This window comes from Bubalus kerabau, chromosome X, assembly GCF_029407905.1.
Source record: "Bubalus kerabau isolate K-KA32 ecotype Philippines breed swamp buffalo chromosome X, PCC_UOA_SB_1v2, whole genome shotgun sequence".
Classification (NCBI taxonomy): domain Eukaryota; kingdom Metazoa; phylum Chordata; class Mammalia; order Artiodactyla; family Bovidae; genus Bubalus; species Bubalus kerabau.
In genome coordinates, this window is record NC_073647.1 from 111301532 (window position 1) to 111445710 (window position 144179).

A 144179-nucleotide genomic window follows, 5' to 3' on the forward strand; every position below is an offset into this window, starting at 1 on the left:
ATTAATAGTTGTGCTCTGCTCTTCCCCAGTAGCATACTGGACACATGGCAGTTCATCTTTCTGTGTCATATCCTTTTGTCTTTTTATACAGTTCCTGGGGTTCTCACAGCAAGTATAATAGAGTGGTTTGCCATTCCCTCCTCCAGTGGCTCATGCTTTGTCAGAACTCTCCACTATGACTTAGCCATCTTTGGTGGCCCTCCTTGGTATGGTTCATAGCTTCATTGACTTATGCAATCCCCTTCACCCAAACAAAGCTGTGATCCATGAAGGAGTGAGCTCGTTTAAACCCAAGCCAAACATTCAGGTCAATCTATGTAGGAAAAAAATATATGAATTAACATAATAATCTGAAAAGGAAGTGCAATTTCATCTCATCATTTTCTCTTCTTGGAGTTTAACCTAAGAAAACAACAATTAATGTGTGAAGGTGTATATACTTATGTAATCGAATATTCATTGAAATGCAAATTTTGATACCAACAATTTTGAAAAAAAAGTATAAATATACACCGGTGTGGAATTGGGTAAACATTATCCATAATGTTTATGGATATAAACATATCCACCATATCCATATAAGAATATAAAATGTTTATGGGATATCCATAAAATTAGTATTGCACAGCTATTATAAATATTGCAGTAGAGTTATATACACATGGAAAGATAACAAGACATGTTATTTAGATTAGAAAAAATACATGGCAAGTTGAAGAGGTTGATTTCTAGCATATTAATGTGAGGAGTTCCACCAATTTGCACCCAATTGTAACTGATAAAAATATGAGAAAGTAACATTTAAAATCTCTGTAAATAGCCTAAAGGCACATAGAAAACTTTTAAAAATTCATTTAAGAAAATCTATAAAAATTCTCTGTAAAAGACAAATCTATACTAGACAAATCTAAATTATACAACCAGTCTCTCCCTTCTCCCTTCTAACTCAACCAGGTGGAGACTACACTATACAACTGCAGCCACAAAAGCAGGGCTCCCTCTCTCCCCAGTTCCCAGTAAGAGGGCTGTCTTCCTGGGGGGAGCAGGATGTCAGTGTTTCTCATCCTGTCTCCAGCTACATGTTGCTGAGGCTAAGTACCAACTGAGTCAAGAAATGGGACTTCATTCATCTATCCATCTTTTTCTCATGGAACAAAGGCTATACTTTGAATGCAGCATGCTGAGAATGCTTGGGCCCTAGATCTGTGGCTGTAGATGTCCTTTATCCATTTCATGAGGTAGGGTTCTCATACCAAGCAGGACAACAATCTAAGAGGGTCATAGATGACTGCCATTCAACATCACAGGGAACTCAGCACCCACTCAGAAAAAAGCTTGCCATTGTCCCCAAGCTCTGTTCCAGAGCGCTAGACCAGAGTTTTGACAGAACAAACACCAAACGATGACCTTAGCCACCTCTCTTCAAAAGAGCCAGAATTTGACAGGACTAGTTCTCAGAAAAATGTATGTCCCAGAGACCTGTTGAAAACAATAGAGAAATCAATCTATAATTAGTAGAGTTTAATAGCTGAATATGGTAATGGATGGGCTTCCCTGGTGGCTCAGAGGTTAAAGCGTCTGCCTGCAATGCGGGAGACCTGGCTTTGATCCCTGGGTCGGGAAGATCTCCTGGAGAAGGAAATGGCAACCCACTCTAGTATTCTTGCCTGGAGAATCCCATGGGCGGAGGATCCTGGTGGGCTATGGTCCACGGGGTCACAAAGAGTCGGACACGACTGAGCAACTTCACTTTCACTTGCATGGTAATGGATAAAGGGGAGGAGGGGATAGAAAAAAGTATTCCATACAAAAGGAAATCAAGAGAAAGCTGGAGTAACAATCTTCATATCAGACAAAGTAGACTTTAAAATAAAGGCTGCTATAACAGAAAAATAAGGACACTGCATAATGATCAAGGGATCAATTCAAGAATCTACAGTAGTTATAAATATATATGCACACAACACAGGAGCAGCTCAATATATAAAACAAATACTAATAGCCATAAAGGAAGAGGTTGACAGTAACACAATATTCAGTCATGTCTGACTCTTTGTGACCCCCTGGACTGCAGCACATCAGGCCTCCCTGTCCATCGCCAACTCCCAGAGATTGCTCAAACTCATATCCATTGCGTCGACTCTGTGCGACCCCATAGACGGCAGCCCACCAGACTTCCCCGTCCCTGGGATTCTCCAGGCAAGAACACTGGAGTGGATTGCCATTTCCTTCTCCAATACATGAAAGTGAAGAGTGAAAGTGAAGTTGCTCAGTTGTGTCCGACTCTTAGTGACGACCCCATGGACTACAGCCTACCAGGCTCCTCCATCCATGGGATTTTCCAGGCAAGAGTACTGGAGTGGGGTGCCATTGCCTTCTCTGATCCATTGAGTAGGTGATGCCATCTAACCATCTCATCCTCTGTCGTCCCCTTCTCCTCTTGCCTTCAATCTTTCCCAACATCAGGGTCTTTCCTAACGAGTCAGTTCTTCACATCAGGTGGCCAAAGTATTGGAGCTTCAGTTTCAACATCAGTCCTTCCAATGAATATTCAGGACTGATTTCCTTTAGGATGGACTGGTTGGATCTCCTTACAGTTCAAGGAACTCTCAAGAGTCCTTTCCAACATCACAGTTGAAAACCATCAAATATTCTGTGGTCAGTTTTCTTTATAGTCCAACTCTCACATCCATACATGACTAACGGAAAAACATAGCCTTGACTAGATGGACCTTTGTTGGCAAAGTAATGTCTCTGCTTTTTAATACACGCTGTTTGCTGCTGCTGCTGCTAAGTCACTTCAGTCAGGTCCAACTCTGTGTGACCCTGTAGATGGCAGCCCACCAGGCTCCCCCGTCCCTGGGATTCTCCAGGCAAGAACACTGGAGTGGGTTGCCATTTCCTTCTTCAATGCATGAAAGTGAAAAGTGAAAGGGAAGTCACTCAGTTGTGTCTGACTCTTAGCAACCCCATGGACTGCAGCCCACCAGGCTCCTCTGTTCATGGGATTTTCCAGGCAAGAGTACTGGAGTGGGGTGCCATCGTCTTCTCTGAATATGCTGTCTAGGTTGGTCATAACTTTTCTTCCAAAGAGTAAGCGTCTTTTAATTTCATGGCTGCAGTCACCATCTGCAGTGATTTTGGAGCCCAAAAAAATAAAGTCTGACACTGTTTCCACTGTTCCCACATCTATTTGCCATGAAGTGATGGGACCAGATGCCATGATCTTAGTTTTCTGAATGTTGAGCTTTACGCCAAGATTTTCACTCTGCTCTTTCACTGTCATCAAGAGGCTCTTTAGTTCTTCTTCAATTTCTGCCATAAGAGTGGTGTTATCTGCATATCTGAGGTTATTGATATTTCTCCTGGCTATCTTGATTCCAGCTTGTGCTTCCTCCAGCCTAGCGTTTCTCATGATGTACTCTGCATATAAGTTCAATAAGCAGGGTGACAATGTACAGCCTTGACATACTCCTTTTCCTATTTGAAACCAGTCTATTGTTCCATGTCCAATTCTAACTGTTGTTTCCTGACCTGCATACAGGTTTCTAAAGAGGCATGTCAGGTGGTCTGCTATTCCTATCTCTTTCAGAATTTTCCAGTTTGTGGTGATCCACTCAAAGACTTTGGCATAGTCAATAAAACAGAATTAGATGTATTTCTGGAACTCTCTTGCTTTTTTGATAATCCAATGGATGTTGGAAATTTGATCTCTGATTCTTCTGCCTTTTCTAAAACCAGCTTGAATACCTGGAAGTTCGTGTTTCATGCATTGTTGAAGCCTGGCTTGGAGAATTTTGAGCTTTACTTTACTAGTGTGAGAGATGAGTGCAACTTTGTGGTAGTTTGAGCATTCTTTGGCATTGCTTTTCTTTGAGACTGGAATGAAAACTGACATTTTTCAGTACTGTGGCCACTGATGAGTTTTCCAAATTTGCTAGCATATTGAGTGCAACACTTTCACAGCATCATCTTTTAGGATTTGAAACAGCTCAACTGGAATTCCATCACCTCCACTAGCTTTGTTCATAGTGATACTTCCTACACACACAATATTAGTGGGGGACTTTAACAACCTACTTTAATCAATGGACAGATCATCCAGACAATCAATAAGGAAACACAGGCCTTAAATGACACATTGGACCAGAAAGACTTAATTAACATTTATAGAGCATTCCATTCAAAAGCAGCAAAATACATATTTTTTTTATAAAAGCACACATAAGATTCTCAAGAGTTTACCATATGCTTGACCACAAGGCAAATATCAGTAATTTAAGAAAATTGAAATCATATTATACATTTTTTTCTGATCACAGTGTTATGAGATTAAAAATAAAAGAAAAAGAGTATAACACACATGAATGTGTGGAGACTAAACACTATGCTGCTGAACAACCAATGGATCACCAAAGAAATCAAAGAGGAAATTAAAAAAAAATACCAAGATAAAAATGAAAATGAAATCACAGCAATCTGAAACCTATAGGATTCAACAAAAGCAGTTCTAAAAGGGAAGATTATAGCAATGCAATCTTAACTCAGGAAACAACCTGACCCTAAAAGAAACAACCTAACCCCTGTAGTTGTTCAGTCACTCAGTCGAGTCTGATCTTTGAAACCCCATGGACTGCAACACACCAGGCTTCCCTGTCCTTCACTATCTCCTGGAGCTTGTTCAAACTTGTGTCCATTGAGTCAGTGATTCCATCCAACTAACTCACCTTCAGTCATCCACTTCTCCTCCTGACTTCAGTCTTTCCCAGCTTTAGGGTCTTTTCTAATGAGTCGGCTCTTCACTTCACATGGCCAAAGTTTTGGATCTTCAGCTTTGGCATCAGTCCTTCCAAAGAATATTCAGGACTGATTTCATTTAGGATTGACTGGTTTGATATCCTGGCAAGTCAAGGAACTCTCAAGAGCCTTCTCTAAAACCACAGCTCAAAAGCATCAGTTCTTTGGGGTTCAGAACTCTTTGTGCTCGAACTCTCACATCTATACATGACTACTGGAAAAAACATAGCTTTGACTACACAGACCTTTGTTGGCAAATTTATGTCTCTGCTTTTTAATACATTGTCTAAGTTTGTCATAGCTTTTCTTCCAAAGAGCAAGCATGTTTTAATTTCATGGCTGCAGTCACCATCTACAGTGATTTTGGACCCCAAGAAAATCAAGTCTGTCACTGTTTCCATTGTCTCCCAATCTATTTGACATGAAATGATGGGATCAGATGCCATGATCTTCATTTTTTGAATGTTGAGTTTTAAGCCAGCTTTTTCACGCTCCTCTTTCACTTTCATCAAGAGGCTCTTTAGTTCTTCTTCACTTTCTGCCATAAGGGTAGTGTCATCTGCATACCTTATGTTATTAATATTTGCCCCAGCAATTTTGATCCCAGCTTCTGCTTCATCCAGGCAGGCATTTCGTATGATGTACTCTGCATTTAAGTTAAATACCAGGGTGACAATATATAGCCTTGTCATACTCCTTTCCCAATTTGGAACCAGTCTGCTGTTCCATGTTTTGTTCTAACTATTCCTTCTTGACCTGCACACAGGTTTCTCACAAGGCAGGTCAGGTGGTCTAGTATTCCCATTTCTTTAAGAATTTTCCACAGTTTGTTGTGATCCACATAGTCAAAGACTTTAGTATAGTCAATGAAGGAGAAGTAGATTTTTTTTTCTAGAACTCTCTTGCCTTTTCTATGATCCAACAGATGTTGGCAATTTGGTATCTGGTTCCTCTGCCTTTTCTAAATCCAGCTTGAACATCTAAAATATCTTGGTTCATGTACTATTGAAGCCTGGCTTGGGGAATTTTGAACAAGACTTTGCTAGCATGTGAAAAGAGTTCAATGTGCAGTACTTTGAACATTCTTTGGCATTGCCTTTCTTTGGGATTGGAATGAAAACTGACCTTTTCCCGTTCTGTTGCCAGTGCTGAGTTCTCCAAATTTGCTGGTATATTGAGTGCAGCACTTTAACAACATCTTCCTTTAGGATTTGAAAAAACTCAGCTGGAATTCCATCACCTCCACTAGCTTTGTTTGTAGTGAAGGCCCATTGACTCACATTCCAGGTGTCTGGCTCTAGGTGAGTGATCACACCATCCTGGTTATCCAGGTTATTAAGATCTCCTTTATAGAGTCCTTCCATGTATTCTTGCCACCTCTTCTTAAATTCTTCTGCTTCCATTAGGTTCATACCATTTCTGTCCTTTATTGTGCCCATCTTTGCCTGAAATGTTCCCTTGGTATCTCGAATTTTCTTGAAAAGGTCTCTAGTGTTTCACATTCTATTATTTTCCTCTATTTCTTTGCATTGTTCACTTAGGAAGACTTTCTTATTTCTCCTTGCTATTCTTTGGAACTCTGCATTTAAATTGGTATATCTTTGCTTATCTCCTTTGCCTTTAGCTTCTCTTCTTTTCTCAGCTCTTTGTAAGGCCTCCTCAGACAATCATTTTGCCTTTTTGCATTTCGTTTTTTGGGGGATGGTTCTGATCACCACTTCCTGTGGTTCTTCAGGCACTCTATCATATCTAATCCCTTGTATCTATTTGTCACTTCCACTGTATAATTGTAAAGGGTTTGATTTAGGTAATACTTGAATGGTCTAGTGGTTTCCCCTACTTTCTTCAATTTAAGTCTGAATTTGGCAATAAGGAGTTCATGATCTAAGCTACAGTCAGCTCCTGGTCTTGTTTTTGTTGACTGTATAGAGCTGCTCCATCTTCGACCACAAATAATATAATCAATCTGGCTTCAGTGTTCACCATCTGGTGATGTCCATGTGTAGAGTCTTCTTTTGTGTTGTTGGAAGAGAGTGTTTGCTATGCCTAGTGCATTCTCTTGGCAAAACTCTGATAATCTTTGCCCAGCTTTATTTTGTCCTCTAAGACCAAATTTGCTTGTTACTCCAGGTATCTCTTTACTTTCTACTTTTACATTCTAGTCCTCTATGATGAAAAGGACATTTTTTTTTTTTTTTTTACGTTAGTTCTAGAAGGTCATGTAGGTCTTCGTATAACCATTCACTCCATCTCTTTGGCATTAGGGGTTAGGGCATAGATTTTGATTACCTTGATATTGAATGGTTTGCATTGGAATTGAACAGAAATCATTCTGTCATTTTTGAAGTTGCACCCAGGTACTGCATTTTTTACTCTTGTTGACTATGAGTCTATTCCATTTCTTCTAAAGGATTCTTGCATACAATAGCAGATATAATAGTCACATGTATTCAATTCACCCATTCCAGATCACTGGTTCCTTAAATGTGGATGCTCACTCTTGCCATCTCTTGTTTTAACACTTCCAATTTACCTTGACTTCACATTCAAGTTTGTGCTTAGTCCTCAGTCCTGTCTGAATCTTGCAACCCCATAGACTGTAGCCTGCAAGGCTCCTTTGTTCACGGGATTTTCCATGCAAAAATACTGGAACGGGTTGCCATTTCCTTCTCCAGGGGATCTTCCTGGACTAGAAATTGAACCCAGGTCTCCTGCATTGCATTGCAGGCAGACTCTTTACCGACTGAGCTATGGGGGAAGCCCTACAAAAAATACTGAAGTGGTTTGCCATTCCCTTCTCCAGTGGACCATGTTCTATCAGACCTCTCCATCATGACCCGCCCGTCTTGAGTGGCACCACATGGCATGGCTTAGTTTCATTGAGCTAGATCAGACTGTGGTCCGTGTGATTAGATTGACTAGTTTTCTGTGATTATGGTTTCAGTGTGTCTGCCCTCTGATGCCCTCTCGCAACACTTACCATCTTACTTGGGTTTCTCTTACCTCGGATGTTGTGTATCTCTTCATGGCTGCTCCAGCAAAGCGCAGCCACTGCTGCTTACCTTGGACGAGGGTTATCTCCTCACTGCTTCCCCTCCTGACCTTGAACGTGGAGTGGCTCCTCTTGGCCCACCTGTGTCCGTGCAGCCACTGCTCCTTGGACGTGGCGTTGCTCCTCTGCGCCACCGCCACTGACCTCGGGCATTGGGTAGCTCCTCCTGGCCGCTGCCCCTGGCCTCGGGAGAGGGGTAGCTCCTCTCGGCTGCCGCCCCTGACCTCAGACGTGGGGTAGGTAGCTCCTCTCGGCCATGCTTCTGTGAGGTTCATCACAGCCGGCATTATTACACCCCCAAAAAATGGATTTCAGCTTTTTCTCAAGTGCACACAGAACATTCTTCAGGATAGATTACATCCTTAGCCACAAATCTAGTCCTGGTGAATTTTTAAAAATTGAAATCATTTCAGGCATCTTTTCTGATCACAATGTGGTAAGATTAGATGTCAACTAATTGACATTCAGGGAAAAAATTTTTTTTTAATACATGGAGGTTAAACAGCACACTTCTGAATAACCAATAGATCATGGAAGAAATCAAAAAGGAAATAAAAATATGCATAGAAACAAATGAAAATGAAAACACAATAACCCAAACCTATGATATCATTAAAAGGAGTTCTAAGAGGGAGGTTCATAGCAATTCAAGCCTACCTCAAGAAACAAGAGAAACATCAAACAAACAGCCTAACTTTACACCTAAAGCAACTAGATAAAGAAGAACAGAAGAACCCAATTATTAGTAGAAGGAAATAAATCATAAAAATTAGAGCCTAAATAAGCAAAAAAGAAATGAAGGAAACTATAGAAAGAATCATCAAAACTAAAAGCTGAATCTTTGAGAAGATAAATAAAGTAGACAAATCGGTAGCCAGCCTCAAGAAAAAAAATGGGAGAAGAAACAAATCAATAAAATTAGAAATGAAAATGGAGAAATAACAGCAGACAACACAGAAACACAGAAGATCATAAGAGACTACTATGAGCAATTATATGCCAATAAAATGAACAACATGGAAGAAATAGACAAATTCTTAGAAAAGTATAACCATCCAAAACTGAACCAAGAAGAAAAGGAAAATCTTAACAGATCCCTAAGAAGCATAGAAATCGAAGCTAATCAAAAATCTTCCAAAAAAAAAAACAAAAAGCCCAGAACCAGATGGCTTCACAGGTGAATTCATTCAAAAATTTAGAGAAGAGCTAACACCCAGCTGCTGCTTCTGCTGCTGCTAAGTCGTTTCAGTCATGTCCGACTCTGTGTGACCCCATAGATGGCAGCCCACCAGGCTCCCCTGTCCCTGGGATTCTCCAGGCAAGAACACTGGAGTGGGTTGCCATTTCCTTCTCCAATGCATAAAACTGAAAAGTGAAAGTGAAGTTGCTCAGTCATGTCCGACTCTTAGTGACCCCATGGACTGCAGCCCACCAGGCTCCTCCATCCATGGAACACCCAGCTAATCTACTCAAACTCTTCCAGAAAATTGCAGAGGAAGTTAAACCCTCAAACTCATTCTATGAGGCCAACATTACCCTCATTCTAAAACCAGACAAAGATGCCACAAAAAAAGAAAACAACAGGCCAATATCACTGTAGGACATAGATGCAAAAATCCTAGACAAAATTCTAGCAAACAGAATCCAACAACATATTAAAAAGGTCATACATCATGACCAAGTGGACTCAATCCCAGGGATGCAAGGATTATTCAATATTTGCAAATCAATTAATATTAACAAACTGAAAGATAAAAACCATATGATTATCTCAGTAGATGCAGAGAAAGCCTTTAGCAAAATTCAACATCCATTTATTATATAAACTCTACAGAAAGCAGGCATAGAAAGAACATACCTCAACATAATAAAAGCCATATATTACAAATCCACAGCAAACATTATCCTCAATGGTGAAAAATTGAAAGCATTTCCTCTAAAATCAGGAATAAGACAAGTGTGCCCACTCTCACCACTACTATTCAACATAGTTTTGGAAGTTTTAGCCACAGCAATCAGAGGAAAAAAAAGAAAGAAAGAAATGAAAGGAATCCAGATTGGAAAAGACAAAATAAAGCTCACACCATTTGCAGATGACATGATCCTCTACGTAGAATACCAGAAAGATACCAGTAAAAAATTTCTAGAGCTAATCAAGGAATATAGTAAACTTTCAGGATATAAAATTAACACACAGAAATCCCTTGCATTCCTATACATTAACAATGAAGAAACAAAAAGAGAAATTAAGGAAACAATGTTATTCACCATTGCAAGAAAAAGAATAAAATACTTAGGAATAAATTTGCCTAAATAAACAAAATACTTATTAAAGAAAACTATAAAACACTGATGAAAGAAATTAAAGATGACTCAAATAGATGGAGAAATATATTATGTTCATGGATCGGAAGAATCAATATAGTGAAAATGAGTATACTACACAAAGCAATCTAGATTAGATTCAGTGCAATCCCTATCAAGCTACCAATGGTATTTTTCACAGAGCTAGAACAAATAATTTCACAATTTGTAAGGAAATACAAAAAACCTCGAATAGCCAAAGCAATCTTGAGAAAGAAGAATGGAACTGGAGGAATCAACCTGCCTGACTTCAGGCTCTACTACAAAGCCACAGTCATCAAGACAGTATGGTACTGGCACAAAGACAGAAATATAGATCAATGGAAAAAAACAGAAAGCCCAGAGATAAATCCACGCACCTATGGACACCTTATCTTTGACAAAGGAGGCAAGAATATGCCATGGAGAAAAGACAATCTCTTTAACAAGTGGTGCTGGGGAAACTGGTCAACCACTTGCAAAAGAATGAAACTATAACACTTTCTAACACCATACACAAAAGTAAACTCAAAATAGATTAAATACCTAAATGTAAGACCAGAAACTATAAAACTCCTAGAGGAAAACATAGGCAGAACACTCTCTGACATAAATCACAGCAACATCCTCTATGACCCACTTCACAGAGTAATGGAAATAAAAGCAAAAATAAACAAATGGGACCTAATTAAATGTAAAAGCTTTTGCACAACAAAGAAACTATAAGCAAGGAGAAAAGGCAGACTTCAGAATGGGAGAAAATAATTGCAAATGAAACAACTGACAAAGAACTAATCTCCAAAAGAAACAAGCAGCACATTCAGCCCAATACCATAAAAATGGGGCAGAGAACTAAACAGACATTTCTCCAAAGACCTACAGATGGCTAACAAACACATGAAGTGATGCTCAACATCCTTCATTATCAGAGAAATGTAAATCAAAACCACAGTGAGGTATCATTTCATGCCAGTCAGAATTGCTGCTATCAAAAAGTCTACAAACAGTAAATGCTGGAGAGGGTGTGGAGAAAACATAACCCTCTTACACTGTTGGTGGGAATGCAAAGTAGTACAGCCATTATGGATAGCAGTGTGGAGATTACTTAAAAAACTGGAAATAGGACTGCCATATGACCCAGCAATCCCACTTCTGGACATACACACCAAGGAAACCAGAACTGAAAAAGACACATGTACCCCAATGTTCATTGCAACACTGTTTACAGTGCTAGGTCATGAAAGCAACATAGATGTCCATCAGCAGATAAATGGATAAGAAAGTTGTGGTATATATACATAGTACATAGTATATATACTCATCTATAAAAAAATAATGCATTGAATAAGTTCTAATGAGGTGGATGAAACTGGAACCTAATATACAGAGTGAAGTAACTCAGAAAGAGAAACATCAATACAGTATATTAACACATATATATGGAATTTAGAAAGATAGTAATGATGACCCTATATGCAAGGCAGCAAAAGAGACACAGATGTAATTAACAGACTTTTGGACTCTGTGGGAGAAGGCGAGGCTGGGACGATTTGAGAGAATAACATTAAAGCATGTGTATTACCATATGAAAAATAGCTGACCAGTGCAAAGTTTGATGCATGAAGCATGGCACTCAAAGCTAGTACTCTGGGACAACCCAGAGGGATGGAGTGGAAAGGGAGGTGGGAGGGTGTTTCAGGATTAGGGGACACATTTGCACCCATGTCTGATTCATGTCAATGTATAGCAAAAACCACAATGATATTGTAAAGTTATTAGCTTCCAGTTAAAATAAATAAATTAATTTTAACGGGAGAAAAGGAATTGAAAAACATATACACAGACTATCAGTTGGCTTTGAAAAAACTGTCAACACCTAACATATAAATAACTGAAATTATCAAAAAGTACGATAGGATAAATAGAAAATAGAAAGAGAATATAAAATACTATTTAAAGAAATAATGGCCACATTTTCCACAAATGTAGTAGTGTTAGATGCTCAGTTGTTTCTGACTCTTTGAAACCCCATGGACTGTGGCCCCCTAGCCACTTCAGTCCATGGAATTCTCCAGGCAAGGATACTAGAGTGGGTAACTGCTTCTTTCTCCACGGGATCTTCCCAACCCAGGGCATGAACCTGGGTTTCTCACATTGCAGGAAGATTCTTTGCATTTTATGTCACCAGGGAAGCCTCAAATTTAATAAGAACTACATAAATCCACAGATTCAAAAATCCAATAAATCTCAAACACAAAAATCATGGATAAAATAACAATTAAAAGCTACATTATGATTCGTTGGTCAAAAGCAGTGATAAAGAGAAAATATTAATAGCAAAGAGAAAAAAGAAATTGTTATGTACAGAGGACTAAAGGTAAACCTTACAGTGGATTTCTCGATAGAAACAATGTAAACCAGAAGACAGTGGAGCAACATCTTTAAAGGATTCAAAAAAAAAAAATTGTACACCTAGATTTCAATACTCCTCAAAAATATTTTTCAAATGAAATGTGAAGTAAAGACTTTCAGATATTCAAAAGTCAAAGAATCCCTCAACAATAGACTTCATTACAAGAAACATTAAGGAAGTTTTTCGGTCAGAAGATAAACAGTGCCAAAGGGAAATCCAGATTTCCTAAAAGGAATGAAGGGCCCAGAAATGGTCAATATATGTATGCATTGTGTTTGTGCAGATTCAATCATGTTTGACTCTTTGGGACCACATGAACTGTGGCCCAGCAGGCTCCTCTCTCCATGGAATTTTTCAGGAAACAATACTGGAATGAGTTGTCATTGCCCACTCCAGGGGTTCTTCCCAGCTCAGGGATTGAACCCACATCTCCTGCATTGTAGGCCAATTCTTTACCACTAGTGCCACCTGGGAAGCCCAATACATGTATATATACAAGTAATATGATTTCTATGTCAAAAAACAAACAACAAAGAGTCTTCTCCAACACTACAGTTCAAAAGCATCAATTCTTCAGTGCTCAGCTTTCTTTATGGGCCAACAATAAACCATAGTTTTGACTAGACAAACCTTTGTTGGTAAAGTAATGTCTCTGTTTTTTAATATACTGTCTAGGTTAGTCATAGGTTTTTTTCCAAGGAGCAAGTGTCTTTTAATTTCATGGCTGCAGTCACCATCTACAGTGATTTTGGAGCCCAAGAAAATAAAGTCCGTCACTGTTTCCCCATCTATTTGCCATGAAATGATGGAACGGGATGCCATGATCGTCACTTTCTGAATGTTGAGCTTTAAGCCAATGTTTTCACTCTCCTCTTTCACTTTCATCAAGAGGCTCTTTAGTTCCTCTTCGCTTTCTGCCATAAGGGTGGTGTCATCTGCATATCTGAGGTTATTGATATTTCTCCCGGCTATCTTGATTCCAGCTTGTGCTTCATCCATCCCAGCGTTTCTCTTGATGTACTCTGTATATAAGTTAAATAATCAAGCTGACAATATACAACCTTGGCATACTCCTTTCCTAATTTGGAACCAGCCCATTGTTCCATGTCTGGTTCTAACTGTTGCTTCTTGAACTGCATACAGATTTCATAGGAGGCAGGTAAGGTGGTCTGGTATTCCCATCTCTTGAAGAATTTTCCACAGTTTGTTGTGATCCACACAGTCAAATGCTTAAGCATAGTTGATTAAGCAAAAGTAGATGTTTTTCTGGAATTCTCTTGCTTTTTACTCCTACCATAGTATGGCCTCAGGCCAAACTACAGGGAGGAAACACAGCCCCACTCATCAGCAGAAAGTTGGATTAAAGATTTAACGAGCATGGCCACACCCATCAGAGCAAGACCCAGATTCCCCCACAGCAAGTTCCTCCCATCAGGAAGCTTCCACAGGCCTCTTATTCTTATCCATCAGAGGGAAAACAGAATGGAAACCATAATTATAGAAAACTAACCAAACTAACCACTTGAATCACAGCCTTGTCTAAGTCAGTGAAACTATGAGCCATGCCATGTAGGGCCACCCAAGACAGAGGGTCATGATGGAGAGTTTTGACAAAATGTGTCCACTGGAGAAAGGAATGGCAAACCACTGCAATATTTTTGCCTTGAGAACCCTATGAACACTATGCACAATATATAATTTGTTACATTTACCTCATTGTTTTTTAATATTATTTCCTTAAATTTTGCCATTTTAAAGACAATATGTCTTGGTGTTAATCCTGTTTGGGAGCCTTTGTGTTTCCTAGATGATCTGGGTGTCTGTTTCCTTTCCCAAGTTAAGAAAGTTTTCAACTATTATACCTTCAAATATGTTCTCTGTACATTTCTCTCACTTTTCTCCTTCTGAGACACTTTTGAGATGAATGTTAATATGCCTTATGTTTTCCCAGTGGTCTGTTGAACAGTTCTCATGTCTTTCTTTCTTTTTTTTTTTTTTTTTTTTCTATTCAGCTTCAGTGATTTCCACTACTTTGTCTTCCAGTTTGGTTATCTGTTCCTCTGTATCATCTAATCTACATAACTTTTATTTCAACTATTCAGTTATATACCTTCAACTCTGGTTATTTTCTGACTCTTTACTAAAAAGTTCAATTTCTCACTCTTTATTAAATCTTCTCCAAAGGTCTTTGAACATCTTTACAACCATTACTTTGAACTGTTTTTTGGCTAGATTGCTTATCTCTACTTAAATTAGTTCTCCTAGGGTTTTATCTTCTTCCTTCATTTTTAATATATTTCCCTATCACCTCATTTTTTCCCAATTTACTGGTTTTATTTTTATGTATTTTGTAGGTTGGTTATGTTTTCTCACCTTAGACAAGTTTTTTTTTTTAATATAAGCCCAAACTTTTTATTATTAGATTCAACAGACAAAATGACATTTCAGTAAACAATAACAAACATAGCATAGGAAAAAAAAAAAGAAAAAAATTACAAAAATTACAGGGCTAATGACATGTTACTCATAAGGCATAATGTCTACCTAAAGTGTTTTAGGTTTTGATTTGGTAAAACTCATAGTAGAGAAACCATTCTTGCAGAGGCTATGTCAATAGGAAAGGAAGATTAGCTTTTTAAAGCAGTTTTCACAAGCTCAGGATATTTATTTAAACCTTTTATCCAAAGTGAAGCAAGTCATCCTATTATTTTCAAACTACTCTTCCATCTTTTATCAGTCACTGATTTCAACAGTTCTCTAGTATATAATTTGCCTCTTGAAGAAAGAAATGATTTCTGAGTTTTATACACTGTTGGGTTATAGTTGATCACAAGCGTGAAAGTGTTAATATGTTGTGATGTAGACCTAGCATATATTCCTGGCATGCAGCTTGTGCCACACATGACCCTGTCCGTTAAGTTTGATGGTACCCTAACTAGTCTATGACTTGTCCAACGAGAAAAGTCCACTGACTACAAGCTTGGATGTCAGGGCAGTGTCAAGTTGCTAGAAAAGTTTCTAACTGCTTACTTCCATTTCTGTACATATCTCATAGGAAAGTAGCAAACCGCTGGCCAACAGTCTTCAAGTATTATTCTTGAATAATATACATTCTTCAAGTATTATTCTATCTCTCTGTTGTATGATTTATTTTTTCTCTTCTTCTGTGCCTATCCAAATCCTCCTTGGTAAACCAGTCTCTCAGAATCTCATTTTTGTGACTTCCTACTATGTTCATTTGTCCTATACATAGACAAGTGGTTTTTTGTAGGAGACTGCTTATGCATCCCAGCAGCATACCCCCCAGTCCCCTGCCCCAGTCACCAGAACTATGTTCTTTAGGAGTGTCCCCTATTTGGTCTTCATGAGTCCTTCTGTTGTAGTGAGTAGACTACTGTGAGTAGTCTGGTGGGCATGGCTGCTCTGGTTGGTTGCTAAGCCTCACCTTATATAAAGGCTGCTCATCACTTGTGTGTGGGGAAGGGTGTCACAAGGCCACTGGATGCAGAGCCCTAGAGGCTCTTGAAGCTAATGCTGGTCCACTGATGGTTGATCCAATTTCTGGACTGGGGCGTTTGTGGGGATAGGGGTCCATGATCTAGTGCCAGCCTGTCACAACTGGCTGCAGGATGTGGGGTGTCCCAAAGCTGGTGTAAGTTCCCTGGTGGGCTGGATCTCAGAGTGATTTGCTGAGGGCCCCATGGTATGCCAGAGTTTGTGTTGGCCTGCAATAAATAAGGACCAGGGCCCACGGATGGCTTGGGGATGGTGCCCACCTAATGGTGGGTGGGCTGTGTCCTGAGGCTACTGCTGGCTCTATGGTGAATGGAGCCAGGTCATGAGGTTTCTGGAGTCCAGGAGGGACTTTGCAGGGTCCAGGAGTCCCAGAATTGATGTAAATTCATTGATGGGTGGAGCTGAATCCCAGGGGATCTTGAAGCTGGTGCCCACCCAGTAGTGCATGAGGCCAGATCCTAGGACTAATGCTAGCTCCTTGGTAGGCAGAGCTGGGTCCAAGGATCTCCAACTCTTGTGGCCTGAGTGTCCCAGGGCTACTGCTGGTGCACTGGTATGCACAGCTTGGTTCTGACCCTTATGGTGGATAAGGCTGTGGCCCAGGGATGTTGTGAATACAGATAGTACAAAGGCATCAGGCCTCTTAGTGGGTAGAACTGCATCTCCACTCAGTGCTTGGTCTGAGGCATACCAATACTGGTGAGGAAAGGCTGATGGGTGAAGTCAGGCCCTGGCACTAAGATAAATGGAGGATTCTAAAATACTGCCTGCCAGCACAAGAATACACATGGTAGAACAAGCTCTCGAAAATTACTGCCAGCAGTGTCTATGTTCCCAGCATGAGTTCCAGTTATATCCTGTCCTCAGGAGGCTCTCCAAGATCACTAAGTGGGTCTGACTGAGGCTTCTTTCAAGTCACTGCTTCTTCTCTGAGTCCTGGAGTGTGTGACATTCTATATGCACTCTTTAAGAATGGAGTCTCTCTTTTCCACAGCCCTCTCACTATCCCCAAAGTAAGTTTCATTGACCTTCAAGTCAAAAAATATGAGAGATTCATCTTTTTGGTGCAAGACACCTGGACTAGAGAGCCCAATGAGGGACTCAGACCACTCGTTCCCTAGGGAGAAACTGAGATTGTAATTATCCTCTTAATTGTGAGTTGCCAACTCTGAGGTATGTGTCTTGACTTTGTCACATCTCAGTCCCTCTTACCCATCTTATTATTATTCCTTCTTTATATTTTTAGTTGTAAAAGACCTTTCCTGCTCATCTTTCTGTTTTTCTGGTCAATAGTTTCTCTGCAAACAGTTGTAGTTTGGGGATAACCATGTGAGGAGGTGAGTTCAGGGTTTCCCTACTCCACAATCTTGGCCACTCTCCCCCGATTCTTCTTTAAAAAGTCATTTATTGTGATAAATTATGTATAGTATAAAATATAATATAAATTTTACCATTGTGACCATTACTAAATATTCGAACCAAGTACATTCACAATGTATATAACAATCACTACTGTCCATTACCCCAAACTGAAACCCTATAATTAGGCAATAACTCTTCATTCTCACTTACCCTCAGCCTCTGGTAAACTCTATTCTACTTTTTTGTCTGTATTAATTTACCTGTTCTAAATATGTCATATAAGTGGAATCATATAATATGTTTCCTTTTCTGTTTGACATTTATCACCACAATATTTTCAAGGTTCATTCATATTGTAGCACATATCAGAACTTCATTTGTTTTTATGACTGAATAATATTCTATTCTATGTATACACCACATTTTGTTTATCCATTCATCTGTTGATAGATCCTTGGCCTGTTTTCACCTTTTAGCTATTGTAATCAATGTTGCTATGAACATTGGTGTACATGTCCTGTTCTTAAGCAAATCCCAGCCTGGACTGAAGGTGTTGGATCAATGACCTCAGATATTATTGGGACTGTTACTTAGCCTTAGCATGTTATTAAAGTGAATTATGAGCAAATTGGACATATCTGAATCACAGTTACCTTCCCCCTATTGGCCCACACTGGACTCCTGCCTCAATGTCCCTACTTGGAATGTCTTCAGATTTGGAGGATGGTTATTATATAATTAGAAATTGTAAAGGGCCAAGGCAGCAACCTATCAGAAAGCAAACTGATCATAGAACTGGAGCAAGGTTATGAAAACTCGCCTGTTAGTCCAGGTGTAAATCTTTTAGTTGCTGATTGTGGGAAAGTCTAGGAAGTCCTGAAAGAGAGACTAGAGTGGACAGGGAAATGTTAGGAAGAATAAAGACCATGACCATTTACTTACTGGCATCGAAGTGTTTCAATATTTAAATATTGAATATTTAAACGTTCAATATTTAAAAGTTAATGTGGATTTACTAGTAAATTGTGCCTGTCAGTCTTGTACATCCTGGAGTCCTAGATTCCTAAACCTGGTACCATTCACAAGCTCTTCCAAAAAACTAAGGAGGCCACAGTCCCCCAACTCATTCTATGAGGCCAGCCTTACAATGATAGCAAAATCAGGCAAAAAAAACATCACAAGGAAAGAAAGCTAGGGATAAATATCCTTTCGGATTATAGATAAAAAATTTCTCAACAAAATACTAGCAGACAGAATCATCAACATATAAAAAGAATTTACATATCACAAGTAAGTGAGATTTATCTCAGTAATACAAGGCAGACTCACCATATGAAAATCAATCAATGTAATGCACAGTATTAATAGAACAAAGAAACAAATCACATGATCCTCTTAATAGATTCAAATATAACATTTGTCAAAATTCCTTTCATTATAAATAAAAAACCATGCAACACACTAGGAATAGAAGTGGACTTCCTCAGGCATCTATAAAAAAACAACAATAACAGCTAATATCATACTTCATCATGAAACTGAAAGCATTCACACTAAAATTAGTAACAAGACAAGGAAGTCAGCTCTTGTCACTTCAGTTTAGCATTTTGCTGGAGGTTCTAGCCAGAGAAATTAGACAATTAAAATGAATAAAATTTATTCAGTTTAAATAGTAAGAAGTAAAACTATCTCTGCCTGCAAATGATTTGATCTCGCATATGGAAAATTCTGAGGAATTCTCCTCAAAATGTAAACATGCCATATGATCCAGAAATTCCACTCCAAGAGAAATAAAAATATATGTACATATAAAATTTTGTACATGAATAGTGATATTAGCATTATTTATAATATCAAAAAGTATTTAAAAAGTCAAATTTCTATTAATTAATCATTAGATAAATTTTAATATACCAATAAAATGGACTATTCATTCATCCAAAGAGTAAAATAGGGTTCATGTAAAAATTTGTATGAACCTTGAAAAGATTGTCCTAAATGAATGAAGCCAGATACAAAACATCATATATGATTTCATTTATGTAAACTATCTAGAATTGGCAAATCTATAAAGACAGAAAACAGGTTAGCAGTTTCAGGGATTTGTGGCAGCATAAGGAGAGAAGTGGAGAGAGACTGATAATAGGTCTGAGGTTTCCTTTGGGGATTATGAAAATGTTCCAGAATTAGATAGTGGTAATGTTTGCATTACCTTGTGAATATAATAAAATCCATTGAATTATGGATCTTAAAAGGATGACATTTCTGGTAAGTGAATTTTATTAGAGTATGAAAAATTACAATAAAAATGAAGTAAAAAAATAATGACAATGTCTCATGAAAATCAGAACATCAATAAAATGAAATGAAAAATGAAAATTCTAAGGTTAAAATAACAGTAACTTACAGGTTCTGTGAAAAACAATATAGTTATTCCTCAAAAAAGTAAACATACATTACCATACAATATATCAGATTCATCTCTCAGTATACAACCAAAATAATTGAAAGCAGAGATTGGAACAGATATTTATGTGCTCATCTTCACAACATTATTCAAAAAAGCCAAAAGGTGGAAACAATACAAATGTTATTCAATATATAAATGTTTTTAAAAAAATGTGGTATATGCATGCAATGAAATCTTATTTAGCCTTAAAAGAAATGAAATTCTGATACATGGTACAACATGGTTGAACCTTGAAGACATGATAAGAGAAATAAGCCAACACAAAAATACAAATATTGCATGATTCCACTCATATGAAGTACCTAGAAAAGTCAAACTCACAAAAATATAGGGTAGAACAGGGGTTACCAGGGTTAAGAGGAGAGGATATTGGGGAGCTATTGCTTAATGGTTATGGGGTTTCAGTTTGAGACAATGAAAATTTTCTAGAGATATATAGTGGTGATGGATTTACCACACTGTACATGTACTGGATACAACTGAACTGTGTGTTAAAAACTGTTATAATAGTTAAGTTTTATGTTATGTACATTTTCCCAAAATTAAATATAGATGCATATAATAGATATGAACTGGCAATGAAGAGTAAGTAAACTTGAAAATAAACTGATAGATGTTATGCAATCCAAAGAACAGAGAGAAATAAAGAATGAAAAAAAACAGTCTCAGAAAAATGTTGGACACCATTAAACCACCAAACTATAATAATGAAAGTACCAAATGAAAGGAGAGAAAAGAGAAAGAAAAATATTTGAAGAAATAATTATTGAAATTTGTCAAATTTTATAATAAAACATTAACCTATTCATCCAACAATTTCAATCAACTAGATCCACCCATGTTGCTGCAAATGGCATTATTTCATTCCTTTTACTGGTTGAGTAATATTCTATTGTATATATGTACCACACCTTCTTTATCCATTCCTCTGTTGATGGACATTTAGGTTGCTTCCATGTCCTGGCTATTGTAGTGCTGCAATGAACATTGGAGTGCATGTATCTTTTCAAATTATGGTTTTCTCCAGGAATATGTCCAGCAGTGATATTGCTGGATCATATGGTAACTCTATTTTTATTATTTAAGAAACCTCCATACTGTTGTCAATAATGGCTATACCAATTACATTCCCACCAACACTGTAAAAGGGTTCCCTTTTCCTCACACTCTGTTCAGCATGTGTTGTTTATAGATTTTTGATGATAGTTAGCCTGACCAGTGTGAGATGATACCTCATTGTAGTTTTGATTTGCATTTCTCTAATAATGCATGATGATCATCTTTTCACATGCTTATTGACCATCTGTATGTCATCTTTAGTGAAATGTCTATTTAGAACTTCTGTGCATTTTTTGATTGGGTTGTTTATTTTTTATATTGGGCTGCATAAGCTGTTTGTATATTTTGGAAATTAATCAATTGTCAGTTGCTTTCTTTCCAAACATTTTCTCCCATTCTGAAGCTTGTCTTTTCAATTTTTTTTTTATGATTTCCTTTGCTATGCAAAAGACTTTAATTTTAATTAAGTCCCATTTATTTATTTTATTACTCTATAGGGTGGATCAAAAACGATCTTGCTTCAATTTATGTCAGACAACATTCTCCCTATGTTTTCCTCCAAGAGTTTTATAGTATCCAGACTTATATTTAGTACTTCATCTTGAATTTATTTTTGTGCATGGTGTTAGAGTGTGTTCTAATTTCATTCTTTTACATGTAACTGTCCAGTTTTCCCAGCACCACTTATTGAAGAGACAGTCCACTGTTTATTCCTGCCTCCTTTGTCGTATATTAGGTGTGTGGGCCTGTCCCTGGACTTTCTATCCTGTTCCATTGATCTATATTTCTGTTTTTGTTCCAGTACCAAACTGTCTTGATGACTGCAGCTTTGTAGTATAGTCTGAAGTCAGGAAGCCTGATTTATTCAGCTCTACTTTTCTTTCTCAACCTTGCTCTATTTGTGGTCTTTTCTGTTTCCATACAAATTGTAAAATTTTTGAAGAGAAGGTTCAAAATGGCTAGGTAAAAGGACGTGGACTCATCTCCTGCAAGATCACAAAAATCACAACAAGCTGCTGAAAAACCATCAATAGAGGATGCTAGAACCCACCAAAAAAAAAAAAAAAAAAGACACACCATATACGAGGACAAAGGAGAAGGCACAATGAGATTGTAGGAGGGGAATAGTCATGATAAAATCAAATCCCATACCAACCGAGTGGGATACTCACAAACTGGAGAATAATGCCAAAGAAGTTCTTGCACTATTGTAAAGTTTCTAGGCCCCACATCAGGCTTCCTAGGCTGGGAATCTGAAAAAGGATTGGGAATCTCCAAGGAATCTGACTTTGAACGCCAGTGGGATTTGATTAGGACTTCCACAGGATTAGAGGAAAAAGAGACTTCACACTTGGAAGGCACAGACAAAACCTTGTGTACACCAGGACCCAAAAGAAAGGAGCAGCGACCCCACAGGATACAGAATCAGGCCTTCTTGTGAGTGTTTGAGGGTCTCCTGCAGAGGCGTGGGGTAGCAGAGGCCTGCCTCGGGGACAGGAGCCCTGGCAGCAGTAGTCCTGGGAAGCACATGTTGGCATAAGTCCTTTTGGAGGACATTAGCCCTACCTGGGTTTCCCTGGTGGCTCAGTTGGTAAAGAATCCTGCAATGCAAGAAACCTGGGTTCAACCCCTGGGTTGGGAAGATACCCTGGAAGGAGGGCATGGCAATCCACTCCAGTATTCTTGCCTGGAGAATCCCCATGGACAGAGGAGCCTGACAGGCTACAGTCCAGTCCGTCAGTCAGTTCAGTCGCTCAGTCGTGTCCGACTCTTTGTGACCCCATGAATTGCAGCATGCCAGGCCCTCTGTTCATCACCAACTCCCGGAGTTCACAGAAACTTATCTCCATCGAGTCGGTGATGCCATCCAGCCATCTTATCCTCTGTCGTCCCCTTCTCCTCCTGCCCCCAATCCCTCCCAGCATCAGAGTCTTTTCCAATGAGTCAACTCTTCGCATGAGGTGGCCAAAGTACTGGAGTTTCAGCTTTAGCATAACTCCTCCCAAAGAACACCCAGGACTGATCTCCTTTAGAATGGACTGGTTGGATCTCCTTGCAGTCCAAGGGACTCGCAAGAGTCTTCTCCAACACCACAGTTCAAAAGCATAAACTCTTTGGCGTTCAGCTTTCTTCACAATCCAACTCTCACATCCATACATGAACACTGGAAAAACCATAGCCTTGACTAGACGGACCTTTGTTGGCAAAGTAATGTCTCTGCTTTTGACTATGCTATCTAGGTTGGTCATAACTTTACTTCCAAGGAGTAAGCGTCTTTTAATTTCATGGCTGCAGTCACCATCTGCAGTGATTTTGGAGCCCAGAAAAATAAAGTCTGACACTGTTTCCACTGTTTCCCCATCTATTTCCCATGAAGTGATGGGACTGGATGCCATGATCTTCGTTTTCTGAAGGTTGAGCTTTAAGCCAACTTTTTCACTCTCCACTTTCACTTTCATCAAGAGGCTTTTTAGTTCCTCTTCACTTTCTGCCATAAGGGTGGTGTCATCTGCATATCTGAGGTTATTGATATTTCTCCCGGCAATCTTGATTCCAGCTTGTGCTTCTTCCAGCCCAGCGTTTCTCATGATGTACTCTGCATGTAAGTTAAATAAGCCGGGTGACAATGTACAGCCTTGACGTACTCCTTTTCCTATTTGGAACCAGTCTGTTGTTTCATGTCCACTTCTAACTGTTGCTTCCTGACCTGGATATAGGTTTCTCAAGAGGCAGGTCAGGTGGTCTGGTACTCCCATCTCTTTCAGAATTCTCCACAGGTTATTGTGATCCACGCAGTCAAAGGTTTTGGCATAGTCAATAAAGCAGACATAGATGTTTTTCTGGAACTCTCTTGCTTTTTCAGTGATCCATCATATGTTGGCAATTTGATCTCTGGTTCCTCTGACTTTCCTAAAACCAGCTTGAACTCTGGAAGTTCACAGATCACGTATTGCTGAAGCCTGGCTTGGGGAATTTTGAGCATTAATTTACTAGCGTGTGAGATGAATGCAATTGTGCGGTAGTTTGAGCATTCTTTCGCATTGCCTTTCTTTGGAATTGGAATGAAAACTGACGTTTTCCAGTCCTGTGGCCACTGCTGAGTTTTCCAAATTTGCTGGCATATTGAGTGCAGCACTTTCACAGCATCATCTTTCAGGATTTGAAATAGCTCAACTGGAATTCCATCACCTCCACTAGCTTTGTTCATAGTGATGCTTTCTAAGGCCCACTTGACTTCACATTCCAGGACGTCTGGCTCTAGGTCAGTGATCACACCATTGAAATTATCTTGGTCGTGAAGATCTTTTTTGTAGTTCTTCTGTGTATTCTTGCCATCTCTTCTTAATATATTCTGCTTCTGCTAGGTCCATACCATTTCTGTCCTTTATTGAGCCCATCTTTGCATGATATCTTCCCTTGGTATCTCTAATTTTCTTGAAGAGATCTTAGTCTTTCCCATTCTGTTGTTTTCCTCTATTGCTTTGCATTGATCACTGAAGAAGGCTTTCTTATCTCTTCTTGCTATTCTTTGGGACTCTGCATTCAGATGCTTATATCTTTCCTTTTCTCCTTTGCTTTTTGCTTCTCTTCTTTTCACAGGTATTTGTAAGGCCTCCTCAGACAGCCATTTTGCTTTTTTTCATTTCTTTTTCATGGGGATGGTCTTCATCCCTGTCTCCTGTACAATGTCACAAACCTCCACCCATAGTTCATCAGGCACTCTATCTATCAAATCTAGGCCCTTAAATCTATTTCTCACTTCCACTGTATAATCATAGGGGATTTGCTTTAGGTCATACCTGAATTGTCTAGTGGTTTTCCCTACTTTCTTCAATTTATGTCTGAGTTTGGCAATAAGGAGTTCATGATCTGAGCCACAGTCAGTTCCCGGTCTTGTTTTTGCTGACTGTATAGAGCTTCTCAATCTTTGGCTGCAAAGAATATAGTCAATCTGATTTTGGTGTTGAGCATCTGGTGATATCCATGTGTAGAGTCTTCTCTTGTGTTGTTGGAAGAGGGTGTTTGCTATGACCAGTGTGTTCTCTTGGAAAAACTCTATTAGCCTTTGCCCTGCTTCATTCTGTATTCCCAGGCCAAATTTGCCTGTTACCCCATGTCCAAGGAGCGGTGGCTGCACGGGCGCAGGATGGCCGAGAGGAGCTACTCCACGTTCAAGGTCAGGAGGGGTGGTGGTGAAGAGATACCCCTCATCCAAGGTAAGGAGCAGCGGCTGCGTTTTGCTGGAGCAGCTGTGCAGAGATACCCCACGTCCAAGGTAAGAGAAACCCAAGTAAGATGGTAGGTGTTGTGACAGGGCATCAGAGGGCAGACACACTGAAACCATACTCACAGAAAACTAGTCAATCTAATCACACAGACCACAGCTTTGTCTAACTCAGTGAAACAAAACCATGCCCTGTGGGGCCACTCAAGACAGGCGGGTCATGGTGGAGAGGTCTGACAGAATGTGGTCCATTGGAAAAGCGAATGGCAAAACACTTCAGTATTTTTGCCTTGAGAACCCCATGAATAGTATGAAAAGGCAAAATGATAGGATACTGAAAGAGGAACTCCCCAGGTTGGTAGGTGCCCAATATGCTACTGGAGATCAGTGGAGAAATAACTTCAGAAAGAATGAAGGGATGGAGCCAAAGCAAAAACAATACCCAGTTGTGGATGTGACTGATGAGAGAAGCAAGGTCCAATGCTGTAAAGATCAATATTGCATCAGTTCAGTTCAGTTCAGTCACTCAGTCGTGTCCGACTCTTTGCGTCCCCATGAATCACAGCACACCAGGCCTCCCTGTCCATCACCAACTCCCGGAGTTCACTCAGGCTCACGTCCATCGAGTCAGTGATGCCATCCAGCCATCTCATCCTCTGTCGTCCCTTCTCCTCCTGCCCCCAATCCCTCCCAGCATCAGAGTCTTTTCCAATGAGTCAACTTTTCGCATGAGGTGGCCACAATACTGGAGTTTCAGCTTTAGCATCATTCCTTCCAAAGAAATCCCAGGGCTGATCTCCTTCAGAATGGACTCATTGGATCTCCTTGCAGTCCAAGGGACTCTCAAGAGTCTTCTCCAACACCACAGTTCAAAAGCATCAACTCTTCAGTGCTCAGCTTTCTTCACAGTCCAACTCTGACATTCATACATGACCACTGGAAAAACCATAGCCTTGACTAGACGGACCTTTGTTGGCAAAGTAATGTCTCTGCTTTTCAATATACTATCTAGGTTGGTCATAATTTTCCTTCCAAGGAATAAGCATCTTTTAATTTCATGGCTGCAGTCACAATCTGCAGTGATTTTGTACCCCCCAAAATAAAGTCTGACACTGTTTCCACATCTGTTTCCCATGAAGTGATGGGACCAGATGTCATGATCTTCGTTTTCTGAATGTTGAGTTTTAAGCCAAGTTTTTCACTCTCCTCTTTCACCTTCATCAAGAGGCTTTTTAGTTCCTCTTCACGTTCTGCCCTAAATGTGGTGTCATCTGCATATCTGAGGTTATTGATATTTCTCCTGGCAATCTTGATTCCAGTTTGTGCTTCTTCTAGCCCAGCGTTTCTCATGATGTACTCTGCATATAAATTAAATAAGCAGGGTGACAATATACAGCCTTGATGTACTCCTTTTCCTATTTGGAACCAGTCTGTTGTTCCATGGCCAGTTCTAACTGTTGCTTCCTGACCTGCATACAAATTTCTCAAGAGGCAGGTCAGGAACTTGGAATGTTAGGTCCATGAATGAAGGCAAATTGAAGTGGTCAAACAGGAGATGGCAAGAGTGAACGTTGACATTCTAGGAATCAGTGAACTAAAATGGACTGGAATGGGTGAATTTAACTCAGATGACCATTATATCCACTACTGTGAGCAGGAATCCCTTAGAAGAAATGGAGTAGCCATCATGGTCAACAAAAGAGTCCAAAATGCAGTACTTGGATGCAATCTCAAAAACAACAGAATGATCTCTGTTCATTTCCAAGGCAAACCATTCAATATCACAGTAATCCAAGCCTATGCCCCAACCAGTAACGCTGAAGAAGCTGAATTTGAACGGTTCTATGAAGACCTACAAGACCTTTTAGAACTAATACCCAAAAAAGATGTCCTTTTCATTATTGGGGACTGGAATGCAAAAGTAGGAAGTCAAGAAACACCTGGAGTAACAGGCAAATTTGGCTACAGTCTATGAGGTTTCAAAGAGTGACTAAGAACATACATTATGCTCCAGGACTAGGTTCCCTCAGGTGAAACAACTAGCAGGGAGGGAGCACAGCCCCACCCATCAGCAGAAAATTGGATTAAAGATTTTCTGAGTATGGCTGAGAGTCCCTTGGACAGCAAGGAAATCAAACCAGTCACTGGTCAAGGAAACCATTCCTGAATATTCACTGAAGGACTGATGCTGAAGCTAAGCTCCCCTACTTTGGCCACCTGATGCAAATAACTGACTCATTGGAAAAGACCCTGATGCTGGGAAAGATTGAAGGCAAGAGGATAAGGGGGTGACAGGGTGAGATGGTTGGATGGCGTCTCTAACTTGATGGACATGAGTTTGAGCAAGCTCCAGGAGTTAGTGATGGACAGGGAAGCCTGGTGTGCCGCAGTCCATGGGGCCACAGAGAGTTGGACACAACTGAGCGACTGAACTGAACTGAACTGAGCATGGCCCTGCCCACCAGAGCAAGACTCAGTTTTCCCCACAGCCAATCCTCTCATCAGGAAGCTTACACAACCTTTTATCCTCATCCACCAGAGGGCAGACAAGCTGTAAACTTTTTCTTCTAATTCTGGGGGAAATGCCATTCTTAATTTGATAGGGATTGCATTTAATCTGTAGACTGCTTTGGATAGTATAATCATTTTGTTAATATTGATTCTTCCCATCAAAGAACATGTTATATCTCTCCATCTGTTTGTGTCATCTTTTATTTCTTTCATCAATATCTTATAGTTTTTGGGGTACAGGACTTTGATCTCCATAGGTAGGTTTATTCCTTGGTATTTTATTCTTTTTTGATGTGACGATAATAGGATTGTTTCCTTAACTTGTCTTTCTGATCTGTCATCGCTAGTGTATAGGAATGCAAGAAATTTCTGTCTTTTAATTTTGTGTGCTATTGCTTTACTAAGGTCATTAATGAGCTCTAGTAGTTTTCAGGTGGCATGTCTGGATTTTCTAAATATAGTACATGTCATCTGCAAACAGCAACAATTTTGCTTCTTTTTCAGTTTGGATTCCTTTTATTTCTTTTCTTCTCTGATTCCCATGGCTAGAACTTCAAAAACTATGTTGAACAAAAGTGGCAAGAGTGAAAAAAAAAGTGGTAAGAGTGGACATGCTTGTCTTATTCCTGATCTTACAGGAAATGCTTTTGGTTTTTTTATCATAGAGAATAATGTTACCTGTGGGTTTATCCTGTGTATGTATATCCTTACTTGAATCTAACTCTTTGCAACGCTATGAACTATAGCCTGCCAGGCTCCTCTGTCCATGGAATTTTCCAGGCAAGAATACTGGAGTGGGTCATTTCCTTCTCCAGTGGATCTTCCCAACCCAGGGATCAAACCCTAGTCTCTTGCATCTCCTGCATTGACAGGCAGATTCTTTACCACTGCACCACCTGGGAAGACCATAGATTTGTCATATATAGCCTTTATAATGTTGAGGTATATTCCTTCTATGTGCCTACTTTCTGCAGAGTTTTATCATAAATCGATGTTGAATTTTTCAAAAGTCTTTTTCTACACCTATTGAGAAAATCACATGGTTTTTAAATTTGATAAGGTAGTGCATCACATTGATTTGAGTATATTGAAGAATCCTTGCATCCCTGGGATGATTCTCACTTGATCATGGAGTGTGACCCTTTAATATCTTATTGGACTAGGATTACCAGTATTTTGCTGAGGATGGTTGCACCCATTCATCAGTGATACTAGCCTGTAATTTTTTTAATATCTGGGTCTGGTTTTCATATCCAGGTGAGGTAGCCTCATAGAATGAGCTTGGGGGGTGTTCCTTTTTCTGCAATTATTTGGAAGAGTTTCAGAAGGGTTGGAGTTAATCCTTCTCTAAATGATTGATAGAATTCACTTGTGAAGCCATCTGCTCCTGGACTTTTGCTGGTTGGAAGTTTTTTCTCACACTTTCAATTTCAGTGCTTGTGAATGGTCTGTTTTATATATTCAATTTTTTTCTGGTTCAGTCTTGGAAGTTTGTACCTAAGGATTTCTCCATTTCTTCTAGGTTGTTTGGCCTATAGTTGCTTGTAGTAGTCTCTTGTGATCCTTTGGTTTCTGTGGTGTCAGCTGTAACTTTTTCATTTTAATTTTACTCATTTGAGTTTTCTCCCTTTTTTTCTTGATGAGTCTGGCTAAAGGTTTATCAATTTTGTTTAACTTCTCAAAGAGTCAGCTTTTAGTTTCATGTATCTTAGCTTTTGTTTTCTTTGTCTCTGCTTTCTTTGTTTCTGCTCTGATATGTATGTTTTATTTTCTTCTAACTTTGGGTTTGTTTGTTTCTCTATATCCAGTTGCTTTAGGTATAAAGTTAGCTTTTTTTATTTGAGATTTTTATTTTTTCCTGAGGTAAGATTGTATTTCTATAAACTTCTTAGAATTGCTTTTGCTGTTTCCCTTATGTTTTGGATCATAATGTTTTGGTTGTCATATATCTCTAGGTGTTTTTAAATTTCCTCTTTGATTTCTTCAGTGATCCATTGGTTGTTCAATAACCTATTGTTTGGCGTCCTTGAACTTTTGTTTTTTACCTCTTTTTTTTTTTTTTTTTGCTGTAATTGATTACTAATCCCTGAGGACACTAGTCAGAAAAGATGCTTGATATGATTCCAATTTCCTTATATTTACCAGTGCTTCAACTTCCCTGTTGGTCCAGTGGTTAAGAACCCACCTGCCAATGCAGGGGATACAGGTTTGTTTCCTGGTCCATGAAGATCCCACATGCCATGGAGCAACTAAACCCATGCACCACCAAAACTACTAAGCCTGCTTGCCTAGAACTTGTGCTCTGAAACAAGAGAAGCCACTGCAACGAGAAGCCCACACACTGAAACTAGAGGACCTGCTGCTTGCCACAACTAGAGCAAACCCATGCACAGCAAAGAAGCCCTAGCACAGCCAAAAGTAAATTAATTAATTAATTAACTTACCAAGGCATGATATGTTACCCAAGATGAGACCTATCCTGGAGAATGTTCCACATGCACTTTCATGGAGAAGAAAGTGTATTCTGCTGCTTTCAGATGGAATGTCCTATAAATATCAATTGTCTCTCTAGTCTAATGTGTCATACAAGGCTGTCTTTTCTTATTAATTTTCTTTCTGGATGATCTGTTCATTGGTGTCAGTGGAGTGTTAAAATGTCCCATTATTGTTGTATTACTGCCAATTTCCCCTATTATGGCTGCTAGGATTTGCCTTATATATTGAGGTGCTCTTATGTTGGATACATATTTATTTATAATTCTTATGCCCTCTTCTTTCATTGATATCTTGATCACTACATACTTTCTTTCCTTGTCTCTTGTAACAACAGTCTTTATCTTAAAGTCTATTTTGTCTGATATGAATAGTGCTACTCCAGCTTTCTTTTGATTTCTATTTGCATGGGATATCTTTTTGCATTCTCTCACTTTCAGAGTGTATGTGTTCCTAGATCTGAAGTGGGTGTCTTATACAGGTCTTGTCTTTTATATATATTCTGTCAGTCTGAATCTTTTTTGAAGCATGAAATTCATTTAAATTTAGCATAAATATCAATATTTAAGTTCACTTCAAATCAACATCTATTTTCATTTCAGTAACTGTTTAGGGTTTGTTTTTGTAGGTCATTTTTTCTTCTCTTCCTGTTTTGTTCTCTTTTGGCTCATCTTTGGTGTTGTATTTGTGTTACTTTTTCTTTTATGTGTGTATATCTATTGTAGTCTTTGGGGGGGGTTTCCATTTCCTATGAAGTTTTGATATAGCAGATATATATATATATATATATATATATATATATATATATATACTGTCTTATCATATATATATATATATGGGAAGCTCATATATATATATATATGTGTGTGTGTGTGTGTGTGTGTGTGTGTGTGTGTGTGTGTATATATCGGCTTCCCTGGTGGCTCAGACGGTAAAGCGTCTGTCCACAATGTGAGAGACCTGGGTTCAATCCCTGGGTCGGGAAGATCCCCTGGAGAAGGAAATTGCAACCCACTCAAGTATTCTTGCCTGGAAAATCCCATGGACAGAGGAGCCTGGTTGGCTACTGTCCATGGGGTCGCAAAGAGCTGGACACGACTGAATGACTGCACTATCTATCTATCTATCTATATATATATATATATATAGATAGTTGCTTTAAATTGCTGGTCTCTTCATTTCAAATTCAGTTCCCATTTCCTGCGTTTGTACTCTCCTCCTCACATGGTTCCTGGTTTTGGTATCATATTCATGTATGGATGATTTCCATTTTTTACTGTTTGTTTTAATTGGGTTTCATTGAGCTTAATAGTTAGCAGGACTGAGTTCCTTCTGGAGGTTCTGGGGGAAGAATCTGCTTCCTTGTCTTGCCCAGTTTTTAGAGGCCACCTGTATTCCTTGGCTTGTGTCCTCTTCATCTGCAAAGCCATCAACATTGCATCTTCAATTGTTTCTCTGACCCTCTTTGATCTTTTAAAGACCCTTGTAATTACATTGGGCCCACCTGGATAATCTAGAATCATCTCCCAAACTTAAACTCCTTAACTTAATCACACCACCATCGCCAAGTCTCTTTTTGCCACATAAGGTAATATATTCATCTTTGCGGGGGGCCATTATCTTGCCTGCCACATGCATCTTCCTGGAAACGTAAGACCACTTGTCTCCCATATTTGCACATATATAGCCCAACATACACACAGAAACAGGCACCCTCTGGTTGAAGCTGGAGGGAACCTCAGTTCAATTCAGATCAGTCGTGTTTGACTCTCTGCAACCCCATGAATCGCAGCACACCAGGCCTCCTTGTCTATCACAAACTCCAGGAGTTTACCCAAACTCATGTCCATCAAGTCGGTGATGCCATCCAGCCATCTCATCCTCTGTTGTCTCCTCCTCCTGCCCCAAATCTCTCCCAGCATCAGGGTCTTTTTGAATGAGTCAACTCTTTGCATGAGGTGGCCAAAGTACTGGAGTTTCAGCTTCAGCATCAGTCCTTCCAATGAACACCAAGGACTGATCTCCTTTAGGATGGACTGGTTGGATCTCCTTGCAGTCCAAGGGACTCTCAAGAGTCTTCTCCAACACCACAGTTCAAAAGCATCAATTCTTTGGCACTCAGCTTTCTTCATAGTCCAACTCTCACATCCATACATGACCACTGGAAAAACCATAGCCTTGACTAGACGGACCTTTGTTGGCAAAGTAATGTCTCTGCTTTTGACTATGCTATCTAGGTTGGTCATAACTTTCCTTCCAAGGAGTAAGCATCTTTTAATTTCATGTCTGCAGTCACCATCTTCATTGATTTTGGAGCCCAAAAAAATAAAGTCTGACACTGTTTCCACTGTTTCCCCATCTATTTCCCATGAAGTGATGGGACCAGATGACATGATCTTAGTTTTCTGAATGTTGAGCTTTAAGCCAACTTTTTCACTCTCCTCTTTCACTTTCATCAAGAGGCTTTTTTGTTCCTCTTCACTTTCTGCCATAAGGGTGGTATCATCTGCATATCTGAGGTTATTGATATTTCTCCTGGCAATCTTGATTCCAGCTTGTGCTTCTTCCAGCCCAGCGTTTCTCATGATGTACTCTGCATAAAAGTTAAATAAGCAGGGTGACAATATACAGCCTTGACGTACTCCTTTTCCTATTTGGAACCAGTCTGTTGTTCGATGGCCAGTTCTAACTGTTGCTTCCTGACCTGCATATAGGTTTCTCAAGAGGCAGGTCAGGTAGTATGGTATTCCCATCTCTTTCAGAATTTTCCACAGTTTATTGTGATCCACACAGTGAAAGGCTTTGGCATAGTCAATAAAGCAGAAATAGATGTTTTTCTGGAACTCTTGCTTTTTCAATGATCCAGCGGATGTTGGCAATTTGATCTCTGGTTCCTCTGTCTTTTCTATTTGATGCCTTAAGTACAGTCATCCCTCAGTATCCATAGGGGATTGGTTACAGGTACCTTGCAGATATCAAAAGCAGTGCATGCTCAAGTCCCTTTTATAAAATGGTGCAGTATTTGCATATAATCTATGCACATCCTCCTGTATAGTTTAAATCATCTCTAGATTATTTATAATGCTTAAAACAATGTAAATGCTATGTAAATAGTTGCCAGGATGCAGCAAATTCAAGGTTAGCTTTTTGGAACTTTCCAGAATTGTTTCAAATATTTTCAATCCACAGTTGATTGAATCAGAGGATGTAGATTCCAAAGATACAAAGAATCAAATGTATTTCCTTTTTCCAGTACATGTCTGTCCTTCCTCAGGCCCTTGGTGGAAATAGCAGGGAAAAGATATAGTGTAGTGATTAAGAGCACAGGCTCATGAACTAGATTGCCTAATGAACAATTGCCTAGATTGTTCATATCCTGGCTCTATTACTTCTATCTGCAACCTTGGAGAAATTAACTCATCTTATTGGTCCTCCATTTCTTTATCTGTAAAATAGGATAAAACAGTATATTCTCAGAGCATTTCCCACTACTAGAGATTATAATTTGATCTGAGGAAGTGGTCTAGGCTTTTAAATCTTTAAGATTCTAATATGTAGACAAGTTTGAGAGACACTGCCTCAAAGGGTTGTTGTAAGGATTTAAAGCTCACAGAATACATAACTTGCTTTTCCTTGCACACGATGGCTCACCAAGAAGGGAGCTGATAAGTGAGAGTACGCCAGGTCCAAGACAACCTAGAAGGCTTATCTGAGTCTGTTTCCTCATCTGTAAAACTAGGACAACCATAACAAGGCTACAAAATTGACATGTTTTATAAACCATAAAGTACTGCCCAAAAGTTTTTGTACATACATATATTCTCCATTCTCACTTCATACTCCACTTCCCACTATCTTCTGCAATAGGGTTCAACTCAAGGTAATTTCTCTGACTTTCACTGACACTACAAGAAGTGAGGGTAGTAGGAGGTGGGCAAGCTTGGAGGCATTCCTGACAAGGAGGCAGGAAAGGGCCTGACCATCCCAGTAGGAGTCCAGAGATATAAACCACTCCTTACAAGCAGACCCAGAGCCAAACAAACCCAGGAGCATCACATGGTCAATGCAGGGCCCATCTACATCGGAAAAATTGGCCTAGGACTATGGAAAGGGCACAGGCTACTAATTCATACAGTCCTGTGTCCTTGGGCAGTTATTCTACTCTTCTATTTTTTCAAGTTCATTCCTTCCTCTATAAAACGAGGATGGATAGTCATATACACTCCCAATAGGACTGAAGTGAGAATGAAAAGAGACCAGGGATAGAAAAGTGGTTCACAGAGTGGAAATTACATTAAAGTATCTTACAGTCATCCACTGATGCCATAAAGAAAGATTAAGTCATAATGAAGTCTTCCTAAATTTTATTGGCACTGAAATAGAACATGGGTTAAGCATAAACCCCTCCAAAAACAAATTAAAAAAAAACAAAAAAAAACAAAAAAAAACAAAAGACGCACAAAAAAACCCTGAATATAAAATCTAATCTTTCTTCCCAGCTTCCCCTGGCGGGGAGGGGGGTGGTGGTGGGGTGGTATACTATCTTTAAGGCAACTGGATTGCCCCATAATTCCAGGTTTGAATTTAGCAAATATAGGGCACATCACCAAGAAAGTGTCAATATAATACACAGCGATGCACATAAGATTTCCCAAGGTCAAGCAGAAGACAAGGGGATAGAGGGATCAAAGCCATGGACTCTGGGCTAGGGACACTGCATAGAAGTACAGTAGGGCCCCTTTGGGGAATGAACCTTGAGAAGAAGGCAGGAAAAAAAGGGGAACAATAAAACCAAATACCAAGTACTTTAAAAAAGGATTGTATGACCTACAGTGACAGATGATATCACTAATACTGAAAGCTTCTTACATTAATTTTTCTGGCAAAATATGCTTCTTAGGTGTAGGGGTGGTAAAGGAATGAGGCCAAAATGATCCTGTCCCAAGACTAGTATCTTCTAAAGGTGCATTAGCAAGAAATGCAGAAATCAATGTTGAGTTAGATGCTGCTAAAATATATAACACTGGTAGAAAGAAAAAGAGCACACGTGAGACAGAGAGGAAGAGGATGCTGCTCCAGGGTTGAGAGAAAGAGGTGGCGGCGTGAAAGGGACCAGACCAGAACCCCTAACAGCTCTCTGATTTATAGCTCCAAGGGATAGCACAGCTGGTGGGAAGATCTGGGTTAAAGGTTTATTAAACAGAGGCAGGACCCAACCATCACCTCAGAGAGGGGTGATAGGAAGGGGCTGTTAGGCACTTGGTAGGGCTCAAGTAACCTGTAGGATCTGGGTCACGAGCTTCTCACACCACACTTGGCTTCTTCCACACATTCACCAATTGAGCCAACTGACATCAAGATCCAGGACTCACGAAACCAAGGCCTTAATGACCCTGAAGCAGAAGTTGTGGCCCAACTAGCCCTGAAGGGAGAAGTGGTTTGGGATCCCCTGGAGGTGAAAATACTGAAGCCACATGTGAATATTTCGTCCCCTTGGCAAGAGTTCTAGGTGTGGCTGGCTGGGTTGAGAGTAATCATCCCTATTGTTCTACCTGAGGGGATTTGTGGATTTAGAGTGGGGAAGGGCAGGTCCCAAGAAGGGAAGAGGAACACAGAATAATAAGTAAGGGATATCTCTGCCCATAGAGCTCACCTGAAATAAGCCTAGGCTCCCATAAAGCATAGAGGCATATTCTCTACCCAATCATGTCTGAACAGAAGGGCTAACAGCCTTCCAGGATGTCGGGGAAGCCTCTTGAAGGCATATTCTCCCCCATATCACCCTGAAGAGAAAAATGAGTGTCTGAACTCAGGCACAAGGCTTATTGGGACTGAATTTGTAACAGGCCCAATCTGGGAGGTAGAGAGAAGAATGACTGAACATCTTTTTGCCTCCAATCATTACAAAGCATAAGTAACTCTAGAAGGAATGGACATTGAGAGGCCTAATCCTAGGGCAGTTGACATTCTAGAGCATGTAGCCAGGGCCCTGCCTTCATTTCTAAACCTGTGATGCTTCAATTCTGCAAATCACAAGACCATGAAGATGAAGGCTGTGGTAGGGCAGGGGTGAGGGCCAGTTTTCAACCTACTCCACACTTGACTCCTGCAGAGCAGCATTAAATATGAGGGTATTTCCCAAACCAAGTTGGGAAGTGCCTCTGAGCTGAGAAAGTGTTCTCTTCTAGCAAGCCAGATCACCCAGGACAGAGGAAAAAGAGGATCTCATTGGCACCATAGTGGCCATCTCTCTGCCTAGGGAAGTGAATAAGGATTGAGGGGCTAGGTTTGGTCCCATGGCTGCACTGAATGCTTGGCGTGACTCCAGGACTGCTCTAGTTAATGGCTCCAGCACAGTGTGAGTTAGGCAAGAGTATAAGAGTGTGAGAGCAAGGAAGAAGGGAGGAGGGGTCCCTAGGGGCTAGGTGCCCTTTACATAGACTCAAACTCATCAATGCGCTGCTTAGTATTGCCCTGCCGGATCTGGCGCAGGGTTTTGTATTTGTCTCGACCCAGTCGCATGTTCTCAGCATGAATCATGTCATTAGCAGTCTTCTTGGACTCATCACGGGCATTGGCCAGCTCTGAAGTGAGGGCCTGTGAAGGTGCAAGGGGATAAAGGGTTAATGGCTTCCTCTAATTTTACCTCCCCTTATTAACCAAATGTATTTCCTGATTTATCCTGTCCCACCTTCTCCCTCACCTTTCCCTCTCCCCTCCCACTCCACTCCCACTGCCCCCACCCTTTATACACACACACACACACACACACATTTTTTGAGAGCCATTTCCAGCCCTGTTAGAATTTCAGGGGGGCAAGAATAAAACAAAAGACACCAACTGAGTGGATCAATTGATGACAGGTATTCTCTGCGAGTGGAGCAATACATCAAAGATTCAGGTAGGAATTGTGTCAACTAAATATTTTCTGAATATAAGAGGTAAATGGAATATGGATGGAGGACAGAGTGAAAAAAAAAGGAGGGGGAACAGGTAGTTCAGAGTCTGATTTATAAGTGAGAGATCCCTCCATTAAAGCCCTCATTGAGAAATGCTCAAGCTCCCACACAGCACTGAGACAGGTTCTTCTTCTCCCCTACCCCAATGATCTAGGGAAGGCCATAGCTACTAAGTCAATACACATGGTCTCCATGACCCTTTGGGTCTGCCTGGATACCTTCAGGTGCTTCTGCACACGCTCATTCTTTTCTGCCTCAGTGGTACGTTCCTCCTCACTGCGATCCTTGGCCATGGCATCAGCTCGCAGTTCAGCGCTGGCCTCTGCCCCGTTCTCATCCTGCTCATCCTGCTCATTTTCAGCAGGCTCTGCCACATGAGGCGTGCTCATGGCAGTCTTCAGCTCTGCACGGGTCTTCTCCAAGTCTTCTTGTACCATCTGAGCCTGTTCAGTAACAGAGGAAGAGAAGGGCTGGCAGCCAAACCAGGTTAACTTGTAGCATCCCTACATGTGCCTAGAATGGCCCAGAAGAAAGCAGGCACCAGGTAGTTCAAGCCACTTTGCCTGACTGATCCTGAGTTTCTTCAGCTGTATAACAGGAGAATTCTGGGAAATGTCTGAGAGAGCCTTGAGCTCCTCCCATGATACACACTGTCAAGGAAGGATGGAAAAGTGATGAAACCCAAACCTGAGGAATCCAAGAACTTATGCATGATATCCCATCCCACACTGCTTAGTCCTGGGCACTATGTCTTACCTTCTGCTGCCATTCCACAGCCTCACTCTCCTTCTTTTGTCGGGCCATCTCCAGCTGGGAGATCCGAGCTGTCAGCTCTGCCATTTCCAAGGCCTATGGATCAGTTGGAAGCTTATGAGAAGTGGGCCTTCTGGTCCCTAGGGCTTAAGTTTCTTCAACCCCAGATCCTCTGAGAACTAACAGGGAACTTTCTGTTTCACTTGCATGCTTCTCTGGAGACTCTTTTTACCGCACCTCCTCCAGGAAACCCAGAGGGAACACTCTCATTCTCAGATCTACTACAGCACCCTATTAACTCCCTGTCTAGACTAGACTAGACCTGAAAGCAAACAACGTGTCACCTCTGGTTCTTTATGTCACTCTCTCCCCTCTCTTCTCTCTCTCACTGCAGAGTTAGGGCCTCAGTAAAGCTTTGGAGATCACTGTGTCACTGCCTGAAGTGGCAGACCCTTTCCTGTTATCCTACAATGCTCAGGCCTCCACTAAGATCTTCTCAGGACAAGTACAGGAATGACACTCAAGTGTCACAGAGTGATATGGCCAAGGAAATAAAGCTTATGCATACCCTCACATCTTGGACAAATCTCCCAGAGGACATTTTCCCCTGAAAATTAGGTTTTAGTTTCCTGTACTCCCACTCTAAACAGTACAGGGTAAAAGCATATGTTAAGGAATTTAGGCCACAGGTCCTTAAATTCTGAGTTACAGAACCCTTGGAAATTGTGATGAAAGTACAGATGCTCACCCTCCTCCCCTATAAATAATGTATAGACATACAACTTTACACATGATTTTAGGGAGTAAACCCTTACAAGAGAAGCAGAAATGACTTCTCATTCTTAGTCACAATTGTGTGACCTATGCAAGTCTCTTCAACCACTCTAAGCCCTAATTTCATTACCTGGGCATATTATCCCACATGGGTTAATCCCATAGGATTATTAGGAAGAGGAAATAAGAAAGTAAGGAAAAGTGAAAAATTGATTGTATAGTTTGTAACACACATAGCTAGTCAATCAGGTATGAATCCCTTCTTTCCTTCCTCTCTTTGTCAGGTCATCAGCTCAAGTCCCCACTTGCTAAGAAAAAGAATAAAAGTAAGGGTTAGGGAAGTAACTTCTCAGCTTGCTTCTGAAGAATCTATCTGCTGGAAGCCTGCAGAGAGGTACTCTGCTAAAAAGAACCAGATGTGCAAACAGTAGCTGTGAATAGGTAGATAGACAGAAGAGAAAATTCAGATCCCATAATCCCATCCCATTTTGTAGCTTTACCAATTGTTCCTGGGTCTTCTTCTGGTCCTGGGAGGCCTGCAACAGAGCCTCCTTGGCCTCTTCAGCTTCTTGACGCTCTTTGGCCAGTTTTTCAGCCTCACTCTGGGCACGCTTTCGCTCCTGTTCAAGTTCCAGAGCCCTGCGGGTCTGTTCTTCCAGTTCTGGGAAGAGAAGGAAGGGGAAAGGTGGTAAAGAGTGCAGAGATTAAGAAGGGACGCCTAACTTCCTTCCTGGAAATGCTTCACTCCAGGCACAGATGGCAAAAAGCTCTAGGCACTCTTCCTTTTGCCTCATCATTCCTCTATTCTTTTAGCCACATCTTGAATATATGCCCCGAGTCTGAAGCTCAGACAGAAGGGTTTCCAGCTCACAGAGTCAGACTGTGGGAAAATCCAGTCTCCAAGATGACTCCAAGCCTCACCTTGTTGAGCCTTCTTAGTCTGTTCCTCGATTTGCTTCAGCCTCTCCATCAGTTCCTCCTTTTCCCGTTCAATCTTCTCCTTCTCCTTTTCTGCCATCTCACGTTTCTTCTTTTCATTTTCCAGCAGAGCACTAGGAAAGGAGAAGAAGGAATGGAACAGGATAGCAAGGCCACATGGAAGCCTTGGGATCCCCAAGACCTTCTGGCCCTGATCCCTCAGTCCCCACCCATCTAGCACACTCGGGGCTTGTGAGGCAAGATCACTCTCCCTTCTCCCTATATTCTTGTCCTCATATCATAGCCCCACATGGGCTGGTATGCTCAGAGCCCTGCCAGTTTGTCCTAGTATCAGGAGATCCAACCTGGACTCCCAGCTCATCCATTACCCAGTGAGTAACCAGTGGGTGACCTTAGCTGCATCATTTCTTTGGTCTTATTCTTAGTAATCCTATGTGTAAGATGGCCAAATAACTCTTACCCTGTCTACCTTATGGAGTTACAGAGAGAAAAGTTTTGACTCTTTGCTGATACACTGTGCTTCAAGTCTGGTGATCTCTATGGCTAGGGCATTAGTCCTCTGCCTTGTGAAGTTCAGTTTTAGGCTCCTTTCTCTCAAAATTTGTTGTAAATCTAAAATAAGTACTGGCTTTTTCTTGCCCCACCACCTCTTCCAGTAGTCCTTCTTTTCTCCCTTGGTTAGATGTCTTTTCTCTCAAAATAGTTGGCCCTATCCTTCTCTATAGCCCTCCACCCTGTTATTTTTCTCCAAAGTACTTATCATGTCACAGACTGTATAATATGTTTATTTGATCTGCCTGTCTCGTCCCACTAGAACGACAGCTTCATGGGAGCAGAGCAGAGATTTTTGTCTTTTGTTCACTGCTCAATAAATATATATTGAGTGAATGAATGACACAGCATTGTACCCTGAATAGTTATGCATATACTGTTTTTCCCCTTTCTTCTACTAGACTGTGAGGTCCTATAGGGCAGGTTCCTGCCAGAACCAGTTCTGTAAACTGCCCCTCATATCATTTTTTTTTTTTTCAGAATAAATGTAAATCCTGGTGTCTAACCTCTCATACATGGAGTCATTTTCCAGCCTACTAGATTAGAAGCTTCCTGAGATTCCAAACTCTTTATGATAGAGTATCTATTAGAGCAGTGATATCAAACCTTAACGTGTACAGGAATCACCTGGGGTCTTATTTTTTTAATAAATTACTGAGGTGATAATCATATTAATAATATAAAGTTAATCATTTAAAGCAAATAATTAAGTGGCATTTAATACATGCACAATATTTCATCATGCCAAAGTAAAACCTCATACCTGGTGTTAAGAAGTTTCTCCACATCTCCCTTCCCTTCAGCCCTTGACAATCATCAATCTGTCATCTGTCTCAGTAGGTTTATCTATTCTGTATATTTCGTATAAATGGAATAATACAATATAGGACCTTTTGTGTCTGGTTTCTTTCACTTAGCATAATGTTTTAGATATTCATCCACATAATAGTATGTACCAGTATTTTGTTCTTTTTAATGACTGAATAATATTTCATTGGATAGCTGAATAATTTGTTTATCCATTCATTCGGCGATGGACATTTGGGCTGTTTTCATCTTTTGGCTACTGTGAATTTCACAGCTACAAACGTGTGTGCATATACATGTTTGACCATCTGTTTTCAATTTTTTTTTTCAGTGTATACCTAGGAGGGGAACTGTGGAGTTATATGATAATTCTACATTTAACTTTTTGAGGAACTATCAATTATTTTCTACAGCAGTTGAACAATTTTACATTCCCAACAGTGAAGAACATGAGTTTCAGTCTCTCCACACCCTTGCCAACAGCTGTTATTTTCTGTTTTCATTTATTATATCCATATTAGTGAGTATGAAATAGTTCCTCACTGAGGTTTCAATTTGCATTTCCCTAATAACTAAGGGTATTTTCATGTGCCTGCTGGCCATTTACATATCTTCTTTGAAGAAATGGTTAACTAGGTTCTTAAAATGCAGATTTTGAATGAGCACATTTGGGGTAGGTCTCAGATACTGCCTTCCTAAATAGTTTCAATGTTGATGCTGATGCTGCTAAGCCTTGATGCACTTTGAGTAGCAAAGGGGCCATAGTGCAAAAGGGCTGGAAAAATCTGGTAGCTCTGTCTAATTCTACTCAAAAGATCCTATAGAGTCCAGGTTTAAATGTGCATGGAGCCTTTTGCTACCACCACTATACTGGTCAGATAGCCCAGAGCAACCCAGAGTCCACCTAGAAGAGCAATAGCATGAGGGTCATAGATAACGGGGAACTATGAAATGCCCCTCTCTCCTATGAATCTCTGAAATCCTAGGGTTCTAAATGCCTGATTCCTGGGGATGAGGATATCTGAGACTTAAAGGAAGAGGTGTCATCCCTGTACAGCTCCCTTTCCCCCAGTACCAGGATGACTTCATGTCCCGCCTTTAGCAGGCTTGGCACCTTTGAAAAGCTTCCTTGCCATAGCCCCAGCCCCCACTTCAGTTCCACACCACCTACCGCTCCATCTGCTTCTGGTGCTTCTCCTCCCGGGCCTGTGCCTTCATCTGCTGTACTTCAATGGTGTCGGGCTTGCGACGGCGCATGTATAGCTCATGGTTCCCCATGCACAGAGCCAAGATCCGTTTGTTAATCCGCAGCCGAGGAGCATAGAAAACAAAGTCCTGGTAGAAAACCAGCAGTTATAAAGAGTGTAGAGGGAAAGATGAAGATGGGCTTCTGCCTTCTGAAAAGCTAAGTTAAAAAGCACTGAAACAATCATATTACAGATGGGAAGACCAATTATCAGAGTAGTGAAGTGACTTGCTCAGCGTCAGATGGCAAGTTAGTGGCAGACCCAGGTCTAGAACCCAGGCTTCTTGACTCTGAAACTAGTGCTCTTCCTTACCAAGCCACAATTTCTTTCAACATTTGCTTATAAAAATCATCTTAAAATACCCTCAATCCAGTTGAAAGATAGAAACTGACTTCATCTGCTAATTAAATATCCTGCTGGGTCTCAGGAACCTCTCTTAGAGGTACAATAATCTTTAGATAATACCCTGGTGAGTGTAGTATGAGTGGGCTGGACTGGTTCTGTATCTTCTAAAAGCATATCTTAGAGCTAGTCCCTTCAATCCTATTTGGAATAAGGCAGTGTATTTGTAAATACATACATGAATATGTAAGTCTCCTGAACATCAATTATCCTGGTCGTTGTGTTTTAAATAAGCCCTTGGTCTCAGCTGGCTTTGTTACTTACCTTTCTGATGAAAGTTAAGCAAAACAGCAGTTAAAACACACACACACACACACACACACGAGAAAATCCAGTGAACTGGAGTTTGTTGCTACAAATACCACTGGACCAAGTTCACCAGCTGATGGGCTAACCACCAGCTCTTCTGCCACTGAACCCAAACTTCTACCATCTCATATAGCTTGGGGTGCAGTAGAAGGAGCACAAGCTCTAGAGGTCAAACAACCTAGGTATAAATCCCAGCTCTACCATTTTAGCTGTATGATCTTGGGCAAATCACTCCATCCCTCTGAAACAATTTCATCACTTATAAAATAGGAATGCCATTATCTACCTGACAATATCATTGAGGGTTGAAGGAGACAATATATATAAAGTTCTTAGCAGGGAAAGTTCAGAGACTTCAAAGCTAGAAGAAGGTTGAGACCTCATGAGAAGTGTCTAGTTCAGCATGGCCACTGGCCCTTGGCACATGAAAAGAGGAGACTCTCATCACAGTTTTCTATCTTATTCCCAATCCCCAGTTTTTCAGTCTTGTCAGCCACAGGCAACTACAGGTGACAGGTGTGGCAATCATGTTAGAGGAATTACTGGACTCAAAGCATTATTTTGTATTTGGATTGCTCTGGAGAGAAGTCTTAAGAGGACAGCAGCAAAGTTATAACAAAAAGAACAACATTTGGATCTGGACTTCTCCTGGCTCTCTCCTTTCTCCACAATTAGAGATAAATCAAGTACATGAACGATTTCTACTTTTCAAGCCTAGAGGCTTTAAAAGATAAGATGTACTACCCCAGAGCCTTGGGGAAGTAACAAACAGTGGCTAACAGGCAGAACTTAGACTGCCTGTGTTTCTCCCTAATCCATGCTTCTCCTGAGACACAGTTAGCAGGGTAGTACCAGTTACAGGATGCCTCCTGACCATTTATTGGCGTCAACATCCTTTTTCATTGCCAATCACTTTTTGTACCTCCTATTCCCATCCACATACACAAAAATCCAGAGAAAGGAGAGAAATATGCAATGACATGATTGCTTCTAGCATTATGTAGGCCTTGGCCAATATGACCATTACCTAGGCCTTGGCCAGTGGGAGGAGCCACTTACCGGGGCTTTTTTGTCAATGGGCTTGATGACAAATTTCTTGTCATTGAAAGAGATGTTCCTGATTTCACTCCAGGGGAAGCCTATCTTAGGAGTCAGCCTGTAAAAATGGATACCAAGAGCATTAGGACAAACACAAGGCAAGAAGGACATAGAGGGTTGGTGCCTTGCCCTCACCACCACCAACTTCTCCATTAAGGAGACAGATTCATTGCCAGCTCAGCCAGTATCATCACATGCCACCAGGTCAGCTGCCAGCACTGAGAGTTCACAAAGGACTTTCTGATACTACAATCAACATATCCCTTGTCCCAACAACTAAGGTTTGCTTTATTTTTTGTTGAGGCATGGACCTTGTAACAATCTCTCAAAGAATCACCAGCCTTACTTCACTGGATCTCTTCTACTCAAGGTTGTAAAATCTGAGAGGACAGTAAATAATGAGTTCCAAGACTCAGAAGTTACACAAAACAATAATATATTGATCTTTATACTCATCAAGAGAAAACCAAGGGAAAAAAAATAAGCTAGTGAGATAAGGCTGTAGCAAGAGAGATTATAGGTCAAAAAATACTGAATCATCATATGAAGTGAGATTAATTACAAATCCTGACAAGGTGGGTTTTAAACCAGTGCTATCCAACAAAAATATAAATTATCACACATGCAATTTAAAATTTTCTAGTAACCACATGTAAGTAAAAAGAAACAGAGTGGAATTAACTATAACAACAGTTCACTTAACCCAGTATATGCAAAATACTATCATGTATTTTGAACATGTAAATGTTCATGAAGATATAAATGAATATTTAAAATACATTAATGAGACATTTTATATTGTTTTTCACACTAAGTCTTCAATGTAGTTTATACATATAGCACATCTCAATTCAGACCAGCCACATTTCAAGTACTCAACAGCTACATGCGGCCAGAAGCCACCACAGTGGACAGTGAAAGTCTAGTCAATGCAAGATTTAGAGGCCTGAGGGAGGTTGTGTGATCATCTGGGCTGGTCTAATATAGGTAGAAAAAGAATAATACAGGTGGGACCCAGGAAGTATAATCATACTTTGTCAAGTCCTAGGTGTCAAATTAGCCCAAAAAAGTAAGCAAGCTGAGCAATATCATACGATATCTTTGATACAAATGAACTTACTTACAAAACAGAAACAGATTCATAGACTTAGAAAAGGAACTTATGGTTCTTAGAGGGGAAGGACAAGGGGGAGGGATAGTTAGGGAATTTGGCATGGACATATACACACTGCTATGTTTGAAATGGATAACAAGGACCTACTGTATAGAACATGGAGCTGTGCTCAATGTTATGTGGCATCCTGGATAGGAAAGGAGTTTGGGGGAGAATAAATACATGTATATATATGGCTGAGTCCCTTCACTGCTCACTTGAATGTATCACAACATTGTTTGTTAATTGGTTATACCCTAATACAAAATAAAAAGTTAAAAAGCGAGCTCTGAACTATACCTGTCATTCTGCTCATAGATGTTGAGACCCAGGGCATCCACTCCCAGCCATAGCTCTGAGCCTTTCTTGTTCTTGATGCTAAAGTAGTTCACACCATACATCTCCAGATCCTGGGCAATCTTCAGATACTCCAGGACAGCATCCTCCCTAAACAACAGAGCAGAAGTCAGTGACGGTGGGGTGGGGGTGGGCGCGGAAGGGGCAAGTAATAAGGGGAGGGAGCCTATGACTCAGACCCAGGGAGACAGAAAGCCTACTTGCTCTCCACTTCTGACAAGAATCTTGCTGAAAGGGGTTGAAAAGAGGATGGAAGGTGAGCAGATGATGGTTAACACAGCAAAACGTGACTTTTGCCAAAACATGCTCATAGAAGCCTAAGGTCTGAGATTCCCAAGGGGAATAAAGGCAGGCTGACTCTTGCTGACCTCTGGCATATTAGCTATCACAGAAGCCTCTTACACAGGCACATTATTAGCAGAGCCCAAATGAGATGGTGATGACAAAATGAAAAGATTCGTTCTTCAATTAGACATCTCCCAAATGGTATGCCATGTTCATAAAGATCCTTCCTCATTTCATTCTTGGAGAGGGGCCCCTTGTGGCTCAGAAACTCCCTAGGGGAGGGAATCTCAGGATCCCCTGATTTGGGCTATCAGCTCCCATCATCCACAAAAAGCACAGTTTTATAATGGTGCTGATTTGCCTTCCATTTCTAATTTCCTCTTGTAAACTGCATTTCTGTCTCTCTTCAACATCCTCCAGTGTTCCTAGCCTCTGCCTCTTCTTCCCCACTGAACCAACTCTTATTCTCCTTGCAAGGGCATAGCATAGAGTCCACAGTTCCCAGGGTAGGCTTACCTGAGCATGCCCCGGTGCTCCTCATGCCATACCTGGATCCTTTCCTCCCACTGGTCCTTGTTAAGCTTGTGCTGCTCCAGGACCCTGGAAAGATGATGTGGGGTCAGTTACACCAGAAGCAGACTGAAATTACAGCAGGAGGTATTAACTAGACACAGGGAACTGCCTGAGGGGTATGAGACATACAGAATGGGTGACCAAGAAAGACAATGGGAACACCTTCCTTTGTACCTTTAACCAGAAAATCCAATAATGTGCTGTGGTCACCAAGCAAAGCAGTAACATATTAACAGTCTGTGCTGATTTGTGAGACTAAGAGGATGAATTGGCCTCATGGAAGAGTGCATACTCTCTCCTAGATCTCTGTGGGGCCAATAGTTTGCATTTGTGAGACTACTGCTCAGGGATAAGATATAGCCTGTGGCTATGGAAGAGAGAACTGAGTCCAAATGGTTTAGGAAAAAAACTAACAGGTTCAACTGTTATTATCTATAAAATGGGCCCAGTTGTAATTATATCATAACAATAACTCCCAGATCTACTAGATCATAAACAAGGCTTGCTTTAAATATGCTATTTCAGACATTATAGCAGTGACTGACTCATGTAGAGTCCCAGGGCACAACCACTATCCCTAATACCTTCAGGTGAGTTGTGCATTTGCCATAGCTCCACTGGGACTGAGGTTACTGGAATGAAGCATAATTTTCCTTCCAATTTAAAAGCCTATATAAAATAGTGACTGGATGCGGTGGGGTTAAAAAAAATCAAGACTAGGGTTCCAGGTTGCCACAAATGAGCTGTGGGAGATTCAGCAGGTCAGAGTGAGTACCTCTGCATCTCTATTTCCTTAGCTAGGAAATAAGGATTATGCCTGCCTTATTCATTCTGTGTGTTGTTGAGATGCTAAAATAAAAATAATTAGAGTTTGAGAATGTTCAGTTTTGAAGTTTAAAAAAGGAGAAATCTCTGTACACTGGGTATCAATATTAAAAGACTGTTTTGAGCTCCCTATGTCCCTAGTTTAAGTATTTCTCACTCCAATGAACCTCTGATATAAGAAGTCTAAATCAGTGGAAAGGATCAAGAAAATGGAACTGGGGCAAGGAGAAGTAATCCATCTCTGGTTCTCAATATAAGCACCTGTTTCCACAGTAATGAAGTTTTGTAATAGGCAAACAGAGGAGGGAAAAAAGTGTTTTATTTTGAAAACCAGAGAAATAAGAACAGAGTATGGTGCCATATGCAAGTATGTCTGTCTGAGCATCATAACATGGTCTTCAGACAGACCCTAGTGGAGAGGGACAGATCTGGCAACCCCTGTATAACAGGAATCAATCAACTTTGGGCCACAGCTCACTCTGACCAGGGCAGATCATCAGGATACCACCTCACCTCTGTGGCAGCAACCTGTCCCCAGCCAAGTAGCCAGACTTGTGGACTTCCTTATTGAAGTCACCATACTTGGATTGGACAGCATAGGAGGCCAGCAACACAGCAGTCTCAGGTGGGCAGTAAATATCATCATTGAGAATGTCCTCCTTCACTTGCAGGAAGAATAGTCGCTGTGTGATGTCCTGGATCAACTCTTCAGATACATCCTCAGGGTAGAACTTGGCCCGGAACTTGAAAAGCAGAGGGCTTTCCTTCCGCACATCCTGGGCAGTCACCTAGGAGCACAAAGGGGCTATGCACTCTCAAAAATATAGATTTTAGGGGTAGGGGAGTGGCTGTAGGGTGGGGAGAAGACACTGGAAAGTCATCAATTTGAATAATCCCAAAGAGTTGGGTAACAATTCTGGTAATTCAGAAAAGAGACATATTACTTTCATCAGGGACCCAAGCCCACATCCATAATTGCCTCCTATTGGGAATTTCTCCTTAAAATAGCCTAACACCTATTGATAGTCATAAGCTCTTAAGCCATCATCAGACAATATATCCAACTGCCCCTACATTCTGAGGGTAGTTTTAAGAAACTCCTCTTTTAAGACTCTCCTCCAACTCCATAAATCAACAAAGTAAAGACTAGGATGTATGACTGAGATCTGGGAATTGACTAGAAAAGAGGACAAATCAGATTGTCTTTTGAAGCCTGAAATTGGCTACTAATGGTTCCACATTTTCCCAGCAAAAGTCTCCACTCTTTGGGAAAAGAAGACCCTGCCAGCAAAAGGTGGGGCACTCACCCCCTAGACACAATCGGGAAAATAAGCCACAGGACTGTATGGAGACCGCCAAGGACAAAGTCAGACAGTTTGAGGATGATGAGATGGAGAACTGCCATGTACCTGCAGAGATTCTGCTGGGATGTGGAGAGTTTGAATGGACCTATACTTAAACCCTGGTGGCTCAGACGGTAAAGCGTCTGCCTATAATGCGAGAGACCCGGGTTCAATCCCTGGATCGGGAAGATCTCCTGGAGAAGGAAATGGCAACCCACTCTAGTATTCTTGCCTGGAAAATCCCATGGACAGAGGAGCCTGGTGGACTACAGTCCATGGGGTCGCAAAGAGTCGGACACAACTGAGCGACTTCACTTTCACTATACTTAAACCATCTCACTTGGAGTTCAACTGAGAAAATTAAGAAAGAAGGACACATCTTTATGGGGTGCAGGCATAAGTTAATAGGCAAGAAAATAGACAAGATTATGAGACTTTCAAGATTCTTTCCAGTTCGATAGTCTGTGACTCTCTGTTTAACAAATTTCCTAAAGCCCTTGAGTTTGGAAAGGAAAAAAGGATACCAATCTCCTCTAGAAGAACTACTGATAGCTATGATCCGTAAGTAGGTCCCATCCTCCTTGGACACTGGCCATTCTCGCTGTTACAAATCCAAATAGAGACAGAGCAAGAGCTCTGCCCTTATTCTGATCTAGCGGTTGAGAGACCACCCAGTGAAAAATGGAGCCCTACATGCCCTAAATTTGCCAGCTTGCACATTTTACACTCCTGAGCAAAGTCTAGTAGAAGAGTGAATTCCAAATGTGGCAGTGGAGTAAGCAATTACCTTCTTATTGAGTTTCAGCCAAGTAAAGAAACCCTTAGTGTCCTGGTACTGCAGACCAAAAAACCAAATTTCCCTCAGGCCGATAGTTTTCACCACCTGAAAGGCAAAACAGAAAACAACCATTGATTGAGTGCCTACCCTGTGCCAGGCACAGAGGAGACAAATGTGGAGCCCATGTGGTCCCTGACCTTAAAGGATATAAGGCACCCAGGTCTGAAAATAAAATACACTTGGGCAGTAGCTAAGAAATAATGTCAACATCTCTCTGCATCAAATACTTCTGCTGAGGTATGGACTAGATCAATTATAAGCACTACCAGACACCAATAACTTGATATCCATTATCTCCTTGAATTTTCACAATAGCCCTATGATTAATTACAACTGGACCCATTTTACAGATAAATAAAAGTAAGGTTCAGTTAGTGAGTAGCAGAGTCAGGACTGTTTGACTCCAAACCCATTCAAATTCAGTGCTTTTTGCCATCACCATCCCACTCAGTTATGCCATGCAGCTCCATACTCCCAGGATAAGGTAAAGGCTGAAGGTATAAACTGTTGGTTTAACTCCTGAATCTTGTTCTCCTGGACTCCTTCTTTATGTTTAGCAACTAGGAATAATGCCCATACCCTTCAGGCTAAGTCCTACTTACAATGCCCAAAGAAAAAATGTACTTTGGTATCTATAAACCCCAAACCTGTGCTGTGCTTAGAGGCTAAGATGCTTATTTTCAGCCCTGATTAGAGCTCAGTCATGATTCTCCTTTACTACTCACACAGGTTGACAGTAGGAATGAGTATAGTAGCTGAAGGGCCCCATGGTGTTCAGCTACTGGGCATTTTGGCTGAGCAGTGGGCAAGAAAGGAAAGACAGCCAGGAAAAGATAGACAGGGTCTGTTTTCCAGTCCATGACATTAGCATGTAAATAGTTCTGGCTGGTGGCTCAACCCTAGCATGCCCACCACTGGGGATAGAGGTAATAAAGCCATATCCTAATGAGGTGTCAGGGAGTCTTCTTTATATTTTCTTCTACTGGGGTGGGAGGGGGAATTTGAGGTGAAGAAATTTACCTGGAGTTAGAAACAAGTAGCAGGGACCCAGCGTTGCTACACACTGCACTGTATCCACAAAGTTTCTACTATGCATCCAAGGCCAGGCCAGACCCATAGTCACTCCCAGAGCTTACAATCTAGAGCTTCAGAGGCCTCAAGGAAAAAGTAGATCATGTTTATTAAGTACCTATTATGTGCCAGGTACCAAACACTGAACAATCATGAGATAGTTATTATTTCTACTTTATAAATGAGGAAAATAAGGCTTCTGTCTCCCACTTGCTGTGTGATGTTAAGGCAATACATTTCCTTCTCTGGGCCTCAGTTTCCTCATCTATCCAGCTTCCCCATCTACTATGAGTGGTGTGGCTTAAATGACTTCTTTATGCTCTCAAGTTCTACCAATTTACTAATTAAGTTATTTGTAAATGACCAAGAAATACAGCCCCATTTCCCACATACCTCTTGACAACTTGGGTAACTAGGAACATGCTTAGAAAAAAATAAATGAGGGAAGGTGTACTATATGGGGAAAGATCAAGACTTCCAGGATTTGATGGAAAGGTGAGTCTCTGAGTCTAAGTCAATAGGCATTACCATCAGGTTTTAGATGGAGAATACAAAGTAGTCATGTTGAAATGTGACAGTGACTTTTTTTTTTTTTTTGCAGAGGATAAAGGGAGAGGATGTGGATAGGAAAGATTTTTTTAAGCACCTCTTACATCCTATATCTAAGATAGGGTCTAATTAATGGTTTTCCACAAGGCTGCAGAACATAGTGTGTACAGGTGCAATTGGTGTAAAGAAATAAGTTCCAAGAAACAATGCAGCCCCAGGATAGAAAAAGACCCACTGAAGATGTTGAAAATGGACCATTAGGACAGGATGCTAGGTCATGGCAGGGCAGACTGGGAACAGAACTAGTAGGGTAGCAACAAGCTTTTGCCTGTACCAACGGCCCAGGTGTAGAAACTCAAGAGACACCAGAATTAAAAGAAAGTGAGGCAGGCACAGACCACACAATCAGTTCCACAGGTCCCAGGAGTGAGCTCCTTAGCCTCTATTTACACCATGTTGTCTGCTTCACTAGTGGGATGGTTAGGGGTATGATGAGAGGAGGATCATGGGAGCTAAAATAATTCCAGGATTTAGAGTATCTCTGAGGATAAAGTAATAGCTAAAGTGATATCAAAAGAAAAGATATCAGGATCAGCAGGGCATTTTAATCTCTCTGAGCACTGCCTCTTCCCTATGAACACAAAGAAATCAGATGCATATAAATGCTCTACTTCCTTAGACTGTAGGCTTGGAGAGAGAGCAATGTCTCTTAGCCTCCATTGAAGTCCCAAAGTAAGGAAGTGAGTGTGTTGGGTAAAGGAAATATGGTCTGAAGTCAGAACTGAGACTGCAAAAGAACAAAGGATAAAACTGATGACTTGTGGACCCCAGGCTGTAAGGAAATCTCCAATTAAGGTCCACAGGGTGCTGGGAATCATTTGATCAGGCAACTCTTGGCCCCATTTTCAAATCCTAAAATATGGAATGAGGCCAAGCTTAGCTTGCTTCAAGCTTTGCCTCCAGCTGAGAACTTACTTCAGAGGAAAGAGAAACCTCATTTTCTAGTGGGAAAGAGTATCTAGGTACTGGTTCTGGGAAAACATCTGTGGCTCCAATGAGCAGGTTCTTTACCATTCCACTCTGAGAAGTGGCTGCATCTCTAAGAAAAAGAATTCTTTCTTTGCTCCCTTTGATTTCAGACAGCAAGCTCATCTGGCCTGAGCTAGTATTTCTCAAAGCTGCCATGGAAGACATTTTTAAGCCACAGAAGATAATGAATGCATATACCCAGGGGATGGGGGTGGGGGTGGGGGTGGGGTTGGAAGTGTCAGAATACAAGGAGATGGCTGGCTGTAAGTCATAATTTCTTTGAAGCCTGAAGGTTTAATCTTAATAATTTGTGCAAAATTTACTGTTTACTCCTTAAATATCTATATTTTAATAATAAAATAGATATCTACAAGTACAACTGATGCTCCAAGATAGTAAATCACATTCAGCCTACAGCTCTGTGAACCTCTTGGAACCTGGCACATTCACCTTGAGGGGGGCTAGGACTTTAGTTTGCAAAACACTGGCTGTGGATTCTATTCAGCCACATAATACTAACCCCCAAAACAGACTGGAACATTACAGGATCCAAGCAGCATAAACTAGAAAACTGGGGTTCCATGAGGGAAATAGACTTGCCTCTCAGAAAATTGTAACTAATTACCAGGAGCATCATAAGTAAGAAAGAACTCCTGTTTGCCTCTTTTTGCATGTGAAGGCTACTTATATCGGAGATCTGGGGAGGGCAGAGAATATTAGGCCAATTCCAGAACCCAAAGCCCCCTCCCCATATCCTCTATGCATCTATCTGAATAAATAAACTAGTGACATAATCAATCACTTCAGAAGCCAAGAGCAGGATTGGAAAGCAAGGCTTGAGCCTTAAGTGCATGAGAAATTATGTGCAAAACCACTGCTGCTGCTAAGTCGCTTCAGTAGTGTCTGACTCTGTGCAACCCCATAGACGGCAGCCCACCAGGCTCCCCCGTCCCTGGGATTATCCAGGCAAGAACACTGGACTGGGTTGCCATTTCCTTCTCCAATGCATGAAAGTGAAAAGTGAAAGTGAAGTCGCTCAGTCGTGTCCGACCCTCAGCAACCCCATGAACTGCAGCCTTCCAGGCTCCTCCGACCATGGGATTTTCCAGGCAAGAGTACTGGAGTGGGTTGCCATTGCCTTCTCCAGTGCAAAACTGCACCAATGCCCAAATACCCGAGGCCATTACAGGCTTGGCAGTAGCTGCATCAATCACCTACCTGAAAGCAAATCAGTGCACAACTGGAAAGTTCCAGGAGAGGCTGTCACCATCTCTGCTTCTGTTACCCTACACTGACTGTGCCCAAGTGGGCATCTACTCTATAACACAGAGCACGTTCATCTAGGGTTCTAAATATAGGGACCAAACTTTGCTTTTAGAATGGAAACAGGCAAAGAAAGGGGAAGTCACAGAGGACACAGCTGACAAAAGGTACTGGGAAAATTGCAAATGCTATGTGCCTTGATTCAAACCATTATACCATGTCCTAGCTATCTGACCTTAAACAGGTCTTTTCCTCTCTCCAAGCCTCAGTTCCTCTTCTATAAGATGGAGATACAACTATTACGATAACAGATATTAGGTATTTTATAAAATAAAAATGGAAAAAGGAGGATTGCTGTCTTCAATACAGAGTCTACAAATCCTAAGACCTTCACTGAGCCAGAAAAGCCTCTGGATTTCATGGCTCCATTATCTGAACTCCCAGGGGGAATTCCACCCACTTATTTAGCTCTTAATAAGAACAAGCAACATTAGAATGCCTGCTATGCACCAGGCACTTTACTTATTCGAGGATTAAATAAGACTACAAAATCTCTAAAATTGTGTGATTACTATTTGACTGAGAAAAGTGAAGTCCTAAGAGGCTAAACGAGCCATCCAAGGTCACATGGCTAAACAGCCGGATAGAATTTGAACCCAAGGCTGACTCTAAATCCCATGTTTTATATACCATCTCTATGTACAACCTGAGTCTCAAGGATGTTTTTTCATTCAACGTGAGAGGAGAATTGCATGTATTTTTCTGTTTCCAAAGGTGAGTAACTCCAAGTTCCTTATCTGATAGGCTGGAGATCCTTCTCAAGACACAGTAGACCTTCAGTCAATATTGAATCAGTCAATGAATAGGATGGATGCTCTGAGATTTCACCTCTTTTCCACAGCTCAAAACCTTAAGTGGAGGGGACAGGTAGAGCTAGACTAGAGCTAGAGCTTAGAGACCATGGCTGAGGAGGAGACAAGTAGAGGGTTCTTAAAGTGGAACTTATGCCACCTAAGTAATCACGAGCCCTTGGATGAACCTCAGGTTTTAGAAATGGGGCTAAGTGACAAAAATTGCTATAGAAAAATGTTCTCTCTCTCCTCCCTAGATGTTCTCACTCCTCCGCGCTCACAAGAGACAAAGGCAACTGAGAAGAACTATGGGCCCCATTTCCCTTTCCCACCATGCCTTGGGCCTCTTCAAGCTATGGAGTCCCATTGTTGCCTGTTATTTATCACCGGTGCCAAGGAGGGTGCTTCGTCTCCAGTCAGCTTCCTCTCTGGTCATCAGCCAGACAACTGCTGGATTCCAGGATGGCCCCAAAGCTTTTGTCAGTCCCTCTCAAGGAGTCCGGCTCCTTTCTCCTAGGCCCCTGATCTCCCAGAAAGAAGGTCAAACATAATAGACTTCCTCCCTTATGCCTCATCAAGTTGGAGAGAGGGAAAAGATCAACCCCCCCCAGTGGCCTGTGAACATGCACAGGTCTGAGGATTCCCACCCAGACTTGCCTTGGCCCTGAGAGTGCCAGATGCTCAATTCTGTGTCAGAGTTCAAATCTTTTTGTCCTGTACTTTTCACCTATGGGGTCCCAGCTCTGTTCCTTCTGACATCACAGAACATGATTGCCCCTTCCTTCCAATGATAGCACCTCAGTGACCTCAAGACAGAGAATACATATCCTCTTGAGTCTTCTCTGAGCCAAACAGGCTCATTCACCCCAGAGTAGCACAGTAGGGAAAAGTATTGTTTTATTTACAGTCAGAGCTATAATTTAAACTCCATATTACAATTTACTAACTATATAACCTAGAGTGTGTTCTTTCACTTCTTATAAGCAGGGTCACTGCAAGGTTTAAAACACTGAGCCAAAGTTAGTCCATAGTAGGTACTCACTAAATGATTTTTCTCAAAACACTGATCTTCCTGGTTGGGAAATCATGAACTTCGCGGTTTCCTCTCTTTCCTCTCTCCAACCATACGAAAGATTCAAGTTTCTCAAGGGCTTTTCTGGGGAAGCAGTAGCTTTTAGAACTAGCACACCAATCCAGCCAAGAATCCCTACCATATGGGCTTCCCTCAGAACCACATCCACAGTACGCAAACCAAACAAACACTAACAAAGAATAACCTGGCCTTGTGGTTTTTGAAGTTAATAAACTTCTTTGTTCAAAGATTTTTCTGCCCTAGTCTCTAAATTATACCTTCCTCACCCTCCACAGTTACCCCATCCAATGCAAATGGACAAAGACCCCAGTGTTGAAGGCAGGGGATGGTGTCATTTACTTGAGAGAGATTAGGCATAGAACCAGAGCTCTGGGAATGAGTCTAGGCAGAGATTGAGGGAACCTCTGGTTCCTAGCTGGACTATAAAATTCACATTGGCTCATACTCTCCTCTCTACAGCTGCTGCCCAGAATGATATTCCCGTCTGAAGCAAAGGGCCCAACAGCCTACCTATGGTATGGATACCTTCTCCTTTTTGTCCCAGGGACAGTAAGAAGCCTATACAGGAAGAGTTGTCCTTGCTGTCAGGTAGCTTTGCCCTCCCCACTCCCTGGTATATGCCAACTGCAAATCATACTCAAGTGAAGCATTTCCTTCCTTTTTACAGAAAGGGGTCATCTGAAATCCAAATAGTGGGGTTAGAAATGGGAAAGAACAAATATGGATTACAGAAATAAGTGCCATAAATTTCTGAGAGAAAACCAGATTTGAGGTATCAGTTAGATACTGTACAGATGGGAAAACTGAAGCCCAAAGAGGGGAAAGGTTTGTGTAAGGTATCAGGAGAGTTCTAACTTTCTATTTAGTGCCCTTTCTAGTTCACTAGGCTATCCCTTTATAAGCTTTCCAACATAAAACCTGCATGCAAAAGAAGGCAAAACTTTAATATAATCAAAATGCAATGTCATATTCAAGATTAGCATTGTAATCACTTGTGAACTATATGAATGCCAGTACATTAATTGTAGTAAATGTGTGTTTAAATGTTCCTCTAATTTTTACTTTCTCAAATTAAATATCAATGACTACCTTACAACACTTGATACAAAACAAACTCCAGAGAAGAAGCAAGTTTCAGCTAAATCCAGTTACATACGCTGAGGATCCTCAAGCCGATCTCTCAACTCTATCTGATTAATGAGACAAGAAGTGTCACGGCGTTTGACAGCTATCATTATTTACATCTCTACTATACGTCAGATGCTTCACATAACACTCTTCTCTATATGCACTTTTTTATAGTCTTTCTCACCTATTTTAATTTATCCTTTTGAATTTTATATATCCTTACAAGCCACTGGGTAGCAAGTGAGATACAAATAATAGACCCTTTCATAATCTCACAAAAAGTCTGTGAGGTAGACATTAGATGCACTTTGGTTGTGGGGGTGACATGGTGGGGGAATAAGACTACTAACCCAAAAAGGTTCAATAAATTTTCCCAGGGCCTAGCTAAGAATATGAAGATTTTTGTTTCCTCATCTGTAAAATGGGGCCAGTACTAATCCCTGCACTCACAGGGCTTTGTGATAGTCAAGTGATATGGTATACAAAATGCCTGGCATAGTACCTGACATACAGGAAGCCCTTGACAAAATGTTAACTTTCATCTGTATTAGCCATAGACAGCAATTTTCCTACTCTACCATATGACATCAGGGACTCAGAAGACATGCCCAAACTGTCTCACATTTCTAGCCATACTTTCCTTCTTTTTACACAGAGATCTGAATGGAAAACAGCCCTGTACCATCCCCATCTCCATCCTCTCCTCTTACCAGTCAGATGTATTCATAGTAATAGAATGATCTTATTTGAATATAATCTCTTTCCTCCTTTCCCTTCCCAAGTATGGGTAAGCTCTCAGACAGCAGACATACACAGAGAGCAAAGGAGAAAGGGAAGCAGGAGGGCATGGAAAATCCATTAAGGGGACATGTGGTCCCAACATCCAGGACAATGTCAGACTCTCACCTCGCCAGAGGCTGCTGTGGAAGTAGGATAATGGCCTGTCTGGAGGGATTCCAGTATCTGGAGATGAGAGCCCCATTTTTACTCCTGGAAGTCTGGTCACAAAAGGCACATTCCTTTGGATTCTATGGCCCCCACCTGGCTGTTATATAGCACATCCTTTCTGACAATGGTGATTCACAATGAAGGGACATTCTTTGGATTGTAGATGGGGATGACTACTTCAGTATTATCTCCATGTCAGGTTTATAGGAGCTGAGGTATCCTCTTATTGCATTTCTTACCCACTGTGGTATCTTAAGTCCCAATATTCCTTGAGGGAAATGTACATAGAGCACACTACTACAGGGAGAATATGTTGGCTCCTTTCTAGTAGGAAGAAAAACCAAGTGACAGAAGCCATGTTGTACAGTGACAAGAATGTGGGGTTCAAATCCCAGGCAGATACCAACTGAGTGCAATAAAATAATTTAATTTCTGAGCCTCATTGTTAAAACAGAGAAGAATCACTTATATCTTTCAGAGTTGAGAGAAGGGCTCTGCCTGCTGACATTTTTAAAGTATCTAGCACAGTCATACCCTACTCGCTTCTCTTCTCCCATGTTTAGTCCCAAGGATAGGACTGATTGGGGCCATCCAAGATATAGGCTTCCAGAGTTAAAATTTGCCTACTTCATTAAGGCTGAGGTCAGCCTTTGTTTTGACCTCTGCTGTAGGAGTGAGTAGGAGAAGAGATTCCTCAAAAGTGGGCATTTTGGGAAAAGTGGAAGCTATTGGGAGAAGTGGGAGGCTAAGAAGCAATAAGTCCTCCCTTACCTGGTCAAACAGCTGCTTCCCGGTGGTGTTGGGCTGGATGGCAAACTCCAGCTCAGCGTCCATGGTGGTCACACGTACATTGATCTAGGATTAGATCAAAGGAGATGAGTCAGTTGTTTGGCTTGATGCTCAACAGAGCCTGGGATAAGTCTCTGTCCAACTACAGGAGAAGAAACTAAGGTGCAGGAACCTATGGAATTTAGATACTGGTGTGAAGGAAGGGAGACCATTAAAACAAACAGTAACCTAGCCCTCTGCTCCCAACCAGTTTACTGAAGACAAACCCCCCACTGCTACAAGGCAGTGCTTATCAAGGGGAAAATAAATGAATGCAAATAAACCTACTATCAAAAGGAAACAAATGTTGGCTATACTTCTTCCAGGAAGCCTTCTCCACCTACATCAGCCAGCTCCAAGCCCACAGCATTCTCTCCCCACCTCTGATCTATAGCCTGGATTATCTACAGCACTGTTCTTCATAGAGGCAAGTTAAGGGCAGGATAAAGAACACTGGATTCCAAGCCTAGCACCATAAGCGGCTTACTCTACAACCTTGAATAAATCTTATCCCGTTCCTGAGCCTTAGTTCCCTTCACCTGTGCAAGGGCAGGAGTGCAGGAGATGGAGTTTGTCAATTATACTAGGCAATCTCCAATAGCCGTTTCAGTGCTGATGTCTGTGGTTCTATATACTGTCTTGCATTGTTAACACTTCCTGTATATATGTCTCATTGGTCTCCCTAGGCACAAGAGAGGAAAGGGCCCTCAACAGAGATAGGTTTGAGCAGTACAGAGGTGCTACCAAAGCCAAGTAAGCAGAGGGAAAAGGGACAGGGACAGGCCCAGATGGAAACACAAAGTATTTCATACGTACTAGAAAAAGCACCCTCTATTCTTAGGAATAGATCACCTAGCCAAAGTCAATGATAGCTGATATTTCATCAGTAGAGATAGGATTCTTTGGCTGAAAACTTGGTAGCAGTGGTAACAGTATTAACAGTAACAATAAGCAGCAGCTTTCATGTATGAAGACTCACTACTCACTAGGCACTTTATATGTACTATCCCAATAATCATAATCATCCTGTGAAACAGGGTATCTCCACATTGGGCATGAATACTTAGATATTTGTCTAAAGTTACTTTGCTAGTAAGTGGGGAAGACAGGGTTTGAATTCAGATCTAAGTCCAAGTCTCACAATTTAAGCCAACATGTCAAATCTCTCTTACATCAAAGTGTAAAATGCCTCCATTAAAAGAAACCAAAGCTTAAGGTTTTTTAATTTATTTTTTAACTGAAGGATAATTGGTTTACAGAATTTTGTTGTTTTCTGTCAAACCTCAACATGAATCAGCCATAGGTGTGTGTGTGTGTGTGTATATATATATATATATATATATATCTTCTCCCTTTAGAACCTCCAAAGATTAAGTTTTTTAGTTGTTGGACATTTTGCTTAGGTAACCTATATGATATAGCCACATGATGGCTTGTCACATGGTCAAATAAAATATTCATAATGATTATTTCATGCCCACATAAAACACCTCAGTAATATTAAGAAAGAGTAAGCAACAAGATTTCATGAGCTCAATTTTATAAAAAGTATTCAAAGAGAGGTTATTGGAATCATACCTAAGTGTTAGTCAGTCTTGGGTTTTGGGTAGTGATCTTATGAATGCATCCTCCCTTCTTTAAATTAAAAAGAAAACTAATCTACATTTCTACGATGCTCACGTATTACTTAATCTGTTGGAGGGGAATAAAGGTAGAATTGTCAAAGATACAAATCCCCATGGAGTAGCTAAAACATTAAGCCTTATCAGTCTCTAATACCTATGGGCTTTTCCTGAGCACAGGGGTCAGCTAGTGGGGAAGAAGGGGCCAGACAGCAATTTTGCCAGCTAAACAATTCTGATGAGGACCAGGCCTGGGGAACAATTTTGTAAATAAATCTCACCAGGGAGCCAAGGAGGAAATCTATTTCAGGATTGACAATGGGACAGGAAAGGCCATGAAGGCAGGAACAAGTAAGGCAAGTACCCCAGTGAGAGACAGGAGGCAAGATTAGTCACTTTGACTCAGTGTTACCTAGGCTCCCTGCCAATCCAGTGACCTCCATATAATGGACCCTCATAAGGTAGGGAGAATGAGGCCCAATGGACTAGAATTTGGCTTCAATTCAGTTCAGTTCAGTCGCTCAGTCGTCTCCGACTCTTTGCGACCCCATGAACTGCAGCACACCAGGCCTCCTTGTCCATCACAAACTCCTGGAATCTACCCAAACTCTTGCCCATTGAGTCGGTGATGCCATCCAACCATCTCACCTTCTGTCATCCCCTTCTCCTCCTGCCCTCAATCTTTCCCAACATCAGGGTCTTTTCAAATGAGTCAGCTCTTCACATAAGGTGGCCAAAATATTGGAGTTTCAGCTTCAACATCAGTCCTTCCAACGAACACCTAGGACTGATCTCCTTTAGGATGGACTAGTTGGATCTCCTTTCAGTCCAAGGGACTCTCAAGAGTCTTCTCCAACACCACAGTTCAAAAGCATCAATTCTTCTGTGCTCAGCTTTCTTTATAGTCCAACTTTCACATCCATACATCCATAGTCTCACATCCATATTGGCTTCAATATCTAGCCTTAAATCACACTTGAGCTGAGTTAGGGGAGCCCTCAAAACACCAATGACTTGGCAGATAAGAAGTAGAAAAGGGACAACAGCCCTTTTAGTATATTGAGAAATTTCATCCTCATTTTGAGGCTTCTATCTTAATTAGAGTTACCTCTCTAGTATCTAGGGACTTCCCTGGTGGCTCAGATGGTAAAGTGTCTGTCTACAATGTGAGAGACCTGGGTTTGATACCTGGGTTGGGAAGATTCCCTGGAGAAGGAAATGACAACCCACTCCAGTACTCTTGCCTTGAAAATCCCATGGACGGAGGAGCTTGGTGCAGGCTACTATCCATGGGGTCGCAAAGAGTTGGGCATGACTGAGCGACTTCACTTTCACTTTCTCTAGTACCTAAGACTCAGTGGGTACTCACAAGATATTGGCTAAATGAACAATATTAAGCAAGGAGATACAAGAGATAGATATAGCATAGTATACAGACTCAGAGGTGGGAACATTTTACATCTTGACTTTTTTGTGCCACAGACCTTTCTGAGCAGTATGGTGAGGTCTATGGATTGCCTTCTCAGAAATTTGTAAATGCATGAAATAAAGTAGATACAAAGAGACCAATTACATTGAAATAGTTACCAAAATTTAATATGTACTTCTTCATTATTATATTATATAATTACCTAACACTGGTTCTTATTAGTTATTATTACTGTAATTTCAATCTTGTCTTCAGCATAAATGATATTCTGAAAAATCTATAGTAACTAAACTGTAATATCAAAGTATCTTAGATTTCCTTTGGTGACAAAGTCACAGGTACTGCCTTTTTTTGGCCTAAATTCATAACTGAAAGAAGGGTTAAATTTTAGTGAGAAGTCAGTGAAAACAAATATGTAAATTTTCCTCCATCCATCTTCATAGATCCTTCCCACTTCAAATTATACCCATAGACTTCATGGAGGCCCAAGGACTCCAGGTTAAGGAGCTCTCTATAAATTTATTTCAGTTTACCCAATATTAATGGAATACTATGTTTAGGGAACTATGGTTGCAGTAGAGCTATAGAATCAGTCTCTGACCCCAAGGTACTTACTGAATAACAGGGAAATTATTACATACAAAGGAAACCCTAAGAAATACCATACCAGAACAGAAGAAACTTTTTTGTGGAAATACAGAACCACAGTTCAAAGTGGTATTTGCAGGGTATCTAAAGATAAGGATTTTGAAAAAGGGAGATGTGAGAGTTGGGGGGAAGAGCACCCAAATGTCCCAGGTAAAGAAAAAGACACAATGCAATGGCCCAAAAGGAGACAGAGATGCAAGGATTCAGAGCTTCTCCAGGGTAAATGAGGCCTGCAAGGTGAAGAGTGGGCACAGAGGCCAGGAAGGTAGGTGGAAAGGAGTCATACCAATCTACCATCTTCAGGGGCTGGCCCATAACTCCAAATATTTAACTGAAATATTTGTTTATAAATGTTTCTTAAATAAATCAACTGGTGGAAAAGAACTCAGTCTGGGTTAGGAATAAATATGTCAGAGAGGCTAGAACGGTTCATGCTTCCTGTATCATATATAGAGCATTGCCCCAGAACAAGAAAGAGCTCTCCTTCAATCTGATGCTGTCCAGTTGAAACTAAACTGGAACCTATGTCTCCAGAATCCCTGCTCAGAGTTTCTGTCATTCCACTGTGGCTGCATCTCAAGGGAAAGCAGCCTGTGGTTCCCTGAACTTCACTGTGGAGACAAAAAATCTTAGGTTTAAAAAATTAGGAGGAAAAGCAAACACAACACAAAGGGACTTCTATTCTTACCACCACTCAACTCAGAATAAAATGTGAGTCTTGAAGACAGGATCATGGGTCTGTGTTCTCCTGATTTTCAGTGTGTTGGCAGTAGGGGTAGCAAGGGTAATAGCATGACCAGGGCTGAAGGTGATAGGTATAGGGCAGGAGTGGTGATCAAAGAAAATCTCTCATTTTCCTTAACAGTAATCTGGGACCCAAATGTGTACAAGGAGCTGCAGGCCCAGATCCACTGCCACACAGGATGCTCACAGAAGTGGGCACCCACTGCCTTCCTTTTGGGCCTGGCCTCCTCAGTATCAATGAAGAGAGGAGGGTAGTCTAGTCTGAAAGGCAAGAACCTGAAAATAAAGCCTCCAAAGTCAGCAGAAAGTTCCCAGGCAGCCCCACAGCTCAGCGGGAATGGAGGAGCTGGCCTGGGTGAGAGAGTATTTCAAGATGTGGTCCCCAGTAAAGAACTAAGGCCCTGTCTAAGCCTGTCCTTGAAAACTGTGTTTCAGGAAATCATTTAGGGTTTAAGGAACAGAAAGAGTCTGGATGTGGTGGTGGGGGGTGTCACTCATATACACTAGCCCACCCACCCCTAGCCCAAGAACAATAAATCCACTGTTACTTATTGAAAAATGGAATACAGACAATTCCCAAGCAAGCCCTTCATTGGTCTATAGCCCATCTCAGTAGTCTATTATCCAAAGCCCTCAACAAATTGGAACTCTCCTGTGTCCCCAGTTGGCTGGCCTAGAAAAGAAAATAACCACCTACCTCTGCCTTGACAGCAACAGCTGGGGAACTTTGCCCTCTAGACCTGGCCAACTTCAAATAAGGAACTCTCTCATTTCCTAGGGCCAAGAGTACCCACATGAGCAGTAGCTGGGCCACAGAGAGGAGATCGGGGCAAAGTTTCCTCTCATTTGTTCCATGTTACTGAACTACAATATGGCTCTTTACCAGAGAGGAATTTGGAGGATGGCTTCCCAGGTGGCGCAGTGGTAAAGAATCCGCCTCCCAATGCAGGAGATGCAACAGATGTGGATTCAATTCCTGGGTCGGGAAGATCCCCTGAAGGAAGAAATGGCAACCCACTCCAATATTCTTGCCTGGAAAATTCCATGCACAATGGAGCCTGGTGGGCTACAGTCCATGGAGTCGCAACAAGTCAAGACACAACTGAGCATGCACACACGCAAAGGACAAAGCAGAGACAGTCAAATAATCACAACTGACTTGTCTGAACAATGGACCTGTATGCTAGAAGGAACTGGCATTACCAACCCCACATCATGAATAAGGAAACTGATGAACAAAGAGGCAGGTAACATAAAGATGGAAACGAACAAACTATGTTAACAACAATGCGCCAAGCCCCTTCACTCACAGTCTAACTTAACATCACTGAAACTACATTAACTCAGCCAACAAGTGGTAAAGACAGGCCTTCTGGACATTCCAGAGCACCATCCTTGACTCCACCTACCTCTCTGGTCATGCTGATTTCACTGCTGACTTCAGACAATGCCTTGGCAACTGTTTTGGCTAAGGCTCAAACACTCTGGTATAAGGGAACCTGGGCACATCTGTGAGGCATTACTTGGGAAGGCCCCCTTGCCAGGGCAGAGCTTGTGAGTCAGCCCAATTGAGTCTGAGCTGAATGACCTCACCTCTCACCTGCCACCTCCCCATTCTTCAAAGGCCCAAGTCCTCTGGGCTTTCAGTGGCATTGCCGTTAGGGAGAAGGCAAAGGTAAGTGCATAAGGGTGGCCAGAGGTAGGATGAGCCCTACTAGGGCAACCCCAGAACTTCAGTCTCTTCCATGGACAGAGGGCAGTCACTACATTGTGACTCAAACTGCCTTTCACCATTATTTAGGCTCTAGCATCCACCATTTCCTGCTGCCAGAACTAGAGCCAGAGCAGGGCAGGGCCTGGTCTGTCTTGGCTCTTGAGATGACAGCACTGACTCAAGCATCTGTTTTCCATAAGGGGTAAAACAAGGGTTGCTTTTAATCTCTAGCCTAGGAAGCATTCTCCCCCGCTCCCTTCCCCTCCTTCTTCTTCACTGACTCACTCACTTCCCAGCAACTCAGCCTCTTCCCATGGACTTGGAAGTGGGACGTGGTACAGTTATCTGTTCCGACCTCTTCTTGCCTATTTCCAGACCCTTACTTAACACAGACAGCAAGACCTGCCTAGGGTTAACTCTTCCTATGCCATGCTTTTCCCCAGTAGGTTCTAGAAAGGAGACCACCTGGACCCCATGCACACCCATACCTTTAATGCTGCTGCTGCTGCTAAGTCACTTCAGTCATGTCCAACTCTGTGCGACCCCACAGATGGCAGCCCACCAGGCTCCCCTGTCCCTGGGATTCTCCAGGCAAGAACACTGGAGTGGGTTGCCATTTCCTTCTCCAATGCATTAAAGTGAAAAGTGAAAGTGAAGTCGCTCAGTCATGTCCAACTCTTCGTAACCCCATGGACTGTAGCCTACCAGGCTCCTCCGTCCATGGGGTTTTCCAGGTAAGAGTATTGGAGTGGGTTGCCATTGCCTTCTCCGATACCTTTAATGGGTCAGCAGTAATTCTTTAGTTACTCCAACTGCTGCAAAGGGCCTGGGAGACAATGGTTCCCTTTAACTTGCTTTGACCCAGTCGCCTTCCCTAAGAATCACTTCAACTGGGAGACAAGGGCATATTGGACCCTGGGTGTTACTTGCCCAGTTATATTTGGGGGAGCAACCTCAAACAAAACTAACCTTTGTTAACAATGAGAACATAATTACATTGTCACTACGTGAGGAGAGCTCAGGACAGAGACCAAAGCTAAAAAGGAGATAAACAATCAGAAACTTTAGCAAGTTACAGCTTTCTTATTAATCCAGCCTTAATTGCACAGCCTTTTGCTTAACCTGAGACCGAGGTAGAGTCCCCCTCTGCCTCTCAACACATTAAGGTCCAGAAGGAAACTAGCTCCTCACCATTTATACCTAACTCCAGGACTTATTTTCAAAATCAGCTCAGCCAAATCATACCCCAGGAGCACACCACCCATTCCCCTACCCCCTACCCTAACTCATCTCTCCTCCTAGGCACAGGGTTCTGTCCCATACACTCCTTAACATGGACATTCCTCTTTAAATTTCGTCAAGATCTCAATCTACTCATCCTAGAACCTCATCTGGCTCCTTCAGAATAAACCCTTCTGAACTTCTCATCCCTATTCTCCAAGAGAATAAATAATCCAGAATCCCCAACTATCAGGCCTGAAAGGAACCTCAAAGATCACTTGATTCAAATTCTACAATATGCAGCTGAGGAAACTGAGGTCCAAGGAAGGGGAAGCATTGGCCTAGGGTCACACAGCCGCTGGACAGTGTGAGAGCAAGGATTAAAAGCCTTGCTCTTGATCCACTGACCATAATAAGCAATAGAGACACCCTAGCACTTAGAATACAGTAGACAAATCAGGATGTTGAGCTGAAAAGACTATGTGGAGAAGACAGAACCAGCTTGCTTCCATTAAAAACTCTAAGTGGACACTGAATGGAAGTCTAGTTTATGACAGAGGGAAAGCCTAACTTTTAGGCTCTGATACATTCACCATCACTCATTCTAGAGAGACTAAACCTTTTATAACCACAAGGAAGGAAACTAAAAGGTCTCCTGTTTTAGGACAGTTTCTTTTTAAAACTTAAATAGCAATTAATTGGGAAGGTCTCTGGCAGCAGGTACAGCCAAGACCCAAGCTGGAGGTTGGGGACAGAGCAGGGAGGTACAGAGGGTGACGACGACACAGCAGGGAAAGAGGCAAGGAATTGGAGGAATGGATTTATATCCAGGTAGCAAAGAACAACAGATTCTTCAATTCTCATAAAACTTTGAAGCCACTGAATTTAAAGGAAAGAAGGCCTAACATTAATAAGTCTCTCACATGGATTAAGCCTCTCTCTGGGGCCACACCCAGCAGGGCTTCAGTCAATAGCATCAGTTTCCTGCTTAACCCAGCTTCCTGCCTACAAGTTTCACAAGAAGTATTTATAGACTGGAAACTCAGACCATTTGCAGCTGCCTGGAGACACTACTTATGCAGAACACCAGAAGAGGGCTCTATTCTCTCTGCTCAGAAACACACCACAGCAACCTCCAGCATCCCAGCTCTGAAGGGCACTGGAGCTGACCTAAGAATCAGCTTGGATTCCATCCATTACTCATGGGCTTTCTGCCCTGTCCTGTGTTAAAAACTGCTGAAGACAGGATCAGTCAACTATGTAGGGGCAAGAGGAGGCTTCCAGCTAAATAAAAAAAAAAACAAAACTCTATTTTCCAAATGTATGGTTATTAGGAAGGGGTAGAAGTAAATTGGGAGATTGGAATTAATATATATACATTACTTATATGGGCTTTCCAGGTGGTGCAGTGGTAAAGAATCCACCAGCCAATGCAGGAGATGCAGGAAATTCGGGTTCAATCCCTGGGTTGGGAAGATCCCTTGGAGGAGGGCATGGCAACCCACTCCAGTATTCTTCCCTGAAGAATCCTATGGACAGAAGAGCCTGGCGAGCTACAGTCCATGGGGTCACAAAGAGACACAAGTGAGTGCATGCGTGCACACACACATACACACACACACACACACACACACACTACTATATATAAAATAGATAACAAATAAGGACCTACTGTATAGCACTCAATACTCTGTAAAGAATTATATGGGAAAATAATCTGAAAGAGTGGATATAAGTGATTCACTTTGCTGTACACCTGAACTAGCACACTGTTATCTATTTTATATATAGTAGTCAACTGTACTCCAATATTAAAAAAAAAAAAAAAAGCTCTGTTTTCGGTCCCAGAGCCAAGCTATGATTGGCTTCCTGCCAAACTTGCTGGTATGCCAACAGTCAAACCTGGCATCTAGGGGACTCATAAAACTGGAGTCCTCATCCTAGAAATAATGGTCTCAGTTCTTTGAGAAATAAATCTTGGTATAGCTGAAAGATGCTTTAGAGTCTCTCTTACCTTCCTGTTTCTAAAACTCAGTTTTCTAATATATAAAAATGAACCTAATAATATCAACCTCACAACAGTGTTATTGGGAGATTTAAGTTAAAAATAACAGACAAGAAAGTACTTGGCATATCATAAGTAGAATGTGATGATTACTAGCGCCTCCATTTTTAGCCATGTTATTACAAATATTCAATCGCTCCAGAATAATTTGAACTAAAAGCCGGTTTGACTACACTGAAGGGCTATGGGTTGCCAAGAAGACCTGCAGAGGGCCCTTCTAGCCTAAGGGCCCTTTGATTTTGGGGGAAACTCTAAAATATGATTAGATTTCTAGTTGGTTAGACAATTTGAAACCATGCATATCAGGCAGAAACACACACATCCTTGCATTATTTTAAATGTTTTCTCTCTTGGGAGGGATAGGGATTTCCCCCCAAGAAGCAGAGCCCTGAAGTGAGGCAGAATACAACAGAGCACCTAGGCTACCTTGTCCTTTTAAAGGATGCCTGCTCTTCTTTCCTCATCCTAGGCTCTGCCTTGCCATTTTCTCTAATTATGTCCCATTAATATACACAGGTTTCCAGCCCTCCAACAAAACCCACCAAAACGTCCAAACTCCTTCAGCTGGTATCCAGAAAAATCACAAACTGGGTCTGTAGATAGGCTAATCAGCATCACTTTGGAAAAATTTTAAAGACAGATTTCCTGGCCCTACCCACAGAGATCATGATTTATTATTATATAAGAAGCAGGGCCCTGGCATCAGAATTTAAGAGCTTCAGATAATTCTAAGGCCCAGCCAAATTTGGGAACCTCTGGCATGGAATACAGCCTCTCAAGGGCTAGTGTCAACAGTCAATATGGGCAGAGGGATCCTCGATTGAAGGGAAACAAAGCCAAGTAGATAGCAGTAACTACAGGGACATCTAGGCCAGTGGCCTAGTGAATGGTTCTCCAGAGTTAAATGCAGCTTACCTCCACAAAAGATCAGGGGCTAAAGTAATTTCTCTATATACTAAAGCAATTTCTCTACATACTAAAGTAATTCCTCTCTTGTAGCAGGAACATAGCTATGTACTCTAAAAACCTGAGGGCAGGATCGAGCTCTGCCAAAAACAAGCCATGATCTCTCAATCTTCCTACCTGCAAAATGGACAAAATGACACCCACGTGGCAGAGGATTGTGCAGTGGCAATGTGGTATTTCCCAAACTTAACTGCTGAGAATCATTTGGGGCACTAATTTAAAAACCTAGATTCCTGGACCCCACTCCAAGCTTACTGAAGAAGACACTTCAGAGGAAGAGCTTGGAAAGCAGTAGTTTTGTCCCAGGTGATTCTTATCCTCTGAGAAGTTTAAAGAAACATCACCTAGCATAGATTCTCTTGAGATGAGATGAGAGGTCAGACCTGATCTCCAGTCCTCAAAAATACTTTCTAGCCCAGAAATCCTCACAGTTTGGACCTTCAGGTTAGAACCCAGCGGAGCAGGCTCTACAGGCAGGAGAGGGAGGATAGGCTTTGGGATTTCAAACAGAAAGCTGAGTGCTTTCTGCAATGACCAAACCCTCAGGCCATTGTCCAGAGCCTTCCACTATCTTCCCATCTAGTTAAGAATTAGACAGAGGAAGGAAACAACTGGTACAAATACCTCAGTAGCCCAACAACACTGATCAAAAATACTCTAATTAGAGCCTCAATCAAAATCTTAGGCAAGGAGCAGACCTTAAATGATACTCTCCCTTTCCTAGATGCTGTGGGAACTTAGGGAGCAAGCCTTGTATCTGCATACAGATGTGAACAGGTTGAAGTTGGGGACAGGCTAAGGACTCTAAGATAGGTGCAATCAATAACAGTGCACTGGAACCAACTTACACTAGAGCTGATCTCTGTATAAGTCCTCCTTCAAGGACCCTGTGTTGGTAGTTTGAAATCAGCCATGGTGAGAGTTGGACACAACTGAGTGACTGAACAAGTGGTGAGAGTATTTATACCATTGGGATTGGTAAACAGTACAAATCATGGCTTCACCAGAGAGTTTGTTGTGAAACATTTATCAGCATATATAAAGGAAGCATCTGTAGGCCCATTTTAAAAATGAGAAAACTGAGTCTCAATGAAGGGAAGCAACTACCATCTTTTAGTTGCATGACCTTGGACAAGAGCCAGTTCTAACTAGCAACACATCCTAGCCCTTCCTACCAGCTCCCCAGGGGAGTAAGAAATCCCTCTTATCAACAAAAAAGGTTGCTGACCCAAAGGGCTCCTCCATCAACTAATGGCCAAACAAGGGCACCTAAGTGCACTTGGTGTATGTACCACCAAGGAAAGCAAGGAGTACAGAGCCCAGGGTTGTGACATGAAGCCAACAAGAGAGGAGAGACACTGGAGTAGATCAGGGAATGGGTTGGAAAGTTACAAAGGAAACCACAGCACTTTCCTAAGATCTTTTTACAAATATATGACGGACAGTGTGGGCTCTAGAGGGAGTCCCTTGGTGCACTGCAAGTCCCTCGATCTCTTGAAGCATCAGTTTTCCTCCAGGTAAAATGGGAGTAACAATGCCTACCTCAGAAGATAGTTGTGAGGAACAGCATTATCTCCTTTATTTATACAAAACAACCTGGCTTAGCACCTAACATGTATTAGATATTTGATACATTTTGGTACCTTTCTCCTGCAACCTCATTATCAAATGCAGGACTTCTGACTCACCCTTATACAATAAAAATCCTAACCCCATGTGCACAGTGCTTTACAGTTTAAAAGACACTCATGGCCCAAGATGGCAGCCACCATGAAGAAGGTGGTTGCAGATGTCAGTATTACAATACACAAATTAGCATGGAATACAAGTAGAATCATAGAACTAAAGGAATAAACAGAAGTAAAAAAGAAATAACTCCAAAATTTAGAAGATGTTTGTGAGGATATCATGCTTGCAGATGACTGCTTAATGATACCTTATCAGACTGGTAATGTTTTCATTAGCCATTCTAACACAAGAAATGTTAGCAGAAGTAAAGAAAAATTTGCAAGAAGAAACTGACACCTTACAATATTGTATTGGTTCCCAATTAAAATAAATAAATTTAAATTTAAAAAAAAAAGAAACTGACACCTTGGAATCAATTCAGCAAGTATTAGCATATTTGAAAAGTTCAGTTATATGCAAAATTTGGGAGTAACATAAACCTTGAAGGTGATGAAAGGTAAACATTTTATAAAACTTAAAAAAATCTGTTTAATAAACTTGAATATTGTTTAAAATGATAATTTTCCTTCTTCAAATGATATGGAAAGCAAAACTTTTAAAACTTTTTTCATTCATTTAATGGAAATTTGCCTACTTTCACATCTTGTTTATTTTATATTTTTAAAAGAAGACAGTATTCATCTATGTATTTTACATAACAATTATATCAAGCGTAAGAGTTTTATGTCATGTTATTAAAATCAGTTAAGCAATTAAAAAAGACACTTGTCCACATGCATTCTCTCGCTGAACTCAAGTCTGTACAAAAAGCAGAGTACAGATCAGCACTATTTTATAGACAGGAGAAATGGAGGTTCAGTGAGGTAAACGGCACTTTGTCCAAGTGTGAAGGAGACAGGACTAGAACCCAGGTCCCCCGAACTTGGAACTTTGCCCTCCCAATTTTCTCTTATTTAAGGTTGCAAGAAGGTCCTTCCAAAGGCTTACTTGCTATCATTTATTTCATCCAATAAATTTAATGGCCTCTAGCTCTTGTCTTGGAGAAGGCAGTGGCAACCCACTCCAGTACTCTTGCCTGGAAAATCCCATGGACGGAGGAGCCTGGTAGGCTGCAGTCCATGGGGTCGCTAAGAGTCAGACACGACTGAGCAACTTCACTTCCACTTTTCACTTTCCTGCATTGGAGAAGGAAATGGCAACCCACTCCAGTGTTCTTGCCTGGAGAATCCCAGGGATGGGGGAGCCTGGTGGGCTGCCGTCTATGGGGTCGCACAGAGTCGGACACAACTGAGGCGACTTAGCAGTAGCAGCAGCAGCTCTTGTCTCAGGGTGCTTCAAGAGGGGGTCTCCTTGGGATGGGAGAAGATCAAGGCAACACAGGATGGGAACAATCTTCCCTATAGTCGAGGGAGCCACACTATTAGCTGGAAGCAATCAGCCAAGAACAGTGGACCAGTGATCTTGAGACAGTCCCTTCCTCTTAGGTCAGAGTGTGACCAATTGTACTGGGTAGGTCTTGATCAGTCGTTTTCAACTTTATTGCTTTTTTCAGCAGCTTCCTGCCTCTTCACTTTCCCAAACAGAAAATCACATGAAATTTCAAGATATAATGTATATAAAAGTAGAATTGTTCTGGTCAAAGGAAGGCTACCCCAAGCAGCTTGGCCAAATACAGTTTGCCAACCACTGGACCAGCAGCTTGGGAGAGGGAAGAAGCTTCAGTTCTAACCTTGTAAAATTCTACTCAACTCTGCCACCGATTCCTTACAGGACTTAAAGACTCCCTGGGGCTCAGTTTCCCTATCTGTGGTATGAGATGGTTGGACCAGTTGGTGCCTAAAAGTACTTTTTTGCCTTGTGGTTCTAGGAAAAGGGAGCCCAGCAATTCTTTGTTTCCAAACATAGAAGTTGCCAATTTGTTTTTCTCCAATGGTGGAGAACTGTAAAGAGAGACCAAGAAGAACAAAGCCTCATCCCTATGCCCCAGAGAGCCCCTATGCCTCTGATGACTCTGAACTTAACTCGACAGTCAGTTCCTCAAGCACTGGCAGCTGGGAGGGTGGGCAGACAGGCAGGAAGGCGGGCGCCCCACCCTCCCTTGCACAGGAAGCTAGCTACATCCTCTTTTCCCCACCCCAGGCAGCACATCTCCAAAGGTCCCCAGCAGAAGTAGTGGGGGCAGGGAAAAGAAGAGGACGGGGCCAAAAGCAAACTGAACATTAAAATCGCCTCAGTGTGCTCGAGACCCATCTGTAGGGAGGAGACTGACGAGGTCCTGGGAAGAAGCAACAAAGCAACCACATTCTCTACTGGAGCCCAGCTCCCTAGACAAAACCTTGCCAAAATGGCCTATGGCTACAGAGTCACAAGGCATGGGCTGGTACAGCAGGCTGCCTGAGTCCACCCACTCCTTGCCACTGAGTTTTTCCAGCCTGAAGAGCTGGTCCTCACTCATAGGTGTTTACAGTTCTTTCTTAGAGTAAGAACACGGACATGTCATGAGTAGGTGGGTGGGTGGGTGGGTGTACACATGAATTAACACTTGAGAACAGAAGGGCTCTTCATGCCTCTCAAAGCCAAGGAGGCAGGCATCAACCTACATGGCCACACTACCAGCCCACTTTCCCGCGCCCACCCCCATACCCTGTGACTGGGGCCCAGCCCTCCCCACATCCTGTTCTCAGAGAACATGTGGCTGCCTGGGGAAAGATAATGTCATTACCACACTTCCCCTCCCAGGAGGAGGCTTTGGTTGACTAGGGAGGGAGCTGGAGTAATCTGCTTGATCAAGCTGAAAAATCTGTGGTAACCTCCCACTTTCACAGAAAAGGACAGGAAGGGTGACCAGCTAACCATGGGGGCATCTTCCACACTGGAGGATCCATGTCTACAGAAAGATGGTGATGGTCCAAAGTACTTCTGGAAAAATGAATTTTCTGAGGAAACACAAATTGGCAACTTCTATGTTTGGAAACAAAGAAAACATGCCAATGCTCTTCCTTGATCAATGAACCAGGAAATGCAAAACTACAGTAAATTTTTTAAAAGGATCCCAAATATCACTGAAGTTTCACTACACATGGATTTTAGATGCCAGTATCAACATTTCTGCTAAAGCAACATGATTTGCGCAGGGTCTTAATGGGCCTAGAGTGCTTTGGCCACTGGGTAAAAGAAAATGACTTCAGGCCAATAGGAACAGTTCTTCCAACAAGATCAGAGGAAGAAATGGAGAGAGGATACCCGTCTGAGCCCACTCATTGTTCAATTTCCCTTCATTCCTCTCTAACCAGCTGACACCCTGACTCCTCCTTGTCTTCCTTTCCCAGACTATAAGTAGCAAAGAATGTGGCTGAACATTCCATCTGAATGTTCAGGGAGGGCCTCCTCATTCATACAGGGTGAGAAATCAGAAGGCAGATGCCATTCCACAGCGCTGCCTCACTAAGTGCAGACCTTCAGTGAGTATAATCCCAGGCTAGGTTTATATGGGAGAACTTGGTCAATTACCCCTAAACAAATCATCCCCAGTCCCAACCAGCCTGCTGCTTTCTTACACCTAATCTGCAGCCCAATCTAACTCTAGCACTCATCAAGGAACAAGATTTATCCTTATGGAAACACCAACTCTTAGCACCTATTTCCAGTGGATGTGTTAAAGGCTGAAAAGTGGCATGTGGTGTCATACCTGCCCTAGGGTACCTCTGTTTGTAGCCACAGTCTTCACTTTTGTTATAGTCACCTTCCTAAAAGCAGAGTTATAGAGAGCCCAAGTAATGCCCTTGAGTTCTGTGCATCTATGACTGTTTTAGAAAAGTTTTAGGGAACAGTGAGGGGAGCAGTCAGTAAGAGAACAGAGACATGACATCCAGCTTATTTAGTTATGGTTCCTACACAGTTAACATAACTTCTCTAAAAGGTGGCTTTGTATTTTTTGAGTTGATAAAGCCACATCTTGCCCTCCAAACCACAAGCTCAGCTACTAATTTATTAAGACCAGTAGAAACTGTTTAACTTTATCCAACCAACAACACCAGGGTTTTTAGCACCCCTACCACCAGAAACTTACAAATTTTGTACCCCCTAATGCTAAGGCATGCATGAAACCACTTACTCCAAATACATACATACATCAGAGTTCTTCTGGTAGAGTAAGAAGCACCCCTATCCTAACTTTGGTTTACTTTCTTTAGATAGCAGCAGGGAAAAGGCCCACTACAATCTCTACAGAAATTACCCAGCAGCCTCCCAGGCAATAGATGATGTTCCATAATCCAAACTGAGCCCAAAACTTTACCTATAATGCTAATAAGGCCTAGAAAAGTAAATAGGGCCAACTCTTACCTACCTCAGGTGTTTCAGAAATGACCTCCACTCCCGACAGTCACATATATACACATGCTTGTTCCACACACCACTAAGTTATAAGACACCCAGCATGGACCAGGCCATGAGATGATGATTCTAAAGTTTGCACATGTACATATGTGAAAGTAAATAAGTAAGCATGTGAGAGTATTTCTTGTAGGGGAGGGGTTGTAAGTAAATGAGGAATTGCCATGTTGCACAGGGCTTCTCAGGTGGCTCAGTGGTAAAGAACCCACCTGCCAATGCAGGAGACACAGTAGACGTGGGTTCGATGCCAGGGTTGGGAAGATGGGCTAGAGGAGGAAACGGCAACCTGCCAGGGTCCAGCCCTGGCTGATCCAGGGTATTTGAAGCGGGGATGGCGTTGGCGACCTATTTATTTATAAATATTTATCAAAGATATAAAGAGTAATAGAATGAGGATAGCTCAGTAGGAAAATTCAGTGGAGAAAAGAGGCTGAGTAGCTTGGTTTACGCTGGAGACCAATAAAACTTCAAGACAAGAAGTTTGCACCACTTACGTAGGCCGCAAGCATCCTTCCGTTCTCCCGAAGGAGAGGAGACACTGAGGCCTCCCCGGTCGATCTTAGAAGCCCAGGCATAATTAGCAAGCATGGCGGGTTCCGTGCTCCAGATGGAGACTCAACCAGAATTTGAGAGAGAGAGCGACATGGGGAGACCAAGTTTCGGTGAACAAGGCCCGCACTTTATTTTCCAAAGTAGCTTTTATACCTAAAGTTGTGCATAGAGGATAATGGGGGAAGGGGTGGAGTCATGCAAGGACAGCAGTTCCTGGTCCTAATCGAAGCCAGGCTTTCAAACTTATCATATGCAAAAGTTCAGGTGAATTACATCATCTTCTGGCCAGGAGGCCTGTTAACATTTTAAGAAACTTATCTTTCTTTAAAGGTGATTATTCCAAAGTCAGGCACCAGCCTCCAAAAAAGCATTGGACAAAGCTGCATTCCTATAGGGCAAAGGTGAGGTGGGCTTAATCAAGAAAAGAATTAACTCAAGGGTCCAAGGTTACAAACATTGAGGCTAGTACTTACATTTCTATACACCCATTATATCAATCAATACACTGCCAAGGACACAGTAGGTAAGGAGTATGGAGACTTAGCAGCAAACATTGGCTCAATAAGTGAAAAACCCTTCACCAATACAATTTCTAATCAATCTTTTAACTACTCAAAGGAATCTGTATTTAGACAGTTTAGAGCATCTCATGCCTCTCACAGTTGGGAGGCTCTGAGCAATCACATGTGGCCGGAAAAACCTATTCAGGCAGGCTAGAGGACTTCCAAAGGAATTTGTAGGTTGAAACACTATCACACCCAGGAACTTTATTAACTGGAGCTGTAAGTTAACTCTTTTTTCAGAGAGAGGTAGTGGGGGACAGCCCCCATAAAGTCAGAGGTGTAGGTGAGAGCACAAAGCCGAAAGTAGGCAGACTCTGGTTTGGGGGTAGATGCTCGAGAATTTCCAGGGGGACTCCTGAGGCTCGATCCCGCCTTTGCGTGTGCCGAGCCTCCTTCCTCATGACCTTTGCCATGGGCGGAGCTCCTGCTCCCGGCAGTGATAGAATTCCAGTTGAGCTATTCCAGATCCTGAAAGATGATGCTGTGGAAAGTGCTGCACTCAATATGCAATATGCAATATGCACTCAATATGCAATATGCCGGCTCCCGGCAGCAACCCACTCCAGTATTCTTGCCTGGAAACTCCCATGGACAGAGAAGCTTGGCGGGCTACACTCCATGGTGTCACAAAGAGTCAGACATGACAGTGACTGAGTATGAGTATGTACCACATACTCTTGTACAGCAAGAGCAGTGATAGAGGTAATCAGAGGAACTGTGGAAACATAAAGGGGACCCAGGCTATAATGGATAAGGCAGAAGAGCAGAGAAGGAGCAGACCTGTCCTGAATGATAAAAATATTTTCACAGGGAAAATATTTTAAAAGGAAAGGGAAGCTCAAGGTATTCCAGGTAGACAAATAGCCTGTACAAGGACACAGAGGAAAGAAACACGATGTAGGCCCTTCAAATGCCACAGGAAAATTTCCAATTCGTGAAATCCCTCCCAAAAGTACAAAGTTAAGGGTCAAGGCCTCTTTGCCCAGCTCCCCGACCTTCTTGCCAGAAACTATCAGAAGAGAATACACTAGAGACCTTTCCACAGTATTGAACAGCAGTTCATCGGATGTGGGGAGGGGTGTGCCACAAGCAGAGACAGAAATCCCTGAAGACAAAGCCAGACAAGGTGGCCTAATATACAAGATACATGTTGGAAGCTGGCTTTTTTTCCCGCACAGTCCCACTAAGGTACCAGCTTAGCTTAATGAGGACTCCCTATCCTAGCTTCCACAAACCTCAGGGGAACCACTCTCCAGATCTTGAGAGATCCCATTACAACCCACTTTCAGTCTATATAGAAAGCCTGTCTCCTCACAGGCATATCTGAAAGGGTGACCAGACTAAAACCTCCCCCTGTACCTTACCACACACACACAGGAAGTGAAAGCTACCAGCACAGCAAGGGCTGGGGTGGGCCTCAGCTATGGCTGCCTGGCTTCTGCAAAGGGGCAGGGACCCACAAACTGTTTTGCCTTCCTGAGTAAGGGTTCCTCTAACCATTTTCCCCTCTGCACATTCTCTCTTTTACCCATCCCACAACCATCCTATCTAACCTGGGTCTCATAATACCTCTTCTCCTTTACCCTACTCCCTCATATTGGGACTTTCTAGGCTCCCCAGAGCTGAGGTTCTTTGCAGAGCAAAAGATATACCCACAAAAATTCTTATACTGTTTCCCCTCAACAGGCTGCAGTGAAAGATACTACAGTACAGGGAGCACATTTACAAATTAGAGGAAAAGCCTAAACTAGGGTCCTAAAATTATTTTATCTCAAATACTTAAAGAGAGCAAAATACAATGAAATAAATTAAGAGAAATAGGGCTTTTATCAAGCACCTTCAATATGCCAGACATCCTGCATGAGCTCTTTTCTCTCTCCTGAATTCCAAGTAAGTGGGTATCATTTTTATCTCCATTTTAAAGATGAAAGACTTCCTTGGTGGTACAGTGGCTAAAAATGCAAGGGACATGGGTTTGATCCCAGGTCCGGGAAGATTTCACTTGCCACAGAGCAACTAAGCCCGTGGGCCACAACTACTGAGCCTGGGCTCTAGAGCCCACGTCCTGCAACTACTGAAGCCTGTGCACCTAGAGCTTGTGCTCCACAACAACAGAAGTCACTGCAATGAGAAACCCATGCATCCCATTTGTCCCAACAAGAGAAAACCCCTGAACAGCAATGAAGACCCATCACAACCAAAAATAAATAAATAAAATTATTTTAAAAATAAAGATGGAAAACTAAAATTCAGAAGGCTAAATACCTTACTCAGGGTCATGCAGCTATAAATAATGGTTGAAAATATTTCTATACAATTGGTGCACTTAATTTATCTTATGGCTACCATCCTCCTTTTTCAAGTCACCTTGAACAATACTGACCAGACACCTTCCCAAAGAAGTCATGAGAAAAACATGAGGCAACTCTACTTGGAATGCTCACCATTAACTGTCACCTTAAAACCATTTAAGTTAACCTCATTCACTGACTATTCACAAATATGCTTTAGCCCCTAAGAGTCAGAACATCTTTACCCATTCCACAAGTCTTCTATATTGTTGGGTAGAGGTGTAGGGCTTTGGGGACAGGAGGGAAGGAGAGAGGAGGAGCAGCCCTGGTTACCCCTCAGGAAGCTCAATGGTTGAGCTGTCCAGGTCTAAAGGAGCATAGACAGGGGAACTACAATCCTAGGTGTGTTTGGAGAAGGGTAGGGGCAGCAAAAGAGAGAAGAGAAAACATTCTAAAGCAGATCTGTTGCAACACCTTATAATCTTGACTTTTCCAAGAGAATGACTCAGCCTTGGCACCATACTCTCTCCATTCCCAGGCACTTGGCAAGAATGGGCATGGGTGCCCAAACAGGCATGTACCCACATAAACACACAACAGTTAACAAAATGCAAATCTCCAGAACGCTGGATGTAAGCGCTCCAGATGGAGCTTAGAATGCCTTCCTGTCTGGATAAGAGCTACACTCTGATATCACCCCTACAACAGATAGTCTCAGTATCTTACTCTAAAAGTACCCAGGATTCCTTCTGTTCAGGCATAGTCTGGAAAGAACACAAAGGAGGCGCCTTCTCAAAAAGTTATGTTTGATTTTAGGAGGTTAAATAGCCAAGGATGAAGTGTTGGGGGGAGGAGCAGGAAGAGCTAGCCCCAGCTCCAGAATCCCCTGTCGTATTCAACTTTGGACTTTTGTGATTCTGTAATTACCATCAACAGGAGCTGCTTACTTATAAGATTTGGGACCATCTGAGATGAAAGGCTAAGTCTTTCACAGGAAGAGAGAGGTTGAGGAGAGCATCATTTTTCAAGTTCTTTCTCCTCCAAGAAGAATACAATCCTAATTCTAACCCCTAGTGACTAAGACACCAAGTATACACCAGAAGGAGATACAGTGGTTTTGTTAGTTAGCATCCAACACAGAAGAGGCTAGCTACAAACATCTCAGTCATAAATCAAAAGAGCCAAAGGCCTACCATGTGCTTGGCTCAAGAAAGAGAAACTATGAGTTTATGAGAAACTGGTGTATAATAAATTGGTAGTATAAAGTATCACAGGTTGGCAAACTGTTTCTATGGACCACATACGTTCTCTGTTGCATAGTCCTCTTTTTTTCTCTTTAACAATGTTTTTAAAATGTGAAGTCTTTTCTTAAAAAATCAGGCCTCACAGACAAGTTTGCTAATTGCTAGACTAGACTAGTAACTCCATTCACTATCTGCAAGACCTCAAACCTGAACCAATAGCTCCTTCACATTCTACTTTCCATAGAATATGGGCAGCAAGAATCTTATCTTAAAATTAACCAAAAACTGGACCAGATCATCATACACAGTAGCCTATTCCCTTCCTAAGTAAGGGTATTGGTGGGGAGGGGAAATAATAAGCTTAGACTACTAACCATCTATTTCTGAAAGGCTCATTCACATACCAGAAGGGACCTGTGCCAAGCTGAGCCCCCTCAATAACAGGCCCCAGACCAGGGGCTGAGTCAGTGATAGCTTGATCCTTAGGCCTCTGGCTCAAACATCTGGTCTTGAAGAGCAAGAGGCATGTATGAAGAAGAAAGAACAAGGAGACCTTCCCAGCCAGCCTATTAAGGGCTCAAGAAACAAAGGGACATATGTGGCTTGCTTCCCTCCCTATCCCCTTAGAAAACATTTGGAGAATAAAAGGAAACCAAGTTGGAGCTGCCAAACTCAGCAGGAGGGAAAGCTAAGAATGAAACTAATACCAACCACAAAACTCCAAGGATAAAGACCTCCATTAGTGCCCAACATTGCAAACAAGCCTTTCTCCTCTGGACGTCTAGGTACTTCAGGGTCCAGTTAGCACTTCTCTCACAAGGAAGTGGTAAAAAGAAACAACCATTCAGGAACGTCCACCTTCTAACCTCCCAGTCCATGCCCTGACTCCTCATATTTGCCCTCCCATAGGAAAACAAACAAACATATATTTGAAAGTATGTGTACCCTAAAAGTCAACTAATACTAAGAACTGTGGGCTTCTGGATCCAAGGGATGCCACTGACAGCCAATGTTCAGATACAGCACTTTCCTCTTCACTAGCTTTCAGATTCTTCCCCCAGGAAACAGAAGGCTAGAAGAGAAACTAGCCTGACTCAAGGGAGGGAACAGGAGAAGAAATGCCTTCAAATCAATTCAGCAGCTATTGAGCACCTGCAAAGTGTGGGGCAGGACACTACAGAATATGGAGATTTAGAGAATACAGAGATTCTGACAATCTCTTGAGAATACACAGAATACAGAGTTTATAACAAGCCCCTATTTCAAAGGGTTCCTCAACTAGTATTGAAAAAATGTAATGAGTAGATCCCACAGAATGCAGTGTGTGCTGTATTTATCCAAAAGCTCCCAGTCACCATTCTCTTCAAATCCAAAGTTTCTTTGGAGGCTGGGGCAGGGAGAAAAGAAACCAAGATATCCTTCAAGTGCTGCCTTGTTCTCCACTAAGTACCTTCATGTGCTCCTGGAGAGACTAGGAACAAAGTCGTACTTCCTATCATCAGTTCAGTTCAGTTCAGTCACTCAGTCATGTCCGACTCTTTGCGACCCCATGAATCGCAGCACACCAGGCCTCCCTGTCCATCATCAACTCCCAGAGTTAACTCAGATTCACGTCCATCGAGTCAGTGATGCCATCCAGCCATCTCATCCTCTGTCATCCCCTTCTCCTCCTGCCCCCAATCCCTCCCAGCATCAGGGTCTTTTCCAATGAGTCAACCCTTTGCATGAGGTGGCCAAAGTACTGGAGTTTCAGCTTTAGCATCATTCCTTCCAAAGGAATCTCAGGGCTGATCTCCTTCAGAATGGACTGGTTGGATCTCCTTGCAGTCCAACAGACTCTCAAGAGTCTTCTCCAACACCACAGTTCAAAAGCATCAATTCTTCAGTGCTCAGCTTTCTTCACAGTCCAACTCTCATATCCACACATGACCACTGGAAAAACCATAGCTTTGACTAGATGGACCTTTGTTGGTAAAGTAATGTCTCTGCTTTTCAATATGCTATCTAGGTTGGTCCTAACTTTTCTTTCAAGGAGTAAGTGTCTTTTAATTTCATGGCTGCACTCACCATCTGCAGTGATTCTGGAGCCCAAAACAATAAAGTCTGACACTATTTCCACTGTTTCCCCATCTATTTCCCATGAAGTGATGGGACCAGATGCCATGATCTTAGTTTTCTAAATGTTGAGTTTTAAGCCAACTTTTTCACTCTCCTCTTTCACCTTCATCAAGAGGCTTTTTAGTTCTTCTTCACTTTCTGCCATAAGGGTGGTGTCATCTGCATATCTGAGGTTATTGATATTTCTCCTGGCAATCTTGATTCCAGCTTGTGCTTCTTCCAGCCCAGCATTTCTCATGATGTACTCTGCATGTAAGTTAAATAAGCAGGGTAACAATATACAGCCTTGATGTACTCCTTTTCCTATTTGGAACCAGTCTGTTGTTCCATGTCCAGTTCTAACTGTTGCTTCCGGACCTGCATACAAATTTCTCAAGAGGCAGATCAGGTGGTCTGGTATTCCCATCTCTTGAAGAATTTTCCACAGTTTATTGTGATCCACACAGTCAAAGGCTTTGGCATAGTCAATAAAGCAGAAATAGATGTTTTTCTGGAACTCTCTTGCTTTTTTGATGATCCAGCTGATGTTGGCAATTTGATCTCTGGTTCCTCTGCCTTTTCTAAAACCAGCTTGAACATCTGGAAGTTCACAGTTTACGTAAAAGGAATTTATTCTTTAATTGAGGTACCACATACAAAACAATGGAAAATAATAAAAGACCAGACTGTGATATGGTGCCAGGGCTTATGACAGAGCTTGGTATACTCTGAAAGTATAGGAGAAGCAGGGACTGGGACCTAGTCAGATGTAAAGGCTATCCAGCTTAATCAGGAAGTAGAGAATCAGCAGTCTTCAGTTCCAAAGCACCTTACCTTGGACACAGGGCAGGGTCCCAGCCCACCACTTCTATTTGTAATTGAGGAACGAGGTCACCACGTCCTTGGGCTCTTACTCACCAACTCTCTGTAATGTTCCCACTAACTGAATGCCTTGGTGCCCACAGCATTACTCACTTTCCATCCTGTCCTATCCTTTCTCCCACACCACCACGAGTATGCACATGCCCAGACACTGAGAGAGCTGCTTACCTCCCTGGGGTCCAGTTAGTTTTTTGAACCTCACCCCTTCCTCTAGTACTTGGAGCAGGTGGCACAGTGCATAACTCCCATCTCATTCAGGCCCCAAAACCAAGTTTAGAGGATGCCTGAATGAGCTGTCTGGGTCACCTTTACTTCCAGCTACAAATGGAGTGGAAAGAGCCCTAGACAATCTCAGCTCAGCTCAGCTATATTCATGCTGTGTGGGCACCGGTATGGACCTCCATTTCTCAGGCTCAGTTTTCTCAGATGTAACATGGAGAGGCTTCAGAATTAGAATATCCTAGGGGAGCTCTTAAAAAAAATACTGATGCCCAAAGCCCTAAGCCAAGACCTGAGTTTACAACATGCTTCCACAAGCTGGCCAAGACCAACTAACTGTATAGGCAAGCTGGACTTTCCCACTGGATCAGGAGGCTGGTTCCATGAAGAACTCAACACTCTACCATAAGGAAGGCAGCCCTAAAAGTTAAACTCCACCTTCATTCTAGCTCTTAGGGCCACTAGGGTAATGAGCTCAAATTTCCCACTTTTCCTAACCTTGCTTCAAATCCACAAGGAAAAAAGAAAACTAAAATGTATCAACACTAGTAAATTCAACCTCACAAGCTTTGACATTAAGCAAGTATTATGAATTTTCCTTCTTTTGAAGGATCAGCCCTATCGGCTGTTACAAAACAGGTTTTTCCATTTGCCGCCAAGAACCTCACACAATGGGGATGGTGACAAAGGAAAGCTGTTTCCACAGCCTTTGACTGGTCTAGTGACATATTTCCTAGTGACAGTGTCACATTCCTGAGGGCTTACCAATTACTTGGGACCAGGAACTACACTAAACTGTCTACCTCATGACATCATCCTACTGCCTGTTTCTGGTGGCCTCCCCGAGAACTACCTTTCCAGAGCACCTCTTCCCTCCTTACCCAGATCAGGCCATGTCTGATTCCTGCCACCCTTGCTGGCCTAACCCTCCACCCAATTATATTCCACAGCATTTCCAAAGCCTTTCTATGAAGGGGGTCTCCTCTAAAGCCAGGTGTAGCTGATTACTCTCAACCTCTCAGAGCTAGTAGAATTGCCATTTGGACCAGTATAACACAGAATGAGAGCATATCTGATATGTGTGCCACAAACCCCCTACCAAAGGTGGGGCAGACCAGGAGCAATTACTGAGGGAATGTAACATCTCTGAATATATTATAGCCTTTCAGAGCAGGAATGGCCCTCAGACATTAGCCAAACCAATTCTTTGTAGAATACACCATGGTCCCCAAAGGGCAAAGACCTGGCCAAGATTGCTCTGGGAAGCTAGCAGCAGAGCTCAGACTAAACTCCATTTCTTCAACTCCAGAAGAGTGCTCTTTTCACAATTTCTCAGTACCTCTTTCACTCAACAAGTTAGACCAATGCTCATGTTCCCACCAAAGTCCAAACAAGACCCTATGTTAGCTAGGCCTAAGCAATCCTTAAACAATTCTCACTTCCTAACAAGCAACATCTATGCGTCCAAGAGCAAAGCAAAGTCATGTAAATTATTGTCCCAATCAGCTGGAAAGCTCGACCAGCCCTGAAGACAGTAGTCTGAGATCAGCAAGAAGGGTGACAGAAAGCCAGCTGCAAAACAAGTGTCAGGGCAGGCCTCAAGCAGGCAGAACATGAACAATATGACAGGTGGACATCCACTCAGAGACCCCAACTACTGTAATTCTCTCCAAATTTTATTCTTCACTCATGATATTTTGTTGTTGTTGTTGTTTAATCACTAAGTCATGCCTGACTCTTTTGCAACCCCATGGACTGTAGTCCGCCAGGCTCCTCTATCCATGGGATTCTCCAGACAAGAATACTGGAGTGGGTTGCCATTTCCTCTCTCAGGGGATCTTCCCGACCCAGGAATTGAACCCACGTCTCTTGCGTCTCCTGCATTAGTGGGCAGATTCTTTACCACTGAGCCAACAAGGAAGCCCCATGATATTTTAGGAGAGACTAAAGGGAGGTTTAGCAACTATTAGAACAGGGAAAGGGCCTAATTTAAAGTTGCAACTTCTTTTCTAACCTTAGAACTCTGACTTAAATCATGACTAAGGCTTAAGTCCAGGCCTTTATGAAACAACACTCATTTCCCCGTTCTACGCCCTCCACACCATGCAGTCTAAAGTCAAAGTCTTCTGTCTCCCACTCAAGTCCTGTTTCCCTTATTCATTATCTGAGTGCTTTCTGCAGTCACTTAACCTCTCTGAGCCTCAGTTTCCCCATACAAAAAGCAGGGTTAATCATTCCTAACTTGCTAACTGGAGAGAGCTAATGAGTATCAAATGACATAATAATTATAGTGGTAAAAAGGGTTTTGGCAACAACAATGCATATTACAAATGTAAAGAATTATCAGTATTTTGGTTAGGAGCTTTCATTTTTTTGGTCTATACATGGACTTAGTATAGCTAGGAACATTGAAAAGTAATTTCAGAACAATGCCAGCCAACCTATAAAGGAATTCCTTCAATTCATATCTGAAAAGGCTCTTTTAAACAGGGAACTACTTGGAAAGCAGACAGCTACTCCCTAAACTCAGCAGTAGCGATCTAACCACTTTACTTTAAGAATTTTTTTGGAAATATTTACATAACTATGTCTTGTTTGGACTATTACAAAAGCCAAGGGAGTTTGCATTCTCTGGGCTCATATGGTTTAGGTCAGGCAGTCCACACATAGCTAGGAGAAGAATGTTTTTGTTATGGATAGTTGAGAGCTGATTATATGGCAATACATCATTGGTCCCAAATGGTCTATAAATGATCTGTTCTACAGAAGTGAAGTTTTCCTGATAACTGAGGCTTACTCTTTTAAGGATCAGAACCATTCTTAATGGTGAAGTGAAAGTCTTTTATCCATTGATCACATTTTACTGCCTTTGTTAACAGAGGGTGTAAAAATACGATTTATGCTTCTCTGAGCACCTGAATCCTATATGCTTGCTTTTCTACAGAACTAACATTCATGGGCTTTTTAATGTTATCCAAGTTTTCCATCAACACTGAGGATTATCATCTCTACTTTATCAATGAAGAATGGCAGGTTCAAAGAGGTTAAGGGACTTCCAAAAGGTCACATAACCAATAAATGTGGAAAACACAGATCTTCTTACAAGCCTGGAGTACAATAAATGCCTAAAGATACTTTGGATCCAAGCCTTCTCAAGTAGCCCAAGAAATTCTTTAAAATGTCATTCCCTTTCCCTTTTTAGAATATGACCTCAGACCCTTGCTCTCCCTGCCCCACGAGGATTCAGAAAGCTCCAGTCACTCAGTTTGCAGGCAGCTTCCTGTTTGTCTAAAGGGGAAGACAATAAAGCCTTCAGTGGCCTATAGTACACCTGGTCTAGTCAAGGTCAACCTCTGACGGCAGAGCCTCCAGGATTGAAAGCTGGGCAAGCATAAGCTCTGCTCCACCCACTGTGAAAGTTTGGGAACTAAGAAGACAAGAGAAGGGTGGGGCATGTTATGAGTGGGCACAAAAGAGCCTGCATTTCTGGTAATCCTGCTTCTCCTTGCCTGGCCTGGCTTCTTCAAGAATGATCAATACCCTCAAACTAGCAAGCTTCTAAGAACAGGAATGGTCACTCGTCCAGACTTTGTTTTTTTAGTAAACTGTGTACAGATCACTCACCTAGAGCCAGACATCCAGGAATGTGAAGTCAAGTGGGACTTAGGAAGCATCACTACAAATAAAGCTAGTGGAGGTGATGCAATTCCAGTTGAGCTGTTTCAAATCCTCAAAGATGATGCCATGAAAGTGCTGCACTCAATATGCTAGCAAATTTGGAAAACTCAGCAGTGGCCACAGGACTGGAAAAGGTCAGTTTTCATTACAATCCCAAAGAAAGGCAATGCCAAAGAATATTGAAACTACGGCACAATTGCACTCATCTCACATGCTTGTGACTTTCCTGGTGGCTCAGATGGTAAAGCATCTGCCTACAGTGTGGGAGACCCGGGTTCAATCCCTGGGTCGGGGAAATCTCCTGGAGAAGGGAATGGCAACTCACTCCAGTATTCTTGCCTGGAAAATCCCATGGACAGAGGAGACTGGTAGGCTATAGTCCATGGGGTTGCAAAGAGTCAGACATGACTGAGCAGCTTCACTTTCACATGCTAATAAAGTAATGCTTAAAATTCTCCAAGCCAGGCTTCAGCAATACGTGAACCATGAACTTCCAGATGTTCAAGCTGGTTTTAGAAAAGGCAGAGGAACCAGAGATCAAATTGCCAACATCCGCTGGATCATGGAAAAAGCAAGAGAGTTCCAGAAAAACATCTATTTCTGCTCTATTGACTATGCCAAAGCCTTTGACCGTGTGGATCACAATAAACTGTGGAAAATTCTTCAAGAGATGGGAATACCAGACTACCTGACCTGCCTCTTGAGAAACCTGTATGCAGGTCAGGAAGCAACAGTTAGAACTGGACATGGAACAACAGACTGGTTCCAAATAGGAAAAGGAGTACATCAAGGCTGTATATTGTCACCCTGCTTATTTAACTTATATGCAGAGTACATCATGAGAAACGCTGGGCTGGAGGAACCACAAGCTGGAATCAAGATTGCTGGGAGAAATATCAATAACCTCAGATATGCAGATGACACCACCCTTATGGCAGAAAGTGAAGAAAAACTAAAGAGCCTCTTGATGAAAGTGAAAGAGGAGAGTGAAAAAGTTGGCTTAAAGCTCAACATTCAGAAAACGAAGATCATGGCATCCAATCCCATCACTTCATGGTAAATAGATGGGGAAACAGTGGAAACAGTGGCTGACTTTATTTTTCTGGGCTCCAAAATCACTGCAGATGGTGATTGCCACCATGAAATTAAAAGACACTTACTCCTTGGAAGGAAAGTTATGACCAACCTAGACAACATATTAAAAAGCAGAGACACTACTTTGTCAACAAAGGTCTGTCTAGTCAAAGCTATGGTTTTTCCAGCGGTCATGTATGGATGTGAGAGTTGGACTATAAAGAAAGCTGAGCACTGAAGAATTGATGCTTTTAAACTGTGGTGTTGGAGAAGACTCTTGTGAGTCCCTTGGACTGCAAGGAGATCCACCAGTCCATCCTAAAAGAGATCAGTCCTAGTGTTCATTGGAAGGACTGATGTTGAAGCTGAAACTCCAATACTTTGGCCACCTGATGCGAGGAGCTGCCTCATTTGAAAAAACCCTGATGCTGGGGAAGATTGAGGGCAGGAGAAGGGGATGACAGCAGATAAGATGGTTGGATGGCATCACCGACTCAATGAACATGGGTTTGGGTGGACTCTGGGAGTTGGGATGGACAAGGAGGCCTGGCGTGCTGTGGTTCATGGGGTCGCAAAGAGTCAGATATGACTGAGCAACTGAACTGAACTGAACTGAACAGTTGACCCTGAACAACATGGCTTTGAACTGTGCCGGTCCACTTAATAAGAATATTTTTTTTCAATAAATACATACTACAGTACCACACAATCTGTGGTTGGCTGAACCTGTGGTTGGTTGGTTGAATATGTGGGTGTAGAACCAAGGATATTGAGGGCCAACTGTAGAGTTAAAAGGAGAATTTCAACTGGCAGTACATGGGTGGGGCAGGGGGTTGCCCTGACCTCCCTATTGTTCGAAGGTTCAACTGTATTTATTTGCATTTCCAAAATCACTCTTTCTCAACTCTTCAATTAGATGCCTCAGCTATAACAGAACACTCTGCAAAATTCTAATTTGCTGCCACCTGGACAAGATCCCTGGTAAGTATGGGATGAGCAGATTCTAATCCAACTTCACTATTCTTCTCTGGGGAAGACTGGAAAGGCATGTGCACACCAACAAAGTGTATGTACACGCATGCATGCACACATACACACTCACACACAGCTTCTTTCCTCAACCTCAGATAGCTACAGCAGCCCAGAATTGGTCTGAGGAACAGGGTTCTCAGTCATGTACTGTTTGGAATCAAACTACTCCAAATTGGCAAAACCACAGAAAAGGGAGAGGGGATACTTTAAGCACAGGGAAGTGGTTTACCCTACTATTCCCAGGCAAATCTGAGGTTCCTGATATCATATCACAGAAAGAATTCAGTGACAAAGTTATAGATAAAAAGTGGATTTATTTAAAAACACACTCCACAGACAAAGAATGAGCCATCTCAGAAAGCAAGAGAGCCCTGAAATATGGCAGTTAGTTTTTATGCATTGGGTTATTTCTTAGGCTACTGAGTAGGAGGATTATCCCAGTTATTTTGGGGAAGGAGTGGGGATTTCCAGGAACTGGGCCACAGCTGACTTTTTGGCCTTTTATACCGAGCCTCAGAACAGTCAGTCTTTATTTTCTTGGGCCCCGAAAAATCACTGCAGATGGTGACTGCAGCCATGAAATTAAAAGATACTTGCTCTTTGGGAGAAAAGCTATGACAAACATAGATAGCATATTAAAAAGCAGAAACATTACTTTGCCATCAAAGGTCCATGTAGTCAAAGCTATGATTTTTCAGTAGTCATGTATGGATGTGAGAGTTGGACCATAAAGAATACTGAATGCTGAAGAATTGATGCTTTTGAGCTGTAGTGTTGGAGAAGACTCTTGGACTGCAAGATCAAACCAGTCAATCCTAAAGGAAATCATCCCTGAATATTCATTAGAAAGACTGATGCTGAAGCTCCAATACTTTGGCCACCTGATGGGAGGAGCAAACTCATTAGAAAAGACCCTGATGCTGGGAAAAATTGAAGGGAGGAGGACAAGGGGACAACAGAGGACAAGATGGTTGGATGGCATCACTAACTCAATGGACATGAGTTTGAGCAAGCTCAGGGAGATGGAGAAGGGCAGAGAAACCCGGCATGCTGCTCTCCATGGGGCCACAAGAGTTGGACACAACTGAGACTGAACAACAACAACAGAACTGTCATGTTGTTGGATGTGTCATTTAGCATGCTAATGTATTACAATGAGTAATGATGACACTCAAGATCCACTGGAAAGTAAATCTTCCACCATCCTGGACCTAGTTGGTTCTGACCAGTTTTTGTCATGTCCTAGGATGAGATGGCTGGATGGCATCACTGACTCAATGGACGTGAGTTTCAGTGAACTCTGGGAGTTGGTGAAGGACAGGGAGGCCTGGTGTGCTGCAGTTCATGGGGTTGCAAAGAGTAGGACACAACTGAGCAACTGAACTGAACTGAACTGATGGCTATATCATTCTTTTATAGATTGTGCCCTTCTACCTTCCCTCTTGTTTCACTACCACCAATCACTCCACTAAGATAACTTAAGCATGGGTGAAATCACAGCAATCTCTAACAGTGGGGCCTACAGAGCTTGAAAAGGGGAACAGCTATCATTATTTTATTCTTTATCCCAACAAAAGCATCCACAACTCCTACCTTCTCCAGAAATCCTTCTCTCAGGTAGGAAAACCCTTGCAGTGTTCTCTTTATTTTCCATTCAATGAAGAATATAAGCCCTTTTCATTTGTGAAAAACTTTTAAATGCTTTTAAGTGTTCTACTCACTTGATAAATCAATTATTAATAAGCCCACACAGATGCTAAAATCTGATTTGATATGAAAAGTTGCACACCACGTGGTAAATTTAAAAAACAAGTAGTTGAACAGTATGGATTTATATTATGTATGTATTTAAAGTTCTATGTGTATAAATGCATTTAAAAAGGAGTCTAAGTTCACAATAACTAACTAGTTCACACAAATGTTGGTTGTCGCTCGAGAATAATCAGGGCAGAAGACAGGAGATTTTAAATTTTTCAGTGCTATTTTATTTCCACAGCAAATACCTATCAGTTTCATAATGAAAAAAACAAATCAAAAATTGTAAAATAAAGTCCGATTTTATTTGTCTGCCCTACCAAAAAGCACAGATTGTATCTGTTAATATTCTTCATACAGTGTCTAGCTCAGCACTATAAGAACAGATGGAAAAAGTCCTTTAAAGACCAGATGATCCTCAAAGGCTCTTGCTATTTTAGGCCACCCAATCCTATCTAGTAGGTCTACTCCTATCTCTCTCAAATGCTGGCCATACTCCTCTTTCAGGGAATGTGTGGGAGAAAAAGTATCTCCTATTGCTCCTCAAATTAGCCTACCTTTACTAAAACAGAAAAGCCTACCTTTATCAAATCTGAAAAGATGGGCAGTCTGGGACCTAAGGCAGCCTGGATGATGGTGGCAGTAGTGGTGATAACAGGAACAACAGCAGAATACAGCTGCTGGGTGCCCCAACATGATGATCTATAGGATTTCCCTGCTGTCCTCCCAGCACTATGTCTGGCCCTATCCATCTCTTAGCAGAAAAATCAACTCAATCCTTAAACCTCAGGATCACAAACTTCTCATGATTAGATTACCCAATGCAGTCCTGCCTGCTGGCCATGCCACAATGAGCAGTTGTTGTTGTTCAGTTGCTCAGTCGTGTCCAACTCCTTGCGACCCCATGGACTACAGTACACCAGGTTTCCCTGTCCTTCATCATCTCCCAGAGCTTGCTCAAACTCATGTCCATCGAGTCAGTGATGCCATCCAACCATCTCGCCCTCTGTCGTCCACTTCTCCTGCTTTCAATCTTTCCCAGCATCAGGGTCTTTTCTAACGAGTCAGCTCTTTCCTGAGTGACAGTGGCCACCACTTTCATCAGGTGGCCAAAGTACTAGAGCTTCAGCTTCAGCATCAGTCCTTCAGAAGAATATTCAGGATTGATTTCCTTTAGGATTGACTGGTTTGATCTCCTTGTAGTCCAAGGGACTCTCAAGAGTCTTCTCCAACACCACAGTTCAAAAGCATCAATTCTTTGGCACTCAGCCTTCTTCATGGTCCAAATCTCACATCCATACATGACTACTGGAAAAACCATAGCTTTGACCATATGGACCATTGCTGGCAAATTAATGTCTCTGCTTTTTAACATGCTATCTATGTTTGTCATAGCTTTTCTTCCAAGAAGCAAGCATCTTTTAATTTCATGGCTGCAGTTACCATCTGCAGTGATTTTGGATGCCAAGAAAATAAAGTCTGTCACTGTTTCCATTGTTTCCCTATCTATTTGAAATGAAGTGATGGGACCAGATGCCATGATCTTAGTTTTTTGAATGTTGAGTTTTAATCCAGCTTTTTCACTCTCCTCTTTCACTTTCATCAAGAAGCTCTTTAGTTCCTCTTGGACTTCTGCCATAAGGGTGCTATCATGAGCAGTACACATAAAAAAAAGTAAAAAATTTAAAAAGCTGGGTAATTCTTGGTACTCCAGGGCCAAATTATGGGTTGCTTCACAAAGATATATAAAAATGCTTACATAGCTACCTGTTAGACTCCACTAAAAACTTTGATTTAAATATTCTGCCTTGGTGTGAACACTACTGTATTGTGTGAAGACATGGCAAAAGGGAATGGAAATTAGTTATGAACAAACTAGCTACTCACAGGTAAACAGGTTCTTCAAGGTACACAAAAGGGAAAAATTCCTCCCCATTTCTTGGCACTATTTACCTCCATTCTGCCAGGGCCCAGCTAGGTTCGCATTAGGTAATTTCCAGTGGGCCCCTGAAACTGTTGTTTGGCTTTCTAGTAGACCTAAACAAAGGAATCTGTGCAAGACAATTCCAATTTGACAATAGTAGCTATTAATGTATTTATTGAACAAATTATTAGTGAGCTAAGCTGATAGAAGGGGGAGGCAGAGGATGAGGTGGTTGAATGGCATCACCAACTCAACGGACATGAATTTAAGCAAACTGCAGGAGATAGTGAAGGACAGGGAAGCTGGGCATGCTGCAGTTCGTGGGGTCACAAAGAGTCAGATTCAACTTAGCAACTTAACAACAACAAGCTGATAGAATGAAAAGAATACACTCCTGAGAGTCTTGGCTTAAAGACTGGCTTCTGCCCCTGACTCACTGCATGATCTTGAGCAAGTCTCTTCCCCTTGTTGTGCTTTATAGTTGACCAGCAGATCTTCCATAGGTTCAGGTAATTTGCTTCCTTTATAAAGCATACAATTCTGTGGTGGATTCAGGGTTTTCAGATGGCCAGGACAGCAGGAAGGAGTCATGGGTAGTATGTGGAAAAAACAAAAACCACACTAGGTGGAGGAGAATCTCTATCCAAAGACCTTAAAGCTCTCCATGAGCTGTTTGCACAAGACAGGTGGGATGGGAAGGCCTCTGAAGAGCATATGAAGACATGAGTTCTGTCCTTCTAACAGTACTTGGCTGATTTGAGGCCAGAAGTCCTGAAAGATGACCAGTTTTACTATAGCTTCTATAAATACTTACACCGCCAGCTGAAGAGATGTTAGAAAACCCTCTACTCTAGTACCACTCATTTGTTGCTGAAGAGAAGATGGTACCTCCCTCCCCGGCCACTTGTGGCCATTTTTGAGTAGGGTTGTGCTGGGGCCAATTGGAGCCATGTTGCCCAGGTAAGTGGGGAGATGGGACTTCCCTACATATATCCCACTAAAAGCATCAGGTTGTGGGGCACCTATGGGAATGCTTGCTCAGGGAAATTATAGCATCTGACATTATGGGCTCAGAATCTTGTTAATAACTACACAGAGAGAACTTACACAGAGGCCAACTGGAACAAAAATTATGGGGTGCCCTAGCTCTACTCTTCCTCCCCATGCCCCATACTTCACAGAGCACCTACAGATGCATTAGTGCCTGAATATTCACCCATAACCCTAAGGAGTAGAGTGCTATTACTCTTTCCATTTTACAGATGGGAAACTGAGAATTGGAATGGTTTGAGAAGTTTGCACTGGTGGATCAAGGTCAGACAGACTCTCTCTCAGGCCTCTCTTCCCTAAATGTGCTAATGTACCCTATCCTTCTTCAAGGTGTATTTTCTCTATTACTGGTGCCTAGAGTATGTCCTACCAGGTGCTCATCCAACACTGGATCCCTTGTATATATTATTGCTGCATATATTACCCTTCTCCATGTCTGTCACTGACTATGTGCTCTCCAAAGGCCTGCCCATCCCTAACCATCTCTACCTGGACAACAGCCCCTTCTTGAGGCAAGAAGAGTTAGAAACTTTCAAATCCACCGTTTTGCTAAAGGAGAAAGAATGGGAGCCCAGATGGCTGCAATACCACATAGTAAGTATCATAACAGAAATTCTTACAAAGTACAGTGGGCACACAGAAGACACTGCAACTAATACTACAGGGAGTATTAAAGCATCCAGTGGAGGTGTCAGAGTAGGTGGAGGTGAGGAAGATACACTTGACATTTCAAGTTGAAAGAAAAAACATATGCTAAAGGTGAAAGATATAAGAGGTATGGCTTACTTGGGGAAATGATCCCACAAAGCTACAGCATAGTTAGTGTACATGTGGGGACAAGTGGGACTTGAGTCTAGAGACAGAGCTATGATGTAGCCAGGTATCAAAGGGCTCTCCATATATACCACACTAAGGGTTTTAGATTTTCTCTTATTCACGTTCACTGCAGTGATATAAATACTGGCAAATGCTGGGAGTAATTTAAAAGCCCACCAAAAGGGGAACGGTTAGTACACTGTGACATAGTCATTGGATGAAATTTTGTAAAGGTATTAAAAATGCTCATTTTTAAAAACTAAAGTGCATTTACCTAAGCTCTCAGTGATTTTTTTTATGTACAATATGATTATACCATGGAAAACTAAGGTACATATGTGAGATGTGATGAGACACACACATAAATAATAATTGCTATGTTAAAATGATGGATTTATGGAAGATGTTTCCCTTGATTTGCTAAACTCTGTCATATGCCATGTTGGGTTTTATAAAAACAGGAAGTATAAAAATAAACACTCTTCTTCTATCTGGTTCCTCTTTCCTTCTCCCCATCTCTCTCCTCTATCAGCTTTCTTTCTCTCTCTCACCAACAGTGTTTCTAATATACCACCTGCAACTGGAATCCTTAACACATGGAAGGCTCCTAAGAAGGAAAGGCTGCCAGCAAGGTGGCTGCTCCAAGCAGCAACCTCCTGCATGGGCCAGATGTCATTCCAGCTTAATGCTGGGGAAGAATCTTCCACCCAAAAGTATTGTCCAGTTTCACCCAACTAAGCCTTCTCTGCCCTAGGAACTTGTTCCCAAAGGAAAGAAGACAGACACAAAGAAGACTTCTATCTTGCCCTCACTTCAGAAGGTTCAGAGCAGCTGAAGAGTATGTTCATGGCCAACTCCTAGGTGGCTAAGATACAGCCAGGGATCCCTGATTTAGAAGCAAGTACTGTAGAAAATAGGGCTTCCCCGGTGGCTCAGTGGTAAAGAATCTGCCTGCAATTCAAGATATGAAGGGGGCATGGGTTCGATCCCTGGGTCAGGAAGATTCCCTGAAGAAGGGAACAGCAACCTACTCCAGTATTCTTGTCTAGAGAATCCCACAGACAGAGGAGCCTGATGGGCAACAGTCCATGGGTCACAAACAGTCGGACATGACTGAAGCAACTGAGCACGCATGTACACACTGTACAAAATGTCACTAAGGAGGAAGAAGGGTAAAAACAGATCCAGCCAAGGATATACCATCTCCAGTGAACCTCTTTTGCCTCATAAGCCCATCACTCCCTCACAGGAAATTCAGAGATCCCTCCCCTTTCATCTACAGATCTAAGACCACTGGAAGCCATATTCACAAAATGCAGGATAAGTTGAAGGCTGAACACTAGGCCTGTGGCAATCTCCCTCACTAGAAATTTCTCCCCTTCACTCCAACCAAGACTACATCACCTAGCTCTCCTGATCCAAGGAAAACAAAGGCATCAATGACTCAGACAGAAGAAGGGGAAGGGGAGCTTAGCAATTTTAGATGTAGCCAAAAGCAATTTCATAATCCTAAGGAGAGGGATGTTGTAGGGGAAGAGAGTACAGGAAGTCAAATTTCATTTGCATTTCAGTTTTGGTTTGTTTCTTGGTCTTCCCCTTCCCTACTGGAACAATGACTAATTCAAGGGTGTTCTATTCTTCTTGGAGTCACCAAGGACCCAAAATAGCCAGTTACTGTACTTTGGAGAAGGAAATGGCAACCCACTCCAGTATTCTTGCCTGGAGAATCCCAGGGACGGCGGAGCCTGGTGGGCTGCCGTCTATGGGGTAGCACAGAGTTGGACACGACTGAAGCGACTTAGCAGCAGCAGTACTTTGCAGGCTGAACTCCAAGGCCCCACACCCATGGCTCTCAGTTAACAGTTGTCTCTCCAAGTCAGGATATCCAAGGCAAGCTCTGTCATAGGTTGATCCAATACATTTAAGCAGAGCTCACTGAAATAGAGAGGGCTACTTACACAATGATAGCTGGGAACAGGGTCAGGGAGAATGACATTCCCAATACCATTCTAAAGAAAAAAAAGCAGCTTCACCAAATAGTCTTTGTTCTTTGTTCTATTACACTCTTTCCATGAACTTCTTATCATCTTCTTAAAGACTAGGCACAAGTAACCAGAATGTCAGAAAAAGCCAATGTTCTCATTTTACAGATAGGAAAACTAAGGCCTGTAAAAGTGACTTGCCCAAGGTCACACACATTGAGACTAAAAACCATACATTCTGATTCAGTCTGTTAGTCTTTTCAATGTACCATTTCTACTCAAAAGCATTTAAAAAAAAAAAAAAAAACAGACAAGTTTTTGAAGCTGTGTCAAAAGCTCAGCTCTTCTAAGCTGGGGTGAGACAGCTCGGGACTGGAGATAAGACTAAGAAGGATGTTGGACCGAGCCTACTCAGAAAAGCCAAGTGAGAAGCCTAGGCATACAAAAGGCACATATAAAGAATTTAGCAACTGGATGGTGTGATCACTCACCTAGAGATTCCAGACATTCTGGAATGTGAAGTCAAGTGGCCCTTAGGAAGCACCACTACGAACAAAGCTAGTGGAGGTGATGGAATTCCAGTTGAGCTATTTCAAATCCTAAAAGATGATGCTGTGAAAGCGCTGCACTCAATATGTCAGCAAATTTGGAAAACTCAGCAGTGGCCACAGGACTGGAAAAGGTCAGTTTTCATTCAAATCCCACAGAAAGACAATGGCAAAGAGTGTTCAAACTACCACACAATTGCACTCATCTCACATGCTAGTAAAGTAATGCTCAAAATTCTCCAAGCCAGGCTTCAATAGTACATGAAATTCCAGATGTTCAGGCTGGATTTAGAATAGGCAGGGAAGCCAGAGATCAAATTGCCAGCATCCGTTGGATCAATGAACAAGTGACAGAGTTCCAGAAAAACATCTATTTCTGCTTTATTGACTATGCCAAACCCTTTGACTGTGTGGATCACAACAAACTGTGGAAAATTCTTAAAGAGATGGGAATACCAGACCACCTGACTTGCCTCTTGAGAAATCTGTATGCAGGAAGCAACAGCTAGAACTGGACATGGAACAACAGACTGGTTTCAAATCGGGAAAGGAGTACATCAAGGCTATATTGTCAAGGTATATTGTCAATGACAAGGTATATTGTCACCCTGCTTATTTAACTTATATGCAGAGTACATCATGAGAAACGCTGGGCTGGATGAAGCACAAGCTGGAATCAAGATTGCCAGGAGAAATATCAACAACCTCAGATATTCAGATGACACCACACTTATGGCAGAAAGCGAAGAAGAACTAAAGAGCCTCTTGATTAAAGTGAAAGAGGAGAGTGAAAAATTTGCCTTAAAACTCAACATTCAGAAAACTAAGATCATGACACCCAGTCCCATCACTTCATAGCAAATAGATGGGGAAACAGTGGAAACAGTGGCAGACTTTGTTTTTGGGGGCTCCAAAATCACTGCAGATGGTGACTGCAGCCATGAAATTAAAAGATGCTTGCTCCTTGGAAGAAAAGTTATGACCAACCTAGACAGCTTATTAAAAAGCAGAGACATTACTTTGCCAACAAAGGTCCATCTAGTCAAAGCTATGGTTTTTCCAGCTGTCATGTATGGATATGAGAGTTAGATTATAAAGAAAGCTGAGCAAAATTGATGCTTTTGAACTATGGTGTTGGAAAAGACTCTTGAGAGTCTCCTGGACTCCAAGGAGATCCACCTGGTCCATCCTAAAGCAAATCAGTCCTATATATTCATTGGAAGGACTGATGCTGAAGCTGAAACTCCAGTACTTTGGCCACCTGATGTGAAGAACTGACTCATCTGAAAAGACCCTGACACTGGGAAAGATTGAAGGTGAGAGGAAAAGGGGACGACAAAGGATGAGATGGTTGGATGGCATCACCGACTCAATGGACATGAGTTTGAGTAAACTCCGGGAGTTGGTGATGAACAGAGAGGCCTGGTGTGCTGCAGTCCATGGGGTCACAAAGAGTCAGACTGGGGTCACAAAGAGTCAGACACAACTTAACTGAAGGCTTTAGCTACTGCAAAGAAGTAGTTTCAGATGCTGAGAGCCCAACCTGGCCCCACCCTACCCCCACACCCTGAGCCTTTTCAGGCCATGCAAGACTACTCTTAAACTATCAGAGATCTAGGTAAGAAGCTAGAGAGTGGTGATCAGGCAGGGGTGAGGAGGACAAGAAAAGATAAGAAAGCAATGTGGAGAAATCAGTCATTTCAGAGCTCTCCCATCTTCCTCTCTCCTTTCTCACTGGTCCCCACCCTGGCCCCAACAAAGGGGCCATGTCCTGTTCTAACAAGCTCTAAACAAGAAGAAAAGTTTGTAGGTGGCACTATACAAACATGAGGAAGTTATTCCCTGTACCGAAAAAGAACAAGACACTAGTTGAGGTGGCAAAGGCATTTCAGGGGGGAAAATATAGCCAAATAAGGCATACTTGACTGGTAGGGAATCATCAGGAAAGATTCCAGAAGCTGACGTCGCAGGGAGGAAGCCTTTAGTCATTGGTTTCCTCTGGCAACTGGCCTAAGGCCAGGCAGCAAACTCCCAACCTTAGGAAAATGCCCGGGTTATGGCAGAGAGAAAGGCAACTAAATCTAAATTTTCCCTAGGCCCTCTTCAGGTCCTGCTGGAGCACCTCTCCAAGTAACAGCAAAGAGGTATAGTGTAACCCTGAAGCAAAGTGGCAAATGTTCTCACCAATTATATGCTAGATCCACCATGGCCCCAGTGCCAAGAAGAGTAAGGAACCTGAAGAAAAGGGCTCTATTTCAGTTATATATTTCTGTTATCATTGACACTTTCAATATAAAGAAAAATTAAAAGGTAAAAATGACTTCTGGTCTCAACAAGGGAACTTCTGTGGATTAGTCAACCTCCCAGGAATATCCGCGAGTATATTTGGAGAGAAGATTAGCTCACTTAAAACCTCTGAAAATACCAAAAGTTTGTATAGCTTAACTAATGACACCCAAATGGACTATTACTTTGACCCCCAACCCCCAACTCCATACCACAGATTAATCAACCCCAGTCAGAGATTACAACAGGTTAAAACATCTTTGTATACTTATCTAACCTTCAGGCTGAGATTTCTGAAAAAGAACAGGGAGGTGGGAGGGGTAAGAGGCAGATTACACCAAGACAGTAAGATTAGGAACCTTATCTATACATACTTCACTGGAGGAAAATGAGCCTTAAACTTCCCCAGGTATTTAAGGGAGGCCAAGACTAAAGATAGGAAAGAAATGCTGACCAAGCCTGATAGGTATGCCTTATTCCCCCTCCTATCTGCCAAATAAATATCCAGGAAAAGATTTCTCATGATTATACTTTGTTATTGTTACATACGATCAAATGTCCACACCTCAATATTTCACTCATTAGACTCTGATTGATATCCTGGCCATGTATCTATCAAATTCCTACAAAGTAGAAGGGTCACCAAGCACAGAAAGAAACTTCAACCTTTGAAGTCACCAATCACAGTAGCTACCTGGCAAAACAATACTACTAAGTTAACACAGTGTAGGTCACCATACCATTGGCCTAGGAACTATGTCAACACTAACCTTATATCACAACAAGCCCACTGATAGGAGCATCCAATATGCTTCTATCATCAGGCACAGGCAAAGAGCTATTTTTTGAAAGTCACCCAAAAGATCCTTTCTCCAAGTTTAAAGGCCCAGATACTACAGCTGAGTCCTCACCAGAAAATGACATATCTATCAGGCATACCTATCAGGCTTGGTCACTTTTCAATCTACCACAATCGCAACACAAGGGAATCCTCCCCTCACTTCAGCACATCAAGCCTTCCTTCGTTTCAGGCAAACTCATTTTTAAGAGAACAGTGTGGCCTAGGGCCACTTGGTTTACACCCACATATGGAAACTGTCACTGTCCCACTCAGAACAGCCATTGCCCTCGAGGGTATACACCCTTCAAGGACCTGTTTATGTCCCAATAAACTCCCTTCTCAAAATCTATAGAAAATGCCAAGTATACATTTTCTCAAACTGTGTTTTAGTGAGTTCGCCCTAAATCTCCAGGTAAATAGATCTAAAGTGAAAGTCGCTCAGTCGTGTCCGACTCTTTGTGACCCCATGGACTGTAGCCTACCAGGACCCTCCCTCCATGGGATTCTCCAGGCAAGAGTACTGGAGTGGGTTGCCATTTCCTTCTCCAGGGGATCTTCCCGACCCAGGGATCTAACCCGGGTCTCCCGCATTCCAGGCAGAGGCTTTAACCTCTGAGCCACCAGGGAAGCCCAGCAGAGGGTTAGTTCCATAAATAATAATAACATTTGCATAGCACTGATTAGATACTGGCCACAGTTCTAAGCCCTTTATAGAAACTTACCCCATTTAATCCTTAAACAACCCTACCAGATAGGTATCTTCAACTTTACAGTTGAGGAAAATGAAGCACAGAAGTTAAGCAACTTGCCCAAGGCTACAAAACTATTAACAGTTGGTCACAGAGCTGGGATCTGAATCCAAGCAATTTGGTTCCAGAGTTTATGTTTTTCACCAATACTCTATATTCCCCTTTCTATAAAGGCCTGAAAAGTCCTTTTTTGGCTAGCTACCTTTACTGGGGGGCTTCCTAGTGGTGCAGCAGTAAAGAATTTGCCTGCCAATGTAGAAGATGCAAGAGATAGGGGTTTGATCCCTAGGTCAAGAAGATCTCCTGGAGTAGGAAATGGAAACTCATTTTAGTATTCTTGCCTGGAAAATACCATGGACAGAGGAGCTTGGCAGGCTACAGTCCACAGGGTCACAAAGAGTTGGACATGACTGAGCACGCCTGCACCTTCACTGGGTCTGGCCTACAAAACCTAGAGATAAGTAGTGAGAGTTGAGGTCAGGAGACTCCAGTTTGTATTCAAATATTGTCACCAAAGTGAAAGAAAGTACCATAATATTCTCCTAACTCAAGGAACATGTCAAGCTGAACCACTGAGTCAGAATACAAAGAGGTCAGAGATCAAAATTTTAAATGGCAAAGAGAAAGCGGGGAATTTGGGTGAGGGGCAGGCAGGAAGAGGAAAAAGTCATTCTGAGGCCCCGGAAGAACTGAGTCACCCACTGACTGAAACCTGCTGCAGCAGAAGCTATTTAGGGGAACTCCATTGTGGCATTGTGTTCATATTGTTAATGTAATCACCACAGAGCCAATTCTCTGGATGTCGGTGTCCCATGAGTAAAAAGAGTCATCATCCTTTCAAGTCAGGCAAGTCCAGTGAGACACCACTAACTTGGGAATCAGGAAAGTCAAGTTCTCCTTTCAATACTGTTACAAACTTCATGTGACCCTGAACAAAAGGCAATGGCACCTCATTCCAGTACTCTTGCCTGGAAAATCCCATGGATGGAGGAGCCTGGTAGGCTGCAGTCCATGGGGTTGCTAAGAGTCGGACATGACTGAGCGACTTCACTTTCATTTTTCACTTTCATGCATTGGAGAAGGAAATGGCAAGCCACTCTAGTGTTCTTGCCTGGAGAATCCCAGGGATGGGGGAGCCTGGTGGGCTGCCGTCTATGGGGTCGCACAGAATCAGACACGACTGAAACAACTTAGCAGCAGCAGCAGCAATAAAGACTCTTACGACAGTGAAGCCTAGTTGCAAGCAGGAAAACATAGCTAGTCTTCTCTCCTTACCTCCTTTCTGTGCACATATCTACTTTCTACCATGCTTCACAGTCAAAGCAAACACTTACCTTCCTGGGAAGTGCTACAAAGAATCCCAAAAGCAAGGTCAGAGCCTGAACCATCTGGATTATCTCCAAACAAAGTAACCTTTGAGATAAGCACTACATACACAGAAGGACTTGCTCTCAGGACCATTTTAACACTACAGTCCAGTCTCTGGTCACCCGTAACACAAAAGAAGAAAATGCTGAGTATCTTACAGTGAGTTCCATTTAAAAGGCAGACATTTAATATTTCCCACCTATCTGGAGTCAGACAAGTTGAATTTTAGTCCACAGCCCTATTATCAATTCATTCAAATCACTTCTCTTTCCTGGGCTTTGGTGAACACATGTATACCTGTGGCGGATTCATGTTGATATATGGAAAAACCAATACAATATTGTAAAGTTAAAAAATAAAATTAAATTAAAAAATAAAAAAATAAAATAAAAATAAAAAAGAAACATTGTCTAAATTAAAAAAATAAAATAAAATAAAATATAAACTAAACTTAAACTAAAAAGTTTCAAGGCCAGCTCATTTACTCTGTGATTCAAAACACTTCTGTGAGAAACACAGACCACTCAGAACAATCAGCTAAAAGGGAAACAACTTAAGGCTAAGGAAGCTCTGGGTCATCCTAAGTACAGATGCATTTGAAATGCTGTACCCCACAATAGCCAGCCCTCAGTGCACTGGTGGTAGATACCTTAAGAGGTTGGTTTATGCCCACCACTTCCTCACTGTCTACCAGAATATCTAACTACCACACTTGAGGTTAAAGTAAACTTGAAACATAACTCAGTAGCTTCCTAGCCTCTCAGCAGAACTGGGGGTGTGGGGGCAGGGCAGGAGACAGGCAGGGAGGAGCTATGCTTCGGGCAGGCAGTGAGAAGAAAAGAAGGGAAATCCATTAAGTTTTCAGTGTTTGAGGCTCCTAGGTCAACCCCAGTCTTTACAATATACTCTCAGTTGGTTTCTTTCTTGTTCCCTACATAGATATAGCCCTTTCCCCTCCATAGAATCAAGAAGAAATGGCCCAGAACACTCATGCCAGTGTTCATGTCAGAGCTACTAATGAGACAAACCAACTCCAATGCTAGAAGCTCTCTATTCTGAACCCAGTATCCAGGAAGAAACAACACTCCAGAGGTGTAAGGGGACAAGAAAATACCTTTTAGCAACTGCTCTTCAACTGTATTCTCAGCATAGCCTAGCACACTTCCTGGTACAAAGAAGGCACTCAAATTTTAAGGAAAGAATGTCTGAGGGAAGAAGACACAAAAATGGGAGGCCTGAGGGCTGAACCATCAAGGTTTTCAAGAGCATCAGTAGGGGTTTCCTTGGTGGTTCAGGTGGTAAAGAATCTGTCTGCAATGTAGGAGACCTGGGTTCAATCCCTGGATCAGAAAGATCCCCGGGAGAAGGGAATGGCTACCCACTCCAGTGTTCTTGCCTGGAGAATTCCATGGACAGATGTACTTACAAAAAGAAAATAAGATCAAACTGAGGGAGTTACTTAATTTATGATAAATATTTCTCTATAATAAATGACAATATCCAAAAAAAATTCTCAACTTATAAAAGAACATCAATACTAGAAGGGTCCCTCAGTTCAGTTCAGTTCAGTTGCTCAGTCGTGTCCAACTCTTTGCGACCCCATGAATTGCAGCACGCCAGGCCTCCCTGTCCATCACCAACTCCCGGAGTTCACTCAAACTCATGTCCATCGAGTCGGTAATGCCATCCAGCCATCTCATCCTCTGTCTTCCCCTTCTCCTCCTGCCCCCAATCCCTCCCAGCATCAGGGTCTTTTCCAGTGAGTCAACTCTTCGCATGAGGTGGCCAAATATTGGAGTTTCAGCTTTAGCATCCCTAGAATGTATTACTAGTACAGTTCTCTTATGACAAGTTGGAGAGACTGAGGGCCTGAAGAAAGAACCTGCATAAAGGCCCACTTCATTTGGATCAGTTAACTAAGGTTAGGGAATATGTCCTTCTTACATGGAAAAAGAAGGAAAACTATCAAGTCAGTGTTACCTGCCATTTCCCAACACTCACCTTCCAAATTAATGCAATCCTAAGCTAACCCTCCAAGTGACTGCTCCTATAACACAAATCAGAACCTGGAACTGAAAACTTTTTCAGCTCTATCAAGTATGAAATAGGAGGAAGGATGAACAGCAAAACCAGTCAATCATAATAAGACTACCTCTTTTACTTGACCAACAGACTGCACCCAAAAGAAACTACCTTTATACCATTTTTTCTTTGGGGGCAGAAGAATAGAGTGAGGTAGCAGGGAGAAAATATCCTGAGTTGGGAAAGATACACATGATAAACTCAGTTCTATCTTTGAAATATCAGAAACAGACTGCTCCCAATCTGTAATGATGCCAATTGTCACCAGCTTAAACAGGAAAGACCCAATCCGAGTAGTGTGGGTAGCCAGATATTCTCCCTTCTAAGGACCTTAAGTCTTGTAATTCCAGTGAGGGGGACTCCCAGAAGACATTAAGGGACCTAGATATACTGTTGCCAGGTAACACTGTTAGAATAATTTCAGAGTAAATCTAGCTGTCAACTGAGCCTATCCAGAGAGAATTGGAATTGGAATCAGAGAAATAGAACAGATGACCTCTAAATGTCCCTTCCAGCTCTATCATTCAGTATAGCAATCTCCTGAGAGGAGAAAGAAAGAGAAAAGTGAGAACACCCTTAAAACAAACTACTGTTATAGTCAGCTAGATAATAATGAAGAGTTAGTAGACCTATGATCCATACCATCTGTCACCTACTCACAGAGCAGCCTTCCCTTCCCCAAGCCTAAGATGATAGAATATAGATTAGCTGGTAACTTTGATGGTCCCACAAGGGCTCTCCTGCCCCACTAGCCCATCTCTGCCCAGAGAGCTATTGAAGAAAAATCCTAAAGGAAATCTCCAAGATGGTTTCTGCTCTACCATCTAAACTTTCACAGAGGGCTAAGTGAACTGGAGAACCAAAGAAGTGGACAGATAGATGCAGGATCCAAAGAGTCAATCTCTCACACAACCTCCATTCCTGATCCCTTGTCCACCCCTGAAGTCTACAGGCAGGGCTGATTCAAGGGTTAAAAGACTGATATTCTGCCTTCTATTCACCAAGTACCACTTTAGTGCCACTCGAGTGGCTCAAGCAATGCCAGGAATGGCAGAATAAACAGTCCACATGCCCCTGTTAAAGTTTAGCTGAATGCAGACCCTGAAGCCCTCAAATACTTTAAGGAACTGGGTTCTTTACATCTGCTCACATGGATGGTCCCATCAATGACCATTTGATCACCTTTCCCTTGAGTTAAAGCTAAAAACTCAACAAACTGAAGAGGTTTTACCAAGAAATGATCCTGTAACTAAGTCACAGATTTAAATCCTAACCTCTCTACTGACTTACTGCATCATTCTAGGTCAGTCCATCCTATTTGTGGGTCTCACTTTTGCCATGAGAACAATAAACCAAAAACTCAGGAACACCCTGAAAATTCAAAACAGTCACTTTTTAGGGAATACAGAGTCCCAAAGACTTTGTGATCTAAAAAAAAGTTAAAGAGGGTAGAGAGGGGAGAAAACTTTTTTTTTTTTTTTTTTAACAACTGTCTTATCATCATCAAAGTATAGATGGCAGTTAATAAGCTTCTGTATTCTGGTTACTTAAAGTAGACTCAGGAAACTGGCAAGTAGAGGCACAGAATACAAGAGTTGGTTGGGGGCAGGGATGCAGAAAGGCATGTTTTAACAGATTTAAAGGGAGATAGGTGACTAAGGGAGAAAATGGGCTGTAAAAGTGAAACCAAGCCTGGACAGACTGTAGACATGGTTCATATGAATGAATGAATTGATTTTTCCACTATCTTCCTTATCTGTCATGCTCCAGAAGTAGCCTAAAGCACACTAGTGAAATAGGCTTCCCAGATGGCTCAGTGGTAAAAGAATCTTCCTGCCAATGAGGGAGACGGAGATGTGGGTTTGATCTCTGGGTTGGGAATATCCCCTAGAGGAGGAAATGGCAACCTACTCCAGTATTCTTGCCTGAAAAATTCCATGGACAGAGGAGTCTGGCAGGCTACAGTCCATGGGATTGCAAAGAGTCGGACATGACTTAGTGACCGAGTATGCACAAACACACGCTAGTGAAGAAGGAATGGGAAATAAGGAATTTTCTCCCTTCATTAAAGTTACTAGCTTGTATGCAGTGAACTAGAAGTGTGCCCCTGGATACCTCAACAGTGGGATAAGGAATGGGAAAAGTAACAGGAGGCACCTTGTGACACCTGGAACTCTCACCAGGAGACCACACAAATACCAACATTAGTTACTCTGCCCAAATCATCCACTTCCTTTTATCTAAGGACCAGAAAGACCTGAAAATAAAGGTCAATTTGCTTTGAGCAAGAGAAGGGGCTCAACTTCAATAATACTTCAGTGAGTGAGAACAGAAGGTCAATGGGATGAGCATCAAGAAGCATGGACCCCAATCTTGATTCTGTCATCATGTGCCCTTAGGTGGTAGGTCCTTTCCCGTTAGGCCTAAATATCCTCATTAGTTAAAAGAGAGAGAGAGAGAGAGAGAGACCTACTAGATAGTGTGTGAGATCCCTTTTCAGGTTAAGATTCCATGGTCTTAACAGGCATAATACAATTGTTTCTCCTAAGTTAACCTTTCTTTGAAGCGAAAAGCATGGGAAATTCTCTAAAGCTTCCAGTCTATCAAAATTTAGCCCTCTCCTTCCAGCATGATTCAAGTTTCAGTCAGTCTGCATAAAAATACTTTCACTACCCTAGGCCTGACCTCCAATAGCTCATACTCCAATCTCTCTCCACAACAGGAAGATCACCATGCTGTCTTCCTTGTCACTTTTCACTGAGATATGGTGGTTTAGATAACTTTGAAATCATTTCCAGGCCCATTAAAGTTGTATTTAAATAAGATATATTTCAGAACTGAGGATGAGAGATGCCACATGTGTTGCAGGGCACAGTCAATTCCCAGAGATCCACATGCCTATTTAGGCAAAGCCACATCTGAAGAAGAGCCAAGGAGTCAACCACAGAGATAAAACCAAAGAGAGGGTCCTGGAAGGATTTTTATAATCCTCTGTAAAGCAGAGACTGTTCCCCCACTCCCTCTTTTTTCAAAACCATTCTCTCTCACTTTGTGTGTATGTGGGATGGGGGTGGGGAGTGTGTGGAAAAGCCCCATGTCATAAAACCATGAGCAATGAAAAGATGAAGATGGTGGGAGTATACACTTGTTGAAAACTTGCTGTTTCTGAAGGACAGGGTTCTGGAAAGGAAAGAATCACTTGGCAGTAAGGCTGGAACACAGCAACGTGGCAACCAAAGCTCAGCACACACCCAGAGTACTGTCCCCCACCCCTTTCTTTTAGGGACCCTCAGTCCTTCCCACCACTGCTAGTCACTATCTCAGTTCTACAAGGCTCAGGCTGTCCTCAGAAGAAGGGTTCGGCAGAACTGCATAGCCTAAGCCAGTGCAACAAGCTGCTTGGCCTAAGAGACTCAAGCCAGGGTGGTCACCCAGCCTTCCAGAGCAAGGGAAGGGCCTCAGCAGCCATTTGGCATGACTTGCACAAAAGCAAGCAGGGCTCATTATTCAGGCACATCCCTCCCCCCTCCCTCCTGGGCATCCGGCCCCCCTAGGCCCCACTCCCAGGAGGCGTCTTCTCTTCTCAAAACAGTGGGGTGGAGACCAGATCCTAGAAGCTACCACCACTCTAGAAAGGTGTGGCCCCACAGAAGAGTCCACACCTCACAGAACAGTCTGGAGTAGACAGGAGGAAATAGCCTGTGAGTAATGGGAAAGGCAGGGATTTGGCAAGTGAAGAGAAGGAAAAAACCAGTCTTCTGAAAGTCTTCTTCCCTCCCTTCAGACTGGTGTCTAGTGAATTGTTAGCGCTCCTGGGCAGGAGTAAGCGGCCTCGATGAGTCCGTCCACAACTCTCCTCTTCTAGTGGGAAACAGCTGAAGCTGTCTGGGGAGGCTGTGGGAAAGGTGAGTAGGGGGTGCGGGATCCGCCCTGAGCAGCTCCCACCCTCCTACTTGCTTCTCGGTTCCCATGGCCCATCCTGGTCTGAGGCAGCCTGGCCCCATAAAAGCGCCAATTCCTGGACTGAGGTAACTGTTTTCCTCCGGATCAGAATTCTCTCCCCTGCGCCCAGGGCCCATCGTGGGTAAAAAGAGACCTTGGGCCCTTAAGGAATCCTTCCCTACTGTGGCATTCCAGACACAAGGAACTAGAATCTGAGAAAGAGGCCGGCCCCGCCCGGCCCACACTTCTACCCCGGGACCCCTCTACACTCGAGGACGCGCCAGAGCCGGACTCCGCCCCTAGCCTTCCCTGCTCCAGGCCTCCGCCGAGGGCGCGGCGGCGCGACCCGACGCGTGGCTGGCCAAGCCCCCGGCCATCGGCGAAGCGCTACGAGGGTCAGCAAGAGCCCCCAAGGCCGGCAGCGCCCACCCCAGACACTCACCGTCTTGGGCATGGTGGCGACAAAGGCAGCAGAGTTGGCGAAGTTTGGCCGGGAGCTGTCGGACGGCGCTGAGCACGCAGTACACACGGCTGACTCCGGGGACTGGGGGCTCGGATTGGGTCTCTCTCTAGCGTCGGGACGACTGCTCGGCTTCCTGCTAACGGGCCACGACTTCACAAACCCCACCCAGGAAAGAGCCGCCCCCGTCGCACCGCCCGCTCCTTTATGTGGCCGGGCTTCCGCGCCGCTCCCCGCCCTCGCGCCCGCCTTCTAGCCGACCGCCGGCCTCGCCCCGCCCAGACCAGCCCTGCCCGGCCACACCAGCTACTTGGGGGCCTGGCTGGGCCTGGGCGCCTCAGTAGGGGATCCCAGCCCTCACCCGGGCCTGGCTGCCTCCTCTCCCACTCCCTTCACAGACCTTGGCCCTTCGCATCTGGGCCATCCGGCCCCACCTCCCAAGTAGGGCTGGGCCCTAGGCCGCACCCTGGAAAGAGGCTTACAGCCCTGACTGCAACTTTACACTAATTGGAGTTCAAGACCTGTCAAAACGGCTCTGACTCTCCAAAAGTTCTTCCTGCGTGTATCTGAACTCTTCTGTGGTTCCGCCTATGGATCTCAACTGAGGCCACACAAATCTACTACTCTCCCAAACAACTCCTCAGAGATCTGAAGATCCCCTGTACACCTGAAACTTCTCTTCTCTTGGCTAACCTGCCTCAGCTTCTCCAACGCTTCATCAGTTCTCTTCTGCGGAATTCTGTATGACTTTTCCCATCATAGTTTGTCCCCATCCTTGCTCAATCCTCATTTTTTATCAAAAATGGGCTCCTTTTTCCTATATCTGTCCTCTATTCAGTTTCCTTCCTTCAAATCCCAGTCTCCAACTTTTTGAAATCCTGATCCTGTAGCCCCACTGCAACATATTTACTGATATGTGATTCACTTTCTGATAATTCCACCAGGTTAGATACACCCTAGTCCATTCCTTTGAGATACGTCTGCCAGAACCCTTCCTGCTTCTTTTCAAGTTCACAGAATCCCAACATAGAGGTGTTCTAGACTGTAACAGTCATCTAGTTAAGTCTGAGCTTTAGTTTGAAAGTGATAGGCCATAGTTATCCTTTCTCATATCCACTGGTAACTGTGTGGAGGCATGGTCTGAGTATTTTTTGTGAGGTAGGGCAATGTATACCTCAGGGATGATGAGCCAGCTTGGGGCAGTGAAAAAGATATTTGGGAGGGATGGTCACAACACCCAGATTTTAGTCATAGCTTTGCCATTAACTCCCTCTCTGACCACTGTGTAGCCTTGGGTAAGCCCCGTCCCCTCTTTGGGCTTGAGGTTCCCCTTCTGTAACAAGAAAGGGCTGAACTCTTGGGCTTCCAAGGTCCTTTCCCAGTCTGACGTTATAAAAGTATAAGAAAGGAAGTAAACTTCCTAGGACAATAGATGAGTCTAGCAGTGTTGCATAAGGACTGGCTTTGCATTTTCTCTCAGGAGTCAGCAGTCTTATTCTCTACTCCTCTGCTTTCCCAGCTCAAAGGGGTCCATGTGTCAATGTGCCTCAGCTTCTCCCACTGCTGTCAAGATTCATTGATAAGTGTTAGGGTAAGCAAAGTTCCCTGCCCAAACCATTTTCTGGAGCTGAGCAGTTGACCCAAGGAAGGGCAGCACACCCCAGAAAGCCTCAGCAGCATGGTTAGCAACTACATCAATCACATTCCTTGACATTGCAGTGGCCCTTTTCCTCCAGTAGTTCAAGGAACTCACTGATTTCTCCATTCATATTCTAGAGCCTACAGGGGCCTAGAACTAGGCTAAGTGCTTAAAAGGGGAGGGGAAGTTGATTGGAAACTCCAACTTTCATTATCCATCCTGGAAAGTGGAAAGTCCCTGTTTGTCATTCCCCACATGCCATGCCCCAAACACACACACACACACACACACACACACACACACACACGAGAGAGCGACCTGGTTAGGGAATGTCAAGCATCTGAACACAGTATTAAAAGGGAAAAGAGACTCAGGAGTTTAAGTGAGGGGAAGGAAGTCAAAGGGTTAGGACGGTAAGGAGGTTGATGGAAAGAGAGGCTGAGAGAGGAGGAGATGGTTGGCCCCCTGGGGAGAAGAAGGGTGGGGAATGGGAGGAAAACATAGGCTATCAGTGAGTGTTTAGTCTAGACCCCATTCAGGTCAAGGGAACTGAGGATCCAAAAGAGGAAAGAACTTATTCAAAATCTGGCAACCAGTATGAAGAATGGATTCAGAAGTAATAGAGAAGACGAAGAACCCAGTTAAGCTGTTTCCATAATACAAGCAAGACTTTTTGAAGACTAGAACCAGAAGAGTAGTGCCGCCTCTACTTTATCAGACAGAATCTTGGTATGGTGATTACAGTCAAGCAACTGAACATTGTTTGAAGGTTAGACTTGAAACCTCCTGGCTAGGAGAGACCTATATTTGATATCTCCATGTCTCCAAAGCAGAGCAGAGGAAGCTGAGGTGCTCTCTTGTTCTTCAGGATGGCCATCGAAACACACCTTTGTTTTTACCTCTTTGTAAAATATATCATACCTGTATGGCCAGAACTTCTGAACCCTCCCATCCACCCTGCACCCTACCATGATCCCATGTGGATCGAGTTAGCTCAGTCTTCTTGGGGCCAAAGTAATCTCAAGAATTAGATTCAGATATGATGAGGTTTATGCCAGTGTTTGTAGAGAGAAGACGTGAAAATAAGGGCTAAACATCCCCTCATATGTTGGCTGGGTAAGGGAAATAAGAGGTGTGAAGACACCTGGGTTTTTAGAAGAGTTAAATTCAAAGTTCAAGGAGGAAAAGGCAATTTTTTTAAGCAGTAAAACTAGATGAGAGGCAGTACAGGGACATTCTGAAAGTGGAATCCAATGAAGCTAGGGTGGAGGTGTCTGAATCAGGAGTAGGAGATACAAAAGGAGAAATTTGACCTGAGCTCTAGGTCCATACATGAAGTCTAGTGGAAAGGCTCAGGATTCCTAGAGGGCTGGGGCTGTTCCAGAGCTGCAGCAAGTCTGGATGTGAGAGTTAAGAAACGACAAGCAGGAACTGCATAAGGCTGATTTATGTGAAAGCCTATGTCAAGCTCAAGAGAGAAATGAGATTGAACTTGTAATCACCTCCCACTCAAGATATAAGCTCACTGCAGTAAACAAGCTTCTGTATTCTAAATTGCATTCCTCTTTCAGAGGACACAATAGTGCAGGAGAGGCAATATCAGAGAGTAAGTAGGTAGGGAGCAGTCCTGAATGCCAGGAGTACTTTGAATAAAAAAGCCCTCCCCCTCCTCCACCCAGTCCATTGGATGGTAAAAAGTTGAAAGTTTCCCATCACTCAGAGGGCTGCTTTTCATTTTCATCACTGTTAGAAAGTCCTTCTTTACATCTAAATTTGATTTCTTCAGCTTAACTCTTCATAATTGCTCTTGGCTGATGCTTGGTTTAGGAATTAACTGAGCCTCTGAGTTGCTGTTCTCCTTCATTCATAGAAGAGATATGTATCAGAGAGATGAGGACAAACATAAGCTTGAGGCTACACACTCCAAATCCTTCTCTCTCTCTTAATTCCCTTGGATCAGCAGCCCAAGCATTAGGCTATCTGTGCCCTTTACACAAACAAGAAAATAACAGAAAAGTATACTCTTGTCTCCCCAAAGGGAAGAAGTCTTCTTGCTATAATATGGCTGAGAGTAAAAACTGAGCAGTAGAGAAATCTTGCTTTTAACCATCTTCTACCTATTTCTTGGAAAGAAAAACTAGAGTTTGGGTTGAATATTTATTAATAATCATACTAATGGACCATAATGAGAGGGAAAAAATTTTCTCTCTGGCTCTGCTTCTTAGTAGTAAGACTGGAAACTTTTTGAGAGCTTTTTCCCCCCAGCCAGCCAATATCAATTCAATTTGAGCCAGTGTCATCTTAGAATATGAAATTAGCCCTGCAGAGAGGGTCTCCCAGTCTCCCAGTGGAGTCACTAGCTCTCAGCCCTGTCTCCAGCAGCCAGTGACCAGCAACCACACCTATGTGGCTGGTCTGCCTATGGGCCCCAGAGAGAAAACAGCCCACTGAGCACATGGTCCTTCCTTCCATGAACAACCTACAATTCAAACTCGATACACTTAGAAGGAAACTATCCATCTGTGCATCATTCCCATGCCTCCAGCAGTGATCAGGTGTCTGCTAGGTGCCTGGTTCTCTGTGAGGCTCTGCAAGGGATACTCACCCTCTTCCTCCCCAGGAGCTCTCCTTCCCAGTGGCTTTGTATCTGTTGGTGGTTTTTCTGTTAGCACTGTCCTTTGTGTGCATGATGTCATCATCTTTAACTTTCCTCTGCCTGCCCCCTACCATCTGGTCACCAAGCCCTGCTGTCTGTCTGTCTGTTCTCCACAGCTTCTCTCTTTCCATCTCCACTGCCAGTGCCCTGTGTGAGTCCTCACTGACTCCCTGGTCTCCCTGACTTCAGGCTGTAGTACTAGGCCATCCTCCACATGGTCACCCTGGCGATCTTCAGAAAGGCAGCCTTCACCTATGCTCAGAAGCATCCAATGACCCTCTCCACCCAACATACACACACCCTAACCTTTGCAGGCTTCTCTTGCTCCCACAGCTCCTCAGCAAAGCTCTACTCCTCAAGCTAGGCTAGTCTCACTGCATACACACAGCCCTGTGTGCTTGCTTTTGTCTCTGCACAAAGCCCTCCCTTGATCTTTCCTGCCCACCTTGTGCTCTCTGCCTCCCCCTAGCTCTTGTAGTGCCTGAGTCTGCAGTGCTTATCTGGCCTCCATCCCACACCCTGCTTTGTCTTATCAGCTGCTGCTTTTTCTCTTTTTTTCCTCCATTCCAGGCTTGGCTGTAGTTGTTCCCAGAAAGGGATCACACTTTGTGTTCCATGAGGAAGTAGCACAGCATACTTCCAGGACATCTTTGAAGCTCAGGATTGATTGCTCAACTAAAGAGAGAGATCTGCTGTTCTATTTCCAGCCGTACAAGCCTATCAACTGCTATTATGTTCAGATTCTCTAAAGGCCTAAGTTTCCCCTTACGTTGCCTCAAGTTCTCCTGTTAAGAGATAAGACCAATGAACAGAGCCTCCTATTCCTATCTTGTTACTCCTTCTCCACTCATTCACAGCTCTGTGTGTGTGGAGGAGGTGTGCATGCTTTACTACCACTCTATCTTAGGGAAACACTATTGTTCACAAAGAGGAATCTATAAGGACATTTACTGTAATACTATAATAATCCATCACTCTGGGACTGATTATATACATGGTACATCTGTACAACAAGATGTTATTCAGCATTTAAAAGCAGGAACTACTCTGAAAAGAGGTTTTATTATTATTATTTACTCTGAAATCACAGAAAGATATGAATAGTATGATACTATTATGAATTTAAATATCTGTATTTTTCTAGATATGTCACCCTGCTTATTTAACTTATATGTAGAGTACATCATGCAAAATGCCCCACTGAATGAAGCACAAGCTGGAATCAAGATTGCTGGGAGAAATATCAATAACCTCAGATAGGCAGATGATACCACCCTTATGGCAGAAAGTGAAGAGGAACTAAAGAGCCTCTTGATTAAAGTGAAAGAGGAGAGTAAAAAAGCTAACTTAAAACTCAACATTCAAAAACACTAAGATCATGGCACCTGGTCCTATCACTTCATTTCAAATAGATGGGAAAACAATGGACAGTGACAGACTGTTTCTTGGAATCCAAAATCACTGCAGATGAGGACTGCAGTCATGAAATTAAAGACACCTGCTCCTTGGAAGAAAAGCTATGACAAATCTAGATAGTATATTAAAAAGCAGAGACATTACTTTAGCAACAAAGGTCCATATAGTCAAAGCTATGGTTTTTCCAATAGTCATATATGGATGTGAGAGCTGGATCATAAGGAAGGCTGAACACTGAAAAATTGATGCTTTTGAACTGCGGTGTTGGAGAAGACTCTTGAGAGTCCCTTGGACAGCAAGGAGATCCAACCAGTCCATCCTAAAGGAAACCAGTCCTGAATATTCACTGGAAGGACTGATGCTGAAGCTTCAATACTTTGGCTACCTGATACAAAGAACCGACTCATTGGAAAAGACCCTGATGCTGGGAAAGATTGAAGGCAGGAGGAGAAGGGGATGACAGAATGAGATGGTTGGATGACATCACCAACTCAATGGACATGAGTTTGATCAAGCTCCGGGAGATGGTGAAGGACAGGGAAGCCTGGTGTGCTGCAGTCCATGGGGTCACAAAGAGTCTGACACAACTGAGCAACTGAACAACAACAACAACAAATATGTTTATATTTGTAAGTTCCCAGAAAAGGGGAAAGATGTATAACAAATTTATACTGGTTGCTACCTTTGGAACAGGGACTGGGATTAGAATGGAGAGTAAACGGAGAATTTTTACTTCTTAATGTACATATTTCTATATTAGGAATTCCCATGTAGCTCAGCTGGTAAAGAATCTGCCTGCAATGCAGGAGACCCCAGTGAAAATTCCTGGGGCAGGAAGATCCCCTGAAGAACGGATGGGATATCCACTACAGTATTCTTGGGCTTTCTTGGTGGCTCAGATGGTAAAGAATCTGCCTGCAATGGGGGAAACCTGAAGAGCCTGGCAGGCTACAGTCCATGGTGTCGCAAAGAGTTGGACATGACTGAGTGACTTTCACTTTTTCTATATTATTCGATTTTCTGAATGAGCCTGAATTAAATGGCAGAAAAGAAAGAAAGATGAGTAGGAGAAGGAAGAAGAGAAGGAACAGAAAAATCTGGGAGAAAATGTGGATAGGTTGGATAATCAGGATGCAAAAAGTTTATGACAAGTTTGACTGATGGTAAAGATTAAAAGGATAACAGATATAAAGTTTGTGTGTTTGTGTTAGTCGCTCAGTCTTGTCCAACTCTATGCAACCCCATTGACTTCAGTCTGCCAGGCTTCTCTGTTCATGGGATTTTTCCAGCAAGAATACTGGAGTAGGTAGCCATTCCCTTCTCCAGGGGATGTTAAGGACCCAGGGATTGAACCTGGGTCCCCTGCATTGCAGGCGGATTCTTTTACCATCTGAGCCACCAGGGAAGCCCTGTAAAAGTTGCCAGTTCAGTCCTTCAGTCATGTCCGACTCTTTGCGACCCCATGGACAGCAGCACACCAGGCCTCCCTATCCATCACCAACTCCCGGAGTTTACACAAACTCATGTCCATTGAGTCAGTCATGCCATCCAACCATCTCATCCTCTGTCATCCCCTTCTCCTCCCGCCTTCAATCTTTCCCCACATCAGTGTCTTTTCAGATGAGTCAGTTCTTCACAACAGGTAGCCAAAGTATTGGAGTTTCAGCTTCAGCTTCAGTCCTTCCAATGAATATTCAGGACTGATTTCCTTTAAGATGGACTGGTTGGATCTCCTTGCTGTCCAAGGGACTGTCAAGAGTCTTCTCCAACACCACAGTTCAGAAGCATCATTTCTTCGGCACTCAGCTTTCTTTATAGTCCAACTCTCACAACCATACATGACTACTGGAAAAACCAAAGCTTTGACTAGACGGACCTTTGTTGGCAAAGTAATGTCTCTGCTTTTTAATAAGCTGTCTAGGTTGGTCATAACTTTTCTTCCAAGGAGCAAGCATCTTTTAATTTCATGGCTGCAGTCACCATCTGCAGTGATTTTGGAGTCCCCAAAAATAAAGTCTAACACTGTTTTCACTGTTTCCCCATCCATTTGCCATGAAGTGATAGGACCAGAGGCCATGATTTTAGTTTTCTGAATGTTGAGTTTTAAGCCAACTTTTTCACTCTCCTCTTTCACTTTAATCAAGAGGCTCTTTAGTTCTTCTTCACTTTCTGCCATAAGGGTGGTGTCATCTGCGTATCTGAGGTTATTGATATTTCTCCTGGCAATCTTGATTCCAGCTTGTGCTTCATCCAGCCCAATGTTTCTCATGATGTACTCTGCATATAAATTAAATAAGCAGGGTGACAATATACAGCATTGATGTACTCCTTTCCTGATTTGGAGCCCGTCTGTTGTTCCATGTCCAGTTCTAACTGTTGCTATTTGACCTGCATATAGATTTCTCAGAAGGCAGGTCAGGTGGTCTGGTATTCCCATCTCTTTAAGAATTTTCCACAGTTTGTTGTGCTTGGGTCCAAATAATCAACCTCATGAGGAAAAGATGGTAAAGATGTGACTTAGCAGCAGTGAGGCTAAAAAGACCTCTGAGGTTTACTTTTAATAAACTACATGAATGTTAGCAGTGAGCAGTAGTTACCAGGAGACTTAATTCAGACTCATAAGGCTAATGTTTAGGGGGAAATGGATAGTCATGCCTTTTGCTTCCCTGCCCAGAACCCATCTGAGGAGAGTATCCTTCCATGCATCCCTGTTTAAGGGGGAGATACACACACACTGGGTTATGTATATCCATGTGAGCTAGCTGGAGAGGGAGCTGGGACCAGGACACATGAAGAATAGTTGGAAGATGTGAGGTTGATGGACCTTGGGAAAATTCAGGAGGATGTTATCTATGTCTTTGGACTGCTAAATGCCCACCTTAAGAAATAAGGAACAGATGGGTCCCTTATGGCCCCAAAGGGCATAACTTAGAGAAAGCTATGATGTGACACAATGAAGAAGGTTCTTATGGTTATGTCTAGCTAAAACTGTTGAGGGCCACTCAGTGAGTACTGAAGTCATATTTGGGAATGTGTGAGCAAAGTTGGATGATCTCACACTATGCAAGGTTAAAGAGGAGATTCATATACTCTGAAAGTCTATGAAACCAGTATGTTAAGGTGGCTCAGATGGTAAAGAATCCACCTGTGATGCAGGAGACCTGGGTTCAATCCCTGGGTTGGGAAGATCCCCTGGAGGAGGACATGACAACCCACTCCAATGTTCTAGCCTAGAGAATCCCCATGGACAGAGGACCCTGGTGGGCTACAGTCAATGGGGTTGTAAAAAGAGTCAGACACGACTGAGCAACTAAGCACAGCACAGAACACACACACACACAAACCTCAAGGGAAAATGGGGTTGTTTTCAAATCATTATTTTATTCATGCTTAAGAAAAACTTAGGTAGACTTAGGTAGACAAAGTAGATATCAATCATTATTTGACAGATAAGGTAACTGAAATTCAAAGAAGTTACAGCACTTGACCATGATCACATTACAAATAAGGACTTGAAATTAAGTCATTTGATTTTATTATTCATCTAATCCATTTTTAAAAATTCATTCATTAAACGTGTATATGTGTGTGCGTGCACTTACTATACACAAGGCACTGTACTAGGCCCCAGGGATATAGCCATGAAAATATGGAAGAATTCCTCACTCTCACAGAGCTCATTGCCTGGTGGGAGAGACAGAGAAGAAATCTATTATAGAAATAATGTGTTCTTTCCACTAGTCCCCACATCCTAAGTGTTGAGGTATGGGAATCAAAGTTTTCATCTCCCTGGGCCAATTGAAATCACTGGCCCATCATGGAAAGCTTCTTTGTTCTGAAAAAGGAGCCCATAGGTGAATGAAAAAGGAACAGAGGGAAGGATGGCTCAGGGATTTGAACAGACCCTTCCCCTCATTACTGACTGAGGCCTCCGTAACAGTGCTGCTCAACACCTTCTGCTGGTGGCTTTATGCATTTCTATATGCATTAAGTCATTTGACATTATTATTCATCCATTCATTTTATTCATTCAGAAAATGTGAATGCATATCTGCAGCATATAGAGATATGCACATGTACAGCAACATAGCAGCATGATTTTTTTGTATGTATATAGAAGAGAGAAAGAAAGTGCCACCTTGGAATGCAGCATGAGATAGTATAAAAAAGCACTGAATCTGAAGTTAGAAGACCTGGTTTTAGCCTGTTTTGCCATTTACTAGTTTGATAAATTTAGGCAAATTAATTGGTTAACCCCAAGCCTCAGTTTCCTCATCTGTAAAAACTTAGATAATAGCAATTGATACCTTCCAGGATTGTTGTCAAGAAGATATATAATGTTGAATATGAGAAGTGTCTTTGCAAACCATAAGGTGCTTGCATGTGGAAAAAGGATTATCATAGCTATGTGTATTTGGGGTAGAGATGTAGGTTCCAGGGTTTTCCTGGGCCCAGATGTGCCTCTGTTTGGTCATATATGTATTGTCTATATGTTCCCATACCTGTCTGTTTATATGACTATTTGCATGTATGTGTGTGTATTTCCTGAGGTGTATTTCCAACTCAGTAACATGTAGATTCACTTTTTCTTATTCCTTAATCCATAGTCTCAGACCAGAAAACATTCTAACCTTCTTTTATCTGAGAAATGCAAGTCTCAAACATCCCTAAATATATTTAGAGAGTGCTTCCCCTTCTTTCCACTCCTCCCCACAAGGCACTTTGCTTATGTTCAACCCGCCCATGTGTATATACATACAGATGAGAGCCCTTATGCAGATATTTCTCTGTGAAGAAAATGCAGGGCCTGCCTTCCACTGGGTTGGACATGCCTCTCAGAACCAGACATGTCATATGCTCCTGGACACCCCACCCCCCGCTCAAGTGGCACCAGAGGATGTGCTGCTGGTGGGTGTAATGCCTCAGGGGAAAAGGAGGAGCTATTCTCCACTTCCCCTCACACACAAACCACTCACCAACCCTTTCAGCCTCTCCTCTCCAAGGTTTTGGGATTAGTGGCTTGAAAGGTCCGGCTCTACTTTCCTCAGATCTGCAAAGCCTCAAATGTGCTTCCAGATGTCCCAAGACCTCTAGTCAATTATTCCGAGTTTCAGAGTGTTTGGGAGAAGTGAGAGAGCCTTGTGTTTAGCTCACAGAAACACTGAATCTTAGAACTGGCTTGGTCCTTCATCACTGCCTAGTGCCACCTCTCTCACATCCTTGTGAAAGGATGAAATCAAATCAGAATCCTGAAATATCACACCTTTAACATCATCTAGGCTACATGTCCAGACTTTATACGTGAGAACATAAAGGCCAAGAGAAGTGAATGAACTTGCTCAAGGAAAATTCTAGCTCTCCTGACTCCCAGGCCAGTGTTCTTTCTGCTGGATCTCCAAATTCAAGAACAATAAGGATCAAACAAGTCAGTATAAAAGAGGAAAGATCCTACAGTTCTGTTGCTTTGGGGACATCCCCTGGAAATAGAAGCTGAGTGGTTCTTGGGGAGGTGAATAAAGGTACAGAAGCAGGCTTATGAGTCTCTCTGAAGAGAGTAAACCTGGACAAAGTACCTACTATGGCTCAGGGCAGTATCTGAAACCCAGGAAAAAAGTGGGCTGTCTTGTCTAGCAGCTGATCTGGAAACTGAGTAGGTCTTATTCCTCCCAGGATATGAATTCCAGATCTCCAGCCAAAACTCCTGAAGTCAAAGATTCTGATTTCGATTCTCTCTTGATCTCCCAGAAACTTGCCCAGCTCTAGGCCTTCTGATTGATAATGCTTGCCATAGAGATGAGATCATCCTAGCTTCCCGGGCAAAGGCCTTTGTCTGGATCCATCCTTGAGCTGCAAGTACACTGGCCCTTGGGTACTCCACATTCTCATTGTCCCCACCTTCAAGGGAGTTGAATCAGCAGGGCTCATGGGGTGGCCTGCTGGACTAAGGGGTCTGCTTCTCATCCCTGTGACTCTTACCTCATAGACCACATGGAGAATGGAGATGGAGGTAATGAAACCCCTTTACCTCATTGCTTTTATTTGATTTACTTCTATGAGGTTCTCTGCTCCTACTTGAGCTCTCCCACTCTCTAGAAAAGGCCGGACTTGGGCTACTTCCACTTACCATTCAGTGTCATACTTCTTCCACTTTGGGGTCTTTGCACACGCTGTTCCTTCTGTCTGGTAAACTCTTCCTGGAACACTCTTCCTCTAGCTCATAGCTGGCTCCCTCCCTTACTTTAGGTCTCAGCTTAAATACAATTTCTTTCTTTTGTCCATTATTTCTAAAATAGAATGACCTCTGCCCTCATCTGCCCCAAAATCCTTTATTCTCAATCTAAGAGATTTGTTTCCTCAGCACTTATTATAGTCTTCAATAATATATTTTATTTATATACTTATTTGTTAAATGTCTACCTCTCTCTGCAGTAGGAAGAATAACAGAATAATGCCCCCCCCGAAAGATGTCCATACCCTAATCACCTGTGAATATTTTATGTTTGTGCTAAGTTGCTTCAGTCGTGTCTGACGTTTTGCTACCCAATGGACCATATCCCACCAGGCTCCTCTGTTCATGGGATTCTCCAGACAAGACTATTGGAGTGGGTTGCCGTGCTCACCTCCAGGAGATCTTCCCAACTCAGGGATTGAACCTGTGTCTCTTACATCTCCTGCATTGGCAGGTGGGTTCTTTATCACTAGCACCACCTGGGAAATCCGTGAATATGTTATATTTTATGAGAAAGAGGAATTAAGGTTGCAGATAGAATTAAAGTTTCTAATCAGCTGACACTGAAATGAGGAGATTACTCTGGATTATTCAAGTGAGCCCAATGTCATCACAAGGGTCCTTGTAAATAGAAGAGTGGAAGAGGAAGGCATGAGAGGACGTTGTGAATGATTTGATAAGGATTCAACCTGCCATTACTGGCTTTGGAGACAGAGGAAGGGATCACAACTCAAGGAATGCAGGCAATCTCAAGAAATTGGAAAAGACAAGGAAATGGATTATCCTCCAGCGTCTCAAGAGGAATGTAGTCTTGCTGACCCATTTTAGATTTCTGACCTCCAGAACTGCAAGAGAATAAACTAGTGTTGTTTTAAGTAATTAGTTTTGTACTAATTTGTTATAGTAGCCATAGAAAACTCTTACACTCCCCATTAGACCATAATTGTGATAAGGACATAAACTAGGTTCTGTTTACTATCATAGCCCCAGCATGCTGTATAGTGCCTGGCACAGAGTAGGATCTCAATTAATATTGGTTGGTTTAGATAAATGAATGGAGCCTGATGCTCTACACACCCTCCCTCTCTAATGGCCCTCAGTGTAGGGTGGCATTCCATCCAAGGGGCTGAACCTAAAATAAGCCAATAACTTCCCAGCCAGTGTTTGGTAGGAGAAAGAAGCTAAAAGCCTGCGAACACTTACATCTTTTGGTTCTCAGAAAGAGTCCTGTATCAGCCACCCGTCTATCCACACATGAATATACAGATGTTCTTTTTCATAGTTTCATATATACAGATATTGATTTTCTTTCAAGAACCTCTTCTGGAGCATCTGCTGTGAGCCATGTTCAGTGTTAGCAATGTTGCTCATTGCTATTTGTGGATGGTGGTGGTGATGGTCTGTTTTCCCACATGCCAATCTTATTATCTCATTTACTCCTTGTTTTGACAAAAGATTCTCAGCCCTACTGTGAAAAGGCTCAGAAGATACGAGCCCTGCCCAAAACCACACAACTAGTGAGTATGAGCTGAAACTAGAATCCAGCTCAACAGACAATATACACAGTAATAACTTTAATTTTTTTAAACTACTGCCTACTTTCACCACTCCTTTATATGCTGATGCACCTAAATGCTATATTCTGCACATATATCCTATATGCTGCACCTGTCTTATTTCTTCCCTTAGACCACATCCGGAACATTCCACCATCTCCCTGCTGAAATGTATACCCTGATTTTTAGCAACCACCTTTTTCCGCCCATTTTCCTTCTAGTGAAAGAAAGCATTAGATTGAGTAGAAAGGTCATAGAATTTGGGATCCTGGCCTAGGTGTGAGTACTCACTTGGCAGCTTATGAAGAGTGTGATTATTGGCACCTTCTCCCTGTCCATAGCGGGGCCCTGTACCTTTCACTTCCAAGCTCATCTCTTCCTTTATATGCAGCTGTATTTCTATATCAGGCTGGTATTTTCTTCGCCCATGCCATGCCCACCCCAACCCCCCACCACACATACACAGACACCCAACAACAATAAATATGATCAATATTCATTGCTTTTTATTTATCAGATGCCTTGCTATGTGCTAGATATGTATTAATCTCATTTAATCATCACAACAACCATAAATCATGTTTTATTATCTTTGAGTTATAGACAAGGAAACTGAAGAGATTTAAGTAACTTGCCCAATGTCATTGACACCTGAAGATGACAAGATACAAACCCTGATGCTCTGACATAGGACACACAATTTTAACTACTGCACTCACTTGGTTATTCTATATTCACACACACATGCACACACATCCTGCACATTCACACCTTAGAGACATTCTTCTAGCCACTCCTCCCTCCTGGAAAGTGGGGGTGAGGATGAGAAAGTAATTAAAGTGGTGCATCAGACAGAAGGAACAGGATCCATAAAGTCAAGAAAGCAAGAGAGATCACAAAAATTTAGAGATCTGCAAGCAGATTGATAAGGCTGGAGCACTGGGTCATGTGGCAGAGACTCCAGCTCACAGATTCCTCTAATGCAACATTTCTAAAAGGTGGATCCTTTCTGATCTTCCCTCTCAAATCTGTCCTCCTCCAGAAACCTGAGTCATTTTTAACATCTTTCTTCTTTACCCCTACCATTTCAGCCCATTACCAACTTCTATCAATGGGCCTCATAAATAGATCTCAAATCTGCTTACTTCTCCCTGTCTCCACTGTTACTACCCTGGTCCCACTTGAGTCAAATGGACAACTGCAGCAGGTTCTTGACTGATCTCCCCTCATCCTTTCTGGCTCTCCTCCAATCTATTCTCCACAAAGCAGTCAGGGGAATCTTTTCAGTATGCAAATATGATCCTATCTTCTGTAGTTTAAAAACCTTCAGTGGCTTCTTACCTTAGTTCTTATGATGAAAAACAGAATCTTTGTCATGGCTTTTAAAAGCCCTTGTTGTCTGGCTCATGTCTACCACTATAACCTCTCAAACAACTCTTTATGTTGCTATTTACGCTCCAGTTACATTAGCCTTCTTTCTGTTTCTAAAATGTGTCACACTTCCTCCAATCCATCCCCTACAAAGATCTTTGCATACTATTTATTCTGCAGGGGCTACATACTCCCCTCCAAACACACACATACAATTCACCTAGTTAACACCAACATATTTCTTCTTTTAGATCAAATACTACTTCTTGTGAAAGTTTCTAAAATTTAGGACCCCTGCCATATATCCTCAGAGAACTAGCCACCTTCTTCCAGAGAATTAACCACAGTTTGTAAGCATACATTCATTTGAGTCTTGAGCTGGTTGATGTCTGTCTCCCCAAATAGATTGTAAGTTCTATGAGGGCAGGAACACTACATTTTTTTATTATTTTTTTTAATTGGAGGATAATTGCTTTACAATATTGTTGTGGTTTCTGCCATACAACAACATGAATCAGCCAGAAGTATACATATGTTCCCTTCCTTTTGAAACTCCCTCCCACCCCCAACTCCATCCCACTCCTTTAGGTTGTCACAGGCATTGGAATTGAGCTGTGTTGTTCAGAAACTTCCCACTAGCAATCTGTTTTACATCTGGTGATGTATATGCTTCAATGCTACTGTCTCAATTCATCCCACCCTCTCCTTCCCCCACTGTGTCCACAAGTCTATTCTCTATGTTTGTGTCTCTTTTCCTACTCTGAAAATAGGTTCATCAGTACCATCTGTTTAGATTCCATCAGTTCAGTTCAGTTCAGTCGCTCAGTCATGTCCGACTCTTTGCGACCCCATGAATCGCAGCACGCCAGGCCTCCCTGTCCATCACCAACTCCCAGAGTTCACCCAGACTCACGTCCATCAAGTCAGTGATGCCATCCAGCCATCTCATTCTCTGTCATCCCCTTCTCCTCCTGCCCCCAATCCCTCCCAGCATCAGAGTCTTTGCCAATGAGTCAAAGCTTCGCATGAGGTGGCCAAAGTACTGGAGTTTCAGCTTTAGCATCATTCCTTCCAAAGAAATCCCAGGGCTGATCTCCTTCAGAATGGACTGATTGGATCTCCTTGCAGTCCAAGGGACTCTCATATATATGTGTTAATATACACTTTTTTTCTGACTTACTTTGCTTTGTATAATAAGCTCTAGGTTCATCCACCTCACTAGAGCTGACTCAAATTCATTCCTTTTTATGGCTGAGTAATATTCCATTGTATACATGTACCACAACTTTATCCATTCATCTGTTGATGGACATCTAGGTTGCTTCTATGTCTTGGTTATTATATATAGTACTGCAATGAACATTGGAATACATGTGTCTTTTATTTTATTTTTTTTAGTGACAAGGAATAGACTTTATTTTTTAAATTTTTTTATTGTTTTAATATAAATTTATTTATTTTAATTGGAGGTTAATTACTTTACAATATTGTATTGGTTTTGCCATACATCAACATTAATCTGCCACAGGTATACACATGTTCCCCATCCTGTGGGAATGTGGTTTTCTCAGGGTATATGCCCAGTAGTGGAATCGCTCAGTCATATGGTAGTTTTGGGCTTGCCTGGTGGCTCAGACAGTAAAGAATCTGCCTGCAATGTGGGAGACCGGGATTTGATCCCTTAGTTGGGAAGATCCCCTGAAGAAAGGAATGGCTACCCACTCCAGTATTCTTGCCTGGAGAATTCCACAGACAGAGGAGTCTGGTGGGCTACAGTCCAGGGGGCAGCAAAGAGTTGGATATGACTGAGTGACTAACACACACACACACACATATGGTAGTTTTATTCCTAGTTTTTTTAGAAGGAATCTCCATACTGTTCTTGATAGTGGCTGTATCAATTTACATTCTTATCAGCTGTGTAAGACAGTTCTCTTTTCTCACATCCTTTCCAGCATTTATTGTTTGTAGCTTTTTTGAAGATGGCCATTCTGACTGGTGTGAGTTGATACCTCACTGTAGTTTTGATTTGTATTTCTCTAATAATGAGCAATGTTGAGCATTTTTTTTCCCATGTGTTTATTGGATATATTCTTTGGAGAAATGTCTTGTTAGGTCTTCTGCCCATTTTTTGATTGGGTTGTTTGTTTTTCTGGTATTGAGCTACATGAGCTACTTGTATATTTTGGGGATCGATCCTCTGTCAGTTGCATCATTTGCAATTATTGTCTCTCATTTCAAGGGTTGTTTTTAATCTTGTTTATGGTTTTCTTTGCTGTGAAAAGCTTTTAGGTTTAATTAGGTCCCATTTGTTTATTTTTGTTTTTATTTCCATTACTCCAGGAGGTGGGTCATAGATAATCACTGCAATTTATATCACAGTGTTCTGCCTATCTTTTCCACTGAGTCTTGTAGTTTTTGGTCTTACATTTAGGTCTGTAATCCATTTTGAGTTTATATATAGCATTAGGAAGTGTTCTAATTTCATTATTTTACACATAGCTGTCCAGGTTTCCCAGCACCACTTATTTGAGAGAGTGTCTTTTCTCCATTGTATATTCTTGCCTCCTTTGTCAAAGATAAGGTGCCCATAGGTGCATGGGTTTATCTCTGGACTTTCTATCTTGTTCCATTGGTCTGTATTTCTGTTTTTGTGCCAGTACCATATGGAAGAGTACATTATTTGTGATCACTATTGAATGCCAGTGCCCAGCACAGTATTTAGCACATAGTATTACTGGTATTAAATAAGTGCAATAAATGAGAGGTGGCAAGTTTGCAAAGTGGTTTGCAATTCACATTAAGGGTTTTTAATGTTATCCTCAGGGAAATGAGGAACTGCTGTTGATTTTAAAGCAAGCAGATGTCTTGATCAGAGTTTGTTTCTAGAAAGAATAATGTTGCAGGACAGAAGAAGACAAACTGGAGGGGATGAGATAGAGGTGTAAGATATAGAGCTCAGTTTGGAAGCCATTGTAATAGTGCAGGTGAAAATAATGAGGATCTGGCATAGTTTATCTCCTGTGGGCCAATCATCTGTCAATTCTTCCAGCTCTCAATATTTCATAAATGATCTGAGGTAACTTACCACAGAAAAAAATAAAAAATAAATAAATGCAATTTTTAAATCATGATGATAGACATTAGAATCAGAAAGACAAAATTAAGAAATTAACTAACTGTAGATGGTTAGAGAAGGATAAATTAGTAAGTAGAGAGGACAGGTATGGAAGCCACTAGGGCTGACACTGTTGAGCTGAGAATTTGGCTCTGAGTATCTGAGACAGTATCCGAGTAGCATGACTACTATGTTATACTAGTCCAGGAAGATCCCTTGGAGAAGGAAATGACAAACCTGCTCCAGTATTCTTGCCTGGAAAATTTCCCATGGACAGGGAGCCTGGTGGGCTACAGTCCATGGAGTCGCAAAGAATTAGCAACTCAACAACTACAAGAATCTTGTGGTCCATATTAAAAGAAAGACATGATCAGTCACATAATTCTCTTTCTAGAAAGGGAAAAGTTATATTAATTCTTCAGTACTGAACTAGGTCTGCTTTTGGTATGCTTTGCCCACTGCCTAAAATGCCCTTTCCTTGCTGATTTCCCTCACTCCCTACACCCTTGTTCACCTGAAGAGCTGTTACTTTCCTCCTAGTCTCAGCTCATCTTAGCTGAGAGGGTTCCCCTGTCTTGAACTCCCATAGTCCCTTGAACTTCCTTTTCTCTTTGTACTCAGCATTTGTGGTGGTATTAGAAACAGAGAGAAGAGGATAAGTTACAGAGAGATTGAAGAGGTAGAATTGCTAGGACTCATTGATTAGAAATTTTAGAAGAGGACCAGTTTATGGGGCAAAAGATGAAGATTTTGGACACAGTGAGTTTGAGGTACTCATGAACCATCTGGTGGAGAGGCCTAGGAGGAAGCTGAGCAATCTTATCTCAACATTTCCTCCTGCATTCTCTGCTCTCTCCAGCACCATCATGCATTTCCTCTATGCTGGAACCACACCTAATCATCCCCAGGTAAGTTCAAAGCTCTATTCCTTTAAGCCTATTGCTCCCTCAGTTTTATAATTCTTTTCTCCCTGACTAACCCCTATCAAATTTTACATCTCAAGCCAAATGTCATTTTTCCCTGGAAAGCTGCCTCCCCCACCACAGAAATTCCCTTCTTTCCCTGTGTTACAACTATGCTTTGGACACTCAACTCTCCCACTGCTCTATAATTATTTTTGTCTGCCTTCCTCATTAGACTGTCAGTGAATGAACATGCTTCAAGGAAACTCCATGGGAAAGAAAGAAAGAACCTTGTGCTATAGTGAACTGAATTGAAGAGGTCATTACATGAAGCCCAGAATATTGATAGGGAGCACTCCACCAATGCAGACTGAAACAATAAGAGCAGAGATCTTGGGTGATGTATTTATTTCCAGGGGGCAGAACTGCTAGGGGTAAAGGGTCCCAAGGCCCCTAGTCCCCATGTCCCAGAGCAACCTGGAAAGCAAACTCTTTGAGGGACAGCCTGAAGACCAGCCAGCCTGGGCCCAGAGTCTACCTGGCTCAGCCTAAACTCAGCCCAGACAGGGGAGGGTGGAACTGAGGGGCTGAACCTCCACACAGGAGCTGGGCCTCCTCCCAGCCCGGTATTCCAGGGGTGAGTAAGAGTTAGGTGTCATTCCATTACTCAGCAACTTGGGCCAGGAAAGTGAGTGTTTTGTTCTGAGATTGAGGATAATGCTAAGTCTCATATTGTTTTTATTAATCCCTCTCTATTCATCCTGGTGTTACAATTGGTTAAATAGAGTTAAATATCTGACCCAAGTTTAAAACTGAAGAGTGGTGTTCTGACATCTACAGCTAAAGCTAAAACCCCTTACCAGGGTATATATGACCAGTCTTATCTGTCTAGCTACTGATTACCATGCTTTCTAGCCATACCAACCACTGGACAATTTTGATTCCTCTGGGCCATTGGGTCTGCTTTTCCCACTGCCTAAAATGCCCTTTCCCTACTGGCTTCCCTCACCCCCTACACCCCTGTTTACCTGAAGAGCTATTACTTTTCTTCTAGTCTCAGCTCATCTTATCTGAGAGGGTTCCCCTGTCTTGAACTCCCATAGTCCCTTGAGCTTCCTTTTCTCTTTGTACTCAGTGTTTGTGGGAAAAATTAAACACAGTGCCCTCAAAAAGAACATATGGACTTAGGGGGGTCTAGGAAGTTGTTGGGCAATGTCACATAACTCTGGAATAAAGGGACTGGGCATCGTGGTGTTCTGAGTTTGAATCCCAGCTCTGGCATTGGATGATAATCTTGGATCAGTCATTTTACCTCCTAGGTCTCTCTCTCTCCAGCTGTTTAATGGTGGGATGGGACTGAAAGATGTCTGAAGTACTTTCCACCTCTGATATCCTAGACAACGTTTTTTAAACGTTGAAGGAAGAGGTAAAGAAACACATGAGGGAGAAGAAAAGGATAAATGAGAATCAGCCCATCACCACAATGTACACAACAGATTTAACTGGCAAGAATCTTATGACCTTTACAACCTGGCAGGTAGTGCTTGTTATTTATAACATTCCATCCAGTAGTGTGTAGAGTGCTTTACAGATCACTGGGCCCTTTTACTAACGCTATTTCATTTTACAACAGGCAGTGAGAGAGTCAGTATAAGCATTCAAAGACTAGCCCTGTTTCATAGAAAAGAAAACTGAGGGACAGAAAGTAATGGTTGTCCCAGTCTGTGCTCAAATAAGTGACTTAAGGTTTAAATACTTTCATTCAGCCTGTGTAGGGTGACCAACTTTTCCAATTTGCTGAAGATGTGGGACTTTCAGTTTTAAAACCAAAAAAGTCCCAGGAAAACCAGAAAGTTTGGTCACCTATACAAGTAACTAGCCCACCTGCCTCTTATCACCCTTGAGGCAAGGGGTATAGCTGGGGAGCAGAGAGCTAGTACTTTCCCTTCCCCATGGTTTTGTACTACTGAGAACCAGGAGGCAGATCTAACCCTGTTTGTTCTCTCCCACACTAGATTATATCTGACAGGGCTCTTCTTAACTTGGTTCACAGTCCTGGCTGCTTATTAGAATCACTTGGGAAGATTTGCAAAAATAAATATGCTTGCACCCCACCCTAGACCAATTAAGTCAGAATCTTCTGTGCTTGAGTGAAATCTGGGCATCAGTATTTTTAAAAGTTCTCTGGGTGAGGCCTAGTAGCTACTGAGTCTAGCTCTTCTAAGCCTTAACCACACAGTAGATTGGGCCCGTGGATAGAAAAATTTCTCTTCAAAGTCGTCTTCTCCCCTTCTGCTTTGCTTAGCTTCCCAGTGTACAAAACTTCTCAAGACACTCAGAAGAGGCTCTCTGCAGAATGCAGAAGCTCTTCCCGCTCTTCGCCTTTTCCTGGCATCTTAAGGTGATCCCCTTCACAGAATTACTGGCATTTTTGCAAAGGAACTTTGGAAAGCATTCAAGATTCAAAGGACGAAGCACTAAGGGTGAAAACTCAGATATTGGGGAGGTCTCTTAAAACAAGAGGATCTGCCTAGTGCCCTTGGGTTCACACCACGTAGGTAATAGCCTGCCTATTCAGCCTAACAATGGAGCCAATTAAACTCTCTGACCCCAAGATCTCGATGGACATGAGTGTGAGTAAGCTCCAGGAGTTAGTGATGGACAGGGAAGCTTGGTGTACTGCAGTCCATGGAGTCGCAAGGGGTCAGACACGACTGAGCGACTGAACTGAACTGAATTGACACCAAGGAGGGAAGAGCTGTAGGAGTTCCAGTCTCCTTGTTGGAAGCCCTGCAATTCCCACTGGTCAGATGCTGTAGAAAAAAAGAGGGGCTGGTGGGGAGGAGAGGCTTGGAAAGGTAAGGGGAGATCTCTCTAAGGGTCAGGGGGTTGGAAGCCAGGCTGATCATGGTCTTTGCTCTAACTCACTGCAAATCCCATTAGGCTTAATTCTCAGGGACTCCCACCCTTGCCTTTCCCATCAGTCTCAGGCAGGTAGTGCAGATCCACAATATTTGTCAGGTCTGAGATTCTCAAAAACTCTAAGAGAACTGACTTGGAAGCCATCTGACTCCCTAACCCTCTTCTTACATACCTCCAGTGGTGAAAAGCTCACTTCCCATCCCTAGCTAGACATCCTGCTCAATCATAAGAGAACTAGGGCATTTGAAGAGTTTCTTTTACTTAAACCAGAATCAGTTTCCCTGGAATTTTTATCCTCTCTGTTTCCAGCACCTTCACCTAATTTCCCTGAGTTGTGTCCCTTCTAACCTACTTATGTCCTTCTGGATAGACTCTAATTTATCATTTGTCGGTGTGCCTGTTAACATACCATATCCGAAGCTGGACCCTAGAGGACTCTGCCCAACGTACAGATGAATTTCTTCTAAAAATAATATTTCTATTAATATAGTCCAGTATATATATATATATATATATATATATAAATTTGTAGTGCCTTGTACAATGGTCAGAAGGCTCATGTGTCTGTGATGAAGGAAATAGACCAAAGTCCGTTTAGTCAAAGCTATGGTTTATCCAGTAGTCATGTATGGATGTGAGAGTTGGACCATAAAGAAGGCTTAATGCTGAAGAATTGATGCTTTTGAACTGTGGTGTTAGAGAAGACTTTTGAGAGTCCCTTGGACTGCAAGGAGATCAAATCAGTCAATCTTAAAGGAAATCAACCCTGAATATGCATTAGAAGGACTGATGCTGAAGCTGAAACTCCAATACTTTGGCCGCCTGATGGGAAGAGCTGACTCATTAGAAAAGGCCCTGATGCTGGGAAAGATTGAAGGCAGGAGGAGAAGGTGACAACAGAGGACAAGATGGTTGGATGGCATCACTAACTCAATGGACATGAATTTGAGCAAACTCTGGGGTATGGTGAAGGACAGAAGCCTGGCATGATGCAGACCATGGGGTCGCAAAGAGTTGGACATGACTGAACAATAACAACCACAAAGCTAGAGAGAGAGAGGTGTACACACACCAACCATAATTTACACTCTTTACATGCTAATTTACAATTTGATTTTTATTTACTCAAAAGTATTTCATGGGCATCTTTTTATATCAACTAATATAAATCTATTTCATCATTTTTAAGTGGTTGCATAGTGTTTCATTGCATGATGTACCATAGTTTGGGCATTCTGCTATCAAAGGGCACTTGGGTTGTTTTTCATTTTGTATTATCAAACAACATTGTAATGAATAACTTTATGCATATACCTCTGCAGTCTAGTCCACATTTATTCCTCAGTGAGTCAAAAGGTAAGCAACTTTAAAATTTTGATACATGTCACCAAATAATCTTCAAAGATTGTTCTAACTTTTATTTCATGAGCAGTGCATGCGAGTACTTTTATCCTCACATGCTTACCAAGACTGGGTATCAGTCAATTTAATCTTTGCCAATATGCTACACAAAACAGTCCCTTCATCTTTATTTACATTTATATAATTACTAGTGAGGTTGAGCATCTTTTAATGTTAAGTTAGTCATTTATGTTTCTTCTTTTATAAATTGATTCATTTCCTTTGTTCAATTTTCCCTGAGGTGTTCTCTTTTTATTATTGATTAAAAAAATTCCTTTATAGTTTAAGGGTATCGCTCCCTTATATGTCAAATATCTTACAAATATGTCATCAGTTTTTCTTTGTCTTTTGACTTTAATTTTTCACAATGCAAATTTTTTCTATTGTCAACCTTATCAATATTTGTTTTATTATTTCTGTTTTATCCTGTCAAGGTTATAAAAATTTTAATCTATATTTGTTTCTAATACATTTAAGCCCTTATTCTGACTACTACACCTTTCTTCTGCCTTCCATCAGAATTCAGCATCTGGCATCCACTTTCCTCTGTTTCCTGCTAGGTGACTGCTACATTGAAGCTCATAAACTAAGAAGTGCTATATGTTCTCAGGCTTCTAGGTATGCTGTCTTGACATGTTAATAGGGGATTCTTGGAAGCAAATGCTACTTCACAAGAGTACTTTTCTAATGGAGTAATAATTTTGAGAGCTAAGATAGGTAGGTGAAGGAAATGATTTGCAGGCAGCAGGATCAGGTAGGTAGGTAGTAGAAATAGTGGAAATAGTACCAAAGTTAAAGTTAGCATTTGGGATCAAATTTGCATTTGGGATCTCAGCACTAGCTGTGTGTCGTGGCCAAATCATATTCTCTCTCTGAGACCCAGTTTCCTCATCCATAAAATGAGAGGACTACCATGTGTTCTTTATGTTTGCTAACTATTTGCCACCTGTGTCCTCCCCCTCTGGTCTCATTCACTGTACACTCCCAACACCCAGCACAGTGCCTGACAGAAAGTAGGTATTCAATAAGCTATTTTAATTTCTACCTGTAGAAATGTGTTAACTTTTTTGGAGGAAGAGGTGGATGTTGGGAGAGGGGAAAGAGAGAATGTCAGGTTAGGAGAATATGGAAAGTGGCAGGGAGTTTGAACATTCCAAAGGGAAGTATAACAAGTAAGAGAATAATTTAGAAAGGTAAGTGGGGGCTAACAAACAGGGTTAGGCTTATATATCTAGCTAAGGAATTTTGGATTTTATCCAATAGGTACTGGGGAGCTGGTGAAGGCTTTAAGTAGGTGTGACACACTCCTGCAATCCCACCTCAAACCCAAATTATGATAAGCTTGTCTGGCAAATAAGGAGGCTAGATTGCCCAGAGAGAGTCTAGAAGCAGAAAAACTAGGCTATTGCAACAATCTATGACAAAGATAATAAGCTAGGGCAGAGGTGACAGAAATGGATCTAAGAGATTTCTTTTTTCTCCCTTCTTTTAAGAGAAATATTAATAGTGCCCCTTCCAGTTTTCCCCATGTATACATATTGAGGGAGCAAGCCCAGCTGATCTCTAGATGGGATACTTTGGCATCTTGGGGTTTGAGGTGCTGTATCATCTCCATCGTGCTCCCTGGCTATCTCATCATGAGTTGCCACTACTCCCCTCTCTCTCCATGACACCCCACTCTGGGGCAGTGATATTATTGTTTTCTCAGGGCTAGTTAGAGCTCAGGAAAGACAGAAGGCAGGCAGGTCTCAGTTCTTCTATCATCAATGAATCCTCTGACAGCCCAGGCTGATTGGAAAGGGTAGGAGTCTTCTGGGAGATTTTTAAAGCTTCCAAAAATAGCCTCAAGGACTCAGTCAGAGAGCACAGGGCCAGGATACTGACTGAACATTGGAACTCACAGTCTTTGCCAAGTTCCCACCCCAGCCTCCATTCTATTACTGAATAAACCAGTTTTCCCTCCTGCTTTAGTTATCTCCTTGTAGGGCCCAATCCACACTTGAGAAGTTCAAACTTAGCCCTAAGTCTTCATCCCTAACTCCTCTAGAGAGAAAGCCCAAGATATAGCAACTTTTCCTCTTTAAAACTCCCTGTGGGCTCTGGGCAGAGAAGGCAATGGCACCCTACTCCAGTACTCTTGCCTGGAAAATCCCATGGACAGAGGAGCCTGGTAGGCTGCAGTCCATGCTAAGGGTTGGACACGACTGAGCGACTTCACTTTCACTTTTCACTTTCCTGCATTGGAGAAGGAAATGGCAACCCACTCCAGTGTTCTTGCCTGGAGAATCCCAGGGACGGGGGAGCCTGGTGGGCTGCCGTCTATGGGGTCGCACAGAGTCAGACACGACTGAAGTGACTTAGAAGCAGCAGCAGTGGGCTCTGGGATGGGAAAGAAAACAAGACAAAGATGGAGATGATGAGACCAAGACACACATACACAGAGATCAAAAAAGCAAAGGAAGGAAGATTGGTATATGAGGAAAATAGAGAAAGACAGAATGACAAGGAAGGAGACAGAAAGGATAAAAGAAAAGGATAAAGAGTCTGAGAGACTAGGGCAAAGAAGGATAAAGACTCAGAGATATGAATAAATAGGGAGGACAATAAAAAAGCAAAGAGAAAGAGGGAAAGGGATTTATATAGTCAGAAACAGGCAGAGGAAAAAAGAGTGGGAGGCAGGGAAAAGAGTGAACCTCAGTCCCTGGAGCTGTCCTAAACTCCTGCATCAATCCAACCATTTGTGTCTAGAAGCCTGAACTGAGTCCAGGAGACAGTCCCTACAAAATCCAGTTCTTCAGGGTGGGAACTGACAGGGCCTCCCAGAGGCCATGACAGACAGAAGGACCAAGGCAAGCTTGGCAGTCAGCCCAAACAGGCCTCATATTTGCACACTATTGTCATCAGGAACTCATACCTACCATGTAGTGCAGATGGGCCAATAAATAGTCACCCTCAAAGCCAGTGTACAAAAAAATGACCTCTAAAATGAGAACACTTTCCTATTTGATATTAAAAACACTCCAAATATTAATTAACTTCTGTACAATGATTTCAACACCTTATTGTTTTTATTTTGAATTACATATTGGCAAGGGGACCAGAATCTGTTCAACGTTTGAGGCCTTTAAAGGTTTTCCCCCAATGTGCCACCATGGATCTAGGGGCTAGTGTACAGTGATGAAATGACATGCTTTCCTTCTGGACCTGTTTGGATGCTTCTCTGAGGGCCCATTTTCAATCATTTTGTCAGAGTCCTTGGACAAGAAGTAGAAACTTTCAAGTCAAAGCCTGTCCTTTGGGGGCTGCAAGGACCAGTAGGGAGAGAGCAAAGAGATTTGGCCAAGAAAGTGAAGAAGGGGTGTCTAATCTACTAGTAAGGCATTGGATCACATAGGCTTAAGGCCCAACTTTGCCCTAAAACAGTGTGAGCTTCAGTATGTGACTTTATCCTTTTGAAATTCAGCATCCTTTTTAATAAAATAGAGCTAATATCCATCTTGCCAGAGTACTCATGATGTTGACAAGAGAATAAACCATTAGAAACTACAAGTGTTTCTAATACCCGGGTGGTTCAGTGGTCAAGACTGTTGTTGCTCAGTTGCTAAGTTGTGTCTGACTCTTTGTGACTCCATAGACTTCAGTACACCAGGCTGCTCTGTCCTCCACTGTCTCCTGGAGTTTGTTAAAATTCATGTCCATTGAGTTGGCAATGCTACCTAAACTTATCTCATCTTCTGTCACCCCCCTTCTCCTTTTGCCTTCAATCTTTCCCAGCATCACAGTCTTTTTCATTGAGTCGGCTCTTCACATCTGGTGGCCGAAGTATTGAAGCTTCAGCTTCAGCAACAGTGGTTAAGCATCTGCCTGCCAAAGCCTGGATTTGATCCCTGGTCTTAGAAGATCTCACATGCTGTGAAGCAGCTAAGCTCATCTACCACAACTACTGAAGCCTGCGTGCCCTAGAGCCCATACTCTACAACATACGCTACAGTGAGGCCACAACAAGGAGAAGCCTTGAGAGCAGCCCCTGCTCACCGCAACTAGTAAAAGCCTGTGTTCAGCAATGAAGACCCAGAACAGTCAATAAATTTAAAAAATAAATTAAAAGAAAGTAAAGAATCTACAAGTGTGAGAAGAGTTCCAATTATTACAAATAGTTTTGGGGAATGCCAGACCATTAAAGCAAACACACTTCCTGGTACAGATGAGGCAACACAGACTTTCTGAATTTTGCTAGGGCAGAAACAGGAGGAGAAAGCAAGAAATCTTGAAAGAAGCCTGGGGAAAAATGGGAAACTGGAGCAGGGGGTTAAAAATGGAAACCTACATTTATTGTCTTAATAAGAACTGAGATGTGATTAATGATGTGTTTATGGCCATGTTTGGGCTTTGTTTGGTGATGGGTTGGGGAGGAATTATAAATATGTCTAATATGTAGGGATATTTTTGTAAGAAACCATTGAAAAGGGAGCATGGCCAGCCCATCAGAGACCCAGAAATTAGCCAGTTCCTTCACAACAAGAATCTGAGCAAGAAGCCTTAGGAGATGAAGGGCACCATAAAAGTCTCCAATCTGGCCAAAGGTCACTCCTGGGGATTTTGTGGCTCCCTAGTACCTATGAGATTAATTCTAAGCTCCATTTTGTAGTAAGTCCCTGCTTGGTCCCTCACTGCTTTCCCCCAGCCTCATCTATGACTTTTCTTCACTGCAATCTCATATATCATAGCCATATTAAACTTCTGACCACCATACTCCCCATATGTACAATCTATTGGAAATGCATCCATGCCACCCCTCCCTTTGCTTAGCTAAACTAACTTGTTCTTCAGAATTTAGCTAAAAATCACCTTTCCTGGGAAATCTTCCTTAACCTTCTTTTATCCCCAGTCTGGAATCTCATAATTTCTGATTAATGCCGCCTCCATCTAATGTCATCTGGATTGATATTGTTTGACATTATGTGTACCCATGTCTTTTTCTCCCATAAGATAATGACTATTTTGAAGATGGGGACAATATCATTGACATTTTTTTGATAACTATAGGTGGCAGTACCTAACTATGCTATACACTTTACACATATGAACTCTCATATGAACTCTGTTGAGATGGACACTATGAAAAAGCTCAGGTTATATAATGAAATATCACTGTTGCTGCTGCTGCTAAGTTGCTTCAGTCGTGTCCAACTCTGTGCGACCCCAGAGATGGCAGCCCACCAGGCTCCCCCGTCCCTGGGATTCTCCAGGCAAGAATATTGGAGTGGGTTGCCATTTCCTTCTCCAATGCATGAAAGTGAAAAGTGAAAGGGAAGTCGCTCAGTCGTGTCCGACTCCTAGCGACCTCATGGACTGCAGCCTACCAGGCTCCTCTGTCCATGGGATTTTCCAGGCAAGAGTACTGGAGTGGGGTGCCATTGCCTTAAACCCACAAAAATGTCTAAAGTAAAAAAGTGACAGCACCAAATGCTGATAATGATGAAGAAACTGAATCACTCATACATTGCTGGTATGAATTCAAAATGGCATAACTCTGAAAGTTTGGCAGTTTCTTATACAATTAAAAATGCAACTACCATGCGACCCAGCAATTACACTTGGTCATTTATCTCAGATAAGTGAAAATTTATGTTCACACAAAAACCTGTGCATGAAAGTTCATAATGGCTTTGTTCATAGTAGCCCCAAATTGGAAACCAACCAAATGTCCTTCAGTGGGTGAATGGTTGAACAAACTATGGTGTATCCATAATATGGAATACAAATCAGCAATAAAAAGGGCATGGACTATTAAGACACACAACAACAATGTATGAACCTCAACAACAGAAGAATTATGCTGTGTGAAAAAAGTCAGTCTCCAAAGCTACAGTTGTAAAATTATATTCACTTAACATTCCTGAAATGACAAAATTATATATATGGAAAACAGATAAGAGGCTACAAGAGATTAAGAATAGAGTGGAATTAGGAGAGTGGTGAGTGTAGCTATAATATAACAGGACAACATGAGGGGTCCTTGTAGTAATGGAAATATTCTGTACTTTAACTGTATCAATGTCAACATCCTGGTTGTGATATTGAACTACAGTTGTAGGTAACTAGGAGAATACTGCAGAGGATACCTCTGTCTTATTTCTTATATCTGCATGTGAATCTACCACTATCTCAAAATTAAGAGTTATTTTTTTTAAAGGAGTAGAGTACTGATACATATTATGGCATGGATAAGCCATGTAAAATTATACTAAGTGAAAGAAGTCAGTAACAAAAGACCACATAATGCATGGTTTTATTGACATGAAATATTCAGAAAAGACAAATCCATAGAGACAGAAATTGGACTAGTCGTTGCCTAGAGCTGGAGGAGGGGTGGAATGGAAAGGGACTGATAAAGTCACTTTTTATGGTGATGAAAATGTTTGAAATTAAGATAATGATGATGATTGCAAAACTCTGTGATACGCAAAGCCCACTGAATTGTACATTTTAAAAGGTAAAGTTGATAGTACTTGAATATATCTCAATAAAGCTATTGTTTAAAAAATTATAGATCATATAACAAAACAACAAAGTAGACAATTCCTAGCTCTCATTTCTCCACAGAAACATCAAAAAATAAGCAGAAACTGTCAGGGCCAACTTGGTCAGAGCTCTGAAAATCAGTCAAATATTTCTGGCAATCAAATGGACACTAAATCAAGAAAAAGACAACTGCAAATAGGAGAGTTTTGTGGTACATTTGCATGCCCTTGCCCCACCCCTTCCTGGGTATTGTGGCAGCTTTTTTCTTTCTTTGAGCTTTGTGTTTTTTATTTTTTTTCCTTTATAGTCAAGGACTCTTGCTTTCAACTTAAAAAGAAATTCAAGTCTGTAACAGGTTGCAGCTCAAGTAAAATACCATGCACAACATTTGATTACTTCAAAACAGTAAGAACACACAGGGTGAAGTGAATGGTCAAATAGGGCTTACTGTTCTCAAAAATTAGGTATAACAGCAAAAACATTACCATGCATAGCTAAAGTTATTCCTTGAACCCTAGCTTGTGAGGCAGATAATAAAAGCATCAATTACTGGTAGATGAAGTAGGGCTTCTTAAACTTATCAGTTTAATCAATAAACAAGTGTTTTTTTGTTTTAAGTTACTTTTTTTGCGTCAGTTCCACCAATGAAAATCATTTGATTTGTACTTTAAAATCTATTATTCCACTTAAAGAGTATGAAAATATGTTTATAGAGGACAATGATGGACTTCAGATCAGACTGCACCTCTTTAAATTCTCCCAACGTGTGTTATGTGTCATACAAAAGCGTCTTGATCCACAGCACACAATTTCCCAAAGGAATACCAAGTGGGCAGCTGACATGCCACCACCTCACTTCAGTTCAGTTCAGTCACTCAGTCGTGTCAAACTCTTTGGACTGCAGCACCTGTGGACTGCAGCACACCAGGCTTCCCTGTACCTCACCAAATTCCGGAGCTTACTCAAGCTCATGTCCATGGAGTCAGTGATGCTATCCAACCATCTCATCCTCTGTCATCCCCTTCTCCTCCCGCCTTCAATCATTCCCAACATCAGGGCCTTTTCAAATAAGTCAGTTCTTTGCATCAGGTGGCCAAAGTATTGGAGTTTCAGCTTCAGCATCAGGCCTTACAATTAACATTCAGGACTGATTACCTTTAGGATGGACAGGTTGGATCTCCTTGCAGTCCAAGGGACTCCCAAGAGTCTTCTCCAACACCACAGTTCAAAAGCACCAGTTCTTCAGTGCTTAGCTTTCTTTATAATCCAACTCTCACATCCATACATGACTACTGGAAAAACCAAAGCTTTGACTATATGAAACTTTGTTGGCAAAGTAATGTCTCTGCTTTCAAATATGACGTAAAGGTTGGTCATAACTTTTCTTCCAAGGCACAAGCATCTTTTAATTTCATAGCTGCAGTCACCATCTGCAGTGATTTTGGAGCCCCAAAAAATAAAGTCTGTCACTGTTTCCATTGTTTCCCCTTCTATTTGCCATGAAGTGATGGGATCAGATACCATGATTTTAGTTTTCTGAATGTTGAGTTTTAAGCCAACTTTTTCCACTCTCATCTTTCACTTTCATTAAGAGGCTCTTTAGTTCTTCTTCACTTTCTGCCATAAGGGTGGTGTCATCTGCACATCTGAGGTTATTGATATTTCTCCTGGCAATCTTGATTCCAGCTTGTGCTTCATACAGCCCAGCATTTCTCATGATGTACTCTGCATATAAGTTAAATAAGCAGGGTGACAATATACAGCCTTGATGTACTCCTTTCCTGATTTGGAACCAGTCTGTTGTTCCATGTCCACTTCTGTTGCTTCCTGACCTGCATGCAGATTTCCCAAGAGGCAGGTCAGGTGGTCTGGTATTCCCATCTCTTTCAGAATTTTCCACAGTTTGTTGTTATCCACACAGTCAAAGGCTTTGGCATAGTCAATAAAGCAGAAATAGATGTTTTTCTGGAACTCTCTTGCTTTTTCAATGCTCCAATGGATGTTGGCAATTTGATCTCTGGTTCCTCTGCCTTTTCTAAATCCAGGTTGAACATCTGGAAGTTCATGGTTCATATACTTTTGAAGGCTGGCTTGGAAAATTTTGAGCATTACTTTACTAGCGTGTGGGATGAGTGCAATTGTGTGATAGCTTGAGCCTTCTTTGACATTGCCTTTCTTTGGGATTGGAATGAAAACTGACCTTTTCCAGTCCTGTGGCCAGTGCTGAGTTTTCCAAATTTGCTGGCATATTGAGTGCAGCACTTTCACAGCATCATCTTTCAGGATTTGAATTAGCCTAACTGGAATTCCATCACCTCCACTAGCTTTGTTCGTAGTGTTGCTTCCTAAGGGCCACTTGACTTCACATTCCAGGATGTCTGGATCTAGGTGAGTGATCATACCATCGTGGTTATCTGGGTCATAAAGATCTTTTTTGTATAGTTCTTCTGTGTATTCTTACCACCTCTTCTTAATATCTTCTGCTTCTGTTAGGCCCATACCACTTCTGTCCTTTATTGTGCCCATTTTTACATGACATGTTCCCTTGGTATTTCTAATTTTCTTGAAGAGATCTCTAGTTTTTCCCTTTGTATTGTCTTCCTCTATTTCTTTGCATTGATTACCGAGGAAGGCTTTTTTAAAATCTCTCTTTAAGCCACCACCTCAGAATATTCTAAACTGGATACTGCATTTGTCAGCATGTGGCACCAGGGAACAGGGAAAATAGGGTAGTTGAGGTTGTTAAAGGAGAATTCTAAAACAGTTTAGGCAATCATATGCCTTTATAGTGACGTGGCCTTTGCAGAGTGATTGACACATGGCTTGCTTTAGAAGTATCAAAACAAGGGGGCATGTATGTTTTGGAGCCTTTTGTAGTTGTTGTTCTTGTCATTTGGTAGCCATCTGGTGCTGCTTCATATTGAATGTGGGAAAGATGCTGCACTCAATTGAACTCAAAAATAAATTCTTTTGTTTGAAGGTTGGCTGTTGGATCAAAGTTGTAAGTAACTCCTTGTGTTGCTTCACAATGAGTCTAGGATTTTCATCAATATCGTTGCCAGAGAAATACTGATCTATGATTTCCAATGCTAAATATATGTCTTCATTTTCATATTGCTGTAAAACTTCTCCAAACCACTGCATTCTTTATTACTTCAGCTATCATGCTTGCTTCATCACTAGCCATTATAGACCATCTAAAACCACCTGAACAACTTGAGAATCTTTTACTGAAAGTAAATTAGATAATGGTGGTATTGTGCTGTACAAAGTACTCAACTTGATATTTTTTGCCACTTATCATTAAGTTGCTAATTGCCCCCAAAGCTCCCTTTTGTGTTCCAAAGTCCCCCTTAGCAAGCTGATAAATAATCATAGGATTAATCCAACATCTATTACAGCTTGAACTTGTTGCTGGTTGCCTGCTGTAATGTTGGAAAGGAATCACACTGCTTCCTTATTTATCTTCTTCTTTGGATGTGATAAGAAATTTGGGAAGTGTGACAGGACATTGAAGTTGAGAACAACCTGGGTCTGCTCGTTGGCACCTGTCACTGTGTTGCCAACTGCTCTCAGTGCTGCTGTTTGAACTTTCATTTCCTGATGGCTCAGAAGGGACACAAGAAATGGCACAGCCCTTGAATCAATAACCATCTGTATCTGCTCTTTAACTCCATCTATCAGATGTGACAGCACCAAACAGTATTCACAAGAGTGTTTATGTCCATATGATATATTAAGACACACAATGCTGGCAAAATCTCCAGACTGTCTCCATAGGTGATGGAGTTGGTCCTTATTTCTGCAGAGACATTAATCCATGAGACATTTCAAAAGAAGGCAATAAGAATGGAGGGACTGATAAAAGACAGAAGAGTTTTGACAACTCTCAGTGAACATGACATAATCTCTACTCTGAGGATCATCACCTGCAATATTTCCCAAAGCCCATACTGCTTGCTCACAAACATTCTGATGTGGCTGAAAGGAGAAGTCTTAGAAAAAGAGGTACAGCATTAAATATGTATGATAGTTTGAGTCTATGCAGAACTTCCTGATGCTATATTAGTTAACACTTATACAGCTTGAAACTGTAATGAAGGATTATCATCCCTTTCTAGACACTTCACTAGAATTGGTAAAATCCAAGGTTTTATTAGATCATCACCTGGTGGATTTCTGTCACTGGATAAAAGTTTTCTTGCAGCCTATATAGCACTCAACTGGGCCACGGGGTATTTATCACTTGTGGCATTCTGCATTATAGTTTCTAGTATTATTTTGTGTGCTTTAAAATCAGCATCAGCATCTGAATCTTCTAAATTTTTTCTTGGGGAACATTTCTTTTTTCAGTAATTGTTCATCTCTTTGTTCTTTTGCAGTTGAACAGTCATTTCATTTATGTATCTTCACATTGTCTCCACATCAAGGCCCTTATTCTTAAAGCTCTTGATGAGGTGGTTCTCCAAGCTGGGGTTCTCGGCCATGGCTGTGTGCTGGTTCCAGCTGCAGCTGTGGCACAGCAGTAGTAGAGGCAGTGAGTCTCAGTAAGGGAGGGGGAGGTGGAAGGCGAGAGGGGAAGAGAGGGAGAGGGGGAGAGGAGCGCATATTACTCTATGCTGCCAAGCACTGGTAGAAGTCTTAGAATGGTAAAAGCTCATGCTCCCACTGTGGGATCCTGGTCCCTGGTTAGAGGGAGCAGATAATACTTTATTTGCAAAGTATTATATGTGTCTGTTCTAAGTTTTCTGAGATCTACTTGAAGGACTAATGCAAGCAACTTGCCTCTATTTTGCCTAACTTAGAATTCAGATCACACTAAGTTTCACCACAGGCTTAGCATAAACCTGACTAAGTGTTAGATTGCCCCAGCACAAAACCAATCTGTAAGGACTGCGAGAAGTGTTTAGGATTTTGTTTTGTTTTGAAAGAGGCTGCTTTTTCTTTTTTCTTCTTCTTTTTAAAAATATTTATTGAGCTGCATTAGGTCTTTGTTGCAGCATACAGGATCTTCCATGTGTCATGCAGGAACTTTTGGTGTGGCATATGGACTCTGTAAGTTGTGACATGCACAGGCTCGGTATTTGTAGCGTGCAAACTTAGTTTCTTTGTGGCATGTGGAATTTTAGTTCCCTGACCAGTGATTGAACCCACGTCTCCTGCATTGTAAGGCATATTTTTTTTTAATATTTATTTATTTATTGACTGTGCTGGCTCTTTGTTGTTGCTCGTGGGCTTTCTTTAGTTGTGGCAAGCATGGGCTTCTCATTGCAGTGACATTGAGCCCTGCAGAGCACAGGCTCTAGGCACACAGGCTTCAATAGTTGTGGCACACAGGCTTAGTTTACCGAGGCATGTAGGACCTCCTTGGACCAGGGTTTGAGCCAGTATCTCCTGCATTGCAAGGTGGATTCTTAACCACTGGACCACCGGGAGAATGCTGAGGGTGCTTTTCTTTTATTATTGGCATTTAATTTTGTTTTTAGCTCCTAGTATTCAAGGAACTCTCTGTCAAAACACTAGTAAAACAAGAGCTAAAGGAATAGAGACTGCAGAGACCATTCATGACAAGGAATACAATCTTTTCAAAAATAACTTTGAATAATCACTGAACATATGGATTACTCCAGCCTTCTAACAAAGGCTACAACAACACAGTAAACCCTGAGAAAGATTGCCAGAGTTACCATATTACAACAATCAAATGTTCAGTTTTTAACAACAACAAAATCACATGATATACAAAGCAATGGGAAAGTATGGCCTATTCAAAAGAATAAAATTGATGGACAGAAATGAAGTTAAGATATGAGACTTATTAAACAAAGACTTCAATACAACTATATTAAATATGATCAAAATGCTAAAGGAAAACATGGAGAAAAAAACTAAAGAGAATCAGGAAGAAAATGTAATCAAAATGTTTTGAACATCAATAAACAAATTATTAAAAAGAACTAAATACAAATTCTGGAGTTAAAAAGCAGAGAAACTGAAAAACAATTCATCTGAGGGATTCAATAGCATATTTAATCATGGAGAAATAAGAGTCAGTGAATTAAAGTTAGGCTAACTGAAATTTATAAATTGTGAAATTTATAAAGTGGAAAGAAAAAATGATAATGTAAAGTGGACAGAATTGAAGGGACCTGAAGTAAATCAAGCAACCAACATACACACTATGGGAATCTTAGAGGGAGAAATGAGAAACAAAGGGAAAGAAAGAATACTGGAAGAAATAGTGTTCAAAAACTTCCCAAATCTAATGAAAGACATAAGTTTACAAATCAAGAACCTTGAC

The 144179-nt window shown here is 42.0% G+C and overlaps 1 protein-coding gene and 2 pseudogenes across 3 annotated transcripts; 1 reads left to right on the top strand and 2 right to left on the bottom strand.

The window, feature by feature from the left end:
- Window positions 1-34588: 34588 nt before the first annotated feature.
- MSN (moesin) lies at window positions 34589-108852 on the bottom strand. Of its 3 annotated transcripts, XM_055565528.1 has the most exons (14): window positions 108544-108852; window positions 108126-108279; window positions 58159-58242; window positions 49405-49500; window positions 47788-48062; window positions 46393-46476; window positions 45535-45681; window positions 44043-44139; window positions 42197-42360; window positions 39649-39779; window positions 39228-39388; window positions 37957-38049; window positions 37419-37643; window positions 34589-36838 (listed from the first exon to the last, which is right to left on the bottom strand). In XM_055565528.1, the coding sequence occupies exons 2-14, from the start codon at window positions 108135-108137 to the stop codon at window positions 36674-36676; spliced, it is 1734 nt and encodes a 577-aa protein (XP_055421503.1). In that variant the 5' UTR covers window positions 108138-108279; window positions 108544-108852; the 3' UTR covers window positions 34589-36673. The 3 variants fall into 3 exon arrangements, with proteins under 3 accessions (XP_055421503.1, XP_055421502.1, XP_055421501.1); XM_055565527.1 differs by lacking the exon at window positions 108544-108852 and having other exon boundaries at window positions 108126-108377; XM_055565526.1 differs by lacking the exons at window positions 108126-108279; window positions 108544-108852 and adding an exon at window positions 75203-76329.
- Window positions 70383-70813, top strand: LOC129639449 (prefoldin subunit 4-like; annotated as a pseudogene).
- Window positions 108853-140822: 31970 nt separating the features above from the next.
- Window positions 140823-142365, bottom strand: LOC129640149 (importin subunit alpha-4-like; annotated as a pseudogene).
- Between the last annotated feature and the right edge of the window lie 1814 nt (window positions 142366-144179).

Excerpts from the sequence above, each read along its gene's own strand:
- MSN (XM_055565526.1), bottom strand. The coding sequence starts at position 75,283 with ATGCCTGGGCTTCTAAGATCGACCGGGGAGGCCTCAGTGTCTCCTCTC. Across the intron at positions 46,477-47,787 it reads GACAGGTTGCTGCCACAGAG|GGTCCTGGAGCAGCACAAGC; the intron begins GTGAGGTGGTAT and ends TCATCTTTCCAG. Across the intron at positions 39,780-42,196 it reads CACCAGAAGCAGATGGAGCG|TGCTCTGCTGGAAAATGAAA; the intron begins GTAGGTGGTGTG and ends CTCCTTTCCTAG.